The 144,179-nt window shown below is 39.0% G+C and overlaps 1 protein-coding gene across 3 annotated transcripts; it reads left to right on the top strand.

The window, feature by feature from the left end:
* Window positions 1-11,797: 11,797 nt before the first annotated feature.
* fcho1.L (FCH and mu domain containing endocytic adaptor 1 L homeolog) lies at window positions 11,798-83,210 on the top strand. Of its 3 annotated transcripts, none has more exons than XM_018256708.2 (29): window positions 11,798-12,079; window positions 17,895-17,960; window positions 18,705-18,794; window positions 40,868-40,959; window positions 45,951-46,025; window positions 46,914-47,055; window positions 47,552-47,704; window positions 48,015-48,119; window positions 49,601-49,699; window positions 50,802-50,898; window positions 52,052-52,096; window positions 52,242-52,314; window positions 59,900-59,924; window positions 61,144-61,201; window positions 62,098-62,279; window positions 62,374-62,398; window positions 64,339-64,386; window positions 64,485-64,533; window positions 64,768-64,850; window positions 68,736-69,074; window positions 69,617-69,693; window positions 70,556-70,646; window positions 73,289-73,400; window positions 77,623-77,778; window positions 79,851-79,980; window positions 80,069-80,250; window positions 81,046-81,104; window positions 81,634-81,798; window positions 82,391-83,210. In XM_018256708.2, exons 3-29 carry the CDS (start codon window positions 18,768-18,770, stop codon window positions 82,408-82,410), a joined length of 2,709 nt encoding a protein of 902 aa, XP_018112197.1. In that variant the 5' UTR covers window positions 11,798-12,079; window positions 17,895-17,960; window positions 18,705-18,767; the 3' UTR covers window positions 82,411-83,210. The 3 variants fall into 3 exon arrangements, with proteins under 3 accessions (XP_018112197.1, XP_018112192.1, XP_018112199.1); XM_018256703.2 differs by having other exon boundaries at window positions 11,798-11,992; XM_018256710.2 differs by lacking the exon at window positions 11,798-12,079 and adding an exon at window positions 12,582-12,809.
* Window positions 83,211-144,179: the final 60,969 nt, after the last annotated feature.

Here is a 144,179-nt window from a genome sequence, read left to right on the forward strand (position 1 = left end):
ATTGACTAACATGTTAAAATAGGATTTGGAAATTTTTTTGGGGGTGACGGGTCCCCTTTAAGACACAACATGCTGCTTTCCTAGATGAGCATTGATCAATCGACTATAGGGTTGTGTTTGAACCTGACAAAAACATATTTAGCTGCATTATAAAAATAAATGTGTGTGTATATATATATATATATATATATATATATATATATATATATATATATATATATATATATATATACAAAGGCTTTAGCACACACCTTCCTGAGCTTATACCCGGGTGCAAGATCAGAAAATCTTCCATATAGTAACAAAAATGCTGATGCACACCAGGATTTTTCATATAAAGAATTTCTTACTTTATTAGATCGACGTTTCGGTCCTCATCTGGGACCTTTATCAAGATATAAAACAATACAAATGAAAACCTTATATAGGGACTCACCCACCAGTGACCCATCACCAGACCACACCCACTTTCCACTTTCATGTATTAACCCTTGTGTGCCCTTGTGTTCAGTTAACACAGCATGTTTCTTGTGCAAGCGTGACCTGTGGATTAAACATATATTGATTTCAATATTCATGATTAAAAGTATTTAATAACATGTCTAATAACTCCCTTCTAGTTTGTGAATAATTAAGCATATAAATATACAGAAAAAATGTTTAAAATCAATAGTTAAGAACAATGCATATGTACAAAAGGTTGTATACAGATGACATAATAAAATTCTACAAAAAATTGTTAAAGTGTATCCATTTCTATGTCTCAAGATATGGTGTAAAAGAACAATATTCATTTAAACCTCGAGGGGCTAAGGTGTCTAGTGTTCGAATCCAGTAGACCTCTTTCTGTAACAATAAACGGTCCCAATCTCCCCCTCTTCGAGGTTCGGGGACTAAATCTATGCCCATGAATTTGAAAGTAGGAAGCCTATGCCCTTCTTTTAGGAAATGTTGTGGAAGGGGTTGGTCAGATTCTCCAGATTCAAAAGCTTTTTTGATAGAAGACCTATGATTAGCCATTCGTGTGCGTAACGTGTTTTGGGTTTTCCCCACATATGTTAGACCACAGGGGCATGTTATGGTATATATCACATGGGTGGAAGTACATGTTATGCGATGTCTTATGTTTATCCTTTTCCCTGAGTGGGGGTGTTTGAATGTATCCCCAGTTGTCATCGATCTACATGTAATGCATCCAGCACATCTGTAACAACCCTTCTTGAGTTGTACTAGGATACCCCCTTTAGGTTCATAGCAGTGTACTGGATCTGTTTTCATTATCAGATCCTTTAAATTTGGTCCTCGTCTGTACCCCCACATAGGCTTTCGTATCAGCGCTTGAGATAATTTTTTGTCACTCTGTAGTATTGACCAATGGTTATCCACAATGTTTTTAACTCTGTGTGATCCTGTAGTGTACTGTGAGGTTACAATAAAACGCTGTTGGTTGTTAGGATCTAATAATGTGTGGGGGTCATTTTGTTGTGTCTTATGTGTACGAGCCTTTTGTAGGGATTTATCAAGTACACTCTGATTATAACCTCTTTGTATGAACCGGTTATATGTCTCCTGTATCTGAATTTCACACATTTCACTATTTGAATTATTGCGTATTGTCCGCAAAAATTGTGAAAACGGTACTGCCTTTTTTGAACTGTGTGGATGAAAACTTGTTGAGTAAAGCAGGGTGTTACGATCTGTAGGCTTTCTGTACAATTTATACCCCAATTTGTTGTCCTGTCTATAGATTTCAACATCCAAAAATTGGATCTTTGTTTCATCGCATGTCAATGTGAATTTAACTGTGGAATTAAGGTTGTTAAGACTTTCCACCATGTCAAGCAGCCCCACTTTTTCCCCTCGCCAAACAATCAGCACATCATCGATGTACCGTAGGTATAGAAAAAGGGAGTCCTTAAAGGGAGGAATTATGTTGACTTGCTCATAGTGGGCCATAAAGCAATTTGCATAAGCCGGTGCCATTGGGGCCCCCATTGATGTACCTTCTCTCTGTACATAGAATTGCTTCTCAAACCGAAAATAATTGGATTTCAATGTTATTTCCAACAACTGACGAATAAATTCTATCGGAGGACCATCATAAACAGCCGAATTTTGTAAAGCCCAACACACTGAATTTATTCCTTCCTGATGGGGAATAATGGTGTAAAGGCTACAAACGTCAATGCTTGCCAACACAATTGGTCCCTCCGGTAGAACTAAATCAGTTAATATTTTCAACAGATGTTGTGTATCCTTTAAATAACATGGTAACGTGGTCGGGGTCGCCCTCCCAAGTACCCAAGATGAATCCCATTTACAATCTCTCTCATCACACGCTTACGCCAGCAGAAACCTCGCTTCTGAGTAAAGGTACTACTTTTGTTCCCACTTTACCATCTAACAGATTTAATTGGGAGGTGGAAAGTTACAAAATGGGCAGGAAATTAAGACTAATGGAAAAAGAAGGGGACAACAACTATGAACAGTCTATTAATACGTCCAGATGGAAAAATAAAAGTACCTATGACCCAGTCTCCAAAAATACTAACATTAAAGTCTTTTTACAAACTGTGAACCATGAAATTAGTACCCTACCTGATTCAGCTTTTAAAGTACACCCCAATTTAACAAAGGAAGAAAGAGACGCCATACGGTCATTAAACAAGGACAATACCATCATAATTAGACCCGCCGATAAAGGGGGAGGTATTGTTGTGATGAATTATGTTGATTATCGTGGTGAGATTCTCAAACAGTTAAATATTGATACAGTATACACAAAACTAAAGGGGGTCCCAATGATGAAATATAAATTGGAAATTGAAAATGTTCTTAAAGGAGCATTTGAAAAAGGCTGGATTACAAAAAGTGAAAAACAATATCTCACACAAGAGTTCCCCATTTGCCCTGTGTTATACTGTTTGCCAAAAATCCATAAAGATGTGAGCAACCCCCCAGGTAGACCCATTGTCTCCTCTAGGGGTGGTTTGCTCCATCCAATTGGAGTGTATCTGGATCACTATTTGCAAGCTACAGTACAATCGTTACCATGTTATTTAAAGGATACACAACATCTGTTGAAAATATTAACTGATTTAGTTCTACCGGAGGGACCAATTGTGTTGGCAAGCATTGACGTTTGTAGCCTTTACACCATTATTCCCCATCAGGAAGGAATAAATTCAGTGTGTTGGGCTTTACAAAATTCGGCTGTTTATGATGGTCCTCCGATAGAATTTATTCGTCAGTTGTTGGAAATAACATTGAAATCCAATTATTTTCGGTTTGAGAAGCAATTCTATGTACAGAGAGAAGGTACATCAATGGGGGCCCCAATGGCACCGGCTTATGCAAATTGCTTTATGGCCCACTATGAGCAAGTCAACATAATTCCTCCCTTTAAGGACTCCCTTTTTCTATACCTACGGTACATCGATGATGTGCTGATTGTTTGGCGAGGGGAAAAAGTGGGGCTGCTTGACATGGTGGAAAGTCTTAACAACCTTAATTCCACAGTTAAATTCACATTGACATGCGATGAAACAAAGATCCAATTTTTGGATGTTGAAATCTATAGACAGGACAACAAATTGGGGTATAAATTGTACAGAAAGCCTACAGATCGTAACACCCTGCTTTACTCAACAAGTTTTCATCCACACAGTTCAAAAAAGGCAGTACCGTTTTCACAATTTTTGCGGACAATACGCAATAATTCAAATAGTGAAATGTGTGAAATTCAGATACAGGAGACATATAACCGGTTCATACAAAGAGGTTATAATCAGAGTGTACTTGATAAATCCCTACAAAAGGCTCGTACACATAAGACACAACAAAATGACCCCCACACATTATTAGATCCTAACAACCAACAGCGTTTTATTGTAACCTCACAGTACACTACAGGATCACACAGAGTTAAAAACATTGTGGATAACCATTGGTCAATACTACAGAGTGACAAAAAATTATCTCAAGCGCTGATACGAAAGCCTATGTGGGGGTACAGACGAGGACCAAATTTAAAGGATCTGATAATGAAAACAGATCCAGTACACTGCTATGAACCTAAAGGGGGTATCCTAGTACAACTCAAGAAGGGTTGTTACAGATGTGCTGGATGCATTACATGTAGATCGATGACAACTGGGGATACATTCAAACACCCCCACTCAGGGAAAAGGATAAACATAAGACATCGCATAACATGTACTTCCACCCATGTGATATATACCATAACATGCCCCTGTGGTCTAACATATGTGGGGAAAACCCAAAACACGTTACGCACACGAATGGCTAATCATAGGTCTTCTATCAAAAAAGCTTTTGAATCTGGAGAATCTGACCAACCCCTTCCACAACATTTCCTAAAAGAAGGGCATAGGCTTCCTACTTTCAAATTCATGGGCATAGATTTAGTCCCCGAACCTCGAAGAGGGGGAGATTGGGACCGTTTATTGTTACAGAAAGAGGTCTACTGGATTCGAACACTAGACACCTTAGCCCCTCGAGGTTTAAATGAATATTGTTCTTTTACACCATATCTTGAGACATAGAAATGGATACACTTTAACAATTTTTTGTAGAATTTTATTATGTCATCTGTATACAACCTTTTGTACATATGCATTGTTCTTAACTATTGATTTTAAACATTTTTTCTGTATATTTATATGCTTAATTATTCACAAACTAGAAGGGAGTTATTAGACATGTTATTAAATACTTTTAATCATGAATATTGAAATCAATATATGTTTAATCCACAGGTCACGCTTGCACAAGAAACATGCTGTGTTAACTGAACACAAGGGCACACAAGGGTTAATACATGAAAGTGGAAAGTGGGTGTGGTCTGGTGATGGGTCACTGGTGGGTGAGTCCCTATATAAGGTTTTCATTTGTATTGTTTTATATCTTGATAAAGGTCCCAGATGAGGACCGAAACGTCGATCTAATAAAGTAAGAAATTCTTTATATGAAAAATCCTGGTGTGCATCAGCATTTTTGTTACTATATATATATATATATATACTGTAGATGAGTTTTTTCTGACTCAGCACATGAGTTTGTAAATTTATAAAAAATAATTCCCTTGTGTAAGAGGCAAGGGCCACACTGGAGGGGCGAAATCGGCTAGCTGAAAATACGCTTGCTGATTTCAGCTCCGGTGTGTTAGGGAGCCGGGAGCTCCCTCTAGGGAGGTAGTCTGGATCAAGGAGGAAGCCCTCTAGTGGGAGCAAGGTCGCGGTATCCGAAGGGTTAAGCAGAATCAGTAGTAGTGGTCACAGGCAGGAGTTAACGAGGGCAGGCAGATCAGATGCAAAAGTCCAAAGTCCAGGCAAAGTTCAATAACACAGGCAGGTAACAGGAATCACGGACAGAGAGCAGGAATCAAGGCTGGAAGCAGGAATCAGGGCTGGGAGCAGGAATCAAAGCTGGAGCAGGAATCAAGGCTGGAAACCAGGCAGTACAGGAACCCAGGATCAGTAGTGATTTGAATCCTATTCTTGGGCACAGTCACAGTGTTTTGGGTGCCCTTTTATGACAAGATCCCGGCACCAGTGATGGCATCATCATGCAGCGACGCTGCAGCCATGTGTTCAGCATGGGCGCCCCCATCTTGGATCTTCACTGACCACCGAGAATGTAAACAGCGCTGTTGGGTACTTCTGGCAGTCCTGACACGGTGTGGCCCTAGCCTTTGTGTGTATTGCTCTGATTGCTGCATGCCCGATTAAAGGAGATACAAACCCTTAATAAAAAAAAACCCTACCCCCCTACCCTACATAGACCCCCCTCCTTCCAGCCTAGTTGCCCCCCACTGGCAGATGCCCCTAACTCTTTACTTACCTATCTTCAGCCTCTTTAGTATTCTTCGGATTGAGACTGGCGCTTCGGAAATTTTTGTGAGTTTTAGCACATGCGCAATTGTCGCAAAACAGAAAATTGCTCCAACTACGCATGCATCACTTTGCAGGTCTGATTCCGAAGATTACCGAAGAGAAGAAGATGACACCCGTGAACTTTGCTGGACAGAATTTGCACAGAGGGGTAAGTAAAAAGTTAGGGTCATTTTCACAGGTGGACAGCTAGGCTGGGTTGGAGGAGGGTCTATGTAGGGTAGGGGGTAGGTTTTTATTTTTATTATTAAGGGTTTGTTTCTCCTTTAGGGGCGGTGACACCTGAAACATGTTAGGTGGTAGTGATGTGTGGGCCAGCTCGAAGGCCGCAGGAACCCTGGGTCCAGCAGGTTCGGCTCAAAAATCGCCACCTCGCCCCCTCAGTGACAGAGACTGGGGCTGGTTGGGCGCAGGTATATAAAGAAATTTGGAAGTGTGGGTCGGTTCGGATGCTGGTCCGAATCAGTTGGGTTAGGGTCGGGTACAGAATTTCTCGACCTGCACATCACTATTAGGCATAAGCAGGTGCTGCTCATGCTTATACTTTTTAATGTATCCCAGTAAATAAAACTTACTGGGATCAGATCTAAAAGTTGCTTTGTTGGCTTGCATCAGGCGGATACCTGACAGCATTAGTGTGATTTGTTTGAGGAGCATATTCCAATTATCCTAGGCATCTAGTAATCTAATAAGAGGCGCTCTGCCTTTTACTACAATTCATTTGAATCATTTTTTTGTCCATCCCAAAATTATTTTTTCTTTGAATAAATTTAATTATAAGCCTCTCTCCAATATATGTTAAGTAAAATAAAACGTTAAAAGTTATTTACAGTAGAAATCGTCATTGCAATTAAAAGCAGTTTCCTACTATCTTTTGTCTTATCATTTTGCCAAACTAGAGAAACTTTGGGCCAAAATAAACAAAAATAGTTTTTGGGTAGAAGTGGAACTCTGCTGCCCAGTGGTGTATGGGCAAGCTATTGGGCCCCAATGAAAAATTGTTTCAAGGCTTCTCTAAATGTTTTAAACCTATTCTAATTGTTTTATCATTTGTCCCAATTGGCCTCCTATACATTCTGAGGTCTGCAGGGTCTGTTACCTTTATAATTTCACCCTCTTTGCTGCCCCACTGTGTGTAACCATTTATATCAATAGCTTACAATGGTATCTAAATGGTTTTAGTTGTTATATACCAGTGCCATCTTCCTTTACTGCAAATGGTATACAAACTGATGAGTGGTTGTCATTCCATTGGCCATTTGTCTTTGTTTTAGTTCATCTCAGCTTAACAATGAGAGGGAATTCTGTTTTTGCCTCAAAGAGATATGCTTTGGATTGCAATTCCTTGGATCACTTCAGCAATGTTTAGATTTAAAGAGGTTGTTCACCTTTGAATTAACTTTAAGTATGATGTAGAGAGTGATATTATGAGACAATTTGCAATTGGTTTTCATTTTTTATTATTTGTGTTTTTTGAGTTATTTAGCTTTTTATTCAGCAGTTCTTCAGTTTGCAATGCTTAGCAATGTGGTTGCTAGGGTCCAAATTACCCTAGCGACCAAGCATTGATTGATTTTTAGATGGGGTCATTCACCCCCATTTGAAAGCTGGAAAGAGTCAGAAGAAGAAGCCAAATAATTAAAAAACTATAGAAAATAAGTAAAGAAGACCAATTGAAAAGTTGCTTAGAATTAGCCATTCTCTAAAATACTAAAAGTTATCTTAAAGGTGAACCACCTCTTTAACCCTTTAAAGGCTTTGTTGTGAGTTGAAGCTATTTATAATCTCGGAAGTTATGAAAATGTTCTTACTGTGGAGAACTGGAGGCAGAATAAAAACTCAAAATCATGAAAAATAATACATTTATGTGAAAAGTAAGTGTGAAAAAATAAAAAAAAACAACTGTAAAATGACCAATTCTAAGCAACTTTTCAATTGGTTCTTATTATTTATTTTTTTATAGTTTTTTAATTATTTGCCTTTTTCTTCTTCTCTTTCCAGCTTTCAAATCTGGGGTCACTGATTCTATCTAAAAACAAATGATCTGTAAAACTAAAAATGTATTGTTATTGCTACTTTTTATTACTCCTCTTTCTATTCGGGTCCTCTCTTATTCATATTCTAATCACTTATTCAAATCAATGAATGGTCGGTAGGGTAATTCATATGACACAATTTCAAAATTCATAGAACTGTACAAGGCAGGGGGGTAGGTGGTAGGTCTACTTAAAGGAGGGCTCAACTTCCCTCACAAAATAAAGTCACTTCAACTAGCATCCATCGGTAGCATAGTCGAGTTCACAGGCACCATCTTTTATCTCTGTTGATCCTCTTGCATTAGGCCAGGGAAATATTGAAGTTTCTAGGAGGGGGTCATCCACTCCATTCTAGCTTGATTTACTAAAACATCTGATCTGAAAAAAGTTTTTGAAATGTAAACAAACCCTTAAAAGCACAAGAAGGAGCCCAATGTGCCACTACCCTTAGTAGTCCAAATCCTGAATCCAGATAGCTGCTAGCTACAAAGGAAAAGAAAATTGTTCCTGTCCTTGGGCAGATTGTATATAATATATATGTTTAATCTGCTCAAGGACAACACAAAAGGTAGCAGTTGCCCAAAAGATACGCATGATTGTTTTATAAAAAAGAGACTTCTGAAATGATTTAATCATGCTGGCAATATCATTGCATGAGCAGCACCAGAGATGGTTTTAATATGCTGTTTTTAACCAGTAGGGTTGTTGCCATAAAGCAACTTTCTCCTCTTAAGACCTAATTTAACTGCAGCAATGTAAGCCCTTGCACTTCCCCTGATCCTGTACCCCACCTGGCTCCACTGTGCCCCTTGGGGATTTTGGGCCCTGAGTGACTGGCCAGATAGGATTTATGGGGATTTGTCACTGCAGTCAGTGGAGCTAAGAGTAATGTAAGTATTTATTTTCATTACAAATCATTATAAATAAGGATAATTATCTTTGTCTAACTATGTCTAGTTATCTCTGTCTAGCTATGTACTGTCTATTTATCTAAACAAGTTCAGTAGCAGCTTGTCTTGCTTTTTTTAATGACATGTCTACATATCCTAGTAATATTTGTATAATTTTTGTTATTACATCACTCACTTCAGGGTTTTGTTAACCAAGTCTAGTAATGAGCGAAATTTTTCGCTGCAAAAATGACGCCCATAGACTCTAATAGGTAGAAAAAATTGTTTTGTCGTCAATAATTTGTTGCGCACTTCGTCACGTCTCAAAAATAATTTTGTTGCCCATAGACTTCAATGTATTTCGACAAATTTTCTTCTGACTCTTTATATCAACTGGGGGCCACTGGTCCAATCTAAAAACAAATGCTCTGTATAGCTACATATTTATTATGATGAACATATCGACTTCAGCTTTTTCTTCCGCATCTTATTATTCTTAGCGCCCCCTATTTTCTAAAGGCTTCTCCTCCTAAAGTTTTAGGGGTACAACACCTAAACTCTCCACACTTCGTCTTATAGTGGAGCAGGTTGCTTGTGTTTTTCTAAGTGATCCTGCCCTCCATCCTTGCAAATGTATATGGACAATCTAGACAGTAAATGTCTGTTAGAAGGCGATAATGACAGAAATAAATCCATGAAAAACACCAGAGCCGGCTGACTTATTTGCAATCATCTCTGTCACTGTGTCACATGTAGTATGCTTTCATCTGTTATTGCATCCATGTCCTGCAGTTTTGCACAGATTATGTTTATATACATTTCTATAAATGTATTATTAGTAAGTTCACTTATAATAATTCATGTAATTATATGCAAATATGTGGCTATTAAAGGCAAAGTAAGCACTTTCCAGAAAATATACACATTGTAATAGAATCCTTAAGATTAAGCAACTTTTAAATGTATATTATTTTATACCATTTAGCATAGGAATAAATGAGCTCACATGGCGTATAGTGGTGAGGGAGGGTACTCTTATTTGCCATGTACAGTAATTTTTAATCAGCTCACGGTGCAGTGGGCAGGTAGACTGCTGGAAGATTATAGTATTTTGAAAAGTTCATTCTTTTGTTATTCTGTTAGAATCCTTAAATTTACCTTCTAGGAAAATCTTTAGGTAGGGTGTGGGCATTACTGCAACAAATGTGTTGGGAAGCGGGGAGTAAACAGTTTGCTGCTGGCATCAAAGAATGGGATCTTTACCTTGGGTCCACCAGTGCCCTAATGCTCCCATTGCCTCAACTCAAAGTTGCCACAGATAAAGGCAGCTGAGATTGCAAGATCGTATTTAACCTCCTGTCTGATCTGTTCAACCACTGCTCTGTCACTGCACCTATTCTTGTAAACTGAAGTAAAGAAACAGCTATTATGGAAGATGACAAAAAAGGGGTGCTTGATGACATCACCTTGGAACAGTTGCATCATCATTTTGTCGTTTCTGGACATCTGCACTGAATAGCGAAGAGGGCAGCCACAGCCACAATCATTCCTCATAATAATATTCAACAGAACTTCATTGTTTTTTTTTTTTTGCTACCACCATGCATTCAAGAGTTAGCTACACTGTACTTGGTGCATCGTTCGGCTGGGGTGTGTGGGCATACTGGGACTGCTAATTTAGGGGAACACCGCCCCCCCAGCCCAGCTGCAGATTCCGCTCTGTCCCCCAATTCCCCCCACACAGCACGTACCTTCTTCGCGCGCGATATTTCTTAATGCGGCTGCGATCGGGTGGGGTCAGGAAGGAGTTGCTCTGCCAGCTGTGGGGAGCTGGTCTGGGCCAGCAGGGCCCACGAGGGCTAGGAGCCCACCAGGTTTTTCCCCCGTGTCCGGCCAGCCCAGTCTGACCCTGATCGTGTGGTTCACCTTTAAGTTAACTTTAAGATGGTAATAGAACGGCTAATTCTAAGCACCTTTTCATTTGGCCTTCATTATTTCTTTATAGTTTGCCTTCTTCTTCTGACTCTTTCCAGCTTTCCAATGGAGGTCACTGACCCCATCTGAAAAAAGCAAATGCTCTGTAAGGCTATTGCTACTTTTTATTACTCATCTTTCTATTCAGACCCTCCCCTATTCATAGTCCAGTCTCATATTCAAATCAACGGATGGTTGGTAGGGTAAATTGGACCCTAGCAACCATATTGCTGACATTGCAAACTGGAGAGCCGCTGAATTAAAACCACAAATAATACAAAATGAAAACCAATTGCAAATTGTCTCAGGATATCACTCTCTATGTCTACGTCATACTAAAAGTTAATTTAATGGTGAACAACCCCTATAAAAAAAGGTTTTCTGGTTCCAGACATGGAAGTAGCTGTACCTGGACATGATGGGATTGCCTTTTTGTGTTATTTGATTTTACATTATCACTTGTAGCTGTCAATAATTAGGACGTTTCCTCTAGCAGTTCTATTACTCCATAGCAACCAATTATTAGGTAGCATTTAGTGGGACACTTTTTAAAATCAGACAGCTGCTAACTTGCTATAGTTTTTTAGTGCTAGAAAAAAAACTTTGCAGCAGCACAAAGTTTAAAACCTGCTGTACACTCAGAAAACGAGCAAATACCGTATAACAAATGGGTGCCTCCCTCAACCACTGAAGAACTCAGCTCATTTATTTTAAGTCGTGAATCACAGGGTAAAAAAGTATCACTTTTATCTAGTTTATCTCCTTTTTAAGAGGAACAGAAATACTTGAGAAATACTGTACGTATATCTTTCTGCGTAGTCTATAAGTCACACCAATCACCAAGCAGTATACTTTTACTGTCTTGCCCAATCAGCAGATCGCTAGCGCCTCCTCTCGAGTATCCCTGGCGATGGACAAGTTTGTGCACCAATTAACTCGGGTAAGGGGCGGGGCTTTGTCTGCCAGCGCTGTGTGTGAAGATGCCAGGAGTTGCTATCGATTGGCCTTGACTTAGCACGTGGGTGGGAGAAGTATCAACACCCTCCAACTGAGAGCAAGGGAGGGGCGTGGCTATGGGTAGCGGTTGAAGTGGTCACCCAGGGAGAGAGGGGGGAATGCGGTACCTGAGGGGGAGCAGCAGAAGCAGCGTTGCGAGGCCTGTGTGTGCGCGCGCTGACAGGTGAGGGTGTACGTGGAACGCATTTGGCGTGGGCGCACTATTGGAATAGGTGCACTTACAAGGGGAAGCATCGGCAGGAGGGCAAAGGTGCGTGTTAAAATAGAGTGCAAGGATAGCGGTGGGAGACCATGGTACTCTAGAATGGTGGGATTAAAGTCAACGTAGCTATTTAAGGGGAAGTGGAGAAGGGCTGGGGGTAGTAGAAGAGCCGCTATTTGTGTGCACCTGAGTTGTACCCAAGTATACCTCCCATTCCCATAACAAAGGTTCTTTCATCCTGAGGTCGCATTAGGGGACAGCCCAGCATAACTCACCTGTGCCCTCCCCCACCTGGCCCTTACTCCATGTATAATGCGTGTGCACCTGTGCTTGTGATCAGGGGTGCTTCGCCAATGAGGCGAGTTGAGGCTGTTGCCTCAGGCAGCAACATCCCACTAGGTACCAGGGGCAGCAAAAATGCTGCTCCTGGTACTTTAAGAGCGAATTTCCGGGGGAGGGGGGGCAGCAGTAACTGCTGCTGCCTCAGGCGGCGGAGGGGCCAGGATCACCCCTGCTTGTGATGCCCACTCCCTCCCTGCACCTCCTCGGCTTCTGCCTTTGCTTTTTAGATAGGAGGGTTTCCTGGCATTTAACGTAATGACTTGCACGTAGCCATGTGACAAAAAGCGCTGAGAGTGTATGCAGCCTCCCCCATACAAGCCAGGGAAGTTCTCTGCACCACATCCTATTTACTGTGAGCTGCCTTATAATTCAACTCAAACATTCATCCCTCACTGCCCTCAGCATTGCCCACCCACTTTGTATCCATCCCAGAGAGGTGAGTGAATATGATCAAGCTATGCATTTCATCTTCAGTACCAATGTGGCTATTGCCTTTGGACTGCCTCTACCTGAGCTGTTCAGTGAGCTGACTATTCTGTGGATTGTGCAGTCTTTAAAAGATTGGGTTATTTTTTGCGCTACACCAAGAACAAGTCTTTCTGCAATGCTTCCATTAATGTTGATCTCTATGTAGAGGAACGGAGCACCGCAGAGCCAGAATACCAGGTTAAAAAATTCAAAATGTATTGTAGATCCATTAAAAATCACAGCAGCATGTCAAAATACAGAGTAGAGTAGATCCCAAATTCCTCTTACCTCTCTTAATCTCCCATCTTTTGTGGTCTGCCTGCCATTTCTCAGTGAAGCAACATGTTTAAATACTGTTTTTGAATATAGTTTGTGAAGCAACATGGCTAAAAACTGCTACTTCCATCTATGGCAGGTGTATGCTTGTGAACCGGATTGGTTTGTCTGCTTGCTTATGATAAGATCACATTAGAGTTTGGCCAAATCATTTGGCTAGTTGTCCCAAACATGGACCAGGCATAATACAGTTTCACTAGGAATTCAATGTTAGTTGACTTTTGTGATATGTGTTTTCGCACATAGGACTTTAGTTATTTCAAGCACAATGCTTTAAATTTAAATGGAAAATAAAACTTATTACATAGGGATGATTTTTACTTCTTCATCAGACATAGTTGCCTTGGCTGTCTACAGTAGAACCCCCATTTTACATCCCCTGATTTTAAGTTTCCCCTGATTTTACATTGTTGTTTTGTGGTACCACCTATATATTATGCATAATACATTTGCCTGATTTTACATTTTCTTGGATTTCATACCATTTTTTCTGGTCCCCTGAAAAACGTAAAATGGGGTTTCTACTGTATGTAGAATGCCACAGGAAAAGAATATTGTATCTGCAATTCATTGTTAAGAAATGAATGCCCTTATAATATTATGTCTATTTACAGGCAGCAAAGTGGAATATAGTTGATCCTATAAATGTCCCTACAACACTTCCAGCAAAGATCTTTTCCAATCATATTACGAAAACTGTCCCCATTCCATTTTCTGTGAGTCAAAACCTAATTCACTTGTCAGGGCGGGTGCTGAAAAACTTAAAGGGATCCTGTCATCGGAAAACAGTTAATAGTGCTACTCCAGCAGAATTATGCACTGAAATCCATTTCTCAAAAGAGCAAACAGATTTTTTTATATTCAATTTTGAAATCTGACATGGGGCTAGACATTTTGTCAATGTCCCAGCTGCCCCTGGTCATGTGACTTGTGCCTGCACTTTAGGAGGGAAATGCTTTCTGGCAGGCTGCTGTTTTTCCTTCTAAATGTAACTGAATGTGTATCAGTGAGACATGGGTTTTTACTATTGAGTGTTGTTCTTAGATCTACCAGACAGCTGTTATCTTGTGTTAAGGAGCTGTTATCTGGTTACCTTCCCATTGTTCTTTTGGTTGGCTGCTGGGGGGGGGGGGAAGGGAGGGGGGTGATATCACTCCAACTTGCAGTACAGCAGTAAAGAGTGATTGAAGTTTATCAGAGCACAAGTCACATGACTTGGGGCAGCTGGGAAATTGACAATATGTCTAGCCCCATGTCAGATTTCAAAATTGAATATAAAAAAATCTGTTTGCTCTTTTGAGAAATGGATTTCAGTGCATAATTCTGCTGGAGTAGCACTATTAACTGTTTTCCGATGACAGGATCCCTTTAAGTTTTTCAGCACCCGCCCTGACAAGTGAATTAGGTTTTGACTCACAGAAATGGATTTCAGTGCAGAATTCTGCTAGAGTAGCACTGTTATATATATATTTTGGAATTTTTTTTTTCCCATGACAGTATCCCTTTAAATCGTTGTTTGTACTGGTCGTTTATTAGCTTTATAATTGGCTGCTTTTTTATCTTCTGCCCATTTCACATTCTACTTCCATGATGCTGTCGGTGGATAATTATGAGCAGCACTAGATACTAAAGGTTCGATTTTGTGGGACCACCCAACAAATGTGCCTCTTTTCTAATAGCAGTGCATGCCACCAAGGTGTCTAAGGTACCAGAAACATTAGTACTGTGCAGATTTGCCTGGGGATTCTATAGAAAATATTTGTTAGGTGTCACAAATTAATTTTAAAGGCACCTCCTCTGTTGCATTGTAATAGAAAATGTGATTCTAAGTACCTCTTCATCTAAATTGATGCAAAATTTCCACTGGATTTGAAGTTATTTGTAAATGGTATTGCAATGGAAAGCCTTATTTGTTTATCCCTTTCTGTCTTCTGTTTTGACTCCAGGTCTTGTAATGAACTGCTTCTGTTACATTGTTTCCAGAGTTAGTTCCAGGAATGTGGTGAATGGATTTTAATGTTAATTAATGCTGATTGTATTCAGTGCTAAGCCACCACCAATGAACATGATACATCTTTATAATATCTCTCTGATCTCTTATCCATTAGGTCAAGATCACACATGGGGCTCATTTGCCGACACTGGAAAAAAAATTGCATCTGGGCAGCAACCTCTGTTGTAGCTTTTATTATTTTATCTGCAGCTGCACTTGGCTGCTTTTGGTTACTGACCAGGTGCAAATTTCCCCATTTTTGGCGAACAAGCTTAATGGTTTCTAATTGGCAAAGTATGGCCCTGTAGTCTCTCCCGCAAAGCATACATTTATATCAATTTAGCTACCATTAAAATAATTCAGATGTTTTATCTTACAAATCCCTTTAAAAACCATGCTAACATTTTGCTATGAGAGCATCACCATCAGCAGACAGTCTTTTGGGGCAATAAGGTTTACTTCCTAATAACTTAGTCGTTAGACATTGTTGTTTTAATTACTACTCAGAGCACCACTAATGATTATAACATCCTGTGATCATAGACTTCTGCTTTGCTACTCTCTTTCTTTGGGTTTACATACCCTCAAAGTCATATTTTTCCCCAGGGTATATTCTCTTTTCCTCTGTTAACATACGGTAAGCATTTATGTCTATCCATTATTTCTTTGTTTCACTGTTCCCTTAAGGGCCTTAGCTCCAGTGAACGGTGGCTTCTGTTGCACTAGTTTTTGTGTATATATATATTTTATGTGTGTATGTATGTGTGTGTATATATATATATATATATATATATATAGATATATAGATATATAGATATATATATATATATATAGATATATAGATATATATATATATATATAGATATATATATATATATATATAGATATATATATATATATATAGATATATAGATATATAGATAGATATATATATAGATATATATATATATATATATATATATATATATATATATATATATATATATATGGTGTCTTATAGCACATTAATAGTACAGATGGACTGTGTTCGTGAGTAAAGTGTTATGTAAAATGCCTTTTTAGTTTTAATCATTTATTGTAGCTGGGATAGTGAAGCTGTTGTCCTCCTTTCTATTCCCCATTGCCGCTTTCTCTATTACTGTCAATTCTTTTTTTTTTAGGCTGTCAGAATGCTTTTTTTCATTCCCTCCCACACATCTTTCAGGGAAAATCCAGGCATCTTTCAGGGACTTGGCTAGTTTCAGCAAGCTGCACTGACATCTCTAACCATTTTGTACTTTCCACCCATTTTCTCTCTCTCTTTTTTTTAATTTACAAGAAAATGTAATATGGTACAAAGACAAACCTTCATTTATTTTATTATGATGCTGGTTTGTGCATTTTCTCCTGTAACTTGCTCTAGGTTTTGAATGTGGATTGCATTCTATATGAATAGGCTTGCACACGTACCATGCTTAAAGGAAAACTATACCCCCAAAATGAATACTTAAGCAACAGATAGTTTATATCAAATTGAATGACATATTAAAGAATCTTACCAAACTGGAATATATATTTACATGAATATTGCCCTTTTACATCTCTTGCCTTGAACCACCATTTCGTGACTCTATCTGTGCTGCCTCAGAGATCACCTGACCAGAAATACTACAACACTAACTGTAACAGGAAGAAGTGAGGAAGCAAAAGGCAGAACTCTGTCTGTTAATTGGCTCATGTGACCTTACATGTGGTTTGTATGTGTGCACAGTGAATCTTACGATCTCAGGGGGCGGCCCTTATTTTTTAAAATGGCAATTTTCTAATTATGATTGCCCAATGGCACATACTACTATAAAAGTATATTATTATGATAATGGTTCATTTACATGAAGCAGGGTTTTACACATGAGCTGTTTTACTCAGTATTTTTGAATAGAGACCTACATTGTTTGGGGGGTATAGTTTTCCTTTAAGGATATATTTATTAACGTAGGTTAACACAACTGGTTTAAGATGATTTAGTAGATTATGTTTTGCTGCATAGAGTAACCCTTGCAACCAATCAGCCTTTTTTTAACCAGTCTAATAAATAAATAAATATTGACCTAGTTGAATCTGTTTTAAGATCAGGACAGGTCCTGTATGGTCCACACAGTTGTTTACCCTTGTGTTCGATGCAGTGGATTTTTGATACACTACCCTGCACAGGAACATTTGTGTTAACCAAGTCATTCTTTTCTATTATGCCTGTACCCATGGCAATGCAAGAGTAAAAATAAGGAGGCCTTTAATGTAGCTTTTCAGAGCATGTTATAGGGATAGGCCAAATAAATAAAATATGCTGAGTTAATGTGGTTTTCTGTGACAGATTGGTCTGTACTGGGAATGGTATAATGGTGATAGTTGATTACAAGTCTGGATTGATGTGGGCACAGATATGAGTAGGTTAAACAAGATTAGGCTAAACCGATAGCATGCTCTCTTTGTAAATAACTGTTATAAAAAAAACTCTGTTAACCCATGAGAAGTAGAGCATAAAAAATACAAAATACTGTTAGTATTAGTGAGTAGTGAGAGTGTTTTATAATAATTTTTAATGTTCGAAAATGCCAAATACAATTTATAATTTACACTGTGAAAGCAGACGTAACATGAGGGAAGCCAGAGCAGTCGCACCTGTATGCACATATGAAGAAAAGCTCCTGTGTCGATGACATTTAATCCTGCAGTGTCTTCTTGCAGTGATACCTCCTTCTCCATTGCAATTGGAGGATGCTGATAAAAGAGCCGCACAGACATCCGTACAAAGTGAGTACCTGTAATTCTCTTCTGAATGACCTGTGTCGTGCATGGTTAGATGACTTGACGGTCAGTGCCACTCCCTAACTACAGTCATCATTCAGCAATAGGTGTTTCTATTTCAGCTTCACTGCTTTTTGTCTTTCACTCTATACTCAAATCCTTCCTTCTGGCTACCTTACCTTCCACTCTTTGTTTATTCCTGCATCGCTGTGTCATTGTATTTGCCTCTCTTGCTCTTTATATAAAAAACTGAGCAGCATAAAGGTCCACTTTACAGTGTTTCTGAAGTAGTTGCCCTCTTCATAATCTGATCCCAAACCACACCCTTTGTAAATACAAGTGTATCTTACTCTATTATGACCATCTTACACCTCTCATCTGTTGTATTCGGTCTCTGTTAATGAAGTGTTTGTTGTGTGTTGCTGTATGAATGACACTTTGCAAGTTTTACACGGTTTGTTGTGCATATACATGCTTATAACTCTTCTATCATGAACCACACAGGGAAAGCTAAAATTCCTGTACTTTTTCCCCCTCCCCCCTTGCTTACGGTCATCTGTGTCATTCCAAATGTTCTTGTCTACATGCTCTTCAGTATCTGTTGCCTATTTCAAGTATCTCCTCTGTTCTTCCTTTGGCTCATTCCCTCCTCTCCCCCTCCCTTTCTTTTCCTGTTTCACCCTCCTCTTTCATATATGAATACCCATACAGTTCTCCTGGTATCATTCACTTATTCTCATGTCCCCCTAGCTCTGTGACTGCTGACTGACCTGCTCTGGCTGCAGTGGTGGCTGCGCACCTCACAGATACAATATGTCTTACTTTGGAGAACACTTCTGGGTAAGAACAAACTGTGCTGTTCATTACATTTGCTATTTATACTTTCCTCTTTTACCGCTACTGTTTTTTCTTTATTCTTATAATATTTTAGCTTCTTCTTCAACCAGTGTTTTATATTGATCTTCCACAAGTTCATGATTAACAGGATTTCTTTTTTTTTTCCTTCCAAAAACGTTTGTATATATCTCCCCTGCATTTGTATTTATGTATGCATGCTTATTTTTACTTATAGCTACTTATGCATCTAGTGCCTTACAGCAGAACAATACATTGACAGAACAAACAGGTTCCATACAATAAACAAATAATTCTCAGTACTTCTACATTAATGATTAAGTGGTAGAGACAAGTGAAAGGAGGTCCGCTTTCCCTTACAGTTTACAATCTAAGAGCATTTATCATTGTTTTAACATTATCATTTGCCATGGGACTCGCTGTACTTATTGCTTATAATGCATAAGTATTATATTTAAATACGATCATATTTGTATGTATAAGCTCCCACACACTCTTACTCAGAGCAATAGTCTGTTATTTATATACCTCCTGCATACGCCTCTGTAATCTCTTGTCAAGTGTAACAGCTTTGGGGGGGTGAGTTGTGGGTGGAGTGAGAGCAGCAATCTGTCTCTGTAAAATATTCTGCATTTAGTTTGATGAGGTCCTTTGTTATTTTAGAATACAGCAGTATTAAAATAATTTTAATATATATGTGTGAACACCCCCCCCCCCCCATGTCTGGAGTATTTGCGGTTGGATTCTGACCTTACTTCTGACTGCTCTAGTGCCTGTCCGACTTCTTTTGTTAGAAAACTTCTCAATCTGTGAAATCCTATATCCACAGTGACGTAGTATAAAGTACAGTTAATATCATAGACATAGACCATAATACATAAGGATCTGCATATTTGCGTTGTAAGACCTACATCTTGTTTAAGCTATTACAATACATTATTGGTGACTCCACTTCTTAACTACCCTATTTCCCCCTGCTCTTTTAAACAGGAGCTTTCTCACTCCCACCCGGTACTGTAATGTAGTGAACCTTATAGATAATTTGATTTTCTACATCCTGCAACTCCAGATGCCTCCGGGACTAAATGTCATCAATGTGCACAACTTAATTTCTGAAGACTAATTTATCCCAAGTCTATGAGCGGAATTCATTATTTTAGCTTGTATTTAATTTAACCCCTTTGGTAAATGCTGGTTAAAATACACTCTTTTATATTCTGTTCTTATAGCGATTATATTCTTGTGCTATTAACTTGTTTTTTTTTTCACAACTGCATCAGTGATGAATGAAACTTCTGATGGGAAATTAAAGTTTGTGTGCCTCTTAAAAGCAAGTGGACACATTGTTAGCTTTTACTTTGTGTTATCTACTGTATACATCGTTTCTGTTAATCTGAAAAGTCATACATTTAGAGGTTCACGTTTTGTTACTTTGTTGTGAGACATAATTTTTTTACACACATAAATTCCACCAAATAATCATGGTATACATTAGAATATAAACATGTTTTCATATCATTAGTGAGGGGAAACATGGCTCTTTTTGACATTTTGTTTACCTTTATGCCTTCTCTGGCTCAATCAGTATAGACATGGCAACTGGTATCCGGAAACCTATTATCCAAAAAGCTACAATATAAAAGCACCTATTTAAGCAAAATATTATTTTTTTATGTATTCGTGCATGTCTATGTTTACAGTAGAACCCAGATTTTATGTACCTGGAAATTGTTTTTCCAGAAATTACATTGCTTATAAGTGGTGTTTATTTTTCATGCATTAACTTTAATAAGTAGACAGTATCTTTTACATGACTGTAACTAAGTTGTATAAAGCCATGTTGGTGGCAAAACAAAAGTCATGCTAAAAGTCATGGTGATCCACATTACAGAAATTTGTATTTAGAAAACCCAGTGTCCCAAGCATTTCATATAAAGATCCTATGCTTACTTTGAGAATCTATAGAGATTACTGGGGTTGCACATTAATCTGTTTTGATTTTGATCTGTTTTATTTTTTATATAGGTCTTATGCTTTATTATTTTGAGAAACGCTGTATGTTATTTTGGGGATAATGTGGGTGTGTGCGGAACTCGGCCTTGTTGACATTCAGAAAGAGATTTCAGTAACCAGGGCAACCAGTCTCTCCTGGCAACAGGGCTGGTGAGACCCAGACTGGCACACAGGGCCATTCTGTGCCATAGGGCAATAGACAAGCTGTCATTGTTACTAGCCAGTGGCAGCAGTGCCATCTGACATCCTAATACAGAGTCTTTCTGCAGGTGTCCTACATGCAGCAGCTGTGTGAATCTTCTGTTTTATGCCTATCTTGGGATCCTAGCTGCTGCCTTTTATTCAGTCTTAATTTTTGCTTTCTCTATTCAGCAGAAAATCATATAGGCTACAAACCCTCTTTTTAAATATCACTTACCATTACTCTAGTGATAGTATTGCTTCTGTATGCTCAGTGACATTTATTGGAAAATAGCACATCATAATCAGAAAGAAGCATGGTACTAAAAATGGTTTAATATAATCTGGTAAAAGTGGTGCTAAACAGCATACTTTTTTTTGTTCCAAAAGGTTGTTTTTTTGTATTTTGACTGCACGTGTGTAGTCCAATGGCCTGTGTGCAACAAAGAAGCTTGCCCTGTTGCCCTCTAACTGTAATCTTGCTGAAGATAAAGTTGTTTTTAAATGTGGCAAAATGGCAAGGCTACTCTGCACCTATTGTCTGTATTTCCTGAACATGCAGTGCTTCTCTGTGAGGCAGATTCTTTATGCATATTGCCATTTTGAATCTGTTACATCTCATATCCTTGGTGTGACTGTTGGAGCTTGGATTATGTAGATAGATCTGTAATGTAGCAACATCTCAAAAGCTTCACCATCCATGAGATTGCTTCAGATTATGGGGAAACTGCAAAAACTTTTTTGGCAGGATAATGATGTGGCATTCTTTTGTAGTATAGCACCAGCTTGGGTTGTAGTTGTAGTTGTACACAAATGCTTTAGGTATGTGCCAACTAGGCTTAAAGGGGAGATTCACCTGTAAGCTAACTTTTAGTATGGAATGGCCAATCTTAAACAGATTTTTAATTGGTAAACTGTAACACAAAAAGCTGAAAGTGTATCAAAGTAATTAAAATATGATATAAAAATGGTAAAACTGGCATGTTTGCTTCAGAAACTAATATAGTTTTATATAAATCAGGTTCTGTGTCGCCATGGGGGCAGCCAGTCAAGCTGGAAATAAGGAGAAAAGACACAGGTTACATAGCACATAACAGATTAAACATCATTGTATTGGACAGAGCTGATCTGTTATGTACTATGTTACTTGTGCCTTTTCTCTTTTTCCCCCCTTCTTAAATGGCTGCCCCCCGTGGCTACACAGCAGCTTATTTATATAAACTATAGTGGTATTTCTGAAGCAAATACATAACTTTTACCAGTGCATACTAATACAATGTTATATGTTAATTACTTTAAAACTGTCATGTACGGTACCCTAACTCCATAACCAATGCTAGGCTCCCTGGTCTCGGCTCTTGCTTCTGCCTTTAACAGCCGCCTTTCACCTCGGGAGAAGCCCTCAGCTAATTGGATGCCACCAGGTTTTACCAAGAGAGGAGCAAAGCTAAAGGTTCTGGATGAGCAACGGGGCACAAACGTTTCACTGAGGATACTGGATGGAAGAAACACAGCTTGGAAGACAGACCAGGCAATGCAGCGTGGACGGCAAACTGGGCCAGCACAAGCTGAGTTAAGAGTAGTCAAACAGGCTAGAATCAGGATTGGAGAGCGTAGAATAGTCAGACAGGCTGGAATCAGGATTGGAGAACATAGAATAATCAGACAGGCAAGAATAAAGCCCCTTTAAATACTTAAAATTTCGCACCATTGCGCGATTACGTCATCACGCGGGCACATAAACCCGGAAGTGCACAGCCTCACACGCCATAGGAGAACCGGCACTGGATGGCACAGGAGGAATGCGCCGGGCGTCCCCACTGAAGGCATGGTGGGCGCCCCCGCCTACCTTAGGCTAAGCCACTAGACCAGCAGGGTAATTATTCGTCACAAAAATGTTCATTTTTGGGGATTACTGTTCTTTTAATATACTAATGTATTTTCCACGTTGATTGAAAGAAGTTAAGTACACAGCATACAAGGCACTTTATCCAAAAAAAAAAAAGGCATTTTGGTCGTTTGGTATCTCTAAACCAAAATCACAGACTCCACAGCTCTGAGAAACAAAAACAGACACTGACCATGTGCAGGGCTATCTTTTGGTAGAAGTTAGAAATAGCATTTTAAAAAATACCTTCACAGTGTTTCTTTTTTTTTCCCTCAATAATCTTTATTGAAGTTTCAACAAGTACAAGTTGACTTGCAAGTATATGTGTGTGTGTGTATATATATATATATATATATATATATATATATATATATATATATATATATATATATATATATATATATATATATATATATATATATATATATATATAATACTTTAGGACATACATGTCAACATATTGTATCCACATTACAGAAAAAAAAGGAAAAAGAACTTTCAAAATATCTGTAACATTCTAACTGCAGTGAAGAGAAAGACATAAATAAAATAAAAATATAGGTATTCCTATCATAAGCCCGTTATTTTTATCTCCTTGTTCCATGCATAGCACGTTCACAAATACACAATCAGACAAGATGTTGGTGTTCTGGGTCTATATATACCACTATAGCCTTCCTTGGTTCTGTCTGCAACATGACCTGTCCCTGATATCTCTGTAACTTAGCCAGGGTGACCAAATACCTTCACAGTGTTTCTAATGATAAATAATATGTCATTTAAATTTGGGCTAAATATTATCTTTACATCTTTTAGACCATCTCTGATCCCTGTCTGTGCTTAAAATGAGTGATGGGTATGACCACAAGCAAAATGAGATTTTGGTAGCCGGATACAAAGCTCAGCCTTTGCACTGAGAAATATTATAAAGCAGTTCTTTGTCCAGTCCCAAGAGCTGCTAGTTGCCTACCCACAAGATGAGAATTGACTGGCATCCTACACTGCAAAGTGCCGCCAGCTCTTCTAAACAGCCTGGGAAAGCTGCCAGTGGAAGTGGAATGGGTGGATAATAGTGATGTGCGGGCCGGCCCGAAACCTACGGGTCAGGCAGGTTCAGGCCAGCTGCTGGAAAAAAAAAATCCTCTGGTCGGGCTCCCTTTCTCCCCTACCATGACCTGCCTTCCGGCCCTTCAATCTATATATTCACCCCTGCCCTGGCTTAAGTTGCAAGCCGAAACGTCGTTTTCACTATGGAAGTCCTGTGAGTGCGGTCTTTTTGTGTTGGGGGATATATATATATATATATATATATATATATATATATATATATATATATATATATATATATATATATATATATATATATATATATATATATTTGTATGTGTGTGTGTGTGTGTCAATTACTCACAAAAGCACTCAAGACATAGACAATGATCAATTTATTCAATTCCCAAAGACATCAGCTCGTTTCGATCCACCTGGACCAATGTCAGGATGTGAAACAGGAAGTAAAAACACAACGTATTGTTTCACTCCACCAATTGATTGGTTAATCAAAGTGCAGCGTGCTCAATATAAATTACCAATATTAATCCATAAATACATGTAACAATGTAATAAATCCCAATGTTAAAGAAGTCAATTCATAGATACTAAGACTAAGATTCAAATAGATACATGTGAAACTGTGCAGCTTGCTACAATTCATCAGCTAAATGCATTTGGAAACAAAGTATAAATTCAATTGTAATTATCAATTGTAACCCACTGGAACAAGTGCCCGTGCTTTAAATCAGTTTAAAACTCATCATTCTCTTGATTCACGATTTGGCTAAAACATAAAGGTTACTATGGTACATTCTCAATATATATTATTCATAGCAGCTAGTTCGATATCTCCAAAGTTGGCAAACCTATGTCAAGAATATATAGTATCAGGACTTCATCTGCTACAGAGTCACCTGGTAAATGTATTATCATATATCTCTGGAGCAATAATCCCATGAGTCAATTTTTGTATTATAATTCATATAAATCCAAGCCCTTTAAAGTAACATCAAATCTATAAATCTCTAAATTGTTTATAAACCTTATAATCTTGGACACCGCCAATATTGCACCAATACACCTAAATTACGGTGTTATTTATTACCACCCTGGAGAGTCACTGTATTATTCTCTCTGTTTTAAATAAAAAATGCAAGTGAGTACATTTCATTAAGTCCACGAGGGGCCATTGGATCCAAAGTTTGGATTCATTTTGCTTCCCATTGTAAAAAATCTGTCCCTTTCCCAACCTCTCCTTAGTGGTGGGACTGTATCAATCCGCATACATCTCAATGTTGGTAAACCATAACTTTTGGCCAGACAATTCTTTGCTAGTGGTGTATCTGCTTCCCCCTTTGTCAGTGCTGTTCTTATACTTGATCTATTATTGTTCATCCTTAGCCTGAAAGAAGTTGTACATTTTCCAACATAGTCCACGGGGACACAGGATGAAATACATTATCATGCCTGTCAGATTACCTTGTCTATGTTTTATCCTATATCTCTTCCCAGTTTGGGGAGGTTGAAATGTATTACCTGTCAAAAGGAAACCGCATGTGCAACATCCACTGCAACGATAACATCCAGGCTTTAGTTCTGGCAACTAATTTCCAAATTTTTTTTTCACCACCTGTAAATCCGTAGTGACCAGAAGGTCCCTCAAGGTTCTACTCTTCAGGTATGCACAGTTTGGGAGAGGAGTATCTGTAAATAGTACATTAGGATCAATCTGTATAATTTGCCAATCTTTCACTTTATTACTCATAGGTGTAAACTCTGAGGTAAATACCAGTCCATCATACTTTTTAACAGTTATCCCTAGATTTTTATTTTGATTTACTTCAAAACTACCTTTTCCAATTGTGTATGCCAATATCCTATCTCTAAAACATTATTGAGCATATGTTTTGCTTGTTCATGAGCCACTTCTGTATTAGAGTTGTTGTGGAAAACATGCATTAATTTGCGAGTAAGGTATTGACTTTAATAAAGCGGGAGTATTAGAGCTGTGTGCATGGAGAACCGTGTTACGGTCTTCCTCTTTCCGATAGAGAGATAATAAATACACACACACACACACACACTTTTTCAACCACGAGAAAATTCCTGGTGTTGTTCTTTTGCATATGTGTAATTCCTTTACCGTGCACCCAGCTGATGACTTAAAACGGAGTGCTGTCCATTACTACAAGATATATAGAGGTGTGTGTGTGTATATATATATATATATATATATATATATATATATAATATGTGTATGTGTATGTGTATATATATATATATATATATATATATATATATATATATATATATATATATATATATATATATATATATATATATAAATAAATAGAGAGATCATCGGCACTCACCATTCACATGATCACTTGCTGGGTGCTAACCAAAAGTAATTGCAGCAGTCCACGAAAGCACTCACAGCAGTCGCCATCAAGCGTGTATCAAAAAGTCATTTATTGGTGCATGGTATATATCGATGACTAAATGGTTATTCTCTGGATCTGCACCCAGCAAATTCACATTGGACAAGAAGCACTACTACCCTGGTGCTCCTGGCCTCTGTGAGTTCTCTCAGACTCGCTTGCAACATTGTATGATTATTGCCACGTTGAAGGAGGTTTTCGGAAACAAAGTATCTACCCTGCAGAAGTATACAGTGACAAGCCTATCTACAGCTGGACTGTCGTCTCAGTTGCTGCATTATTTCTTCATTTGATCCCTTTGAGTAACCAGGGATGGCGGAGGATTCCTCCCAATTCACTCTGGACATTGATACAAATTTGGATTTTGCATTTACACAGCAGGATGCAGATAGGATACTTTTTACTGAGACTCCATTGGACATAGCTGTGAACAAACCTAACAATGACATTTATCATGATTTGCTCAATCTAAGGAAGAGGGAATTAGATCTACAGCTACATGGGATATACCTCTCTAACTATTACCGACAAAGATTGATTCCCAGGGGCTTTAGGATCTCAAACATACCAACCATAGGCCGCAGTAACCCAGAATTCTGTGGGAAATGGTGCGGCATCCTCAACAAATGCTCCTTTGACCTTATACTACTAGTGGTAGAACAAGTGGGCAAAGAATTAACAAATATCAAGGGCGATATTGGGCGATTGGAGGAACAGTATCTAGAATCTCTTAGGACCGACAACACTATCGATTGGATCAATAAACTGCAAGGTGCGATTGACAAACACAAACAGGACCTAACCGTGTTTAAACAGAATAAACTGAAAAAGGTCTCTGAGGACTACAAAACGAAAAGAGTGTACGGCTGGCTGCTCGGACTAAGACCAGATAACCCCAGGGCACGGTTCCTGAAAAGAAGACGACTCCCAAAAACCCTTCAAACACTTGACAGCTCCGACCAATCGACTGATTCTGACACAGGAGCTGACAACAACACATCTAAGCCTTTTTTAGGGGTAAGAACACGGTCCAAAAAGGATACAGGAACGGAAGGAGGAGGAGAGGGACCACCAGACGGGGGGGCCATAAACCCCAAAGGCAAACCACCAAGGGGCCGGAAAACGTAGTATTTAACCTGAGCAAGCATTTACTCACACCCGGAGAAATCGCCTTGCTTTCAAAGGGTCTTTCGTTTGTACCCAGCAACACCCCAGATACTTTTGATCTATTGATAGACGTCCACAAATTTCAACGCAAATTGAAACTAAAAACATTTTAGAGACTCTCCAGAGACTGGGAGTAGTCAGTTTAAGAGTAAGAGCACATTTGAACCAACTAATACCCCTGCTCCAATCAAAACCTTTGGGAATATTCTCATTAATGACATTAAAACTAGACCTACTCAGGCCTCCAAACAGAACAATCTGACTCCAGCCGAAAGACTAGCTATTAAAACCCTACAAGCAGACGAGACATTGATTATAAGACCGGCAGACAAGGGGGGCTCAATTGTCCTCTTGGATCGGGCATATTACAAAGAAGAACTACTGGGACAACTCTCTGACCACAATACATATAGGTCACTACAAGGGTATCCGACTCACAAGTTTAAATGGGAGATTGATGAAATCTTGTCTCTGGCCCTTAATGCTGGTTGGATCGATCAGAGCACACTCAAATACTTAACTACTACATTTCCACGGATACCAATTATTTATACTTTACCGAAGGTACATAAGTCGCTATCCACCCGGTAGGCCAATAATTTCAGCTGTGGGTTCCTTGTACCAACCCGTGGCCACATTTGTGGACCATTTCCTTCAACCACTAGTACGTGCCATGCCCTCCTACACACAGGATTCGAGCCACGTCATCAGGAAACTTAAGGATCTTGACATCATACCTGATGACTGCCTGCTAGCAACGATGGATATTAAAAGCCTTTACACCATAATCCCCCATGACCAGGGGATCCAAGCCTGCAAAAGAGCTCTCATTGCCTCCCCACCGGCCACAGTACCCATAGAGTTCTTACTACATCTATTGGAACTGACTCTGACCAGGAACTTTTTTAGATTCGACAAATCATTTTACCTACAGATCTCAGGGACAGCAATGGGCAGTGCCCTAGCTCCCTCCTATGCAAACTTGTTCATGTTAGACTTTGAGGCTCATCACATCTACCCACAAGTAGGTAAGTCGATACTAATGTACTTTCGCTATATTGACGATCTGTTTTTTATTTGGTCTAATACGGAGGCAGCCCTTATGGATTATCACCAGTATCTGAACAGTCTCGATACACCCATCAAATTTGCACTTGAGTTCGATAAGAACTCCATCAATTTCTTGGATCTCAACATTTTTCTACTTGACAAGAAAATTGGAACCAGACTGTTCAGAAAACCCACGGATAGGAATACTATACTACATGCCGCCAGCAACCACCCCCCATCTACAACTAGGGGCATTCCATATTCCCAGTTCCTGAGGGTAATAAGAAATAACAGCGTAAAAGAGACAGCTGACGAACAATTAAAAGACATGTTTAATAGGTTCGTGGAAAGAGGATACCCAGTAGAGGTGTTACACACACAAATGAAAAGGGCTCTACAGCACTCCCAAGAAAAATTGCTGTCCACAAAACCTGACTCGAAGGATACTAAAAGCCCATTGATCTTTACAACAACTTACTCTTCAGCATCACGTCATATAAAAGAAAGTGTTAATAAACATTGGTCCATGCTGAACATGGACGACTCACTCTCTCTCCACAAAGCACCAAAACCCATTTTTGGATACAGAAGGGATAAAAGTCTTAGAGACCTGCTAGTACGGACAGATCTCAGTAAGGCAGCCACGAAAGACACTAACTGGCTAACAAAACAAACAAAACTGGGGTGTTACAAATGCCCTGATTGCACCACCTGTAGATGTCTGCTAACTGGACCAGACTTTCCCCATCCACATAAGGGCAAAAGATTCAGTATCAAACATCGCTTGACTTGCACCTCCACGTACGTGGTGTATATCATTACATGTCCCTGTGGTCTCTACTACGTGGGGAAAACATGTACTACCCTGAGAGAGAATTGCTAACCACAGATCGTCGATCAGCAAAGCCCTGAAGGAACACAAAGCGGGACAACCAGTGGCGAAACACTTTCTAAGCAAAGGACATTCATTGCCAACGCTTAGATGTATGGCCATTGATCACCAACCCCCACTTCCAAGAGGGGGGGACAGGGACCAAGCCCTCCTTCGAAGAGAATCCCGGTGGATTTATCGCCTTGAAACATTGGCCCCACGAGGACTTAATGAAACACTCCCCTTGGGGTGTTTCCTATGATTACTGGAATATACTGCTTTTGTCCCCATTTTTGTCATGCTAGTTAAGTCCCCTATATAATCACTAGAATGTAGATCTAATGTTCCAATGTACTAATGTTTGTCTCAAACCATTTTACCTTTATTGGTTGTGTCACACGTCAATATGTCCCTATAACATCTTAGGGCTAGATACCTTAACAGTACACTTTCTAACCCCTGCCATGTACCCCTTATGTTGGCCAAACAAATGAGTAGGCTAACCCTACCCTATGACCAGATGGTGCAAGTATTAGCGATTAATCCCCGCAGGCATAACAGAACCTGTCAGAACCCAATGCTGTATGTGGACAAAGCCTATGAGAGGAAAGGTGTTGTAGCGTTTACTATGCCGGCACCTGAGCAATAGAGCGCTGTGCCCACTTGCTAGTTTAACTTTTTGGCAGCCAGAGGGAGTGGGGGTAAGGTCCGACTAAATCAAAGCCGATGCGGTATTGGTTAGTTGGGTCCGCCCCACCTGTCCCTGCTGATGGCCTTTGTCAAACCTGCACCCTACCTGGCAAGCAAGGAGTCCGTGTGTCGGACTGGTTGCGTTGCTAGGGTCCAAAGCATACTGTTACGGTTGCGCGCTCTGGGTTGCCTAGCAACGGCGTGAAGCGTCTACTCTCGGCAGCCCGACGGAACACAGTGTTTCCGGTCCACCGCTCCAGCATGAAGGACGGGTACCTCCAAGGAGAGCGACGGCATTCGGCCGCACCCATGGTCTCTTGTACATAATGGCCCCATACATAAGGTATACATACAAATGGCAGCGGGTTTGTTGTTTTTAACCTCTTAATGATGATTGACAGGCGTTACATGCCTGCTGTTTTGGCGCCATTTTGGCTTCATTTAAACTCTGTTTTGTGCACTGTGTGTTTGTTCCCTGACGAAGGCTACTGTGTGGAGCCGAAACGTTGGATTTCAATAAAACCTCCACTATTTGATTATTCAAGCATCGTGTATTTTCCTTGGAGTGCTGTCAACTATTGCATTTTTGTATTTTTTGACCTACGGACTAGCACCCAGGTTTTTCTTACTATTATAGGAGTGCGTTCCATTCTGCTTGCTATATATATATATATATATATATATATATACTCGAGTATTAGCCGTCCCGAGTATAAGCCGAGGTACCTAATTTTACCTCCAAAAACTGGGAAATCTTATTGACTCGAGTATAAGCCGAGGGTGAGAAATGCAGCAGCTTCTGGTTTCAATCAAAAAATTGAGGGTTTCTGCTCCCATTGGAGGGGCCGGCGTCTCGTTTTTGGATGCCGGCGACCATTCTTGGACGCCGGCGAATATTCTTGGAGACTATTCTTGGACGCTGGTGACTATTCTTAGACGCCGACGACCGTTTTTGCGCTTGACCAGAGTATAAGCCGAGGTAGAGATTTTCAGCATATTTTGGGGGCTGAAAAACTCGTCTTATACTCGAGTATATACGGTATATAAAATCTCTCTATCGGAAAGAGGAAGACTGTAATTAATGCATGCAACAAAAGCATATGGAATGCACACCATTACTCCAAAAACAAAGCCTGGGTGCCAGCCTGAAGGAAGGTAGACATCTGGAAAAATAGACGGCACACCAAGTACGCCTTAACAACAATATCAGCTTGAAACATTGTGGAGGTTTATTAGACCAACGTTTCGACGGCACACCAAGGACGCCTTAACAACAATATCTGCTTGAAAACATTGTGGAGGTTTATTAGACCAACGTTTTGACGGTACACCAAGGATTCCTTAACAACAATATCTGCTTGAAAACATTGTGGAGGTTTATTAGACCAACGTTTCAGTTCCTCACAGGAACTTTTGTCAGGGAAGGAGGAAAAAAAGCGGCATGTACTATGTGGGGAAGACATGCGCGACACTCCGAGAAAGAGAAAAAGCATTACTTAGAAGAGAGTCTAGGTGGATACATAGACTTGATACAGTTTACCCGCGGGGCCTCAATGAGGCATTACTCCTTGGGTGCTTCATTTGAGCCTTTTTGTCTGGTCATATTGGACTACTTAAATGTCTTTTTCTGATCATAATGTACTACTTGAATGCCATTGTGTTGCAATATTCAGTGACTTTCTATGATGTGCTTACAATGCTTGCAGCATACAGTGACTTTTCGCCTTTTGGCACTTTCCAATGATGCTCTCTATGGACTGCTACACTGTATCCATCAGTTTCTACATTGTTGCTGCTTTATTTCTTATTGTGTACATTGGTTCACAGTTTTATGCTGACACTTTGTTTCCCTTCTCATTGTAGCCTTTGACCGGTGACTCATCAGCCAACCAAACTTGTATAGCAGAACCTGTGTACAGCTTGACTCTAGAAACTGCAAATAAACACCTCCCTGTCTGTCGATACAGCACCTAATTGAGCTATCTGTTGCGTAAATCAGGCTGTACCCTGGTCCTGGCACGTGCGGCACAAGTGAAGGTGGGGCATTGAATGGCCAATTGACTGCCCCGGTATAATTAAAACAAGTTACAGCCGTGCAAGATCAAATATAGCGTGGCATGCCGGTCTGCGTCTTTGCGCGGACTGTGCCCCTAGGCTATGGAGATCGAGCCGACCCATGGGACCCTTTGCACCGGTACAATCCGCCGTTGCTATGGGTCCACCATGGTCAACAGTCTCTCAAATGTAGCGTTGCGTGAGGTATTAAGCTCCGCCCCACTGAAACTACTGGCACCTTGTACGCAAGGCACACGCCACTACAGGACCCTGGACAGGTCTTGGGCCCCCTAATACTTCGATTTTGTATGCGCTTCCGTTTATAAATAAAAATACACCAACTTTTGTGTCCCCCAAATGTCTCAAAAAGTTGGTGTATTTTTATTTATAAACGGAAGCGCATACAAAATCAAATTTTTTGTATTATTATTTTAGGGGTGGAATCCCTCTGTACCTTGCGCATCCAGTGTTTTATTTTTGCGCAAGACATATACTGCTATATACCCCCCTAATACTTCATCTTCACTCCAGACTAGGTGCTGTTCAACTGTGACATAGGTGTATAATTTGGTGGTGAGGAGGGATTAGTGGCTTGCCACTTAACTGATTGCCAAGAGGGGGGAACAAGTCGGCTTTTGTATTATACACTGAAACTCTCTGTATCTGCTTTCTGGTTGCCTAGCAATCGACTTTGGCGCCATTATTTGAATTTAAACACCACACTGTGCACTTTTTTCCTCCTTCCCTGACGAAAGTACTTGTGAGGAACTGAAACGTTGGTCTAATAAACCTCCACAATGTTTTCAAGCTGATATTGTTGTTAAAGTCAGCAAACAGAGGTATGGATGGAGCACATAAGATGCAGTCTCTGCCGCAAATAATTATTTATTGCATCACAACATGTTTCGGATCACAAGGATCCTTTATCAAGTGAAATACAAAAATACAAACACACCTTATAAAACCAACCCCACCTTACAGCTCCACCCCTGTAAATTAGTATAATTAATTCGTAAGTGCTGCCAAGTGATTCTTTCTTCCACTCGTAAGGTACTCCAAAGTTAAACGTCCAAACAGTAGAGGTAACCCTTCATAATGTCCAAAAACTATTAATATTCATGGCTGCCCAAATAGAAATATATCCACTTTTTAGTAACATAAAATGTTGCACATTAAAATACAATCCCTGTTTTGTTTAAAGGGTAAGGCATTTTTCAGTAGCAGTATGCACAAAATGTCTCTGTCTTAAATATATTGATAATGGGTTGAGTGCAGAGGAATCTTGTATTTGTCTATATGTATTTTGTGGTCACACCCTCATTGCACCCCCGCCTAATGATTTTAAAAACTAGTGGTGAGCACAACTTTCCCTTGTTTGTTAGTTCTACAAGAGCAGTGACCAGTTCCATGTTGTAGCTCCCACCCTCTCCAACTATAGTCAGGTGATCCCACTGGTGTCTAATAAAAGGGCAGCCAAGTTTGGGAGTTTTACTTTGAAAGCAGCTAGTAAGTTGCAGGTAAAACCTATTCGTCCCTTTTATAAAATGTATAATTAAACCATAGAATTCTTAATGAATCAGATGAAAATTAAGCGTAGGACTGGCCAGATATGGGATGACTTTGACGTAGTTGGCCAGCTTAAATATATTGCAATATATGGACAAACAATCCCTGTTTTGTTTAAAGGGTAAGGCATTTTTCAGTAGCAGTATGCACAAAATGTCTCTGTCTTAAATATATTGATAATGGGTTGAGTGCAGAGGAATCTTGTATTTGTCTATGCACATTAAAATAGCCAATTTTTGACATATAGCAACAATTGTTGCAATACTAAAACAAACTGCATAAAACAGCTGCAAGGATAAACTTCGGTACTACTCATATTAAAGTCTACCTACCATTGTAATCCAAAAACATGTAATTTAAAATTAGGAATTATAACCAAATTCAGTGTAAAAACACTGTAAACCACAAATTCTTTTTGAAAAATTCAACATATTATATATACTGTAGTTTAGGGTCAGTACAAAAAACACACCTTACCATGCCCCAACTTTTAGGTCAATTGACTTTGTAAGATAAGTGGGCCGGTATCAAAGGTGACGACGATCAACATACCGAGTACATTGTTGTTAATGTGTCTTTGGTGTGCCATGTATTTTTCCAGATATCTATCTATCTATCTATCTATCTATCTATCTATCTATCTATTATTTAAGTTGTGGAGGCATTCTTAACTTTGTGTCAGGGCTCTGTGGAAACTAAATACCTTCCCATGTTAGTAAATAAACTGTTGTTGGTCAAACTGGTTATCGGGTCCAAGCAAGTTAAAATCTGGGACAGTTTTATCTGGTCTTCACCAGTGTTTTAGTCTACCCTTGCGCTCCAGATCTGTATATTAGAAGAGTAACCGGATTCTAGCCTACGGTTTTGTGCTCCATCAGACACGTGTTCTAATGAAAACCTTTTTTACTTCTTCATTAACTGCTACTTCCTCAATAAATTGTGAGGTTGTTTACACCATTTGGTGTTAGAGCAGGGTTCCAGCCTCATGAGGTGATAAGAATAAAAATGACCAAATGAATGAGGGGAGGTCTTTAGACAATGACTGGAGCAATAGCCACTGCTGGGTATCATCCAGGTATTGTGCAAAATTGCTTGCTGTACACTGTTTATCTTGTGATTTAATTCTAATTTCTCAGATCTTTAGGGAGAAACCAGTGAAGTGTTTAATCAAGACATTGTAGTGTTTCTTCTGACAACTGTTCTATCTGTTTAACTGCTTAGAAATAATTTCTGCAGGGCTCTATACGGACTTTGGGCTAAACACCACATGTGCTGTTGTCCTTTGCAACAAAATAGGAATTGTTTATTTAATCTTCTACCATATTAAAAGATCTGGTTAGTTGCTATGGTGCAATTTACCACCTACCACAGTAAATCCTTCCCTGCATTTTCCGTCGCCTCAGCTCACACTTTGATGCAAACTACTGCTTATTGTAGATGACAAGAAATTACTGTAGGGGAGGAATAGAAATGAATTCTTTGATCAGTGCCTTTCAGGAGCAAAATTAAGTTTTATTAAAACAGCGATACTTTGCCTATGGGTAGGGACTCAAAATGATATCCCTGTTTTGTTTAGAAAGGGTTTCCATGATCCCCTTTAATAATGTGAACACTGTAAACTACCATTTTTCCTGCAAAACAGATACCCAACTTGATTTTTTGTCTGCTGACAGAAAAGGTTGCAGTGCATTAAAACATGAGGTCTATGCAAAATATTCTGTTGGCTTCTGCCCAGTTCTCATGTCGCAACCAGTCACTCCTATCCTGGAGAAGCAATTCCAATTCTGTTGGCCACACTTGGTTCATCAAATTTCTCTTGTTGGGTCAGCCAACTAATGTTCTAATAACTTGCTCAAGGGATGATTGGCCAAATATTATGACTTGCCAACATGATTAAATGGCCAGTTTGCCCTGATAGGACTGATCATCGGCAGTCCAGTTAGTTGAATCACTCTGTAAAAGGCAGACAAACACAGCAGAACCCCACATGCTCAGATTTTAAGTTTTCTCAGATTATTCACCAATGATTTGCAGTCCTGTATCCGTACGTTCCGTTAATTTCTTCCCTGATTTGGTTTTGTTTTTTTTGCTGTCCCTTGAGAAATGTAAGCAACTGTACAGTAAAAAGCCAGGCAGTAATCTGTTCTACTAACCATATCAAGCTTTTGGATGGATTTTGTTTTCACTCACACAAAGACTAGCTATAATTGTTACACAGCCCTCTGTATTTTATATCAAGGGATGATGGTTTGCAAATCTGATTTAGAATGCCTGGACTTGAAGGCCATTTTTCCACTTTAGAACAATCCAGTCAATGTTCCCTCTAATTCCTGTTGTGTGTGTGTGTGCAAAACATATTGAGCTCAATTTATACTTGTGTGCTCATTTTTGAAAACTGAAAACTGTATGCTCATTTTTGAAAACAGTGTGCTTAGGTCATGATATATACAAAATGTTGTGCTTTCACACAGAATTCTTTGTGCATGCCACCGTTTATTGTGCACACTGGCCGCCACATATGTGTGAGGACACACAGCTTAGAAGGGTTCTTTGAATCCACTGTGTTTGTATTCAGCCATTCCTGGGTGCTTTTCGAGTGTGATCCAGGTCTTTGTCCTGCTGGAAAACCCATGATTTGTGACAGAGACTGAATGTAAATGGTGTATAATATAAAGCAGTGTTTTGGGGCTGGAATAATTTGCTAGATCCTCCAAATACAGGTTTAAAAAGAGAGGTTAGGAAGTATTTTTGATAGCTAGGTTTCTTATGGCTCATAGATACTGTGAATGTTCTGTGATATTATATAACTGTTTAAGTGGAGTTAATATCATCACAAAAATTAAAATGGAAGTGTTGAAGGTTTGGCTGATTAACATCACAGGTTGTGAACAGCAAGAGGTTCGAGTACAAGGGATGCCTTTTGGGGATTCTAGATTTTGGAGACCCAGCCCTCTTTTTCCCTCTTTATCCATGTCACTGCTTCCATGTGGCTTTGTTTTCCCTGCATGTCAACACTGGTGTATAGACTAGAGGTCAGTGCATGGTGGCAGAACAAGACTGTATGCCACATCAGAGAAGGCCTGTAAAAGTTGCATGGTTGGAGATAAGTAACTTCATTTTGTCCTAAAAGAAGCACCTGGGAAATAAACTTTGCAGATGAGTTCAGCTGGAGGTGCCTAACATGCTATTGAATATGGCTTGCCTTGTCATTTTAGCTTCTTTTCAGCATTTAGATCCAAATTTGTTGAGCGCTCTCATGGTCAAGTTGTTAGGCCTTTGAAACATTCTAAGAATTTAATTATTTTGTTGTATGCTGTAGATAATGATTTTCAGAGAATTTGCAATTTATTTTTCCTGGTTTTTCAGTTATTTTAGATTTTTGTTCAACTGCTGTCCAGTTTGGTATTTCAACAGCTACATTATTGTTTCTTATTTACCCTAGCATCCGTGCAATGAGCTGAAGAGACAGGAATATGATTGAATAGGAAAGGCCTGCATAAAAGTTTATAGAAGTAATATGGGTAATGAAAAAAATAAATAAAATTGTAGTCTCACAGAGCAATAGTTATTTGCTGCCGGGATCACTGGCCCCATTTGAAAGCTCTAAAGCGGAATGCAAATAATTCAGAAGTAATACAAAGTAAATAATGAGAATCAATTGCTTGGAATAAGACATACTAAAAGTTAACTTAATAAGCCAGCTCATTCGGATATTTCCCCTACCATGTTTCTGCTTGTTGTAACTTATTGCACAAAATGTCTCTTAATATATTGATATGAGTTGAGTCCATAGGAACTTTTGTTTTTGTCTATATGAATTTTTTGGTCAGTCTCATTTCACCCCTATGTAATTGTTTAAAACTTTAATGTCGAGCACAACTTTCCCTTTTTTGCAATAATTTATACAGGAGCAGTGACCAGTTCCATGTTGTAGCTCCCGCCCTTTCCAGCTATAGTCAGGTGATCCCACTGGTGGCCAATAAAAGGGCAACCATGTTTGGGATTTTTAACCTTGAAAGCAAACAATTTGCAGGTACAAATTAGACCCTGCGAAAGAGTGTATAATAAATTATATAATTCTTAATCAACAGATGAAAGTAAGTGTTGGGCTGGCCAGACCAGGCATGACTTGGACATAGTTGGCCAGCTTAAAGGCGAAGTCATCTTTAAATGAACTTTTAGTATGTTACAAAATTACAATTTCTATGGCACTTTTCAGTTTTTTTAGTTATTTGCCTTTTTCTTCTGACTCTTTCCAGCTTTCAGATGGGGGTAACTGACCCCAATCAAAAAAACAAATGCTCTGTAAAGCTACAGATGTATTTTAATTGCTACTTTGTATTACTCGTCTTTCTATTTAGGCCTCTCCTATTCATATTCCAGTCTCTTATTCAAATTAATGAATCGATGTAGGGTAATTCGGACCCTAGCAACACAGATTTCTGAAACTGCAAACTGGAAAACTTCTGAATAAAATTCTAAATAACTCAAAAACCACAAATAATAAATGAAATCCAGTTGCAAATTGTCTACAGTCTACATCATACTAAAAGTTAATTTAAAGGTAAACAACCCTTTTAATTATATTGCAATATATGGACAGATAATCATTGATTTGTTTAAAGGTGAGGGCATTTTTTAGTAGCTTAAAATGTTTCAATGTCCTTAATATATTGATAATGGGTTGAATGCAGAGGGCCTTTTGTTTTTCTAAATACTAATTAGTCAATTTTGCCTGTAAAGACTTTAACTACTAATACTACAAAACCAAGTTGGCAATTAATTTGCCTGTGTGCGGCTTCACAGGGTGTCATTTATCAAAACTGGGCAAATTTGCCCATGGGCAGTAACCCATGGCAACCAAATTGCCGCAATTCATTGTTTTACTTGCAGCTGGCTTTAAAAAGCTAATCACTGATTGGTTGCTATAGGTAACTGCCCATGGACAAATTTGCCCAGTGTTGTTAAATGAGCCCTACAGACTGCTGGATAAGGACCGCATTGGCTTGTTGATGTAGTCCTCTCCTGATGTGTCTGCAGTATGATCGTTGGCCCATACATATATTCTCACTTATATATTAAGACTTGCGTCCTGATGCCCCAGGGTTTCCATTCTTCACACATTGTATTAAGCTGTATAATAATAGGTAATACGATTTTGCATTGTCATATTAAATCCCTCTGGAAAATAAAATGCAGTTCAGAAGGAGTGTTAATTTATTGTCTAACCATGAAAGTCTTTAGTTCCAGCAGTATACACAAAATCAAACTTCACACGATAAGACTGGCAATTTTTTTTACAGTTACAGCACAAGGTTATTTATACAGTTAAAAAAAATAAAAGCTGCATCAGTAATTTAGTATACCTTAGAACGTCACTAAAACACAGACTGATTCATTTAGGCATGAACTGATTCACAAAGGATATAAGTGCCTCAATGAATTTGGTACAGTTATGCAAATTCATGCCGTTTTCATTTTTATTATGTGCCGTGATCCACCCTAAATTTGTACTGTACGTCATGTCTACATCCACTACCAGATCTATATTATAGTTACTGTAGGGACAAGTCTTTCTCGCACAAGTGTTTTTTTTTTTTTTCAGGGATAACCTTAACATGGTAAAGTACACATTTATGGTGTTCAAAGGGCTTTATAGAGATCCTCTCCATGCATTATAAAAAAAAAAAATGTAACTAATTCTCTGGGGGCAGATGGGGATTTCCGACACCAGAGGTAGTCTGTAGCACCCAATAGCATGTTCAGTACTTCCTTTTACTCATCACCATGCAGTGAAGTATTGAAGTATCTGAAACGTAGTTTGACATTATTTCTTACCACATTTCAGCAAATAGCAGTCTTTTCACAGCAGAAGATCAAATGAATAATGAATAATAATGAATAATGAATTCATTATTAATACTGGTATATCTCAATACACAATTTTATGGTAAATCTGGTACCTTTTGGATTTTACGTCTCTAAATTTTGTTTGGATCTACAAACACATGGTAAGAGATGCATATAATGTATGAATGGCTAAATTTTGACTGTGTGCCATGTACTTTTGTACTTGGCACACGTGTGTGTATATTTTTTTAGTGTATATAAAATAGTCACTTTTATTTTGAACTGTCAGTTATGGGACCTGTTATCCAGAATACTTTGGTTCAGGGGTTTTCTAGTTAAGGGATCTTTCCGTAATTTGGAAACACCTAAGTCTACTAAAAAATCAATTAAACAATAATTAAACACAAAATTATTGTTTTGCCTCCAATAAGGATTAATTATATCTTGGGATCAAGTAAAAGGTACTGTTTTATTACTGAGAAAAAGGGAATAACCTATAAAAATGTGAATTATTTGCTTAAAATGGAGTCTGTAGGAGTCTGCAATTCAGAGATTTTTGGGTAACGGGTTTCCAAATAATGGATTATCAGCTTTTTATTTTAACTTTGCACTAAAAATAATTGGAGGCCTCCATCCAAAAACAATTGTTTGCATAGTGAAAGAAAATGTAATTTTAAATAACATTACGGTAAACATTAAATATGTTTGGTGGTTTGTGAGTTCCTAGCTCTGACCCCTGAAACAGTGTTGCAAGACAGTTGATTAAGAAAACAACTGGAGGAATGTATATTGGAAATGTGAATTACATTTTATTTCACTATGCAAAAATGAGATCTTGGGTGATGGAGCTCTTAGAAACTTCACTGTCAACACCAGTTACATGCAGTGAGTCCAGTGCTTTGAACATTTATGGAAAGATCTACTGAAAGGAATATACACTTATAGAAACCCCTTTGGCCCTGCTAATGATGACAAAGTTAACATGTCACTTTCTGAATGGAGTTATTCCTTTTTTTCCTCAACAGAACGTATTATATTCCCTCTCATTTAAAGCTATATGCATTATGATTCCAAGATTTTGGCTACTACAGCCGATGCAAAACATAAGTAGTCGTTAAGCAGCTAAGGCAGTCCCTGTTTTATGCAATTATATCAACTTTAAAATAAACAAATGCAGTTTGTCAGGTTGGTTAATAAATGGCCACTTAATGTTTTTTTATTTTATTTTTTTTTACAGGGGGATAAAAATTCTGGCTTTGCTGTTTTGTACCATAATATGAAACATGGACAGCTGTCCGTCAAAGAACTTGCAGACTTTGTGCGAGAAAGGTAAACTGTAATGACACCAACCTCATGATATGCTATTTTTCCTATACCAAAACGTGTCGGTGGATATAAAGTGCTAGGTGAAAGCTAAAGCTGGCCATAGACACAAAAATACCATTGTACGAAACAACGGTTTGCGTGATTTTAGGACCTTGTGTGGAGTGTCCCGACATTTTTCTTACCATGTTGTTTAGTCAATCGGACAGGTTAGAAGATTTATACTGGCTAACAATAAGATCTCTGCATTTATTGCCTATCTGATGATATCAGTGGAACACTGTCTACCATTTGTTGGACATTATTTTTCGTATGATTGCTGTCTGTCAATGGTCAAAGCATAGTGGGAATTTCTTTTCTTTAACTTTATATTAATCTGAATGGTTAGTTGCAGGTCGGAAAATTGACACGGACAATCGTTCATCGTACCTGACACACTTGAAGTGGCTGACTGTATTTGAAGCCTGCCTTGACAGTTTCCTGTTAGAAGCAGTGTAATTCTTTGCTGGGCAAATAGTGCAAGTTTTACACAGAGCAGGTCTATGCAGTGTCGCTTTTATCTTTTCACAAGTGGGTAGTATTTTTCACAAACTGCCACTGACAGAGATATATATAAATCTTTTAGTCATTGTGTATTTTAGCCATAATTCTACTTCACACTTTATTCATAGTCCAAACGATATGTGTAACTTTTTCATTACCTTCCCCTAATTCCCACGAATTACTGTATATTTATTACTAATTTTGCAAGCAAAGTTAGCCATAGACAGGGTCCACATTCTTGCTCCTAGAGAAAAAACATCTTTTTTTTGTAAGCAGTGGAGTACATAAGCATAGAGAGTATGCAATAGGGAAGTTATTGTAACACTGGTAATTTTTAGAAACTTTGCACAGAGACATTTATGTTGTCATACAATGTTTCACATCAGACAAACGGAAAGACAGCAAAACTAAGCCGTGAGTCTAGTTAATAACAAGAAAAAGGAAGCCTGTGGTTTCAAAGAGAACAGTAAATGCACCCTCTTACATGAGATAAATAGGAAGTGTATCATCTCAAACGTTTCATCTGGTTAAAAACTGTTAAACGGCAAAGGTTGTAGTTTTTGAATAGGCAACATTTACAGGTGAATTCCCAACCATGTGTATATCCTATGAGTGAAATATCTCTAGGATCAAAAGTTTAGAATGTGGTCCTTCACTCACTTAGTTAAAGGACAAGGAAAGCCTAAAGACAATATGGAGTGCAGGGAAAGGTGTATCTCGTTACAGGCTAATAGTGCAGCCATTTCACTGAAGTGTGCAGTCGTTTAGAAGATCAATAGCCAATGATTACACAATAGCGCTAAGTATAGAAAGCACGCAACCTAAAATGCAATGCTCTGTCCTCAAAACCAAGATTGCATGCACAATAAGTAGTCTTCGGATTTGGCGCATGCACAGATGGCATCTTTCCTATTTCTCTGCATTTTCTGATACTTGTGCACTGTTTAATGTAAAACATCACACAGAAAACTGATACATGCAAGTGAATGGCAGGGAAATTTCACACATGTGCAGATTTTTGTGCATGGTGACGCAATCAGGTTTAAGATGACAGACGTGAGATGCTGCAGAAGGGAAAAACAGGGCAAAATGGTTCTATTGAAAACTGGTATTTTCACAAAGTTAGCGATCTGGGAGAACAAGAGGCAACTATTTAAATGATGCAGGAAGTAAAAAACTGCTTTCCTTGTTCTTTAAATAAAGGGCAGCAACACCAACAGCTAAAAAAGCTTAGTTTACATTTAACTATAATACAAAGAAACAGTATACAATGAATTCTACATCCTCTTATTTTATAATTGTAAAAATAGTGTGTCAGGAGTGCTGACTTTGTATATACAAATATGCTGCTATGGAGGCTACCATTCAAGGTGTCATTGTGAGCTAAGTAGAGGTCAGTTGTCCCCCTAAAGAACTGTTGGGGGGGATACTATACAACTTTTCAGTATAGTGTTTAAATGACACTTAACAAATTGAACACTAAAGAGATTTCTTTAATGCCAGTGTAGCAAAGCCTCATGTTTCACTATAGTCTTTTTCGTAGGCTATTCTACTTTAGCCATGACAGTATACAACCTATTGACATTGGAAACCTACCCTTGCTATCACTAGTTCACAGAGGTTGCTCCAGAAGAAAGTGATTGTGAGGCCATACACTGGCCGATAAAAGCTGATAACCAACCTGACTTGCAAAAATCTTGCAAAAAACTGCCCATATGTCAGTCTGGTTTGAGTTTCCTGTAGAGGCAAGGGCCACATTACTCAGCTCAAGGTGGGCATATCAGGAAAAGCTGATCTTTAGGCTTAAGTTCAAATTAGTCTAGCGCTAGTGCCTTTTTGTTGACCTGTAATTGTTTCTTCTACAAAAATGTTCAAGCATGGACTGTAGAAGTAGGTGACACACATATTTGCAAAGGAGTATAAGGAAGAGCACTTATTGCTTATGCACAGAACATTTGCATTCTAGGCAATGGCTTTGCTCTGCAGATCCTAACCTGCATGTATACTGTCCTGCCAAACACATGCAGCACTGTATTCAGAGCAAAGTGCAGATCTTTAATTTCATTGCAGGAGTGGATGCAAGCTACGGGGCGTTTTGTGCAAGTGGGAAGTAGTTGGGCGGAGGAGGGTAATTGATGGCGAACAGATGATCTAGGCATATTGGAGAGCGCATCAGATTCATTTCTTGTATTTAGAAGATGTGGGTCTGCTTAAGTACAAATGAGACTGAGCTTCATTATTAAGGTGTATTTTTTTTTAAATTATTATTGCACTCCTCTGGAAATGGATATTACTGATTTGTGTTGGTAAATAGATGATGCACCCCTTTGCTAATATGCCCTGTACTTTGAGCAGCTGTTCTGTATTTAACCTCTCACAATCAGATTTGCGTTATATTACAAGTACTCCTTACTTTAGGAGGTTGTCTAAACGACATTGCATTAACATTTAATTATTTTAATGGCTGCTGTACTCAAGTACAAAGTTAGCATTTTGAAATAGCAAACCGAACCTACATAGGGTTATGATCTCTACTGGTTTCTAAACACCTTTGGAACAAACATTTACATCATTGTAAAAGGCATTTTTGTCTTATTCTTTGTGCACGTTCCTAAACAAACACAGCCCAGGGAGACCAAACAGAATAAAGTTACTGTTGACTTTGGCATGCTAGCTGCAATAATGCTTTTAGTTTGCTTGACGCAGATATAATTAAATGAGCTTTAAGCATTCCAAGAGTCCTATTTAGGTGTCCATTTAGGGGATCAGGAAATCGTGGTAGCTTTATATATGCTATTATTAAGTATTATTGTCCTTCTGTAGTATCACCTACCTTCTCCATTGGCCTCTATATTCATCATGTGTTCTAGTTAAAGGTAATGCCAACCAAAATATTTTTCGCCTTATAAAAGAAAACAATGCTAAGCAACTTTGCAATATACATTCATTACAAACTTTCTATGGTTTTTAAGTTATTTGTATATATACTATTATTGAAAGCAGTGTTTGCCTGTCCCTTTCTTTTCTCTGTCCTGATGGCTCAGACTGTTGATACAATGTAAAGTTGGCCATACACTATAATATCTGCTTGTTTTGCGAGGTCACCCACCAAAGGCAGGGCAATATTGGCCTAATCCTATTGTTCAGCCCTAGGGCCAAACGATCGTATTGCAACAATGGGAATAGTCCCTGACATGATAAGGGCATCAACTAGCTGATGCATCCTGCTCGAAGGCTGGCAGATATCTGTGGGGGAGACTCGTCGGAAGGCCCCATACACGAGCAGATAAGCTGCCAGTTGGTCTAAAGGCCCCGTACACCAACAGATATTAGCTGCTGACAGATTGTCAGCCAGATGTTGATAGGGCAATTTAAAAAACTTGTCGGATCGAGGACTGCATCAGTGCGTCCGACCGTCCATATTTTCCTCATTGCGATCCGATCTTTGGGCACTAGGGCCCATTATTGGGTCAGCCCAATATCGCCACCTCAAGGTGGGCATATTAGGGAGAGATCCGCGAGGTCACCAAACGAGCGGATCTCTATATGTTTGGCCAGCTTTAAAGGAGAAACAGACTCCTTATTAAAAAAAAAAAAAACCCTACCCCACATAGACCCCCCCTCCATCCTTCCCCCCAGCCTAGCTGCTACCCTGGGCAAATGCCTTTAACTTTTTACTTACCCCTCAGTGCAGATTCAGGGGTCGGAGTTCTCGGCAGCCATCTTCCGGGTCTTTGGTAATCTGAGAATGACACCTGCGTGGAGGCGCATGTGAAGTTGGAACAATTTCCTAGTTAGCGACAATTGCACATGCGCCGATGTTGTCGAAAATTGCAGAAGTGCCAGTAGAAGACTTGAAGACCCGAAAGATGGCTGCCGTGAACTCTGATCCTTGAATCTGCACCGAGGGGTTAATAAAAACCTGGGTAGAAGCTAGGCTTGGGACAGGAGGGACTGTTAAATATATTAACAACTTTTATTAATTTAATTGTGTTTTCTTGTTGTTATTCCTCTCCTTTTGAAAGAATGGGAACACATTTTCTGTAAGGATATTTGTATCTCTGCTGCTCTTCCTGAAAATCTGGGGCCATTCAGAATACCTGTGTGGCATATGTCTTAACACCAATGTACCAGATAAGGTTGTCATACATTTACTTGTAACAAAAGTTCAGTTTTGTACTCCAAAGCCTCATAAAAACAAAGGGACATTTATCAAGTGAATTAGGACTCAGATTTCTATTTTTGTGTATTTTTTGGTAGGAATCAATTGATAATTCATTCACCAAAGTGTTTCAGGCATGAGGTTACAGAGTTTATACTCCCTTACTTTTTTATTCTTACAAATATATTTTAACAACCAAATACATTCAAAGATAATAAACTTTTGACTTGCATTATATGTAGGGGCTTACTTTGCATATTGATTTTTTTCTTTTCCCCAATGCATCTTCCAGAGCAGCCATTGAGGAATCCTACTCAAAATCCATGCAGAAACTGTCCAAGATGGTCACCAGTGGGAGCCATTTAGGGTATGTGTTGCAGATATAATTAAATAGGTACAGATAATTTTGTGCAAGTGCCCATTTCATTCAAGTGAGGCCAATATCTGCCTTTGTATGGGCACTAGTGATGAGTGAAAATTGGCAAAATTAATTTGTCAATGGGTTTTTTCCACAGTGACTTTTTAGGTGCAGAATACACTGGGCCTACTATGGGCATTTTGTGGCCACTTTTTTTTTTTTTGCTGCAAAATTTCATGTGTGGTTTCACAACCTATGGAGAAATGTGTAATTTCGTCACAAATCCATACTTGCCTAAAAAATGTGCTCATTACTTATGGACACTATAAGACATTAGGCAGATATATAATACAGGAGAATGATTGAGGTCCCAAAGTGCTAACTTACCAAGATTATGAAGAGGCCCAGGTGCACTGCCCTGAGCCTTCAGCTAAGGAAGCGGATCAAAACTGTATTGTAGTAGAGCAGGCACTCAAAGAGCTGTCTTCCCATAAGACGTGTAAAAGTTCAAGATGATTATTTGGTACACATGGAAGTAGGGATGCACCAATCCACTATTTTGGATTCGGACGAACCCCCAAATCTTTCGTGAAAGATTCGGCCGAATACAAATGCATATGCAAATTAGGGTTTGGAAGGGGAAAACATTTTAATCTTCCTTGTTTTGTGACACCCAATTTCCCTCCTCACCCCTAATTTGCATATGCAATCAGTTCGGCCGGGCAAAAGGGTTCGGCAAAATCGAATCTTGCTGAAAAAGGCAGAATCCTGGTCGAATCCCGGACTGAATCCTGGATTCGGTGCATCCCTACATGGAAGTAGCCTTACACTATTGTGTTTCACAAACACTAAATCATAGATGTAAGTATTCACCCTTTGGCTGTCTTCTTCCTGCAGGACATTTGCCCCAATGTGGGAGATGTTCAGAGTGTCTTCAGACAAGCTAGCTCTCTGCCACCTGGAACTGAGCAAGAAACTGCATGATCTTATCAAAGAGATCAGTCGGTATGGTGACGAACAAATCAAAATGCACAAAAAGGTAAAAGCATACCAATAATGTTACAGTGTTAATTAAATCTATGTATATAACCATTTACGCGTAAATGTTTAAACCTGTTGATTATTAGTCTTTATATAGCATAACATAACATATTCTACAGCTCTTTTAGACATTATTCACATTAGTGCGTGCCCCAGGGGAGCTTGGGATCGAAATCCTTGTCATATGTCAAACCTAGGATCACAGCACTGCAAGTCAGCACCCTGTTACCCCTGATTAGTTATTACATCAAAGTAGAACCATGTTTTCTACAGAGTTGGCCATGATACCTTAGAGGAAATTGTTAAAAATTCCTTGACGTATTTATTTGTTACTGAGTAAGCTGTTTAATGCAAGTAATAAAGAAATGAACCAGTAAAAAATCTGCTTTGCATACAGATGAAAAAGGAAAAAATATGCTAATTTTGTTTATTTATTTTTTTAAATGGTTAATATTTGTAATATTTGAAACTCTTAATATGCTGTTTATGCGCAGTCCAAAGATGAGATGTCCGGTACCCTGGAGGCCATACAGCTGCTTCAGTGCAGTTCCCAGATGCTGCAGAAATCACGGGACAATTACTGCACCAAATTCTCTGAGCAGGAGCGCCTTAGGAGAGAGGGTTCACTGCAAAAAGAGTTAGAAAAGGTGAGGTAAAATCCACTGGAATATTATTGGGGTGCAGCACAAAAACATCATGGAGTACCAAATTTGCATGCAGAGCCACAAGAAAACAGCCCTGCTATAGCAAATAATTGTTTTACTTATATCTTCCATGTGCCTGTTTATTTTCCTTTCATACTTAAGACTTTAAACCTATAGCATTATTTTATACACCATTCATTTTTTGGCTGTTACATATTCCAGTCTTTTTCTGTTTCATAACTATGCACTAATATGTACATGGGGAAAAGTTAACTTTTTCCCACAAAATTATACTTTGTGTTACCTGTCCCAGGCAGAACTAAAGACTAGAAAAGCAGCAGAGTCCCTGCGCTCTTCAGTTGAAAAGTACAATGCAGTACGCAAAGAATTTGAACAAAAGATGTTGCAGTCCGCACAGGTAGGTGAGATGTATACAGTACACTATTTGGGTGCTGATTTTCCATTGGTCTTTTGGTATCCTAGAACTGTTACATTAATGAAAATGTAATGTGTTATCTTGATAAAGGTCTGTGTGGGTACTAAAATAAATTAATATATATAGCCAAATATACTGTCGTCAGGAACACCAAAAACTGAAAGACTAACAAAGTAATTAAAATAAAATATATTGTTGCTCTGCACTGGTAAAACTGGCCTGTTTGCTTCAAGCTGGAAAAAAGGCACAGGTTACATAGCAGATAATGGAAAAACACCATTGTATTGGACAGGGCTTATCTGTTATGTGCTATGTAACCTGTGCCTTTTTTCCCTAGCAGCTTCAATGGCTGCCCCCATGGCTACACAGCAGCTTGTTTATATAAACTACAGTAGTCTTTCTGAAGCAAATGCACAGCTTTTACAATTACATGCTAACAGTATATTATATGTTACTTTCAAACACATACATTGTTGGTGTCCCTGATCCTTTAATTTACTAATGTATTTTCCATGTTGATTGAAAGAAGTTAAATACACAACATACAAAGCTGCCAAAACTCAAAAATGTAAACCACATCCTTTGGTAATTCTAAACCAAAACCAAAGTCAAACTTCATAAACCAAACAATTGTAAAACCTTACACAACTTATATATTAACTGAACCTGGCATATAGCGGTAGAATAGCTGTTAGAAACAATCCAACATTAACTTAAGTATTGTTCTTAGAAACAGAATTGCTTCTGCCAGATCCTCCTTCATAGAAGTTCTTAAATCTGATTTGATTATTTTCAGTGCTTGTAATTAAAGTTATTAGGAGTCAATTTTTGGTGACTCCGGCTCATATACACAAAGTTGCTCCTGACACAAAGTTGCTCCTGATGTGGGGATGTGGGTGGTATGAAAAGGCAGTGGTTCTAAAAAGGTAAATAGGAGACTTCCACAAAACTATGTTTAAAAAATGAAATGTCTTTGGAAGTTATATTATTAGATAAATCATTATTCTGAAGAATTTAGCAGCATATTTTAATATATACAGAGAAAGAGAGAAGCAGGATTCTGGCAGCCAGTTATGTTATTACATCATTATTCAGATGAATTTAGCAGCATATTTAAATATATACAGAGAAAGAGAGAAGTGGGATTCTGGCAGCCAGGTTACAGAAGGTTGCATTAGTCTAGACAGGACAGGATGTGTGTTTTATCAGATGCAGAAAGAAAAAACAGGACTTGTTTTATTTATCTATTAACACAAAACCACCCAGCATTAAGGAATGTTACAACTGCTCTGCAACAATCAATAATTTGCCCCATATTGCTAATGCAACAATTTTTTTTACTCCACTAGAAAAATAAATGCAACTTGCTATTTGTTACTTGTTACTAAACAGAGGCATTTGCCTATTTACTTGGTGGTCACTGTAGATAATCCTGCATAAGTCTATTCTTTCTTAACAACTAGACATTCCAAGATACGGAGTCCACTCATCTTAGACACATGAAGCGACTTGTCACTGCATACTCTCACTCAGTGGAGGACACTCATGTTCAGATTGGACAGGTAAGGCTAATTTTAGTCTCCACTTTTTTTACCCAGGACATTTGTTAGTCCATCTTTACTAGTAAAACATTCTATTATCCAAAAATTGTGACCTGAGGTTTTTTTGTAGTTTGGCTCAATGGGACTGTCACCCATACGTAAAATAAAAGTTCTTTACAAATTAAATATGAGACCTTTAAAACTTCCATACCAATTATAAATCTGAGCTGGCAATCGTATATTACCTGCTTTGATTCTATGTCTCTGGCATAGGAGCAGAGCAGCAATTGCTTTCACTTTCCATTTAGCATCTCCTAGATATCACAGTACTGCTCACATTTCCTCTCCCTTCACACACACACTCTGTAATTGTGTAGCCTGTGCATGGGCATGGACATTGGTCCCATTTCTGGTGATACAAGATTTGCATTCTTAACATTGTCCACAAAATGGTGCCTGCCATCAAGCTGTGATTGTGAATTCCAAGACTGAAGGAACAATATTTAAATAATGTATACAGTTTAAGTAAAGTTTTCTCACCTAACATGATAGAAAAGGAAGAGAGAAATATTTCGTAGACTGAGAGGTCCCCTTAATTCTACTAAAAGAAATGATTGTTTTGCCACCAACCTGGATTTATTTTAGTTCAGCTAATACAAGGTACTGTTTTATTAGTACTGAGAAAATGGAAACAAGAAATCATTAAAAAATAAACAATATTTGCTTAAATTTGACTATGGGGGAAAAAACCTGCAGAGATCATAAACTAGATAGTGGAATTCTCTGCATGATATCTGTTTTACTTACATTTTAATGGTGGTTTTCCCCGAGGCAAATATAACTCTTATTTGAATGCTCTTCAGTGATTTGTAGTCTTCTTACCTTACCTTACCTTCACCTTCACAATTTCTAACCTTCATATTTTCACCAGGCCCTGTAATACCATGCTTTAAGTTGTGCAAACTCCCCCATTCTCTAGATTCATACATGTCCATTTGATTCTGTCTGTTGAGATTCAAAAGATATACAGTTTCATCTTTACTTCTATTTCCTTTAAACTTTATATTTCCCATTTTCAGTGTCAGTGTCCTTTTAATGACTCTTGTTAACGTTCTGCCTACAGGTACATGAGGAGTTTAAACACAACATGGAAAATGTGGCTGTAGAGAAACTGATTAGAAGATTTGCAGAAAGCAATGGAACAGGAACAGATAGGCCAGGTAAGAGGTGACCTAGGAGTTCCTTGATTTGGTACATTCATTAGTGTTTTTTTTTACTCCCCCTTTTGCAAATTCAATTAAAGCTTCTCGTGAGAATCTTGGAACCTTGCAATAGATGGGTTCAGGTGCCTCCTCAGTCCTTTGGGCCCATTATTCCCCTGTTTTTTTAACAACAAGCCCGAGGGTGTCATGGCCAGAGGAGAGGACCCTTTTCCACCTTTCCACCTACTTACTGATTGCATACTGTAATGGGCCTTCCTTTGTGCCTACACCCCTGCTTCTTCCATGGCAGTTTCCCAAAGAAAATCCTCCAAAAGTGACCAAAATTACTCTCAAGAGCAACAGAGAACTGTTCCAGGTGGAATTAATCCATCTGTCCTCTCAGAGTGACTCAACCAAGGTGGTAGATTCCCTCATCAGATTGGTTTTGAACACCTTTTCATCACATGGATGTTCTGTGGGATTTGCTTTTTCTCTAGATATTTGTCACATAGTATAAATAAAGGTGTATATTTATATAAAAAAAAATTTTTAACAGGGAAAACTGTGGGGGAAAGGTACAAGAAAGCTTCCTATTGAAGCATTCTGTTATTGCAGATCACAGGAGATATAATATAATTATAAAATATCTACATCATTTTCTTTAGAATTTGTGGCTGCCACCTTGGATCAAGTACTGTAACCTCAATGAGTTCTGAGTTCACATTCACCACTCTATGCAGTGATACTGAGTGGTTATTCCAAAGCCAGCGATATCATGCTGGATACTTGGCCTGTGCATCATATATGATGAGAAACCTTGAATCCGATGAGCAAAGTTCTAGATTGCAGATCTGCGGATGATGAGTCTGCGGAGAGGTTTAGCTGAAATTCTGCTAGAAAGAGACTTCCGAGTATATTGCAGAAAGGGGAAACATTCTCAGTGACATGGGGAAAGCTGAGTTGAACTGGTGGAAGGATTAGGAGGCATAGGCTTGTTTTACAAAGTCCTTTCCAATGGCCTGTATAAGTATTCTAAATTTTCTGTCAAGGGAGCCAGCAATTATACATAATGTAAAATGTTAAACCATATTAAAACTGACATATTGTAAAAAATAGGTAGAATGGGAAATTGGCTTTAAACTTTATATAAAATTGTGTGTTCCTTTATCAGAGCCAGTTGAATATGAAGGTTTCCGATTTCCTGCTTCTTTAGAAGGTGAGTGTATAGCAAAATCAATTTCATGTTTTATATCTTGTTCAAAAGCTATACAGCAACTTTCCATTTTTCACCAAATTAACCTTCCTGTGCTCTTCAGTCTTTTTTCCTCTAATTGGTTCTCTATTATGGCTCTTTCGAACAGGTGTAAAACGTACGTGGTCCAAACCTTTTCGTATTCGTGGTCTGAGCAGAAAAGAGAAAGAAGCACATCCTGTGTAAGTCAGTCTTCATACATTGTTTTTTTCCCCAGTCACCATGGCCAGCATTCACCAAATGGGTTAATCCCCCCTGCTGGCCAGCGGACAGGACCTCCCCCTGATAGTTCAAAAGTTCTGCTTCCTCCTCTCCCCTTTGTCTTTTTTGTCCTGTCCGGGCCAGGGAGAGGAGAAGAAGAAAAAATAAAGAATTTATTCCTACCTAAGAATGAAGGAAAAGCACAGTAAGGGCCTGAAAGAAGCTCCCCGGTTAGGGGTTAGCGTTGGGTCACTTACATTTGGGGAACTCTCCTCCCGCTTGCGGGTCGGGGGTTTCTTTTGGCTGGAAAGAGCGGCAGGTCGTGCGCCGCTTATGGAGCTCCTGGGCATGGCTAAATCCTCCCGGGTGCGGGTCAGGTAGGCCGAGAGCTCGGGGAGAGGCACCAGAAGATGTGCAGCGGTTCCTTCTCCAGTCTATAGCAAGGTGTGGTAACGGAGGCGACCGGAAGTGACGTCATCGGCGGAAGTTGCCGGTCGGACATTTTGGATTTGGGCAAAGTTAGCGCAAATGGGAAACAGCGCTGTACGATTGCCAGAAGCAGGGGATTGGCGCCAAACAGAGCGTTCTTGCCTGCAACATGGATAATAGAGGATTTATGCAGCTAGGTAAGCAGAGTATGTTTTCTATACAGAGGGCTGCTGCCTCTATTTAAAGAATTGTTCACTTCCTGTGGGTGCCATTCCAATACAGGAACACTGAACGCTGAATAGTAGAATCTCCAGCTACAGGTATGTGTGTGGGGCATGTTCAGCTAAAATCTAGTTTTTTACTATTGAAAGCTGATTAAAATCTTGTCTACTCTCTTAATTAGTTACCTATGGAACCTGGTACGGGAAAAGCTTCACACCCTAAGAGAAAAAGGTGAAGTATGAGAGAGTGACTGTGGCATGGGGTTGTGACTCAACTTCTAACAAATTGTTGTTATTTTGTATGCAGCCTGCCTGCCACAGATGCTAGGAAGGACAAGTCTCCAGAGAAGTCTACAGTTTCTGGGGAAAAACAGCAGGAACCTGGAACATCTATATCACAGGAGAATCAATTGTTTGCAGAGTCCTTAGCGTCTGTGATCAAACAAGCAGTCATACAAGGATTCCAGGAGGTGTCAAGCTCTAAAAAGAGGCCCAGACATCATGCAAGACAGGGGGAGTCCATGTCAGATATATCGGAAGGAGATTTGTCAGCTGACTCAGATATCCTGTCTCAAGCTGGATCGGAGGAAGGAGAAATTGATTCAGACGAAGAATCCACATTCGATCTATCCATAATTGATCCTCTAATAAAAGCTGTTAGACAAACTTTAACTTTCCCCACAGAATCTGCGAAGATGTCATCAGCAGACAAGCTGTTTCCTTCTTCAAAGAAGAAAGCTGTGTTTTTTCCGGTACATTCATCAATAAAAGAAATTATTGTATCGGAATGGAAAAAGACAGAAAAAAGAGCACAGACGGCAGGGAAATTTAACAAAAAATATCCTTTTGATGAGCAAGATTCAAAACCCTGGGATATCCCTCCGAAGGTGGATGCAGCTGTAGTAAGGTTGGCTAAAAAGACTACTCTTCCAGTGGATGATGCAGCGGTTTTTAGAGAACCAATGGAAAAGAAAATGGAATTCAACTTGAAAAGCTTTTGGAGCAGCAGGAGCAGCCTGTAGGCCGGCGGTGGCCTTGACGTCAGTGTCTAGAGCATTAAAAGTATGGCTATGTAATGTAAAGAGACCAAAGTTATTGGAGATGCTGTCAGATTGCAAGATGGCAACAGAGTTTGTTTCGGAAGCATCAGTTGATCTAGTTCATTTTTCTGCTCGATCTATGGCTTTGTCTGTGGCAGTCAGGAGGGCGCTATGGCTGAAATCTTGGGCAGCAGATACAGCTTCAAAAGCTAACTTATGCCAGTTACCATTCGAAGGAGAGATGTTGTTTGGTGAGAAGCTGGATGCGATCATAAAGAAAGTATCAGGGGGCAAGAGTATGTTTTTGCCTCAGGAAAATCAGCCTAAGAAGGCTCGCTATGATCCGGGCTACAGCAAGGGTAAAGAAAGATCATTTAGAGCTTCAAGACAGTACAAGCCGGGAAGAGAGTTCTCCAGGCAGTCTTCTTGGAGGTCAGGCCGTCCAGGTTCTAGAGGGGCAACAAAGAGACCTGGAGTTTTTTCTTCCGCCCCATCGACCTCCAGTCAACAATGAAGGTGGCAAGGCCCAGAACATGGTAGGAGGCAGATTAAACGATTTCGCTCATGTCTGGGCCAGAACTATTCAAGACACATGGGTACAGAAGATTGTAGAGTCAGGATTTGCTCTAGAATTCAAGTCGGTACCCAGGGAAGATTTTTTTCGTAGAATCCATTTTCAAAGGAGAAGAGTCAAAAGTGAAGATTGTCCGAGAATATCTAGATCAATTGTTCAAGTCAAGAGCAATAGAAATTGTAGATCCTCAAGAAGAATACAAAGGTTTTTATTCAAGGCTTTTTCTAGTGAAGAAAGCATCAGGCACATGGAGACCGGTGTTAGACATGAGGAATCTGAACAAATTTCTGCAAACGAGAAAATTCAAAATGGAATCTCTAACATCCATCATGCAGGCAATCTCCGTGGGAGATTGGTTAACCAGCATAGATTTAAAAGATGCTTATTTCCACATTCCAATCTCTCAAAGAGACAGAAAATACCTAAGGGTTTCGGTGGAAGATCATCATGTACAGTTCAGATGCCTTCCATTTGGTCTTTCTCAGTCCCCAAGAGTGTTCACAAAGGTGTTGATAACACTCATAGCGGAGTTAAGGAAAGAGGGGCTAGCAGTATTCCACTATCTGGACGATATCTTGGTGGTAGCAAATTCAAAGTCAGAAGCCGAAGTTCATACTGCTCGAGTAAAAGATTTTTTACTAGCCCATGGGTGGGTAATAAACCAAGAAAAGAGCAATCTGGTTCCTACCCAAGCCCTGCAGTATTTGGGGGCCTTCTTTCAAACAGATCAGAATCTGGTCAGTCTGCCGGTGGAGAGGCAAGAAAAGATAATCAGGATGATCAAAGATTTCAGGAGACTGAGAACAGTATCCGTACGACAATGCCTAAGGGTGTTGGGATCCATGTCAGCGACTATTCAAATAGTGAGGTGGGCAAGATGGCATCTAAGGCCCTTACAAAGTTTCCTTTTAAGAAAGGTCAAGCAGCCTCACTTACATTTACAGAAAGATGTAAAAATACCACAAGAGGTAAAAAGAACTCTAGAGTGGTGGTGCAGTCGAGATCATCTGGCAAGAGGGGTGCCTCTGGAAGAACCAGAATGGGTTGTAATAACCACCGATGCATCGAGTGTGGGTTGGGGAGCCCACATAGGCGAAGTATTTGTACAAGGCACTTGGAGAGGAGAAAATGTGTCTTCAAATATTTTGGAATTGAGAGCCATAAAACAGTCCCTTTTTTCTCTTTCTCACCTGTTAAAAGACAAACAGGTGAAAGTCATGACCGACAATACGACAGCAGTTGCCTATTTGGTAAAGCAAGGAGGCACCAGAAGTGTATCTCTGATGGAAGAAGTAAAGCCTCTGTTTCAGTGGGCAGAAAATTGGTTGGAGGGCTTAACTGCTATCCATCTTCCAGGGAAAGAAAATGGAAAAGCAGACTTCCTCAGCCGGGAGATGGTAGACCCGGGAGAATGGAGTCTACACAAAGACATTTTCGAAGAGATTGTAGAAAGATGGGGTCTACCAGAGATAGATGCTATGGCATCTCCCCAGAACAGAAAATGTCTCCAGTTTTTCTCGAGGTTCCCCTGCAAGGAGGCATTGGCAATAGATGGTTTGAGACAGAATTGGTCAGAGAACTTCATTTATGTTTTTCCTCCATTTCCCTTAATATGGAGAGTATTAAAGAAAACAAAGAAAGACAGAGCAGAAGCCATAGTGATTATTCCCTTCTGGCCCAGAAGGCCTTGGTTTCCTCTTCTCCGAAAATTAGCCATAGAGGAACCAATACGGATCCAGAGTTTTCCAGGCTGGTTATCACAGGGGTCAATTCAGATACAAGAGAGCAATCATCTGTCCTTGATGGCCTGGCGGTTGAAAGGGAGAGATTGAGACGCCTCTCTCTGAAAGAGGAAGTTGTGGATTTTTTGATGAAATCAAGGAAAGCTAGTACTTCTGCTCAGTATTACAAGGTATGGGAAAAGTTTGTGGAGTTTGTCAAGGATAAAAAAGGTGTTCCTTTATCTCCATCACCCACAATGGAATTTTTGTTCTCAGGATATGAGAAAAATTTTCATTCCAGCACACTGAGAGGACAGGTGTCGGCAATTTCAGCCCTAACCGGAAAAACATGGGCAGAAGAACCTTTAGTTAAAAGATTCTTTAATGCAATGATAAGGGTTAAATCAATAAAGAGAGAGATTGTTTGCCACCGTGGGATCTTCCTTTTGTGCTTAAAACCTTAACTGAGGCTCCATCTGGAATCTGACATTGAAAGTAGTTCTCTTGGTGGCCATAACTTCAGCCTGTAGAGTGGGAGAAATATCAGCCTTGGCAGCATCTGAACCACATACAGTGATATTTGAAGACAGAGTGGTATTGAAACCTGCATTTGGATTCCTACCGAAGGTCATCTCAAAATTCCATATGGAGTTAGAAGTTATTCTGCCCTCTTTTTTCCCGAATCCCAGGTCTGCACAAGAGAAAATATGGCATACTCTGGATTTGGTGAGAGCTATCAAGATCTACTTGGAAAGAACAGAAGCGTGGAGAAAGTCAGACCGTATGTTCATAGTGCCTAATGGATACAGAAAAGGTCAGGCTCCAACAAAGAGGACGATTAGTTCTTGGATTGTGGCGGCTATTGCGAAGGCTTACAATGTGGCAGGTAGAAAGATTCCCAAAGGGTTAAAGGCCCATTCTACCAGGGCGTTGGCAAGTTCCTGGGCAGCACAAGCCAGGGAGTCGCCAGAGAGCATTTGCAAATCGGCAAGATGGTCGTCATTAAATACATTTGTAAAGCATTACAAATTAGATGTTTTGTCTTCCCAAGAGGCTAAGTTTGGGAGAAAAGTTTTGCAATCGGTTGTGTATTCCACTGATTAAAAAAGTTCTGTTAAAAAGCATATGGTGTCCCGCCCTTTGTTTGAGCTTTGGAAATTCCCATTTGGTGAATGCTGGCCATGGTGACTGGGGAAAACAGGAAATTGTTTATACGTACCGTAATTTCTGTTTCCTGGTCACTTTCATGGCAGCATTCACCAGGGAGTTTCCCACCCTATTGTGGACAGCTTTTAGACGAAGACAAAGGGGAGAGGAGGAAGCAGAACTTTTGAACTATCAGGGGGAGGTCCTGTCCGCTGGCCAGCAGGGGGGATTAACCCATTTGGTGAATGCTGCCATGAAAGTGACCAGGAAACAGAAATTACGGTACGTATAAACAATTTCCTGTTTTTTTGTTTTGTTTTTTTTCCAGTTCTTTTGATTGCATCATCATTTTACATAGTTACATAGTTACATAGTTAAATTGGGTTGAAAAAAGACAAAGTCCATCAAGTTCAACCCCTCCAAATGAAAACCCAGCATCCATACACACACCCCTCCCTACTTTTAATTAAAATTCTATATACCCATACCTATATTAACTATAGAGTTTAGTATCACAATAGCCTTTAATATTATGTCTGTCCAAAAAATCATCCAAGCCATTCTTAAAGGCATTAACTGAATCAGCCATCACAACATCACCCGGCAGTGCATTCCACAACCTCACTGTCCTGACTGTGAAGAACCCTCTACGTTGCTTCAAATGAAAGTTCTTTTCTTCTAGTCTAAAGGGGTGGCCTCTGGTACGGTGATCCACTTTATGGGTAAAAAGGTCCCCTGCCATTTGTCTATAATGTCCTCTAATGTACTTGTAAAGTGTAATCATGTCCCCTCGCAAGCGCCTTTTTTCCAGAGAAAACAACCCCAACCTTGACAGTCTACCCTCATAATTTAAGTCTTCCGTCCCTCTAACCAATTTAGTTGCACGTCTCTGCACTCTCTCCAGCTCATTTATATCCCTCTTAAGGACTGGAGTCCAAAACTGAACTGCATACTCCAGATGAGGCCTTACCAGGGACCTATAAAGAGGCATAATTATGTTTTCATCCCTTGAGTTAATGCCCTTTTTTATGCAAGACAGAACTTTATTTGCTTTAGTAGCCACAGAATGACACTGCCCAGAATTAGACAACGTGTTATCTACAAAGACCCCTAGATCCTTTTCATTTAAGGAAACTCCCAACACATTGCCATTTAGTGTATAACTTGCATTTATATTATTTTTGCCAAAGTGCATAACCTTGCATTTATCAACATTGAACCTCATTTTCCAGTTTGCTGCCCAGTTTTCCAGTTTAGACAGATCACTTTGCAAAGTGGCAGCATCCTGCATGGAACCTATAGTTCTGCACAATTTAGTATCATCTGCAAAAATAGAAACAGTACTTTCAATGCCCACCTCCAGGTCATTAATAAACAAGTTGAAAAGCAAGGGACCTAGTACAGAGCCCTGCGGTACTCCACTAACAACACTGGTCCAATTAGAAAATGTTCCATTTACCACCACTCTTTGTAGTCTATCTTTTAGCCAGTTCGCTATCCAGGTACAAATACTATGTTCCAGGCCAACATTCCTTAATTTAACCAGTAACCTTTTGTGTGGCACTGTATCAAATGCTTTAGCAAAGTCTAAGTAAATCACATCCACTGCCATCCCAGAATCGAGGTCTCTACTTACATTCTCGTAAAAAGAAATTAAGTTAGTCTGGCAAGATCTATTACGCATAAAACCATGCTGGCACAAACTCATAGTATTATGATTTGCTATGAAGTCCAGTATCTTATCCTTTATTAACCCTTCGAAAAGCTTTCCTAATACTGACGTCAGACTAACTGGCCTATAGTTTTGAGGCTGAGAACGGGATCCTTTTTTGAATAGAGGCACCACATTAGCAATTCGCCAGTCTCTTGGCACAATACCAGATCTCAATGAATCCTGAAAAATTAAGTAAAGAGGTTTGGCAATCACAGAGCTAAGCTCGCTAATTACCCTGGGATGAATACCATCTGGCCCTGGACCTTTGTTAATCTTAACCTGTTCAAGTCTCTTTTGAATTTCTTCTTGTGTGAACCATGCATCATTAGTTGTATTACTAGAATTGGGAGTGTTAAGAAGGAAACCTTCACTTACTGGTTCTTCATTTGTGTAAACAGATGAAAAATACGAGTTCAGAATCTGCGCTTTTATTTTGTTTTCATCAACCAGCTGATCCCCCTCTGATAGTAAGGGTCCCACCCCTTCCTGCTTCATTTTTTTACTATTGACATATTTAAAAAATAATTTGGGATTTTTTTTACTGCTTGCTGCAATATCCTTTTCTATAGCAATTTTAGCTTGCCTTATAGCTTCTTTGCATGATTTATTGGCCTCCTTGTACCTTATAAATGTTTCGGCTGTACCAGCTAACTTGAAAGCCTTAAAAGCACGTCTTTTCTTACCCACCTCAACACCAACAGTATCTTGTTTTTTTTGGCAGGGAATCATCAGAGTCAGACTGTGTGGTAAGCAATACAATGGTATTAAATTCCTTTACATGCTGTTTACTTTTATTTTATTGTGATTGTCACTTAAATGTGCAGATTATAGCATATAGCAATAATACTTTTTCTTCACGCATGTGAAAGAGATGCTTTTTGTATCTCTTGATTTTCTTAATTTAACCCTTTTTCTGTCAGATTTAGTTGTGCTACAGGTCAGGTTTAGTTGTCCATTGTTAGGCAATGCTGTAGTGTAACCTTAAACCTGAAAATATAGGTACTATATCATTCGAGGATGTTTCTTCTGAGGGTGGCGGTTAAATGTTTATTTTCTTATATTGCTATAATTTTAACTTTTAAATAATACATTGGTGAGACATTATGTAACCATCAAAATTTTAAAAGGGCAAAGTTAGCTATTTTTTTTTTCTTATAACTCTTTATGATAATGATAAGCATATATCAACAAATGAATAAAATCATAAAGGTACCTTAAAAGGCAAATGAAAATTACAGAAAAAATATAAACAAGATAGAATAAAATCAAATTAAGTCAGTGAGTAGTTTGATCACAGTTACATTATGGATGCTATCATTCCTATGGCAGTTTAGTGAGAAACTTTTCCCATAGTGACCATATAGATGTAAGATAGGGAGGGAGCCAGCCGATGTAGGGCTATGACCCAACGTGTGACTGCTAGTATTTTGGATACAAGTTTGCGTGGATGTGGTGCTAGTTTAGGGTAAGGCAGGAACAGCAATTCTGACTCCATGGTTGGTTTAATAGTTACCTCTATTATGTGAGAATCCATTTTGTACACTTTGGTCCATAACACTGAGACAATGGGGCAATGCCACCAGGCATGAAGATAATCTCACCCAATCATGCAACCTCTAAAGCAAGTGGAAGGGAAGTTTGGGTTAATTGTATGCTTGCGGTTTGGTGTAAAGTTTTAAAGGACAAGGAAACCCTGATTCATTAGTAAATGTCAGTATGTTAGGCACCACCAGTAAATTGAATCACATTTTTTAATCGTTTTTCCCAGGCTGTTTGCAACTTTTAGGAAACAAATGCACAGGTTGTGGCGTAAGCATACACAATCTAGTTCCCTCAAATAACCTTTTTAAGGAAAACCCTTGTCACACTGACCATTTTTTTCCCAAAGATTCTCTTTTCTTGATACAATATTTTTTCCAAAGACAGAGCTACATTCAGATGTTGACCATGTTGTTTAATCTTTAGAATCATCCAGATGTAGATGAAGAAGGTTTTACTATTCGACCAGATGATAATTTGAACGGTATCCTTTTGAAATATGTGGACAGACATACCAGTGTGCACATCCAATAAACTGTACTACTGTATATCACTAGCAAGTAGGTGATCTTGTACATATACAGTGTATGTTTGTACACAGCAATGCAGCTACTCAATTTAACTTAATAGACTAGCTTCTTCTAGCTTTCTCAGCTTTTACTGTATATAATGGAATAAAAACGTTAACTAACAACTGACTGGGAGTCCTGCAAGCCACTAAGCTCTTACTTGCTGCGTGCTGACCCACTGTACTAAGTGACACTGCAGTGTGGATTGCAAAAAAGGAAGTTGTTCATGCAGCATCTCTCAATATAGCAGTTCAGCAAAGAAAAATCTGGAGGGGTTAAAAAAATAAATATATTGGTTAAAGAAAAGTGAGGTGGAGGGGAAGGCAAAAAAATAAACTAGTGATAGGAGAGCATAGGATAAGATAAAGAACTAGATTAGGTTTTCTCAACGAGCTGCAGGTAGAACAATGAAATGAAACAATGACAGCATTCTTCTGATTGGTTGCCATGGGTTACTGCCCAGGAGCCCAGTGTTTGTAAATGAGCCTCAAGGACACTTTGAGCACTGCTAGGAACAGCCCATTTTGGCCCAGTGTGTGGGTAGACCAATTTGACCCAGATACATTCGGTTGGCAACCTCACCATATTGAATAACAATGATAAATAGTGTCTGCCTACCATATGTAACATACACTGCAAATTCTGGAAATTTCCCGAAGACAATGAAAAGAACACTGCGTCTTTCTGAGACTATAGAAGGTATAAACATTCCCATATGTGAGGCTGTTGTGGACGTGGTGCTTTCCATGGTATACATGGTTATTGCTGTACATTGGTCTGAAAAATATTTACTCCTTGATGGATACCCCAGGAAACTCTGTTCAGTGCTGTTCCTCAAGTGATTCTGATTTTGATGATGATGGAGAAGAGCCACGACGTATCAGGTTTCAAATCAAACCCCCTCAGAGCAGGGAGAATGTTGAAGACCAGGAGACAGAAATGAAGCGCCTTAAGGAGTCTGTAGAATGTATTTTACAACCCCCCTCAGCAGTGGTATGTGCAACATGTAGTATAAATATGTAACCAAATCAACAAATGCCCCTTTAGCGCTATTGGTATTTGATGGGCCATTTTTCTGACCTTACAGGTATCCATTAGGCGTCACAACATACGTGAGTGCAACATTTTGTAATCATTTTTACCTATCTAACTTTTTTTGCATTTAGCCTGTAAGAATAACTACTTCTATCCTCTCATCATGGTTTCCCTCATTTCTGTTACATATCTCTTTGGATCAAATCTTTTCTTCTTGTTTTTTTTTCCTTAAAGGGATACTGTCATGGGAAAAATGAATCAGTTAATAGTGCTGCTCCAGCAGAATTTTGCACTGAAATCCAATTCTCAAAAGAGCAAACAGATTTTTTTATATTTAATTTTGAAATCTGACATGGGGCTAGATATATTGTCAATTTCCCAGCTGCCCCAAGTCATGTGACTTGTGCTCTGATAAACTTCAATCACTCTTTACTGCTGTACTGCAAGTTGGACTGATATCACCCCCCCCCCAGCAGCCAAACAAAATAACAATGGGAAGGTAACCAGATAGCAGCTCCCTAACACAAGATAACAGCTGCCTGGCAGATCTAAGAACAACACTCAATAGTAAAAACCCATGTCTCACTGAGACACATTCAGTTACATTGAGAAGAAAAAACAGCAGCCTGCCAGAAAGCATTTCTCTCCTAAAGTGCAGGCACAAGTCACATGACCAGGGGCAGCTGGGAAATTGACAAATGTCTAGCCCCATGTCAGATTTCAAAATTGAATATAAAAAAATCTATTTGCTCTTTTGAGAAATGGATTTCAGTGCAAAAGTCTGCTAGAGCAGCACTATTAACTGGTGCATTTTGAAAAAAAACATGTTTTCCGATGACAGTATCCCTTTAACTGCACTACACAACATATCTTTATATTGACCAATCCATCGATTAGAGGAATTATAATAGCCAGTTTTTTTTTTAATTCATATAAACAGTACATTTATACCATATATAAGTTGGCAGTTTCATGAAGGCATAATAACAAGAGTGTCATAGGAACATAGTTTGAAAAGCATTTTTGTCCAAATAAAAACAACTGCAGAGTATGGTGATCGTAAAATCTTAATGTTTTTAATCAGGCTGTTGTTATAACATTACAGTTCCCAACAGTGAGGCTGGCACAACAAAATCTCCATGTTAACATTTAGGGAATCCTTCTGCCAGGCCGAACCGAATACTAATTAGTGGTGGGTGGGAAATCGTGTGACATTTTGTCACAAAACAATTTAAAACATTTTTCCCCATCCCACCCCTAATTTGCAAATGCAAATTAGGATTTTGTTCGGTATTCTGCCGAATCTTTCGCTAAGGATTCGGGGGTTCGGCTGAATCCAAATTACAGTATGTTAAGACTTTTTGCAGGAGTTATTCACAGCACCAGGCAATCACTGCATACATTTCTAGAAGTTTCCCTTGATTTAAAGAGAATATCTTAGGCCATTTCCTAGTTATTAACCATCATATTTAAGATAATTTTGATCAGTGCCAAGCTACAGTGTAAAACCAGCAAAGCCTCATTTCTTGTTTTTTTTATACTAGTACCTTAGCCACGTTGAACTTAACATGTAGCATCTCAAATACCATATTTATAAAATATTTAAATCCAATATTCTGCCAATCACTTTCTTTGAATATGTCCTCTCATATTCTACTTCTCGGGGAGTTGCACTGCTTGTTTTATTGCCCACACAATTTCCTGCTGTATGGGAGCAAAGAACTGATGACAATGACAGTCTTTGTAGGGGCAGTTGTAAAACTTACTACCTTACCCTTAAGCTGCAGATTGAGTGGGTGGCAAGTAGCTTCCAATTGCTTGGCATGCTATTGCCCTTATTGGTTTCCCTAATGCAAGCTGCCTGCATTGCACACTGCCATTCATTTACGTTAGCTGCATTTATATTTATATTTACACACACACTGCACACTGCCATTCATTTACGTTAGCTGCATTTATATTTATATATCTTCAAGTCATCTTCCCATTTGTTACCTTATTTTGTTCTCTTCTACAGGAACTGCAGCTGCTGTGGATGTTTCTTCAGGAGACTCACAAACATTAGGTCAAACATGTTTATTTTTTTCTTGTTCAACTGGTTCATTCCATTAGAGCATTTACCCATGAATATGTGTGACATACTAATTGCTTGTTTCTTTATAGAGAAAGCAGCTGAGAGTCTTTCCGATACCCCTCCTTCTCTTACAAGCAGGTAATACCTGTGCCTGTTTTTGTGCCATGCAGACTAAAACCTTTCCCTCTCATGCACCTTTTTCTGCCACCTGAAAAACACAGTTGGCCACTTTTTTTCCGTATATGTTTACCTCTCTCTGAGATTATATCTGGTTTGTATTTTCTGTTGTTTGATCGTACTTAGATGTAATTAGAGTGAATCAAAAATCTGCAGGAATAAAAAATGATCCTCTCTGTTTTCTCTAACTTGTAGTTGTGATACAAATTCAGTGAATCACCCCCAGTCATTATTCGGTCCTCTTCTTGAATCTCTCTTTGAGTCTGATGATTTCACAGGTAACATTTTCAACTTTGTGTATTGCACTTGGTGGTGGTGGGTTTACAGTATAAGTGAAAATGCACTTCACTTCCTAAACAGCTGCAATGTAACAACCAGTTATAATTTTCTTTTTATTATTCTTGTTGCAGTGGCAGGTAAAACCCAACTACTTAGACTCATATTGAAATTGTCAGCAAAAAAAATAAACAATAGGATGTTGGTTTGTAGCAAAAGTTTTTTTTTTTTACATAGGTTGGCAACAGTTTTATTTGCTGTAATACCAGATTTTACATTACCACATTTGTCAGTGTTGTCATTTTTATGATATTTCTAAACGACAAGGGCCATGATGCAGAAAAATAGCTTTTTTTATATTTAATTTTGAAATTCTACATGGAGCTAGACATATTGTCCGTTTCCCAGCTGCCCCCAGTCATGTGTCTAATGCTCTCATAAACTTCAGTCTCTCTTTACTGCTGTACTGCTAGTTGGAGTAGTATCACCGTCCTTCCTGTATATTTATATTTTTTCCCTATTAATAACACCAAGATCAACCATAATTTTTACCGGCCAGGTGGCAACCTTACCTCGAGGAATACTCGCCTGCACCTGCAGAAGAGAGCAGTGGAGCTCGTGAGCACCATCTTCCGCTGCTTTGGTAATTTTCGGGGCATCTTCCTTACCATCGGCGATTTCCGTCTCTTTAGGTGAATGTACAGTTGTAACGAACCAGACGATTGCTCCAACTGTGCATGCGCCGACACGCTGCTCACTTCACGAAGATTACCGAAGCGACGAAGTTGGCTCCAGTGAGCTCCGCTGTGCTCTTCTGCAGGTGCGGGTCAGTATTCCTAGAGGGGTCACATAATCTGCTGTAGCACTGTGCATGGAGGGGGCTAGTTGGGACTTTTGCCTAAAGGGGGGTTTAGTTTTCCTTTAAGGTGATTGCCTAGCAGCTATATATAAATTTGATATCGGTGCATCAGGTGCCTGAATTAAAGCAGGGCGGTGATAGGCAAAGATTTTGCATTTAAAAGGAGTGCTTTTGGATATTAAATAAACCACAGGGATTGAATACCTCTTTGCCATTTAGGTGTTTTTTGGATGAACATTAATTGGTATGTATTAATAAAGGGTTCATTATTGTGGAGTGCTGTGTAATACCATTACAAGAGAATATAGTTTGAAAACGTAGGATATGGTCAGACATGAAAGCCAAAACTGACAGTCAAGCATGTAAGAGCATCTCGTCTTTATCTCGTCTATATCAGTACCACCTAAAAGACAAGCTTTAATAGCATACAAGAACAACGTGTGTCAAGTATAAATTCACACACAACTGTGCTTCAGTCATGTTTCGGGTCACACATGACTCTTCCAAGTGTGTAAATTTGTAACTCCAGGCCTCCAGGCAAAATAAGTCACAGACCCCTCCCACCAAAATCAAAGTCTCATGGGATATTGTCTAAAACACTCCGTTTTGTTATAATCTATTCTGGTCTTGGTAGCAAAAAAACTGACTGATCGTAAAATCAGATGATCCCTAATAAATAATTCACTGGCTTAAAAACCTGTAGTATGGATGCAGATTTTCCAAAGGTTATATTTATATTAAAATGATCCCCTTCTGCTGAATCCAAATTAGTTTTTGCCTTTTTCCTTGTAATAGAGGTGTACTTCACACTCTCCTTCTTGCTCCCTACACACAAAAAGGTTTACTTGCCGATAGAGCTTTCTATTAAATTTAACGTGAGAATGTATTGGTAGTCAGTGCAGTCAAGTGACTTGATAGATGAGGTATTTTGCAGTGGTATTTTGGATGGATTAAAAATTTGGTTTAAATTTTGCGCAAATATAACCAGCGGATGCGCAAACACAATGGGGATTCTGCCCCCCATAAAATCAAACAATACAATCGGTATGCGCTTCCTACCGAATGCTTTCCTCACAGTAGTTTAACTTGTAACTTAGTGTCCCGTAGATATCTCTAAATGCGTGAAGATGAGAGGCAGGTAGGCAGTAGTTCGCTCTCCTTTCAGACACACCAAATCCCCTCAGTACTCCACCTCAAATAAAAATATAAAGGGAGAGAGACCAATGTGCGCTTCTGTATACAACAAACAGCGGGTCCCTGCTAGATCTTTACTTACAGGATTGCTGGTGTATAGTCGCGTGTTGTTATAGCTGGCTCTAATGTTAATAGCGGTCCCGTCTCTCTGCACTTCTATTACTTGTAACAAAGTCTTGCTTTAGTAGTCTCATTGGCGTCCTCATGTTCCACTGCTTTGGCACCTTCACTTTGCTCCTCACAGGCTCCTGATAATGTGGACGCTGGCACTGCAGGCTGGGAAATCAGTCGGACAGCAGAGCTAAAGCTCAAATGATAGGAATTTTATTTAATACAGATCAGTAATATACACTTACATTAAAATTCTCAGTCAGCGGTCAAACGCGTTTCGTGATCAAAATTACTTCATCAGAGGCAATAAATGTCATATCCGGTTTAGTTCCATTTGTATTTGGCTTAATTGGTTCAATTGGTAGAGGGTATTCAGTTGGAGGTATTCCATCTCCAACACTTCGGTCAAAATGAACATGTACCAATTATTTTGTATTGTTACCCTTTACTAAAAATGAACATATATATTGGTTAACTCCCACTGAATTTCAAAACTTTCCTAAATTAATTTAGTTAAATTGATAAAACGAATTTAGTATAAATTTCTAAGAAATATATATTAGAAATTATTAAAAATTAATTTGTTAAAAAATAATTAATCATACTCTTCAATATAGGGAATCTGCACATAACAGTACATCAGAATGAATAAATATATAGATAAACATATGTACAATAATTTCTGTGTATTACAATGTATACTTTCAATAAATAATTAAATTAAATCACTAAATAAAACAATATCTAGATCTATATTTAGGCCACAAGGCTGTAATGTTTTCAATGTAATTATCCGAGTCTCTTCTTGAGAAATTATCTGAACATTATCTCCACCTCTCCAGTTTTTTACTTTATTGGAAAATCCGATTTGCTTTCAATCCGCTGGGATCACTATTATGACACTGGAGAAAGTGTTCTGACACTGTTCTCAAACCCTTTTTAATATTCCTAATATGTTCTCCTAATCTTAACTTTAATTTTCGAGTTGTTCTCCCTATATACTGTTTGTTACACAGGCATTCTAACAGGTATACCACATTTGCTGTTTGGCAAGTTACATACCTGTTAGAATGCCAGTGTAACGCATTTAGAGATATCTACAGGACACTTTAAGATACAAGTTAAACTACTGTGAGGAAAGCATTAGTTTAGTGGGATATTATCTAATATAGGAAGCGCATACCGATTGTATTGTTTGATTTTGGATGGATTGTTGAGAGGCCAAGGGGGGTTGCAGTAGTCTAGGTGGGAGATGATTAATTAGTGGACTTGTATTTTTATTGTAGTTTGTTTCCTGAATGATAGAGGGGGAGTATTTATGCAATATTTTTAGGACAGCAATATTTTTCTAGGACAGCAATCCTGTGTTGTGGACTAATTGCTAGTCTTGTTAACAGTAACAGACTATGTCAGGGTAGGGCATTTAAGCTTTTTTTGGAGAATAAAGTTAGTTCTATTTTGTTTTAGAAAACAAGAAGACATGCAAGAGGATATAGTACAGAGGCAGTTGGATACTTGTCGATCATAAGTTCCATTTTTTCATCATGGAAAGATGGTATTGGCAGCCAAAATGCTTATTATGACTGAGAGATGCAGTGTATAGTGAAAAGGGTACTGGTACCCTGACCAATCCTTTTTATCTTTAATTGGTTTAAGTGTTTCTGTATTGAAATGTAGATACAAACTGTGGCAACTGTGTAACTTCTGCTTTTTTTCATTTTAGGGTGTCGGAACTGCACTCTCACTTCTAGTCCTTCTCCCTTCTCCTCCTCCTCTCCAGAGAATGTGGAGGATTCTGGATTGGATTCTCCTTTCCATCCATTCTCTGGGCCTTCCCCTGATTCTCGCCCCTGGACTCCACGTGATGATTCCTCCACTGGTGACTCAGTTCTTGCTGCACAGTCTTGTTCAGAATCTCCTTCAGATTCTGAAATTGCTCCAGTACCAGAACCAAAAGCATTAGAAAACAGAAATGCCTCTGAACAAAGACTTACAGCTCCCAGTATTTCAGCATCTGACTATACCACATTGAGCACTACAGAGCCATCTTCTTGTGAAGCTGGTAGGTACAAATTTTCTAAAATTTTGTCTATTAATTTTTTACCTTGTAATTCAGATATCAATTTTACCCTCTGCTTCTCTGGCACTGTTACCTCCACAAGAGAAGCACAGAGCTAACAGTTAGGAGAATGCAAAAGAAGTGGCACTTGCTAGGCAAAGAAACTTGATTGAATGGTAAAAGTAGTGCTGGATACAGGAGACAATGGCCTTCAACAATGTTGGCAATCAAAACAACCAAATCTATACTATCTGAAGCTTTATTTCCTTTGTTTAATGATGCAATGGTAAACTTCTGTAATCTGGGATAGGAGAGGTGTATTTTAGGTTTCCGTCTTTTAGAAGCACTTCTGGCTTCAATATTGTTTTAAGATTTTTTTGTTTGCATTCTTTATACAAATGGAAAGAGACTTTTTTACAATTGTGGTTACTATATAAATCAAAGTGCTCTGCATGTCTTATATGTGAGAGGGCATGTTCTATAAATGTGTGTATAATTACAAATTTCTGATCTATCAAAAATACATTTCTTGCTTTATGTTTCAGATTCTTGGGACTCGTCGGGCTACAATCTGTCTCTACCTCCACCCACAGCACCACGTCTTCAACGAAGCAGTAATATGGTATGTATCTGTAATTGCTTCTCCTGTAGCAATTACTGTTCCTTATTATTTTTTTATATCGTAGTCAAAAAAACTTACTGCCACCGTAACAAAATGCATAGAGAGAAAAAGAATTGACACAGCAATTCATTTAATGCCAAAGTTGACATGACTTAAATGCAGATTCCTGACCCAAATCGTACAACATTTCAAAGTGTTCAGACTTCTTTCTCAAGCACATGGATCCAATAATAACAATGAGATACAAATTGGTACAGCCCTTTTTAAGGTACAAGACAGTAAATCATTAAAGGGATAGAACATCACCATCCGGTTCAACCCATTAATTAACCTCATTAGGAACACCTATTTACCTCACCTCCATTACTATGTCATGACATAGGAAACAAAGCAAAGAGAGAAAAACAGTGGACTATTTACAGAAAAAATACAACTCGTAATCTTTGTTTAACCCATTGGGCGCCAGTGAATTTAACTGATGGATCTCTTCCTTGATGCCAACTCACGACCCCCTCTAATCTCCAATCTCCTCTAATACCATCAAATCTGTATGTCCCTTCTCTATGTAATGCTTAGAAACTGGCAGTTTGGTATTGCCCCTTCTAATAGTGGATCTATCCATCTATGTTGTGATATACATGTCTTTATCTGCAGCGTGGTCTCACCAAACGTGAGTTTTGGGTCAGGAATCTGCTTTTAATACATCTCAACTTGCATCCTATGAAGTGTGTTGTGTCAATTCTCTCTCTGTGTCTCTCTCTCTCTCTCTATATATATATATAAAAAAAAAAAAAATATATATATATATATATATATATATATATAATTTGTTCACCTTTCGCTGTAACTTGTTTCCGAACAGGCTGCTTCACTTAATCCTTCCTTGCTGACCCCAGGCATTCACACTGACCGTGGCCTGTCCCCGTTTTCTTTAGGTGCTGGAACATCCCTAGGTGAGCCAATATCTTCTTTCTTATGTAAAAAAAACAAAAAAAAAAAACTCTCCCTTTATTGTAGAAAGGTTTAGTTCTGGAAGAGTGTGTTGACCCTTGTTTGCTTTAGCTTTAAGGAAAGTGATTACACATGTATACGTAGGTTTTGAATTCAATCTAATCCATTTCTAGGCAGAGCAATCAGCCATGGACCACATCCATGGTTTACTGTAGTCCTTGGCAAATGCTATTTTCAACAGTGACAATCAACATCTGAACAAGCCCTGATCAAATGTCAACTGACAGTGTGTGAAATGTTCCTATTACATTTCAAAATATTTGAGTCGTTTCATTCTGCAATCCCTTTATATAGGTAAAAAAGAATAAAAATAGAGGTTAAGGTAATTTAAAGTAAAATGTTTGCTAGCTCCATGGAGACAATCTCCTAACAGCCCAAGACGAGAAAAATCACTCTTTGTCAAGTCCTGTGATTGACTGATCTGATATGTACAATATAAAGATTACTATCCAACTACGCAGTTCACTAAATTATGCTATAACCAGCCCGGGAGGGATAATGGACACACAAGACCTACAAACAGTTCAATTCCGGGTTTAAGAAGGCACACGCCTCACCACTGACTGTTTTCAAGGTCTACCGTTATGGGTATTAGACCCACCCAAGTTTGGGGGTGGGTAGGTTGGGAATCAGGGAAATGTTAAAATGTTGTTTACTTTTTGCTTTAACTACTGTTTTCTACTGACAACCGATGTCTCTGGTTAAACTTTTACAGTAACCAATGGTGCCCATACTATTCTCTCAGGTACACCCATGTCTACTTATAACATAATTACGTGGAATATCAGAGGCCTTAACGCTAAAGCAGCCTGAAGCATAACTTCCTCAAAAAGAATACACCCTCTATCCTCCTACAAGAAACACACCTTACAGTTCAGAAAATTCTTTCTCTTAAAAGACCCTGGGTGGGATGGTCCTATTACGCTACATTCTCCACACACGCACGGGGAGCATCAATTCTAATCAGGAAAAATATTAACTTCTCTATAAACTAAGTCATTAAGGACCAATACGGTCACTAAATACACTACACCAAATTTACCACTATTGAGGTATTTTCAAATTCGTTGCATATTTCAGTCCCAATTTGGTAATCTTTCCCGCACTCTTACAACTTTGGCAGTGAAAGACACCTTGTTAGGGGAATTACCCAATAAATTGGTATCCAAGCTATATAGCAATATGCTCATCTCCGTTACCCCTCCATTCAATCTAGCACAAATGAAATGGCATGAAAATGTTCCTGAACTTACCCAAGATGACTGGGAGGAGGCCACTGAGAACATGTACATTAGCTTAATAACAATACGGGACAGACTAGTACAAGGTCTTCCACCAGCTCTACATTACCTCCACCAAATGCTAATGATCTGGGAATGCCCAGCAATAGCTATTTTTTTGTTGCAAAAAAATGGCTATACTAGCAAACACACTAGACTACCTACAAGTACTTTCCCCCTTGCTGTGTCTGTTGGGAGTTGTGGACCAGCTGGTACCTACGACCTATGCAAGATTTTGGTTCCGAACCTTGCTCTTTTATGCTAAAAAGTGTGTAATAATGCATTGGATGGGACCTAACACACCCACAAGAGACTCCTGGTTTAACTTAATCAACCAGACAATACCCAAAATTAAACTTGCCTATGAAGCCAGAGGCAGTACAACTAAATTTGGAAAATTATAGAGTCCCTGGTGGGAGTCAGGGCCTGGAACAGAGCCAAGGGATACCTAGGACAGGATATGATCTGTTGCATAGGTAAATCTATATAACCTACCAAAGCTTGTACAATTGTATTCCCCGTGGTTTCCATTGAGTGAACAAGACCAGAGACCAATATAATTTTACATATAACTGTTTATTGACTGTATTGTTATAAATAATTTAAAAGTAATAGTTTACCTATAAAAAAAATGATTGCTAGCTCCATACATGTAAAATAAATACTAAGTCATACATTTCAGCGTTGCTGTTGTTATAAACATGGACCAGACAATTCTTAACCCACATTACACCATCCTTTCTGTGTAAATGATGTAGGCTTAATTTTAAGTGGCTACTGTCATACTTATTCTACAAATTACTTGTTTGATGCAAAAGGAGGAAGCTAAACCAATGCAGGTGCGTTACAGCATAATAATGCAGCTCATTTCAGTGCCTCTACACAGCAGCATACGGAGTGCTGTGATTTTATCGTAGTCATTACTGTGCAGCTGGTCTGTTCTGTTAAATTACCACAGTTATCAGCAGCTTTAGTTTGGCTGAAGCTTGAAAACTGTGTGCTGCAGCCATATGCAAACCACTAAGGCTAATGCCACATGACATTTTTGGGGAAAACCTTTATACAGCCTGCAACTGCACAGGCAATGCAGATTTTGGACAGAAAATGGTCAAGCATACATTTTATGGTTGAAATCCAGGTCTTTGTTGAGAAGAAGAACAGTGTGACATTAGCCTTAGTGACCAGTCAACACAAGACAATATTACTGCATTTCTGCATTTATCCCTAATTCCTAATAACCTAATCTCTCTTTCTGCCTACAGTACTGCAATATCGTCTTTGTTTCTAACACTTTTCCTCCATAGGATTGTCCCGTGGACCCAGTCCTGTTGTTTTGGGGTCTCAGGAATCACTCCCTGTGGCTGCTGCTTTTACAGAATATGTCCATGCTGTGTTTGAAGGAGGGGCTCTTGAGGGGTGAGTTTGCTTAATTTTTAGATTATAGCTGCCAAATTTAGGTGTCTCTTGTTTTTTCTTTTTCAACCTTTAGCATAATGCCACACAGGGAAGTTTTGTGTGCTTTTCCATGAGCACGTGTCAAGTGTTTTAATACAAGCCTCTTGGGGGCTATTCCAGTTGAAACCACCTAATGTATCATTACTCTTAAAGGGGAAGGAAACCTAGTCGGCGCAAACCCCCCACCCCCCCACCTGTTTGTTGCCCATCCTCCCTCGTCCCCCCTGGCCTACCCGTCCCGCTGGGCAAATGCCCCTAACTTGTTACTTACCCTTCTGCGCAGGTCCAGTCCAGGGAGTTCACAGACAACATCTTCTTCCACGCGATCTTCTTCCTGCTTTGAACGGCGCATGCGCAGTAGGATCATTTCACCGGTACGATCTACTGCACATGCGCGTGACTTTTGGCGCATGTGCAGTAGATCCGTACCGGCGAAATGATCCTACTGCGCATGTGCCAAAACGCTGTTCACAGCAGGAAGAAGATCGCGTGGAAGAAGATGTCGTCTATGAACTCCCTGGATTGCGCCGACTAGGTTTCCTTCCCTTTTAAAGGGGTTGTTCATCTTCCAAACACTTTTTTCAATTCAGTTATTTTTAGATTGTTCACCTGAAATAAAGACTTTTTTCAATTACTTTCCATTGTTTACTTTTGTACTGTTTTTCCAAAACTAAAATTTGAATGTTCGTGTCTCTGGTGTTTCAGTCTGGCAGCTCAGTAATTCAGATACAGACTATAAAGTTTTAAACTGTTACAATTTTGCAAAATTTAGTTGATACATTTCTCAGCAGCATCTCTGGAGTATTAGTAACTATTGTATCAGTTCTAACAGCTGCCTGTAATGAAACCCAGAGCTTTTGCTCAGCAGGGACAAAGATAAGAAATGTATAAACTAAATATATCTATTTAGAACAGTTTACAGGGTCGGTGACCCCCTTGCCAGAGCTCCTTCAGAAGGTGAAAATGACACTTTACACTTCAATATTAGAAAAACGGTGATACGTAGAAAATAGGAAGTCATTGGAAAAAGTCATTTTTTCTGGTGATCTATCTGAAAACTACTAGTTGTTTAAAGGTGAACCACACCTTTAAGTTAAAGTATTCCAGAAGAAAATGTTTTCTGTATTAATCCTCAGGTACAGTACTGTGTAAAGCCTTAGGCACATTTTGGGGGGAATTCACAAAAGTGATGATCTTGAGACAACATAAAAGTGGAGATAAGAATGTCTGATTTCCAACCAAATTTGCAAACCTGTATGTCCACTTTTGTGAATTTTTTTATTTAAATAGCACAAAACAAAAACTGTGGTACCGTGTTAGCCAGTAGCAAAAATAACAAATAAAAAAACAAATACAAAGTATTGTAGAAGTGATACCTATATTGGCTAACAATAAAAAAAATACATTGCAAGATTTCGGAGCACCAAGGCCCCTTCGTCAGGCAAAATACAAATGAAAGCTAGAAAGGCACAGCACTGTTAGATCAGTGAAAGGTATTCATGGGCAATACATTAGGAAGTTACAGATAGATGGAGATCAAATGTAGAGATAATACAATAAATTAGGGTGGGTTGTAAATAGTCCAGGGTCTTGATTCAGTTAGGTCACATAGTGTGACATGAAACCTGACCCTAAACCTGTGACATGAAACCTGAGCCAAAACGAGACTGCAACATAATCTATCCTACACTATGTTATTCCCAGCCAGACTATGGGTTCAAGAAAATTGCCAGACACCCAAGGCCAAAACAGGTAATTTCATGGCTGGAGACAATGCAACGTCCATTTGGAACATTCATGGCTTACAACTGATCTGCTCTGCTGAGCACACGTACCTTATTTGTGAGCACGGGACACGTTTCCATTCAACGGCCAAACTTCACATTCCTGCCAGGACAGTAGACCATAACCTTTCGTATTTCTCTCTATAGTAATCAGGACAAATACACTCAGTTGGGGACAACAGTGGATGGAGTAGGGAGAAGGTGTGGTTTTTAAAAGTTTTTGTTTTCCTCTTTCTTTCTCCCCAACCACCTCACCTTTGGTGATGGTCTTGGTCAGGACTTGCTCTTTTATAATCCTACATCTAATATCAGACCTGGAGGGCATATACTTAATAGTTCAGGCCCTCGTTATTACTCTGATGTATATTTTCTCAAATTCAATACTATACTCCGTAATGAATAAGGTGGCCAACCTGCCTGAGACTGCACTTCTTTTTATGAGGGACTTTAATAGATAGATCGATGCTTTTCGGTTGAAAGATCCATGGCGGTGTAAAAACCTGGGAGTTGCCTAATTCATGTACTACAATAAAGCATACCTTACCCTTTCCTGCACTGACATGGCTATAGGCTCCCCTGACATCAACCAAGCAGTACTAGAAATCTAGCACCTAGTGAGGTATATCACACCACTCACCAATTCTGCTGAGTATACAAATAAGCAAGGAGCCAAGCAACTATATTTGGAGACTGTCAATGCTGGGTAAACCATACTGACCTATTTACCCCATAGTGAATAGTATTAAGGAATTTCTCCAATTAAAAAAAAGTAATCAGCTGATTACCCAATAGTGTGGGATGCTCTAGACCAGAGGTTTATATCATGGGAGAATATATCTCGCACATTAAACACCTTAATGTACAACACAGGCAGGAGATATCTAATCAATCTCGCGATATTATTTTTCACAGTATTAGATCAGGAGAAAGCTTATTTTGCAAATCCTAATGAAACAATAAAACTACTTGGCAAACTTCCCAAATCAAGTTGCTGACTGTACAAACTGAAGAGTTTAAGAAATCACAGATCTACCTCAGAGTTAATAAAACTTATGATATTTACATAATCAGATACTAAGTACCTTTCCATTTTACAATACTTGTGAATGGTTATAAAGTTATTTGTAAATGGAAATCAGTGTTTCTGTTCTTTGGAGCTGACTCTTCAGTGTTGGAGGAGTTCAATCTCATCCAGTTCTTTTAATCAGCTGGCTTGCAGTATTGTTTCAAGTGTCAGAGCCAAGAGTGCTGGACACTAACATTGTAATAGGCCACTTTGAGTCAAAATGCGTGAGTCCTTTTAAAGGTTAGCAAGAAGAAAACCGGCACTCAGAGCTCTGAGTGCCGGTTTTCTTCTTGCTAACGTGTTTCACTAAGGGTTGCCGATCCCTTTCGACTGTGCACCGGGCCAGCTTATACCGGAGAGGAGGGAGTGCTGGTGGGTTTTGGAACTTAGTCCTTTTAAAGGAACAGTATCATAAAAAAAATTAGTGTTTTCAAGTAATACAAATATAATGCCCTGCACTGGTAAAACTGCGTTGTTTGCTTCAGAAACACTACTATTGTTTATATAAATAAGCTGCTGTGTAGCCATGAGGGCAGCCATTCAAAGGAGAAAAGGCTCAGGTTACACAGCAGACAAGCTCTGTAGAACATTTGTTATCCACTATTTAACCTATACCATATTTTTTTCAATTTCTGCCATTGCTACACAGCAGCTTGTTTATATGAACTATAGTAGTGTTTCTGAAGAAAGGTTTTACCAGTGCAGGGCAACTGTAAATGATATTTCCATTACAGCATCATCTCTGGAGTATTAGCAACTATTGTATGAATTCTAATGGCTGCCTTTAATGAAACTTCTGGATTCTGCTCAGCAGGGACAAAGATTAGAAAATTATCAATTAATGTATCAATTTAGAACTGTTCATAGTTGGTCTTCCTGCCCACTCAGAAACTGCTTCAGAAAGACATACGATGAAAAATGTAATTTAAAACTTCAAGATTGGAGAAAAGGTCATACATAAAAAGTAACTAAAAAAGTAATTTCGGATGAATTAACTGGAAACAACCGAAAAAAGCGTTGGTACATGAACAACCCCTTTTAAGTTTTAATGTCTGTGGATTTTGTTATTTCTTGGGCAAACTTGGAAATGGAAGCTGCACAATATTTAGTTTTTGGAAGGCAGATAATTAGGAACCTGGATTCTTCACCTATTATATATGGTGCATATAAGTGGGGAACTGATCTTCATTGCTAGAGAGTTCCATTACCCACTGAATCTTAAGGCTGATTCAGACTTTTTCTTATGAGGTCTTATGCAAACATTCATATGTCATTCCAAACTGACTGACAGTATTTCACTAAAAATAAACTGTCCTCTTTCCCACGTTTTTAGCTCCAGTGTGCGGATTTCAGGAGAACTCACCATGTCCTTTCCAGCAGGCATTCTCCGGGTGTTTGCAAGTACCACAACACCCCCTGTACTCAGCTTCCGATTGATCCACACTTCACACGTGGAACACTTTGCTCCCAACTCTGAGCTTTTGTATAGGTGAGAACTGGGGAATTAGAAATAGAGCCTGAGTGCATGTGAGGTACCCATTGTAGCAAAAGTTTCCTTGTGAAAGTTCACAAAGCATGTGCATGTATGAATCACCAGCAATCCAAATATAATTTAGTGCTGTTTATTTCATAGTAACATAGACAATAAAAGACAAAGTCCATCAAGCTCAACCTTTTGATATTGCTGTGTTGTAAATTTTACAGTGCATTAACAAAGAGTAAATTGCCATAACCTGTAAATTCTGTTTGTTCAGTGAATTTCCAGAGTTAATGTGAAAACATTCCGAGCTGTTACATAGTTACATAGTTACATAGTTAGTTACATAGTTAAATTGGGTTGAAAAAAGACAAAGTCCATCAAGTTCAACCCCTCCAAATGAAAACCCAGCATCCATACACACACCCCTCCCTACTTTTAATTAAAATTCTATATACCCATACCTATATTAACTATAGAGTTTAGTATCACAATAGCCTTTAATATTATGTCTGTCCAAAAAATCATCCAAGCCATTCTTAAAGGCATTAACTGAATCAGCCATCACAACATCACCCGGCAGTGCATTCCACAACCTCACTGTCCTGACTGTGAAGAACCCTCTACGTTGCTTCAAATGAAAGTTCTTTTCTTCTAGTCTAAAGGGGTGGCCTCTGGTACGGTGATCCACTTTATGGGTAAAAAGGTCCCCTGCCATTTGTCTATAATGTCCTCTAATGTACTTGTAAAGTGTAATCATGTCCCCTCGCAAGCGCCTTTTTTCCAGAGAAAACAACCCCAACCTTGACAGTCTCCCCTCATAATTTAAGTCTTCCGTCCCTCTAACCAATTTAGTTGCACTTAGTCTGTGCACTCTCTCCAGCTCATTTATATCCCTCTTAAGGACTGGAGTCCAAAACTGAACTGCATACTCCAGATGAGGCCTTACCAGGGACCTATAAAGAGGCATAATTATGTTTTCATCCCTTGAGTTAATGCCCTTTTTTATGCAAGACAGAACTTTATTTGCTTTAGTAGCCACAGAATGACACTGCCCAGAATTAGACAACGTGTTATCTACAAAGACCCCTAGATCCTTTTCATTTAAGGAAACTCCCAACACATTGCCATTTAGTGTATAACTTGCATTTATATTATTTTTGCCAAAGTGCATAACCTTGCATTTATCAACATTGAACCTCATTTTCCAGTTTGCTGCCCAGTTTTCCAGTTTAGACAGATCACTTTGCAAAGTGGCAGCATCCTGCATGGAACCTATAGTTCTGCACAATTTAGTATCATCTGCAAAAATAGAAACAGTACTTTCAATGCCCGCCTCCAGGTCATTAATAAACAAGTTGAAAAGCAAGGGACCTAGTACAGAGCCCTGCGGTACTCCACTAACAACACTGGTCCAATTAGAAAATGTTCCATTTACCACCACTCTTTGTAGTCTATCTTTTAGCCAGTTCGCTATCCAGGTACAAATACTATGTTCCAGGCCAACATTCCTTAATTTAACCAGTAACCTTTTGTGTGGCACTGTATCAAATGCTTTAGCAAAGTCTAAGTAAATCACATCCACTGCCATCCCAGAATCGAGGTCTCTACTTACATTCTCGTAAAAAGAAATTAAGTTTTAAAAAACTTATTTCCTCAGCTTTCTTGGTTTTTGTGTGTCCTTTCAAATCTTTCAATGCTTAAGCTTGAACAAGTATTGACCTCAGACTCATTTGCCCTGATCAGTGGATCATAAGGGATTTTTTTAGATCACATTTTTATTTATGAGGAAGACACTGTGTCTATAAATGACACATGTTTTGATGTGGTTGATGTGGTTTGACATGTGTTTGGCAGTTTGTTGACATTTCATGTTTACATGGCAAAGTCATTCCAAATGAATGTGACTTTTTTTTTTGTTATTCACTGCATTTTAATCATTTAGGTAAGAAACTTAAATAATTGTTAATAAGACATACGTATAGTATAAACACATGGTGTATATACAGATATGTCAGTGTAAGTTACACATGTTCACAAAACAAATTCAAAGCCTTTCTATTAACACATGATTCTTCTGGCAGTGACCTGTCCCAGAGTGACCCAAGCAGCAGGGACTTCTGGCTAAACATGCCTGGACTGACCTCTTACCTGAATAACATGGCAGAACAGCACGCGGCTCCTTACTACAATGTTACACTGCTCAAGTACCAGGTGCAGAGAAAAAATTTTTCATTCACTTCTGCTGTTCTTTTATCTTACCTGGCATCATCACAGCACTCCTTCCTTTTATTGCTTTCAGGTATTGAAACCAGGCCTCTCTGCTGCTCCATTATACCTTAAATCATCTTGGAAGTGTGGTCCATCCTCGACAGACCTTTGCTTGGAGTATAGACAGAACATTGCTTTTTTGTGTGATGTGCAAATTGTGTTGCCTCTGGACGAACCATTTTCTAAATTGCAGTCTGACCCTCCTGCCCGCTGGTGAGGAGAAAACTGCAATAAATGTCTTTACATATGTATGTATTCTCACTGTCGCAGCGGAGCTCACAGGCGCCATCTTCTTCTCTTCTGTAATCTTCGTGTCTTCTTCCTCCCCTTTGGCAATTTCTGTCTCTTTCAGCGCATGCGCAGTTGTCGCGAACCAAAAGATTGCTCCAACTGCGCATGTGCCAATACGCTGCTCACTTCACGAAGATTACCGAAGAGCCTGTGAGCTCCGCTGCGCTCACTCTGCATGTTCGGTCACTATTTCTGAAGGGGTCAGAATTCAGGGGTAAGACTGTGCAGGGAGGGGGGCCAGTGGGGACTTATCACAATGGGGGGTTTAGTTCTCCTTTAAGTTAAAGTATTTACCTTCAGCAAAGACCAGGGGTGCCTGCACTTAGATTACTTTGGTGGTCTATTTTTAGTGTTATCACATCAGGTTTTACTATCTCAACCATTCAATTACAATATAAAATGTAAGTTCGTTCCATTATACCAACAGTAAAAGAGTTATAAACCACCCATTTTTTAATCGTTTGTGATCTAATAGAATATGCAGACAGTGCTGGATGTTTGGGATGTATTGCACAAGATGTCAAGATCTACTGATAAATCCCAATCTCCCATTTGGGAACCCCCTGTTCTGCCAGAGTGTTATATCCTGTGCTGCCAGTGTTACACTGATACATTTTTTCAAATAGAATTGTATGGATACATTGAAATATTGTCATATATAATATGGAACAAACCTATACAAAACCGCTTATTAACAAACTTCTGTTCTTCCATCAGTGCTGAAAGGAGATTACACTGGCAGATCCCACATGAGTATGCAGGGAGTGAACATGATGGTAATCTCTCATTATGCACTTATACATACAAAGAAAACATACTGTGCAATGTAAAGTCATAAACTTCTAATTTAACCAGGGTTAAAGTAGCTAGAGACCAGGTGCAAGGCAGGAACAGTCAACTTACAGTACATTTCACTCAGGCACCTCTGTATCTCCTCCTGCATGAAAGTTTTGCATTGTATTTTCTATGTTGCCAATGGGAACCTTGATGTTATCCCAACCATTGCATCGAAGTCCCTGCATCTAAGGTGAACTTTGATCAGTTTAGTGGTTTACCTGAAATGGTTAAAATCGAATAATAAGGAAAGATTAAGACAGTAAATTATCTGTCCTCTGAAGCACCTTATTGCTTAAACACGTCATATTAAAGTATGTATATGTGTATAATATCAAATACATTTAATGTAAGTAAACATACAGTAACAAACAACTACCATTTTTATTTACCAATTATGCCCTCTAATTGTCTTTTTCAGCAAACTTTTACATTCTCCAATGTAAATATACACTGTGTTCTCTGTCACAGGTTGGGGGCGAATCTGTGCCCGTTGGCAGCCCCTCCATACACCGAACAGACCCACTCCTGCTGTGGCACAGTTTACTTCTGAGGGCAGCACTCTGTCTGGTGTAGACCTGGAACTGGTGGGCTCTGGATACAGGATGTCTCTGATTAAGAAAAGATTTGCAGCAGGTAAGGACAACATGGCTATCATTCTCTACAGTAAAATGTCCAAGTAATCATGTATTATTATTCTGACTTTGCAAGGCAGGATTACATAACCTCACTTACTGGTAAGCTAACATTTACTGTATATCTTGGTACTTGACAGGCAACTATCAGTACCTTTTGTGGCCACTCCTCTACAAGAGTTTTCTGTCCACAATTTTAAAGGCCCAGAATGCTATTTGCATTTATCTAAGCCATGTTAGTAGCTATATGAAAATGCAGCTGAAGAAAAATGCACTGCCATGTAATGTTTATAGCAGAAGAGCAGATGCTTAAAAATGTAAACTTTTGTTTTTTGGGGGTTTTTTTTTTTTGGAACTGTTCACATGTGTATGTAACTGCCAACTTGCAATTAGGAGTGTAAATCATGCACTAGAACAGTCCCCTTGCTGGCATTCTGAATTCCCTGCAGGGACCCAAAGCAGTGGACCATATTGACAGCTTAGTGGTAGCAGAATAGCGACTTTTTGCATAGGGTTATCTTTAAATAACCTAGCATGTTTGTTGCATGGGGTTACTGCATTTTAAAGAAGAAATGTTGCTTTTTTTCTCCCAGGTAAATATCTTGTGTGCTGATTTGTCATGTTTGCCTTGCACTAATCGTCACCACTTGAACCTCCCCTGAATTCCTGCCTCGTACAGGAAGCGGCATAGAGCCACTTTGTGCTGGATGACAAGACCATCACTTGAGTATTTCAGCCTTCCTAAAGGGATTACAAAGGAAAAACGCTCACTTATGGTTAAAGAAGATGTTTCTTTGTAACTTTCCTATTATGAAATAAGCACTTTAAGGTTTAAGATATTTAGACTCTGGATGGTGAAGAAGCAGCAGTTATTAAAATCACAAAAGGCAAAAAAAACAAAACAATTGATTGCAAACACTGGATTCCGCCTGCAGTATGTTAGAATGTTACATTGGTCGTTGGCCAAGCAGGGAGATTTCAAGCACTCGGTGCATTGCTTAGAAATTGATTTTATGATACGGTATGCACAGGGTCCCCATCCAACTGACCGCTTTCAATATATTTTTTTGATATTCTGCTTTGTTGATTCTTGTTCTAATAAGATATATAAATGATGTTTGATGCAGTATGGTGAATGTAGGGAGCTCACGTGGGCATAATTAAGTATTAAGAAATGTGTGAGTGTGTAGGACAGCACAGACACATTTCTAGTATGTACAGTTGTTTTTTTGTTTTTTTTTTTAAAAACATGTACTGCCTTTACCCCTTTCATATTATACCCTTTTTTGGCTTAGCTGAGGGCTTTTGAGTGTTGGACAAAGGTAATATATATTATAAATAAATAAATGTATGTATATATTTATAGATGTATATTGTGTGTACAGAAAATAAAGTTTGGTGCTGTGAGATGTCTATTTGCGTTTGTTTTTAAGACCTTAAATTAGCAGGTACAGTTGTTTCAAAGAAAACATTAAGTAATGCACTCAATTGACATGGTCTCTATGCACAAGACTCCACTGCTGAATAAAAAGCATGTTGAAGCTCGTTCAAAGTTTGCTGCACGACATTTGGACAAGCCAATGATATTCTGGGAGAATATAGTCTTAGACCAAAATTGAACTCTTTGGATGTCATTGCACACACCATGTTTGGAGGAGAAATGGCACTGCACATCACCCCAAAACACCATCCCAACATTGAAGTTTGGAGGTGGGAACATCATGGTGTGGGACTGTTTTTTCAGCATATAGTAATGGCAGACTTCATATAATTGAAGAAATGTACTGGGACATTCTCGATAACAATCTGCTGCCATCTACCAAGATGCTGAAGATGAAACAATGGTTATTTCAGCAAGATAATGATCCCAAACACACAGCCAAGGAAACTCATAATTGGTTTCAGAGAGAAAATAAAGCTGCCAGAATGGCCCAGTCAATCACCGACTGAAAAATGAATGGAAAGAACTGAAGATCAGAGTTCATAGAAGAGACCCTGGAACCTTCAAGATTTGAAGACAACCTGAGCAATGCATGTGACTAGTTTCTCCATACAGGAGGCGTCTTGAAGCTGTCATTAACAACAAAGGCTTTTCTACTAAGTATTAAATACATTTCAGCAAGCATGTTCAATACTTATTCCCTGTGTCATTCCACTTTTATTACACACAATTTAATTTGTAGATTTACTTGTTTTGATTTCATTGTATATCAATAGCCCCATTAGAAATAAGTTTACTGTGTGTGTGTCAGTTAAATGTTTATAAATACAGGTATACCATGGCTGGGGCTGTATTTTCGGCCACTGAATTTCTCATAATTGCAAAGTAATAGTCCCAGGTTTTTATTCAGTGGCGGAACTACTGGGGGAGCAGGGGGTGTGAGCGGGCCAGGGCCCGCACCCCCTCAGGGCCCCCCGGCAGTTCGCGCGCCGCTTATTCCCGGCCAGTTCCAGACGCACGGAGGGGGGCTCGGCTGCGCGTCCTGCGCCAGGGCCCGCCCCCCTCTATTTACGTTTCTGTTTTTATTGTTAGACTGCAATGCATGGCCCTATTTTACCTGCATCTGTCTTACCTCTATACACTTGCCAACAATACAACACACCAATAGCAGATTTCCAAATGTAGATCATAATTGATTTTGCCCTGTAAAGATTATGTATAAAGATTATGGTCACTTTCTTCCAGGTCCAATCTTTTATTTTTATACAAAGTTACAGTTTCTTAGAGAGTGCAAGAGAAAGGGCATGAAATGGAAATAGGCCCCAGAAAACTGACCTGCCAAAAAACACTGTCATTGCTAATTGTGTCGTGCCACAACGCCATGAAGTGTATTAGCTTAAAGGGACAGTATACACTGTTGCTAAAAATGAGCACAATAAATAAGGCTTGTGCTTAAAATGCATTCTGCCTATTATTTTAATTATAATAATTATAATAAAATTATATTTTCCCAAGATATTTGTCGTTATAAAGCACTAATTGAAGATGGGGGTGTTCTTTTTCATCGAACTAATAAAGTATTTTGAACACAAGCCTAGGCCCGAAACGCAGACTGCGTGGTCCTAGCGCCCTCCTGCCTACATTCACGCGCGTGACCCTTCCCACTTCACTATGCTCATGTTGAAAAAAAGGGGATATACTGTCCCTTTTAATTATTAGAAATTAAATTCACCTGGCAATGCAGATGGATAACTGCCTTTAGCCAAAGGTGGTTTTCTAGTAACAGATTTTGATTTTGTAATCCACTGAAAACAAGGAAAGGTATATCTGTTATCAACAAGCAAACAGCACCATGAGATGCAATGAGCTTTTTAGCTATACTTCCGCATTATACAGCACAAATGACTGATTTTCTTATTGCTTCATTATTAAAAATGATTATTGCTAACTATCTAAATACATATATATATATATATATATATATGTGCCCACTTTATTTTTATTTCAGTATCAGTAAACACTTTAAGGACAGTGCCTAGGCATACATTGCAGAAAAAAGTGGTGGGAAGAATCATAGACACATATACGGTAGAACCCCATATTTTACATTTTCAGGGGACAAGGAAAAAATAATGTAAAATCTGTGAAAATGCAAAATTAATCAGAGAAATTTGTTAAAGCAACTCATTCTTTTAAATACTCAAAGGATATAAGCACAGTTTCAGTTTGACTTGAAAATACACTACAGGTATTTAGTGTGTTACTGACATGGTTTAAAGGTTGGTTCACCTTTAAGTTAACATTTTATATGTTCTAGAATGGCTAATTCTAAGCAACTTTTCAATTGGTCTTCCTTTTTTCTTTTTTATACTTTTTGAGTGATTTGCCTTTTTCTACTGACTCTTTCCAGCTTTCAAATGGGGGTCACTGACCCCATCTAAAAACAAAAGCTCTGTAAGGCTACAAATGTATTGTTATTGCTACTATTTATCACTCATATTTCTATTCGGGCCACTCCTACTCATATTCCAGTCTCTTATTCAAATCAATGCATGGTTGCTATGGTAATTTGGACCCTAGCAACCAAATGGCTGAAATTGCAAACTGGAGAGCTGCTGAATAAAAAGCTAAATAACTTACAAACCACAAATAATAAAAAATAAAACACGATTGCAAATTGTCTCAGAATATCACTGTCTACATCATACGAACAGGTAACAGGTGAACAATCTCTTTAAGCCGTGCAGCATTAATGATACACTATCGGGCATGTAAAAGACATCTCAATCAAAAGCAATACGTGATTTGTGCTTGGCTGTATGAGGTGCAGTCTAATTTTACTATTTACAGACAGAACCAGGGAAAAATATGCATCGGATTATAAACCTTATTTCACTAATAACATTTAGAAGACAAACACCAAGACAAAATGTCGGTGTCAAATCCAGAAGAATGTTATGTAAATCAGGAAAAGCACTCATTGATATGCATTATAAATTGATGGAACCACAAAAAAAACCAGTGTAAAATTTGGGGAAACTTTACTATGACTATACAAGACTATATGACTATACTATACAAGTGTGAACATTGCGTAAAGGGGTAGTTCGCCTTTAAGGTAAATTTTATTATGTTACAGAATGGCTAATTCTAAGCAACTTTTCAACTGGTTTTCATTATTTTTTTTTTCATTCCAGTCTCTTATTCAAATCAATGCATGGTTGCTAGGGGAATTTGGACCCTAGTTACCAGATTGCTTACTATGCAAATTGAAGAGCTGCTGAATAAAAATCGAAATAACTCATTAATAAAAATGAAAACCAATTGCAAATTGTCTCAGAATATCACTCTACCCCATACTAAAAGTTATCTCAAAGGTGAACAACCCCTTTAATAGTTAAGATGCCCCTACCCCAAATCATTTTAGTTCTTACTTTACCTTACAATTTAATAAACTTTATTGCTTTTTTAAAACTGTATTGCTATTTTAAAACTAACATACAAACAATATATACAGGTACCTGGAAACCTGCTATCCAGGAAAGCTCTGAATTACAGGAAGGCCATCTCCCATCGATTCCATTGTAAACAAATAATTCTAATTTTAAAAAATCTATTTCCTTTTTCTCTGTAGTTATAAAACAGTAGCTTGTCCTTGATCTTACTAAGCTATGTTGGTTGCAAAACAATTTTGTTTATTTAATGTTTAAATGATTTTTTAGTAAAATAAAGTATGAAGATCCAAATTACGGAAAGATCCCTTATCCAAATAACAACGGGTTCTGAGCATTCTGGATAACCCGTCCCATACCTGTAATATATTTTGTAAAAATACTCATCCTGCAACAACAGTAGTTGTGTTCAAATGCAGCCACTAGAGGGGCATATTTATCACAGGATAAAAAATTGAGCTCCAGGTGGCATTTGTTAGAATGCAGGGAGACATGGTTTAACATTTGCAACAATGACATTTAGAATACAGTTCTACCTGCTGTTTATTTTTCTGCATGTCCCACTTAGTAATGAACTGCAGAATCTCTATATTTTTTGTTCTGCTGTTCTCCGGTTTGCAATTTCTGCTATTTGGTTGTTAGAGTTACTGGTCACTGTAATACTGAATGTTAACATTTCCTAATAAGTTATAGGATCTATTATACAGAATGCTTATGACCTGGGCTTTTCTGGATTTTTGTAATTTGGATCACCAACATGATACAAAAAAATGTTGGATGAGCAACTCGCAGATCATTAAACATAAAAACAAATGTAAGCCTCCGGTCTGGTTACTAGCCCAACTTAATCAGTGATTTTCCCAGTGGACCCGCTCCCCTCTCAGGGCTGCCACATTGTTTCACTTTTCCTGTAGTCCCTCAATTCATGTATCTCGGGGTGGTAATTAAATTGCCTGTGACTGGCTTCTATATGACCAATGTACTTCCCCTGTGCGATGTAACTCAGGCTTAAGTCAGGGCATGGGAATCCCTGCTGCTGGGCCCCATGGGTCGCATTCAACTGTTGAAGATGATTCTCCTTCCCAAATTGCTATACATACTCCTCCAGGCTCCCCTGATGATTCCTCAGAACTTTTTCAATAGGATGGACTCCCTTATTAGACAGCTGATCTGGGCCTCCTCCAGACCGAAAGTTAGCCTTTCTAACCTAACAAGGAGTAAAGACAGGGGCGGTGTTGCTCTTCCAAATGTATATCTGTACTATCTAGCGGCTCAATTGAGCCATTTGGCCACCTGGGTGGAGGCTGCACAACACCGAACTCTGTTTACATTGCAGCAGCATCTACTGGGTACTTCCCTTCCCAGTAGATCGTACCGGCGAAATGCTTCTACTTTGCATGCGCCGTTCAAAGCAGGAAGAAGATCGCGTGGAAGAAGATGGTGCCTGTGAACTCCGTGGACTGGACCTGCGCAGAAGGGTAAGTAACAAGTTAGGGGCATTTGCCCAGCGGGACGGGTAGACCAGGGGGGAGGAAGGAGGGTGGGCAACACACTGGAGGGGGGAGGGTTTTTGCGCCGACTAGGTTTCCTTCTCCTTTAAGGCAACCGGGATTTTTCAATTTACTGGCTACCCTCCTCAGACCCCTCTCTGGAACAATCACTGGTTTCCGGGCATAGTACAATTGGGAAGGAATCTGGTTTGGGAACATTGTAATATTCTTACGATTGGGGACATTTGGCGACAAGGTGAAGTGGCTAGCTTTCCCTGTCTTAAAAGTGAATTCTCTATGCCCAATAGTCAATGGCTCCATCACATGCAAATACGTAGACCCCTGTCTATACAGCACAACAAAGCTATTTGCCTGTCACAGCATCCAATGTTAGATTACATTATGCTTGGCTCCTCCAAGGGCGTAATTACCAAGTTATATTCTGCACTACATGACAAGATTTTTAATAAACCTCTGGACAAGCTGAGGGACAAATGGGATGAGGAGCTTGGGACCTTAGAGGATGATGACTGGGATGAACTTCTGGAATCTCCCTCTTATGCTTCCCTCAATTATAGGGATAGGATGTTACAATTATTTTTTGTACACAGGGCCTATTATACACCTGCTAAGCTGCACAGAATTTTCCCGGGGTCCTCATTGAATGCTTCCCTACTGCACATGGTATGGGAGTGCCCTGCTTTAGCATTATATTGGTCTAAAATTCTTGACAAATTAGATTCTGTCCTGGAGGGAGATATTCCCCGTACGCCTCGAGCTTGTCTGTTATTTGTTGATCTAAAAGAGAAATATACCCATTGTCAACGTATTATTGTATGTGAATGCTTATTTGTTGGGAGGAAATTGATAACCAGGAAATGGAAGTATCAGTTACCCCCCATTAAAGGGGAATGGCTTTCTGAGGTGAACCATTTATACACTTTAGAGAAACTAATATATGTCTAGAGGCTCTTCCAAAAAATTTCAGAAAATTTAGGACCAATGGCTGGAATGACTGGTTGCCCCCAAGCTTTGCTATGCTGTGTCACTAAGGGGATTGTGGGACTAGTATGACCTTATCTGACTGCTATATGATTTCTTAATGTGGTGATTATGCTTGGAGATGTCCTTCTACACTGTATGTCTACCTTGTCTGTACCTTGGTAAATCGTGGTTTGAACACTGTTTGTAATGTGCTTACCATTTGCTGTGACTTTTATGTGCTGATTTTTTTGCCTGAGTTAAAAAAAACAAAACAAATGTAAGCAAAATATTTAATGATACAGATTTACAAAGTATCCACTTAGTGATGATTCCCCTTTAACATGACTTCAGTCCAAAACCATTAGGACCATATGTACAATAAACAGGAATCAAGTACTGAAATGTTTTCATATTCATTGACCTCCATGGATGCACTTGTTGAGTCTACAGAGAGATGCTGGCAGTAGGGCCAAAGCATATTTATGTACTTTAGCTGCTACACAGTGTCAGTTAAGCCTCTCTTCACACATTCCGAACCCACCTACACTAAACAAACTCACTGTCGGCCAACATTTTTTACAGTCCAGGTACTCTCTACAATCTTTAAGCCTATACACTCACAGCACACCCACAGCTCAGTACATTACGAAATGCTTGTCACACATGGGATCTCCAGCTGAGCAATCCTGTAGACAATCATTAGTGCAGATAGAAGCACAAGTATATGGCCATACTATACTAATCGATGGATTGAGACGATTAAAGATAAAGAGAGAGGGATCGAATGTGAGGTACATGTAAAATGTCAATTGTTGGTCAAAGTGATGTAAAGGCAATGCCTCCCTAGTCAACAGACATCTGAATGCCACCTCTCCCTTACTGAACAGTACATGTGCATAACAGGGTGAAAGTCTGATAAAAGGGGGTATCCTCCTCTCATAGGACTATGCCAATGGATTTAGATGTAAGTGTCGATTAAGAGACGGAGGGTTTTTTTCTTAAAGGGATTCTGTCATGATTTTTTTGGTGTAGTTTTTATTTCTAAATTATACTGTTTACACTGCAAAAAATTCACTCTACAATATAAAATGTCATTCCTGAACCAGAAAGTGTACTTTTTTTTTTTACTCTTTTAATATTGGTGTGTAGGCAGCCATCTCAGGTCATTTTACCTGGTTATGTGCTTTCAGAAAGAGCCAGTACTTTAGGATGGAACGGCTTTCTGGCAGGCTGTTGTCTCTTCTACTCAATGTAACTGAATTTGTCCAAAAGGTAGATTTGGATCAGGAAACTGATTTCAGTGCAGAATTCTGCTGGAGCAGCACTGATGCATTTTGAAAAAAAAAAAAAAATTCCCATTACAGTATCCCTTTAAGCATTTTTAAAAAATGTAGACACCCATTGCCGACCTAGGCATAGGCCCTCGGGTGCCTATTTGGTATTGAGCAGAGGAAATATGCCCTCTAGAGTGATATTGTTTTAGATCAGATTAAAACAAATCTAGTACCCGAAGCAAGGAGAATGCTATCTGTCTGAATGCATAACACTGGTGGTAAAGTTTGCTGCAAAACTAAAAACAGGCTGAAGATCCATATCCATAGTTAGGGCTACGGCCCCTAGTTCTAGCTATAGAGTACAATAACCATGACAATTCCATGCTTTCTTCTTTGTATGTATGTATGTATGTATGTATGTATGTATGCAATCATTTGGGAAAGGCTTTTCCCCATTTAAGCACAATAATGCCCTAGCACAACACAAGGTTTGTATAGAATCAGGCACGATTCAGACATCGATGCCACTTTAGGGTGTGTTCATCAATTCCGCAACCCCCCAGCTCGTCGCACTTACCTTAAGATCGCCAACGGGGGTCCAGTGGGGGCCGTATCGCTAGAGCAGAGACCGAAATTGCTTTTATTGTAATATTATCTAGACAGCTCTAAAGTAAATAATGGTCTGTGTGAAATCATGCATTAGCCAACAATTTATAACATACAGAGGGTTCTTGATTTACTCTCTGCTTGAAATACAGGCCCAAACTGGCTTGTTGATCCTAAATGCTGGGTGGTGGCCCTATGGGTTTGGAAGGTTAATTATGATCATGCATTTTCATACTTCCATATTATTGTATTCAGATGTTCTACCCATTAGAAAATACAATGTTCTACTTTACTCCTGCATTTAAAACCATTTGTTTTGTATATGCAAGTCAAGTTTATCATAAGCTCTGTGTATTGTGCTAGAATGACTAGTTAAAGCACATGTAACAGCCCTTCCCTTCTGTCCTCCCATTAGATTAATGTAGGTCACATTACAATATGCTTGGTTCCAGTGGCATCTACCCATGACTACATAAAGAGGTATGTTCAGTAGCACTTTTGTCACCTGTTGGGGACCCCTTGGTAGAGACCATTGGAGGTCCAAACTGACACAATTTAGACATTTGTGTACATTTGGTTGGTTGCGATATCTTCTTGAAATCAGATATCTTGAATTAAGGCTTAGTTAGAGAGTGTTCCTGACTGCATTCATAATGGAATAATATCCATTAAAAACACTGCCATTAACAACAAAATGGCAGTGCCTTAATGTATTAAACACTGTAAATCTGAAAGCATTGTTGGAGTGTCAATGTCACTTTAAATGGTCACCATAGAAAATGATTTTCTTAAAATAATTTTAAAGTTTATTAAATTGTTTTTCTGAGCCATTTAGTAACAGCACCTCTTTAAGGCTCATGGGAAACAGTGGCATTTATCACCCACTAGCTACAGGGAACATTCACCTGAAAATACCGACATACTGTTCTGCTAAAACACATCAACCGAGTTACTGTGCCATGTTGCCTTGGAAGAAAGCCATGCCTGAATTTTACTGTTCCCAGTGCAAAGGTATTTATAGGTGAATTTCACCCACAGCTAGCCTTTTTGTGCCATGAACCCTAGGAAATTGAGGAAGAAGGCATTTTCTTGTGATTAAGCCAGATCACTACATGCAAAGTGTTTTACAGCAGTCCCTTCTGTAGACACAGACAGAAGGATTTTGGCCTAAATGGACAGGTATGTAGAGCATTTTAAGGCTAGACATGGGGCCGACATATTGTGCACAGCACATACTGATTGCGCTGCTTTTATACAACATGTTTACACTTTTTTAGTAAGATGTTAGTTTTTTTAAATTCGATAAATAGTGGAAAGAAGCCCATAATATTATTGCGTTGTTAGTTCTGTTTTGTTCCATTACAAAAACCTTGGGCCACCCTGCTTGAATTACATAGCAACATAGAAAATAAGGAATAGGGGCTGTCCTTGTCAGTTCAGCCATGGAAATAAATGACTTTATCAGGGATTCCTTGATCAAGGATTTTATATGAAAGGTTTTTATTCTAGTTATCTGAATTGAATGCAGCACTGGGAGACAGAGAGGACACTGGGAGACAGAGAGGACATGCTTCTGTTCACCAGAGACCCTTTCAACACTTAAATGCATTTTTTTTTGTCATTTACATGACCTCAGGATTTTTAGGGTCACATTCACTTTTCCTGCCCTACATTAAGCTGACATAATAATATGGACTGTGTCGTGGGCTTACTTCACACTGCAGTTGTACATTTTATAGGAATATTCTGTTGCACCACTATCTGATAACATAAAACATCAATGAATCGCCAAAAGAATAAAGGGAGCTCTTCATATTTTGCTACTGAATTTGGAAAGATATACTTTCAGATATTTATGCCAGCTATATTGCCATTACGGTCTTATAGGTTTGGCATTTAAACAACTCTGTGGGGGAAATTCACAAAAGTGGAGAGAGCCCATTTTTGGAGTAAAAGTAGTGAAAGAAAGGCAGCTTACAGACACTTTTATGAAGTAAAAGTGGTGGTAAACTGGTGTAAAATGCTTTTCTCCTTTTTCACAAACAGAAATCAGGCTAAATTCCGACTCAACTGCCACATTTCATTTTTTAGTGAAAGAATGGCAGCTTACAGACACTTTTATGAATTTGTCTTCAAACGACATAAAAATGTTGCAAAAACAAAAACAACATTTTCTCATGACATTTTAAATAATGACGTAAAGCTCAATATAACTCTTCCCCATGTGTCAGATCAATTTAAAGATACCTTGCTCTGCTTTGGTTCACTCGCTCTTCAATGACATTTTAAATAATGACGTAAAGCTCAATATAACTCTTCCCCATGTGTCAGATCAATTTAAAGATACCTTGCTCTGCTTTGGTTCACTCGCTCTTCATTTCACATCTCTTGTAGGTGCCCCATTGGGGAATTATCATATTAATAGGGATTAGCATTTTATAATCAGGGCACACGTTTCTGCCTAACCCTATAGGTGTAAACGCCTCATTAACAAAATAATTAAAACACTGATAAAACAAAAAAGTCTATTTTATACAATTTGATATGTAAATTAAGTTTTTAACTCAAACTTGCATTATTTTACTCATTTTATCTTAATGAGGCAATGTTAGCAATTTGAGTGAATGTATTATCTAAAGGAAAAGTAAAGCCTCACAGCAGCAATTTGACACTTAACCTGAGATAATAAAACATATTTCTGATACAAATCCCTATATTATGCAAAATAGCATTTCTTGAATTGAGACCCTTGTATCTTGTTTCAGAAATGGAATTACACAAACATGTAGAAAGATTTAGAAAGCCCAGGTTATCCTGATAAAAAGAGGTATAATTTTTCTAGTTAAAATAACCCCCCTCCCCCAGAAATTCCAATTTGATGGCTGACTGACAGGCGTGGTAAGACCTAAAGGCAAATTCAGAAAAAATGTCTTAAAAATGTTGTACAAAAGATAAAATCTGAAAACTGTGTTTAAAAGACAAATTCACAAAAGTGGAGATAGAGGTTTGTGAATTTGGTGGGAAATCCAACATTTTTATCTTGTCTCAATATCACCACTTTTGTGAATTCCCCCTATAAATTTACAATATTGAACTTTTAGGATGGGATTATATTACATATTATTTGTATTAATATATTACAGCATGTTCTAATGCCAAACTAACTCCACTTCTCTCTACATTCCTAACCAACCCACAAACTCCAATAAGGCCAGGGGATAAGGCAAGGATACAGCCCTGAAAGACCTCACCTGTCCCTACACATGGAGAACTCTTTAGTTTGCTAGCATAGCTGACCCTAGACAGACATACATATCAACATTATAGGCATGACACAGTTGAAAAAGGCAATGATGGCAAAGCAAAAACCCATCAATAATATAGCACTTTCTGAATACTGAATGCCATTCCCACAGCTAATTATATTAACATAACCCATCTTTCATCAAAAACAATATTAATGTTAATTGATTTTAAAGAACTAACCCCAATTTGTGACCAAGGGACCATTCATTTTCGCTCTCTGGCACTTTTCATTGCCAAGTAGCATGTCCAACTGAAATGTCTAACCAGAGCATCCACTGGACATGCTACTTCTCGAATAACAGCTTCATGGAGTAGATGTGGCTGAACATGGCAGCTGCCAACCCAGCTGCACATCTCTGCCATTGGTCGGCAGGTATAGAGGATCAGGGCTGTTCTCTGGAGCATGGTGACATTGGCTCAGTTGGGGGGGGGGCTTGGTCAGTCATTTTCTGGTTTAGGTCTCCTTTAAAAGTACCCCATGCATTCCTTAATGGATATTTTCAACATGATAATGGAAAGCAATAGCATCATGAAGTGTGCTGGGGAACTCCACTAAATTTAACAGGGCCATACTGTAACTATTTCTTATTTTCCTCTTTGTTTCAGATGAGAACTTCAGCAGTTTTAGACCAGGGCAGGGGTGTAAGATATATTGGGCCCAGGCCTGGACTTAGATTCAAATTAGGCATTTCAAGTAAAGGAGGCTGACACATCCCCCCCACCAGCCCATTAAATAGTGACTGTCTATGACATCTCACAGCAGCACCAGATCACCAGTCTGGGCCTGATTATTATTCATGCATTCATTGCTGAAAATCAGGCAAATCAGCTAAATGAGGTATGCATACCCAAGTCACATCACTGGAACATATTAAAGTCAGGGTACAGTGCTGGGAACCAACTAGAAATTCTCTCTTACCAGAACGAACAATCAGTGTATAAAACAAGTACATGAGTTTAGATATTTGGCTCTCCACGCCTTATGACTATAAGTTTGTCAATATTTGCTCAGCTATAGTGTGTTGACCTACAGTGTCTCGGTTAGTATAAGTTGTAACAAATGACACAACCTCTGCTCAAATGCAAAGTAAATAGATTTCATGTTGAACCATGGTTGATGTTTTGCTTACATGGGCAGCAGATCTTCCTATATGGCAAAAAGAGGAGCATGGGTCTCTTTTGGTGGGTAGGTGTACGTTTATAATAGAGCAACTTTATAATATAGAGCAACTTTTTAAGAATTACAGCAGCATTATTTTCACGTAAAGCAAAATCAGAAGAATTAGTCTAACCTTAAAATCTTTGGTCAGCATATATTAAAAGCTCACAAGGCGTGTCATACAGAGTAACAACTGAAATACATCAGCTGAACTTGATTTTGATAAGTGCACGAATAAGCTACACAACGAAAATGTCATATTTCGTATTCTAGGCTGTAACCAAAGAATAAAATCAAAGTCTGAACTTAGTGTTGAATAAGCAGGCACAAAAAGTCAGTCTAATGTGTAAAGGAGTTAGCTTAACAAGATGTAATGGGTGACTCAACAAGTCAAGGATGATATTAGGAGATTTTTCTATCACTGCTCTGAGACAGAAAGAAAATGCCTGCTCTACTATCCTAGTACAGTGTATTGAAATATAGAAAAATGCTAAGGTAGGACCTACCTTAAAGGATTAGGCATGCATGGCTATTTAGCTTATATTCTTAGGCTTAGGTATGTGGTCAATGCTTGGGGATCCATGGGGGCTTCTTAGTGATTTGGTATCCACTGACTAATAACCCATCTTGCCGAGAAAGGTGCACTTGCAGTTGGAGGACAGATTCAGTGTGTTTGGGTCAAAGAATGCATGAAACATGTAATTGCCAACTTATTCCTCCACATTAATTGGTAGAACTGAACTTTCTCCTTAGATACCTTATGCCCCATGTTAGTGATTGAGAAAATAGATGTTATTTTGTGATCATTTATGGATTAATATTGGTTGTACACGCTAAGCTAATTAGTGATTAGATGTTTTATTTAAATAAGGATTGCTGTAAATGAGAACAGGTTTTTGAATGATTGTGTGTGTCTCTAAACAAAAATAAATATAAGGTCTCTTGGCTCAGACATATTCAAAGACAATATAACATATTGGAACATGGTGTTTTTTCCGAGGGTATAAATACATTTGTTGAAATATAGTTGGGATGACTTGCCTGTGCCTAAACTAAGTGCTCTTCACATGTATCAAATAAACCCAAACTATTCAGATGATCAAGACTGTTCTTTTTCTTTGTAATTAACTAGATATAGCAAAATAAGTATCAGTTATATATGTATTCTTATCTATGGATGCAACCAAGGCAATGAATCATAGCGTCCTATACCCCCACTAGGCCCTGATCTGCAAAATCCTTCTCTGTTCTTCCAAGACCCAGCCCAATAGTGGGATGTCCTTTCTATATCTCAGCAGTCTGTATTTGGACTGGACTCTTAACAAGAATTGTTAGAATATAAGGAGCTGCATAAGATATCTATAAATACATGTTAAATTAGAGATTGTCCAGTTCTCTGCTCTTTTAGGAGTAGACTTTAACACTGGATACTTAAAAGAAAAAAGTCGGCAAAGTATACTCCGGAAAGAAAGAGAAAATGCAGAAAAGTCTGAGTGCCATTAACCTGTCAAATAACTCATACATAACATTCTTAAATTCTCATCCATTTGATTGATGTGACTATTGTTGCCAGTATAGCCAGAGGCTCTATCTGAAACCGCTTGTAATTCAATATACACATGCTTTGTGGGATTTACAGTGGTGTGAAAAACTATTTGCCCCCTTCCTGATTTCTTATTCTTTTGCTTGTTTGTCACACAAAATGTTTCTGATCATCAAACACATTTAACTATTAGTCAAAGATAACACAAGTAAACACAAAATGCAGTTTTTAAATGAGGGTTTTTATTATTTAGGGAGAAAAGAATTCCAAACCTGTGTGAAAAAGTAATTGCCCCCTGAACCTAATAACTGGTTGGGCCACCCTTAGCAGCAATAACTGCAATCAAGCGTTTGCGATAACTTGCAAAGAGTCTTTTACAGCGCTCTGGAGGAACGCGTGACCTGATCTTCTCCATGTATAGGATCATCAGTCCATATGGAAATGTATAGCCTGTACATGGACAGCAAGTACTGAAAAAAACTGCATCCTTCCACCATCCTTTGCAGGGGAGTGTTTCTGTTTTCCTCTTAATGAATGACTGAGATTTCAAGACTTTAAACTTATATTGCTGCTCACAGACTCCCTCCCGATGCGAGTGTCTTAGCACTGGCAGGGGCAATCTTTTTAAAAAAGCTTTTGTTTCCCCCCAACCGGGGTGTGGGTTCTATTAGCCTGCACCTTTGCTTGGGGATAATATTTTTTGACAACAGGTGCCATTTAAGTATATTGAGCTGTATGATGAAGAGGCACTAACCCCTGTAAAGAAGTGGCCCAGAAAGTGCAAAATAAACTTTATATTGAAATGCGAGAAATTCCCAGAGTGCCCTGGTTACTCTAAGCAGTCTTTACTTAAAGGAGAAGGAAAGAGTTAACTTGGGGGTTCCAAAAGTTAGGCACCCCCAAGTGATTGCATTTACTTTGCATAAATTCCTACTTTGGAATTCTTTGGTTTGTCAGTCCATATATAAATACAGTACAGGTACGGGACCTATTATCCAGAATGCTTGGGACCTGTATAATGGATCTTTCCATAATTTGGATCATCATATCTTAAGTCTACTAGAAAATAATTTAAACATTAAAGAAACCCAATAGGCTGTTTTTTTCCCAATAAGAAATAATTATATCTTTATCTTTTAGATCAAGTAGAAGAGAAAAAGGAAATGATTATTTAAAATTTGGATTATTTGGATAAAATGGAGTCTATGGGATATGGCCATCTCGTAATTCAGCTTTCTGGGTAACAGGTTTCCGGATAACAGATCCTATACTGTATATGTATATGTTAATGGTGTCCCCTTCCTTAGCTGATGTTTCAGGCATCCAGACCCAATGTTTCTAGTGGTTGTTTTTGATTGTTTTCCTTATATCATATTACCTAGTTTTGTGAAAGCCCACAAAACCCCAAAACCTAATTTTATTTGTTTTATAATATTATGCCCATCAATAATGGATAACTGATTTCCAGCATGAAAAATGTTGGACAGCACCATTGTGCCATATTGTTTTTGTGGAAAAAAAAACCTCAAAATCAGAAAAGAAAACTTCTATAGCTGTGATTGAGAAACCAAAGACTTATGAAGACTTTAGTTACATTTGGTACATTTTTCTAAGGGGTTTATTATCAAAGGTCGAGTTGATTTTCACCCGAAAAATTTGAGTTTTAGAGGCTATTTTTCTCAAATTTTCGGGCAAAAAAAAAAAACTTGAATTTTTGAGATTTATTATACCACAAAGATGGAAATAGCTCAAATCCAAAAATATTCCAGCTAAAACCTGCCAAAGTCATGCAGAAGTCAATGGCAGAGGTGTTAAAGATGTTTGGAGCCCTTATGATTTTCAAGTTTTTTTCGGTGGGTTTTGTTCACAAACTCAATTAATTCGAGCGATTTGAGTTTTTTTCACCGAAAACTCAATCAATTTGAGTATTCGAGTTTTTCACCCCAACCGACTACACTGATTTGAGGTTAATCGCAAACACAATTTTGTCAGATGGCCCAAACACCTCGTTGAGTAAGGAAAGCAGCATTCTGTACTTTACCTGGGAAATCTTTTCCCTTATAATCGTTTATGTTTTTACTGATAATTTAAGATGTTTTCTCTTAGGCTATTGTCATGCACCGGAAGAGAAACCACCATTTTAGCCACCTACTGCATTGTGTGTCTATAGCAATAAATCATAATAGGTAATAAACTGGATTTGCTATGTTTTTTCTCTGCAAGACATTTTGCTAGTCATCCGACTACTGGTTACTGGTAGAGTAAGTGCTGTTTATAAAATTAGCCTTATTTTTTTATTACATTAAAAGTGTAGGGACCCTGAGATTTGGGTTCCCCTTTAGTATTTGGACAACCTTTAGTTAACTCAGGCAGTTATGTCCCTTGCTGGGTCCACATTAGTTCACAGAGTTTGTCCACTAGGTGGCACTATGTGATAATATAAAGGGGTTTAGCACCATGTGGTCTTGGTCTATCCTGGTACTTTGCCTCACTGAGAGGTACTACAGGTCCAGGTCTGTCAGTAAAGCTAGTTAAGTGTGAGATAGTGATACAGCAATGGTCACTCTAGGAGTGAAAGTCAGCACAGGGTAGCTAGAGAGCAGATGTGGCTCCACCGAGGAGAAATAGTGGGGTTAAGACCCCGTGGTATTTGAACCACTAGAGCAGGGACTACAGTGGGTGAGTTGAGGACCAGATAGAGTACCAAGCCCCAAGACCCCAGGCTGAATACAGTGGGTGAGGTGAGGACCAAGTCCGGTGCCAAGATACAAGACCCCAGGCTGAGAACCCCAGGTTTTAGTGCTCAACCAGAGGGATAGTGCCCAGTGAGAGGGGTAACTATTTCCCAAGTCTATTGGAACATTTACTACATTTTGTGTGGGATAAAGCAACAATAAAGTAATGTCACTCCCGAAAGCATATATTTTTGGAAAGTAGACATTCTTCTGAATCCAAAATGGGTAAATATGCATTTCTACTTCAAACTATCAAACCACAAAACTCTCCTAAGCATAGTAGTTTTGACAAAGTTTCTGAAAATCACTTCAAATTTACCACTTTGCAGCATCTTGTCTCGTGCATACCATTAGGGATCAAGATTTACCCCTATGTGTTCATGTGTGCTTTTATACAGGTGAACAGAAAATGCTACCTGCTGGTTGGTGCCATGGGTTACTGCTCCTGGGCAAACTTAGTGACATTTATTACATAACCCCCAAAAGATCCTAAATATTAATGCTGTGGATCTACTAAACAGTTTGCTGCCCATTGTGCATATGTTTATCTTAGTACATGACATGTAGAAACCCTGAGACATACCCTGTACATACTAATTTCATGGCTTACTGTATTTACAGCATTTTATCTCCCACAAATCCTTGTGTATCACGCTCAAACAATCTAAATATGGATGCCAGGGGTCTACCAATGTACATACGTTTATGCAAGTATATGGCATATAGAGACCCAAAATAAGCACCCTGAATGCATTACAAGCTATACAAGCCACCAAAAGTATGTGAACCCATGAAAACCATATATTTTTGGAAATATAACACTATATAACACTATTGTAAACCAGTCCCTGAGTTCTGTGCAGGTATTCAAGTCCTGCAAATGCCACCTTTTCTGAGAGTGGGAGGTGTATCTGTGAGCTCTGCAGAGGTGTACTTACAATGTGTCCTTCACATTAGAAATTGTAGCTTGAAAAGTGAAGGTTATAGTAGGGAAAGATGGTAACTACAGCAATATGGTCAAGTTAATACAGTTATACTAAATTGTGGCTCTTTAGATTCTCTTTGGCCTAGTTCATGGTTATTCCCTATTTACATATGTATTATATGAAATAAACTAAATAGATGTAAAACTAGGAAGAGGTTGAGTGAAGAGAGAAGGAAAAATAATTCAGAGAGTGGGCCTATGGTCTAAGGTTTTCTGGTGGGCCCCTGGCATTCAAGTCCTACTCTTATAGATAATGATATGGAAGAAAAGCTGCCCCATGACACCCAGCATACTAACATGCCTAAAAAGTGAGGCATAGCACATACCTGCCCATGTTTAGCTCTGGGAGTACAGAAATCAGTGCTAACTTCTTAGTACCAGTATTGATTTCTTGTAGATAAAAACAGACTTTCCATCATTGCTAACTTTTATTAAGTTTAGTAAACATTGCCTTAAAGAACTTGAAATGTTTTCAATTTATACAAAAGGCATAAAGTTAATCTCTAAACAAAACTGGAAAATAATGAGAGTTTCTGAAAGAGCGATAGACACAGAGGTCAGAAGCCCTAAAAATAACTGCTGTTTGTAGCTTAAAGTAGAAGGAAAGTTACAATCCAAGGAGGTGCCAAATGTTAGCCCCCCCCCCCCCCAAGGACTGTTATCACTTACCTGATATCCCGGCCGGTGCTTCTGTTAGCAGGAAACTACACCGGCCCAGGGCACTTGCTAGTGAGTGATTCTCTTTTTTGTTATAGTCCAGCTTTTAACTCTACTGCACTTACACGCCAATGTGATGGATTGCTTACTTGCTATGTGCCCCAGGCTGGTGCAGATTTCTGCTAATAGGAGCACTGGCCTAGGGTACAAGGTAGCCATTACAATTCTTGGGTGCCCTAAAATTGGGCACCCACCTTGGATTGGAACTTTTCTCCTTTAAGGTGGCCATACACAGAAACTTGCCTCAGGTGACAGAAGCCCGGAGGTTATGAGGAGCTGCATTTCCAATTTTCATCTCTTCTTTTACAGAAAGCATTATTTGCACTCTGCACTAGGGATGTGCCTCCCCTTGACTTATTACAATGCAAAAAACCTGGGCGAGGGGGCAGCATTGGTTGGGCCACCTCAGGGGGACACTCATTGGCAAATCGGCCCTGTGTCCCACATATGCTAAACTGCAAGGACACAAATAAATCACATTTGAGGGGGGGGGGCTGGTTGCAAAATGTTTCAACGGAATCCGGTTCTGTTTCGACTCCACTGATTAGAGTAATGGGTCAACCAATTGAGAAAAGCATGCATGTTTCAGACACACACATGCAGACACATGCAGCTAAACTGGTAAAAGAAAAAGAACAGTTAAGAACCAACTAAAGTATTAAAGAACTACTAGACATTATAGCAAGGGACTCTTTTTTTTTTTACCACAGAAAAGAACAGGAAAGGAATAGTGGGCAACATTTTACCCAGGAAGAGAGATATTTTTAACTTAAGCAAAGCAAATAGTTCTTTACTATAGTTATAGAGGCTGTCAAATGCTCTGCTTCATATGTGTTACATGTGGCTGCTGGCTGACCTGTATTCAAAGGTCACTGACGTGCAAAACATCTGTCCTTCTCAAGGCCTGACAGTCGATTATACAGTGTTGGACCAAGGAAGAAGCAGTATCACAGACAGAAAAAAATAGTCCAATATGCGGTACCCAAGTTATTAAAGAAATGCAATATCCAATATCAAATAGCAAATATAGCACACCCAGGAACTCACATAAGTAAGACCTATATTAAGGCATTGAACCAGTGTCTTTGGCATCCTTTTATTTTGAATTTGACGTCCGTATGCCACAAAACACATCACACGTTAGGCATGGGGGCCACTGTTTTGAATATCACGCCCAGGAGGAGTGCTTTCGGGAGAGCCTCACAAACCCACAGCAGCACCAAAAGTGCCTAACTCTGATTTTTTAGGTTGAAATGTTGGGCAGATTGACCGCCAGCAGAGAAAACACCATTTGTGACATTGGTCTTAATACCTTGAAGAGGGACTTCATGAATATAGTAACAGGTATAGCATGTTTTGTGAATATCAGACTTGAAACATAATAAATACCTGGGTGGTGAGTTGCACTTCAGCATAAGCACAATAAGGAAATACTAAGACAGGATTTTAAAAATGCCAAAAAGATAGAGATCAAAGTTTCATTATACACAAAGATGTTTATCAAGATACCAAACACCACCCTGACTCGCAAATAAATACCTCAGTGTGTATTAAGATACAATTATAGATCAGCGCTCACAGGCTATGGAAAAAAACGAATAACTGAACCTAATACAATATTGTTACAAGGGAACTCCACACAAACATAACTTTGCAACATACATCAATTAAAAAATAATTGTATCTTGATTTGATGATCAAGTGGAGGAACTGCAAAAAAGATTGTCAAAGGAAAAAATTCTGAGAATTTACTTTTCCTTTAATCTAGCAAATTTTGTTTGTTTTTTCAATTTTAACTCTTTTACACCTCAGTGTGTATAGTGTATATTGGTGCCAAAACCAAATCACTGTGACATCATCATATGGTTAAATACAAAGGAAATATTGTGCAAAAAGTTATAAAAAATAACAGAAATAAAGTCAACGCATCTATCTGAAGGGCTATAAATCATATCCCCCTCCCCCCCACAGGAGGCATGGTGACAGACACAAATTAGTTCTATAATATGAATCTGGCTGGATTCACCACTTAGGACCTGGTCACTACACTTGTGTTTTTTAGGCAGGTGGAGAGAAGCAAATTAATAGTGATGGGGGCGAATTTGGGGCTTTTCGCCGAAAAATTCGCAAAACGGCACCGGCGTCTCGTTTTCACTGGCTAATTTTCGCAGCGGTTTAGTAAATTCGCCCATCACTACAAATTAATTCTCTTCTGTAGCTCCATATTGCTGTACTGACAAGCTCAGCTTTCCACTGAGCGCAAATACATGAAGTGGAGCAGAGATTGGCCCAAGAATACCAGCTTTAGTGCATATCTGGTCGATCTCTGTGTACCTGCACTCAGTTGAAAGCTGAGCCTGTCAGTGCAGTTATAAAATGATGATGCAGCAGTTAAAAGCAAATGAATGTATGGCCAACTGTAATTTTTATTTAAGTGATTCTGTTATAAAACACATAAAATACTGCTAGACATGTTATCAGTTTCTTAGGTGCCCTCAAGTCATGCGACTTGTGCTCCGATAAACTTCAGTTACTCTTTGCTGCTGCACTGCAAGTTGAAGTGATATCACCCCCTCCCTTTCCCCAGCCTAACAACAGAACAGTGGAAATGTAACAAGATAACAGTTCCCTGATAGATATAAGAATAGCACTCAATAGTAAAAATCCAAAATAGTAAAAGTCCCAATGTGACTCCTTCAGTTACACTGAGTAGGAGAAACAATAGCTTATCTGAAAGCATTTCCATCATGAAGTGCTAGCTCTTTCTGAAAGTACATGGACAGGCAAAATTACCTTAGATTACTTGTAAATTACAAGCATGTACAGTATTTATTAGTGCAGTTCAACCATTATACAATTCACATTAGTGAAGCCTTACAAGGCATTTTAACACACCACACCACAATGCAGTGTTTCCCCCCAGTTTGCCTACCTCATGTTAAGCCACTCCCTCCTGACGCATTTTGCTCTATTGGGCACTTCATCAGAGGAGGTGTGGCTAGTGCTGGTCACATCCCTTAAATACCCATACGTTTTGTTTTATACATCCTGCGGGGTTAGTCATTTTGTCATTAATAATGAGACCCTGTCATATCATCACTCAGACCTTTTTTTTAAGCCCTTCAGTTTGGAAACCTGGATAAATCAAGTAATGACTATAATCCTCTATAGGAGTATTCTAATAAATACATGTCCTGGGAATAAAGGATATGACCAAAATGACCTGAGATGGCTGTCTTCACACCAATATTACACCTGCCAGTTCATGTAGAAGTTAATGGCAGAGGTCCAGTAGTGACCCATTTGAAGATGTTATAGCCTTCCTGACATTCGGTTGTGCAAATAGCCGCCTGCCTCTGCACTCCACAAAGATCTGTAGACTGTGCTAGACCATGCTAGATTCCAAAGGGGCAAACTGGGGAGGCAAATAGGTGTCCTCCCATCCCCTACCTGTCCCTACCTTGCGTAAGGTTGGAGATCCAGGGTACGCAGCCCACATCGGGGCCTATATTTACTGCCTACCCAAAGGTAGGATAGCTGTCGTCCTGGCCCTATGCTTGTCAATTTTCATCCAGTGCTTAAAGCAGAGCACAAGTGCCTTTCCTAAATGAGGAGCGTATATCTTGTTTCTCTTCCACTTGTGCCTCTTCATGAGTTTACAGCTAAGTGAGCAGTCAGCAAAATGAAACTGATTTGTATAGACTGGCTTAGAGGATTTCTACTGTAACGTGAAATAGTGAAAATGAAAATTGAAATACTAACTTTGAGGCTTTCAGGGAACTGAGAATTGTGAATGTTCTGTGCTTCACTCAATGTTTTGTGTCTGTAAAAAAGGAACAAAATTGTAAAGTCATCAAATTTGTCAACTTTCTATTCTGCTATTCTGTCACCTGTTTTACAAAATTTGCCTACATTATCTCAAGATAGTGACCAAGTTGAGCATGTGTGTAAAACACAATTCCAATTCTAAATACAGGGGTGGAGCAAGATTCTTGAAAGTTCCAGTGCCAGACTACGAGTCCCCTCTATATTATAAAAGTGATATGCTAATCAAACGCAAAGATCTCAATATCTAAACGTTTTGAGCAGTATAAGAATAATCGGTTAAAATAAAATAATGATTAAATACACTGTATATATAGGAGAAACTTTGTCCATTTGTTTGGCTTCATGCTTCAGAAATGACATCAGCAAGTACTTATGTTTTACAAACTGTGGGGCCCCCACATGCAGCGGCCCTCCATATGTTGAGGCCCTATATCATGTTTTATTTTAGTGCACCAAAAATCATTCCAATCATTTATATTCATCCAGGGTATGTATCAAAACATAATTGGAAGCTAACCAGAGAATACGTAAAAACATGTCGGAAAGTTATTTAGGGTATAACACTATGAAAGAGGAAAAGGTCAGCCTCATATCAAGGAATGGCCAGATTTTTGGAGACAGAGCACAAGAGAAATTATTACTATAAAAATGAGCTAAGGGTAAAACTCTCATTTAATTAATGGCAAAGTACTGAGTGAGAATACCCATTCACATTCACGTTTCAGCAAAGTCTGAACTACATCCCCATACTGAATATTAAAGGGAACAGAAGATAATCCCTTTATAAGTAGCCCTTTGAGACTCACTTTAAGTATCTCCCGAAAATGTCTAACAATGGAGGTCAACTACTTTTTTTCTTGTATATGGGAACTGGTTGTTTTTTCATTCTGAATATGTTCCAGGATACGTTCTTTCAACTTCTGTTAAGTTTTTCTTACATAAAATGTCCCTCTCTGTATTGCAGTCAATGCTTTGTCTGATAGTCCATTTAACTTCAAATCTGTCAACAATCTCATTCATTTTCCAGACATAAGGAAAGAGTTTGCATGTGCCACAAGCATTAGTGCCAGAACTAATTTTTTTTTCTTTATCTGTAATGGCTATGTACAAAAATATCCCTCAGATATCCCTTAGATCCCTGTAAAAGAGATCTGGGGTACTCTCCTATATATTGTGCCAAGGTCGGGTTTGTTGGGAGAACCGGCCAATGTTTCTTTAAGATGTGTCTGATTTCCATCTCCTGATTCAAATAGGAACAGATAAACCTGTCTTATCCTGCTCCTCCTTATGTGACTAACTCTTATGCTTATTACTTAGTGATGAAGATCTTTCTGTGTGTAGGTCATGTTTATATGCTTTTTTTCAATATCAAATTACTGTATTCTCTTACTTTTAGTAAGTTAAGTGCTCCAAAAAAAGTTTGCAAAGATTCAACTGTACCAGTCCACAAAAAGGTTATTTTGTTTATATAACAATACAAAATGAGAACATGTTGTGTGTAAACTGCCATATCATTTGTAAAAACAGGGTGAAGGCAGCACCCATAGCCACTCCCTGTGTCTGAATATAGAATTTCCTGTTAAAGACAAAGGAATTGTGAGTCAAACAGAAGTCCAGAAGATATATAACAAAATCCTTGTATTCCTCATGCCAATCACTCTCTGGGGCATATTTACTAAAGGGCAAAGTGACTAACGCTGGCGACAATTCGCCGGCGTCAGGGTTTTCAGATAGACGCTAACGGTCATTCGCACTCTATCGCCAGGCGAATTTTTACTCTGGTGAATGCCTCAGGCGGCAGCTCCCCAGAAGTTAAAAGGGGCAGCAAAAAGATCCTCCTGGTAACTTAAAAACTTAAATAACTTCAAAAGCCGCAACATATGGAACATTAACTATACACTGGGCTCATGTGTAGGGCATTATAACAACTCAATTGTCTTTATTAAAGTTCCCTGGACTTGTGTAATGTAATGTATTTGCTGCAACATATACGTCCAATCAACTTTATGATTTCCTGCCGTATGCAAATTAGCCTGAGCAAAGACCACTAACGAAGTTGTGCTAGGCATAATTGAACGCTAGCACATCTTCGCTTTGATTGCCGAATTAACACTAGCGAAAGTTGCCCTGGACGCAACTTTGCATTTTAGTAAATTAGCGTTATCTGAGCAAGTTTTTGCCTGGCGAAGTGGTGCGATGGCTGCGAATCCGTCGCTGGCGAATTCTCGCTACTTAGTAAATTTACCCCTCTGTCTTTAAAAGGAATCTAGTGGCAAGTGACCCAACCTTATGTAAAAATGATGTATAAAGGGCCTCAACCTCACGTTACTCTTAGGGGCACATTTACTAAGGGTCGAATATCGAGGGTTAATTAACCCTCGATATTCGACCCTCTAAGTAAAATTCTTTGACTTCGAATATCGAAGTCGTAGGATTTACCGCAAATACTTCTATCAACTGATCGAAGTAAAAATCAAAGGATTTTAATCGATCAAATGATTTTTCTTCAGAAATAGCTTACAAAACTTATGGGGAAGGTCCCCATTGTAGCTTTAGTTAGTAGTAGGTTTAAAGTGGCGAAGTATGTAGTTGAAGTTTTTTTAAAGAGACAGTACTTCGACTATCGAATGGTCGAATAGTCGAACGATTTTTAGTTTGAATCGTTCGAGTCGAAGTCGTAGTCAAAGTCGTAGTCGAAGGTCGAAGTAGCCTATTCGATGGTCGAAGTGCCCAAAAAAATTTGGCATTTTTTTCATTCGAATCCTTCACTCGAGCTTAGTAAATGTGCCCCTTAGTGTTCCACTGGGGACCATAATATCTTGTAATTCATATAGTAAATCACTGGTGTCCCTATTATAGAAAGGTAAGTTTACAACAAATATACAATAATATATTATCCAAATAAACACTGGCTTCTTCAATTAAACACCCTATTCCCAATACAATTGGCCTATCAGGAGGTCGATTTCAATTTGCATTCACCTTCAGTACTGTATTATGTAAAATGTAGGTGTCGAAATCGTATGTATGAGTCTGAGTGCATTGCGATCAGTTTTGCTAAAATGGCCAGTATCTAGAGCATCATCAGCAACCTGATTGTATAATGTCTGAATCTCAATTTAAGGTAACACTTGAGCTGCTTGCCCTGCCCCCACTGGTCTAAAGTTTCCTCTGCATACACATACATCCCAGTTTCCCAAACACACATACAAGAAAGTGGAGATATGAAGATCACATTGTACACATCTGATGTCTCTTCCAACTCTGATTCATATACCTTTATTTTAACCGAAAGGTTTCCGTTGTCTTATAGAAAGTCGAAAGGTTTCAGCTGTCTTATAGAAAGTCAGCTATGCAAACAATGCAGAAAACTTTAGGTACAACTAGAACACCTTGAACAAAATGATGTAATGATTGTGGCACAATATGTAGAAAATGTTGAAAAGATACGGATCAGAAAAACTCAGAAATGACAAAATGACAAAAAAATGACAAAAACAGTATGTAGAGCCCTTTTTTTGCCTAAAGGCTCAAATAGGGCAGTGGCCGACAGAGAGATTTGTCGACTGCGATTATTTATGCAAGAGTGGTTGACAAATCTCCCGAAAATGCGTCTCCATTGGAGACTCCATTTCAGTTATTTTCAATGGAGACGCATTTTCCCCGTTGACCACTGCCTTTAAGAGTTTAAGCACCAGGGCAGATTCGGGGAGATTTAGTCGCCTGGTGACTAATCGCCTCTTCTTCGGGGCCACAATCTCCCTGAACTGCCTTCCCCTTGCCTTCCGCCTTAAATGAAAAAACGCCTGCGGCAATGCACTCGCGACGCTTCGATTTCGATGTCGCCAGAAGTTTTCGTGTGAGGCAACTTTGGGCGAACCCTTAAGAATGCAAATACAAAAGAACAAAGCCAAACACTAATTTGTGTGCACTTAAATGTTAAAAAACAGTCCTTACAATTAAGACCAATGTGCCATTTTAGCTTGCTCTGATAAACTGCACAAGTTATAAATTACAGTGGTAGGGACGCATGGGAGTCCTGTAATTAACACCTGTCTTGGGGAGTTGCTACTTCCAGGATTCCTTTAGCATGTTGTGCCTACATGTGTAAATTGAATTTAGCAAATCGAGTACTAATGCTTATTGACAGTAGTGTAACAACAGGGTGCCACTCCCCTGCAAAAAAATCTTCGAAGGGGACTTGTGCTCACAGAAGGCTAACTACCCCCAAGCCCTACCTGCTCCAAAGAGATTGCAGAGGCCACAAAAAATTCCAGAAATAGCAATAGTAACGCAATAAGCAGTGGCGTAACTATAGAGGAAGTAGGCCCTGTTGTCTGAGTTCCCGAATCCCATGGGCACCCCTGTGACGGCAGGGTCTGCTTCCGCTATAATTACGCCACTGCTTATTGTGTTACTGATGCCGCACACATAAGCTCTCCAGTAGCACTAAAAAGATAAGTACTCTGCAACTAGTGTGTGATTTACAAAGGAAGCAGCTAAGCTGACCTCACTTTGGTATATTGAATGGACATGCTATTTATCAGGAACACTCAATCATGCCGCAATTCTGTGAAAAATACATTGTGGGTCAAAACATGCTGTTCTGGTGATACTGGTGATTCATTTTGTAACTCTGGCTTCAGAAATAAGCCTCATAGAGTGTTACTGACACAATTTACAAGCAGATAGGATACTATTAGATACCAGTAGTTTATAAAGTACAAACATCATATGCCTCTATGATAATTTTTTAATTGCCATTCAACCTTAGACCACCAGTGTGCCCGGCAAGCAAATAAAAACTGTTGGTTTCAAGTAAAAAGCTCAGTGCTAAGCCTATCTCTGAATAACTGGTCACAAAGGTCTTTAGCTGGTCAATAGTGCAAAGCCACTTGATGTAGGGCAAAAGTAATAGAGTTTAAGATGCTAATGCAAATCTACTTTCCCTTTCTTCCCCTGAATCACATGGGTGTATGTGTATAGCACTGTGGCATGTATTGAATGCTAGATTTTCTTTAAAAAATTCTGCAAATGTCGTTATGTACCTATAAATATACTGTAATTGTGTGTTTACTCGTTTGCATTTGTGTGTACTGCAGGTGTAGCAGAATATTTATTTTTCTATGTCATTCATGTTCACAAAAAGGACAAGTAACAACAAAAAATAAAAAGGTATTGCACGTATTTAACATGTAAATAAAGTTTATATAACTAAGCAGCTGCATAGCCATTGGGTTAGACATTCAGTTTTAAATCAGGCGATAGGACCCACATTTACATAGGGTGGCTGCAGTTGCTGGATGAACAGACACAAACAATACTGACATATTTACACAGCACTTTACACGTAATTCACATCAGTCCCTACTCCAGTGGAGCTTACAGTCCCTATCACCCACACAGTAGATTCAATTTCACTGGAGTATCTGGAGGAAATCCAAGCAGACATAGGGACAAATTTACTAAAGGGTGAAGCAAAAATTCGCCAGCGTGGTGTCATTTTGCTACTTGCCGATTTACTAATGGGCGCTGGCGTAAATTCGCTAGCGAAGTGGACCAACTCTAGCACTACTTAGAACCTTACGCCAGGCGAAGTTGCGCTATGGCGAAGGGACGTAACTACGCTAATTCACTAACTTTCGCATTTTACTGAACGTTACCTCTTGCGCCAGACTTGCCTTCGCCAGCTCAGATTAGGCGAAGTGCAATAGAGTAGATAGGGCTTGCTTCAAAAAAAGTCCCAAAAAACGCTGGCGTCTTTTACTTTTTTAAGGGTCATAGGCTGAAAAAGATCGTAAATTTTTTTGGGGGTACCCTCCTTCCCCCCTAAATTTCCTAACATATGGCACCTAAACTATACAGTGGGCACATGTAAAGGGCAAAATAACAACTCTATTTTATTTTATGAAGCTTTCCCAGGCTTGTGTAGTGTAATGTATTTGCTGCTACATATACGTCCATTGTACTTTAACTTGGCGCCGTATGCAAATTAGGCATTGTTAGCGTAACTTCGCTTTGCTTGACGAATTAACGGTAGTGCAACTTCGCTACCTTTCGCTTCCCTGAGCACAACTTCGGATTTTAGTGAATTAGCGGTGCCCTGGCGAGACTAGCGCATTTTCTGCGCTTAGTGAATTTGCCCCATAGGGAGAAGTCCTTGCAGCTAGTGCCCAGATCAAATTCAAATTTAGGACCCCAGGAGTGCAAAATGGAAAACTGAACTAGCTAACAGCAATACAGTTTATTTATATCCATGCAACTTTACTTGGTCATCAATGTGTATATTATTTATACTTTCTCCAAAAAGGTTTTGCACAACACAGGACCTGGTAATAAATATTTAAAACATATATTAAATGCTGAGTGCGTCATGAAAGCAAACAAAGTTTTCACTCTCCAGCTGGGCTAAAACCTCAAATTCTTGTTGAATTTTTTCATGACGCACTCAGCATTTGCTACATTTTTCAGTATTTATTACCAGGCCCTGTGTTGTGTCAAACCTTTTCGGATGATTACATTACTATTGTTGAGCATACAGGCATAACAGTTTATTGTCCTATAAGTGTACTACCTTAGAGTGTGTGTGAGTAGGGTAGTCGCGGACTGTTCGCCGGCGAACTTGTTTGCGCGAACATCGACTGTTCGCGCTCGCCGAATGTTCGCGAACGTCGCGCGACGTTCGCCATTTTGGGTTCGCCTTAGCTGGCGCTTTTTTTTGACCTCTCACCCCAGACCAGCAGATACATGGCAGCCAATCAGGAAGCTCTACCTCCTGGACCACCCCCTGGACCACTCCCCTTCCATATATAAACTGAAGCCCTGCAGCGTTTTTTCATTCTGCCTGTGTGTGCTTGGAAGAGCTAGTGTAGGGAGAGAGCTGTTAGTGATTTGAGGGACAGTTGATAGTAAGTTTGCTGGCTAGTAATCTACTTGATACTGCTCTGTATTGGAGGGACAGAACTCTGCAGGGATTTGAGGGACATTTTAGGTTAGGTAGCTTTGCTGGCTAGTAATCTACCTTCTACTGCAGTGCTCTGTATGTAGCTGCTGTGGGCACTGATCTCTTCTGATCTCATCTGCTGACTGCTGTAATAACCCAATAGTCCTTGTAAGGACTGCTTTTATTTTCTTTTTTGTTTTTTTACTTTGCTACTATAAGAGCCCAGTGCTATTAGTCTAGCTGTGTTGGGGAGTGGGACTGGTGTGCTACTGTGCTGCTCCTAGTAGTTCAGCAGCACCAACCCGAGTAATTTTTTTTTTAATATACATATATATATTTTTTTTATTTTACTTATCTTACTGTTCTTTAACGTGTCCAGTGCTGTTTGCTGTTCTTCATAGTAGTGCGCCAATAGTAGTGCACTTGCAGGCATTATTTGCCCAGTGTGTTCTTCAAACAACTGCCATATAGCTGTGTGAGCTTTTTCACATTCTGTCTAAATATCAATACTAATACCGTCTCCAGAACCACCACCCGAGTGACGTTTTTCAAGCAGCAATAATATATTCCGTATCCACTGCTGTAGTAGTGTATACGTTGACCTTGTAGGCATTGTTTGCCCAGTGTGTTCTTCAAACAACTGCCATCTAGCTGTGTGAGCTTTTTCACATTCTGTCTAAATATCAATAATAATACCGTCTCCAGAACCACCACCTGAGTGACGTTTTTCGAGCAGCAATAATATATTCCGTATCCACTGCTGTAGTAGTGTATACGTTGACCTTGTAGGCATTGTTTGCCCAGTGTGTTCTTCAAACAACTGCCATCTAGCTGTGTGAGCTTTTTCACATTCTGTCTAAATATCAATAATAATACCGTCTCCAGAACCACCACCTGAGTGACGTTTTTCAAGCAGCAATAATATATTCCGTATCCACTGCTGTAGTAGTGTATACGTTGACCTTGCAGGCATTGTTTCAATTTGTTTGCCCAGTGTGTTCTTCATTTTCAAACAACTGCCACCTAGCTGTGTGAGCTTGTTCACATTCTGTCTAAATATCAATAATAATACGGTCTCCAGAACCACCACCTGAGTGACGTTTTTCAAGCAGCAATAATATATTCCGTATCCACTGCTGTAGTAGTGTATACGTTGACCTTGCAGGCATTGTTTCAATTTGTTTGCCCAGTGTGTTCTTCATTTTCAAACAACTGCCATCTAGCTGTGTGAGCTTTTTCACAATCTGTCTAAATATCAATAATAATACCGTCTCCAGAAACACCACCTGAGTTGTTGTTGTTGTTTTAAAAATAATGCCAGGCAAAGGCAGGCCGCCACGCAGAGGCACTAGGGGCCGTGCTGCTATGCTATCCTGTGGCCCTAGGAAATTGCCCAGTTTTAAAAAGGCAATGACCCTGAACTCCCAAAATGCTGAAGAGGTAGTTGACTGGCTTACACAGCACACCCCATCCTCTACCGTTTCTAACTTTACCACAACATCCTCATCCTCCACTGCTATGGGCACCCCACGTAACACTTCCTCCACCACCGGCGCCCCTTCTTCACTGGAGTCAGAGGAGTTATTTACACATGAACTGAGTGATGCGCAACCATTATTGGCAGAAGAAGATGAAGGAGATGAGGACGTTACACCAGATTTAATTCTGGCAGAGAACACAACAGAGATGGACATAATGAGTGATGAGGAGGTCCCCGCTGCTGCTTCCTTCTGTGAGCTGTTAGAAGAAATTGATGCATCTGAGGAGAATGATGATGAGGAGATTGATGTTTTGTGGGTGCCCAGTAGAAGAGAGCAAGAGGAGGATAGTTCAGATGGAGAGACGGAGAGTCAGAGAGGCAGGAGGAGAATAAGACTTAGAAGAAGCAGGGAGGACAGCTCGCAGGGAACAGTAGGGCAACAACATGTATCGGCACCTGTGGTCAGCCGGCCAACGCACCCGCCATTGCCGCCAACGCCGCCAACTTCTACTGTTACCGCCAGATTGCCAGCTTCAAAAAGGTCAGCAGTGTGGGATTTTTTTAATGTGTGTGCCTCTGACAAAAGCGTTGTAATTTGCAATGAGTGCAGTCAGAAACTGAGTCTTGGGAAGCCCAACAGCCACATAGGTACAACTTCTATGCGAAGGCACATGAACGGCAAGCACAAAGCACTTTGGGAGCAACACCTCAAAGGCAACAGACAAACTAAAAGCCACCCTCCTTCTGGTCCAGCATCTTACTGCTCTACCTCTGCTGTCCTTGACCCATCTGAACCACCCTCCACTCCGCCTTCCACCTTGACCACCAGTTCCCATTCCCAGTCATCTGCCCCCAGCCAAGTTTCTGTGAGGGCCATGTTTGAGCGTAAGAAGCCAATGTCTGCGAGTCACCCCCTTGCCCGGCGTCTGACAGCTGGCTTGTCTGCACTCTTAGCCTGCCAGCTTTTACCATACCAGCTGGTGGACTCTGAGGCCTTCCGCAAATTTGTAGCAATTGGGACACCGCAGTGGAAGGTACCCAGCCGCAATTTTTTTTCAAAAAAGGGAATACCACACCTGTACCACCATGTGCAGAGCCAAGTCACCGAATCTCTGTCACTTAGTGTTGGGCCAAAGGTCCATATGACTACTGACGCATGGTCCTCCAAGCATGGTCAGGGCAGGTATGTCACCTACAGTGCCCACTGGGTGAACTTGGTAATGGCTGGGAAGCAGGGAATGTGTGGCTCAACAACAACAGTGGAGTTGGTGTCACCGCCACGGATTGCACGCGGTTCTGCCACCACCTCTACTCCTCCTTCGCTCTCTACCTCGTCTTCTTCCTCCTCTTCTTCCTCCTCTGCTGCTGGGTCCTCCTCCTCCACACCTGTGCACCCCCAGCTCCCCCTAGGCTATTCGACGTGCCAGGTACGCCGTTGTCATGCTGTCTTGGGGATGACGTGCCTGGAAAGCAGAAACCATACCGGATCTGTACTCCTGTCATCTCTGCAGTCACAGGCCGATCGGTGGCTGACCCCACACCAACTGAAGATCGGAAAAGTGGTGTGTGACAACGGAAGCAATCTGTTGGCAGCACTGAGACTGGGCAATTTTTACTTTGAAAGCAGCTAGTAAGTTGCAGGTAAAACGTATTCGTCCCTTTTATAAAATGTATAATTAAACCATAGAATTCTTAATGAATCAGATGAAAATTGAGCATAGGACTGGCCAGATATGGGATGACTTTGACGTAGTTGGCCAGCTTAAATATATTGCAATATATGGACAAACAATCCCTGTTTTGTTTAAAGGGTAAGGCATTTTTCAGTAGCAGTATGCACAAAATGTCTCTGTCTTAAATATATTGATAATGGGTTGAGTGCAGAGGAATCTTGTATTTGTCTATATGTATTTTGTGGTCACACCCTCATTGCACCCCCGCCTAATGATTTTAAAAACTAGTGGTGAGCACAACTTTCCCTTGTTTGTTGCAATTTAACACATGTGCCCTGCATGGCACATGTTCTGAATTTAATAGTCCAACGTTTTGTCTCGAAGTATCCAGGATTCCAGGACGTTCTCAGGCAGTCCAGGAAGGGGTCGGCCCATTTCAGACGTTCCTACACAGCCATGGCACGCCTTGCTGACATTCAGCAGCGGTACAACATGCCAGTCAGGCGTTTAATTTGCGACAGCCAGACTCGCTGGAATTCAACGCTCCTCATGTTGGAACGTCTGCTGCAACAACAAAGAGCCGTCAATGAATACCTGTTTGAACTGGGTGGTAGGACTGGATCTGCAGAGCTGGGGATTTTTTTCCCCCGTTACTGGGTGCTTATGCGCGATGCCTGCAGGCTCATGCGCCCTTTTGAAGAGGTTACAAACATGGTCAGTCGCACCGAAGGCACCATCAGCGACCTAATACCCTTTGCTTTCTTCCTGGAGAGTGCCGTGCGACGAGTGACAGATGAGGCTGTAGACCAGCGTGACGAGGAGCAGGAAGCGCACGATTTCTGGTCGGAATCACCAGAACGAGCCCAGGCACCTGCTGCAGCGCAGGGAGAGGTGTCAGAAGTGGAGTCAGAGGAGGAAGGTGGCTTTGTGGAGGAGGAGGACCAACAGGAGCAGGCTTCCCAGGGGGCTTGTGGTGACCTTTTGGGGACCCCTGGTCTTGTACGTGGCTGGGGGGAGGAGACCGTGGATGATATAGTCCTTGATAACGAGGAAGCGGAGATGGATACCTCTGCATCCAACCTTGTGAGAATGGTGTCTTTCATGCTGTCATGCCTGTTGAAGGACCCCCGTATCAAGAGGCTTAAGGAGAAGGACCTGTACTGGGTCGCAACGCTACTAGACCCTCGGTACAAGCATAAAGTGGCAGAAATGTTACCAACGTACCACAAGTCCGAAAGGATGCTGCATTTACAAACCAGCCTGCAAAACATGTTGTACAATGCTTTTAAGGGTGATGTCACTTCAGGAACTCATCAATATTCCAGGGGCAGAGGTGCCAGTAATCCTGCCACGAGCGCACCTGCAAGGACAAAGCACTTTGGCCACTCTGTAACGTCAGACATGCAAATGTTTTTCAGTCCAAGGCAGCGCCAGAACCCTTCTGGATCCACCCTCAAAGAACGCCTCGACCGGCAGGTAGCGGACTACCTGGCATTAACTGCAGATATCGACACTCTGAGGAGCGATGAACCCCTGGACTACTGGGTGCACAGGCTTGATCTGTGGCCAGAGCTGTCACAATTTGCCATGAACCTCTTGTCTTGCCCCGCCTCAAGTGTCCTCTCAGAAAGAACCTTCAGTGCAGCAGGAGGGATTGTAACTGAGAAGAGAACTCGCCTAGGTCACAAAAGTGTGGATTACCTGACCTTTATTAAAATGAACGAGGCGTGGATCTCGGAGGGTTACTGCACGCCGGAAGACTTGTTCTGACTCCCCATGCAGCTGTCCTTCTCTGCACGCCTCATGACTCCACACACAGCTGTCCTTTAGCGTCCTCCTCCCTCCGCCACCGTTACAAACTAGGGTGCAAACCCTACTGGTTTCATTTGAATCCAGGTAAATCCTGAGTTTTTCTGGCCTCTGTGCTTCAGTGGCTGCAACCAAAAAAATTAATATTTTCAGCATTTATATGGCATATTTTTTCTGGCCTCTGTGCTTCAGTGGCTGCGACAAATTTTTTTTATATTTTCAGCATTTATATGGCATATTTTTCTGGCCTCTGTGCTGCAGTGGCTGCGACAAAAAAAAAGAATATTTTCAGCATTTATATGGCATATTTTTTCTGGCCTCTGTGCTTCAGTGGCTGCGACAAATTTTTTTTATATTTTCAGCATTTATATGGCATATTTTTTCTGGCCTCTGTGCTGCAGTGGCTGCGACAAAAAAAAATGAATATTTTCAGCATTTATATGGCATATTTTTTCTGGCCTCTGTGCTTCAGTGGCTGCGACAAAAAAAATGACTATTTTTAGCATTTATATGGTATATTTTTTCTGGCCTCTGTGCTTCAGTGGCTGCGACAAAAAAAAAAGACTATTTTCAGCATTTATATGGCATATTTTTTCTGGCCTCTGTGCTTCAGTGGCTGCGACAAAAAAAACATAATTTTTCAGGAAAGTACACATGCCTAATTTTTCAGGGTTCTGCAACAGTGGCAAAATCGCATCTTTTATGGTCACCGCAGGTGATCAATAAAGTAGACCAAAACTGGGCCCACACTGCAGAATCAGTGTTTTTTGGTTCACTTCACTGTACATTGAATTACCTCTGCCTGACCGTGCACGTGCGCACAAGCACGGTGACTGCTAAACACACCACTACAGAAATATTGCCACCAACAGGACGAACATCCTGGAGGTGACAAGCTCAACTAGTAATTAACAACTATTATTTGCTCACTTGACGGTATCATTCATTAAAGCTCTTTGCGTTTTTTTGCGTTGCAGTAAGCGCCGCGTTTCGTCTTTGCGTGTGCACAGGCTGTAACCTTTACATGACTTGATTGGCATGTAGACGCCGGACATTTTAAAGCAGTTTATTACACAGGTTTAGAAATGTAGTGTGATTTCTGCCCTTTACAGCACAAAACGCAGCGCTGTGTCAACAATGTATTTTTCAGATACATTTTTGCCCTTGATCCCCCTCTGGCATGCCACTGTCCAGGTCGTTGCACCCTTTAAACAACTTTAAAATCATTTTTCTGGCCAGAAATGTCTTTTTTAGCTTTTAAAATTCGCCTTCCCATTGAAGTCTATGGGGTTCACGACGTTCGCATTTTTGACGCAAGTTCGCGAATATGTTCGCGAACTTTTTTTCCGACGTTCGCTACATCCCTATGTGTGAGGGTCAAAATGTAGAATTGGTAAATAAAGTAAAAAAGTAAAGTGATAAAGTAAATAAGTAAATAGAGTTTTTCGCAAGACCCTGTTTGTGCAACAGCTTTCTTGATTGTATCTATATATTCTGTTAGCACCAGGGCAAAAACCATACCCCCCACCCTACATAGACCCCCCCCCCACTTAGCCTAGATGCTACCCCAGGCAAATGTCCCTAACTCTTTACTCCGTGCAGATTCTGTCCAGCAGCCATCTTCTTCATTTGGTAATCGCTGGTCTAGTTCCGAGGATTACTGAAGCTGCTGAAGATGATGCCCGTGAACTCCGCTGGACAGAATTTGCACGGAGGGGTAAGTAAAAAGTTGGGGGGGGGGCGGAGGTAGTGGGGTCTATGTAGGGTAGTGGGTTCGGTTTTTTTTTTATTAAGGATTTGTTTAAAGGAGAACTAAACTCTAAAGATTAATATGGTTAAACATGCCATATTTTATATAATGACCTTATTGCGCCAGCCTAAAGTTCCAGCTTATGATCCAAGATTTCCAACCTGTCACAGGGGGTCACCATCTTGGAAAGTGTTACATGCTCAGTGGACTCTGAGCAGCTGTTGAGAAGCTAAACTTAGGGGTTGTCACAAATTATCAAGCAGAAAATTAGGTTGGCCTGTAATATAAGCTGATGCTACAGCGCTAATTATTAATTTCTGATGTTAGTTGCACTGGTTTCTGTGCTGCCATGTAGTACTTATCTGTATTAAGTATTAATCAGTCTTATATTGCAACATTTGTATATAACAGCATGTGTACTATATAAGCTCAGTAACTGACAGCAGTAAAGAGCATGTGCAGTGATTTAGCAGAGCTACTGGGGCATCTTTGGAGGCACAGATCTTCCCTGCTAATAGGCTGAGGTTGCCTTGGGCTGGTACAGAACCCAAAACATAATGTACAACATTTGTAGCCTACTTCTTTAGTTAGGCTTTGGTTCTCCTTTAATATAGCCCACGGCTGATCAATTTTATTTGGATATAAAAACTGGGTACAAGATCACATACTGTGGCTACCCATACCATACACCAGTGAGGGCCTTGCACCAGTCTGCAAAAGAACTGATGGGATATTGCTGCAATGCACGTGGGTAGGCATGGCCAGGATAGGGTTGTCTTATTTCCAAAGAAACCAACTGTAAATTGAGGGGAAGAGAAATGATTTAATAGGGGTGGCAGGTCTGGACTGGGAGTCAAAATAGGTCCTGGCATTCCACGAACATAGGGGCCCAAACAGATCCCCACAGCCAGGCCCATTAAACAGTGATTGTCTATGGCACAGAAGTTTAAATGTAGTTGTCCTATAAGTAATTATATCTCACAAGCAACTAAAGTTTAAATGTAGTTGTCCTATAAGTAATTATATCTCACAAGCAACTAAAGTTTAAATGTAGTTGTCCTATAAGTAATTATATCTCACAAGCAACTCTTTAAATGTTGAGCCTATCATAAAATAAAAAGATGTTTAAATGAAAAATCCATTCACTTTCACTTTTGATGTCTGTTTATCCAGAATGCCATCTGTAATACCCAAATCAACATATCATAATCCTTTGACTTTCAAACAATCCTTCAATGTGTTCCAGTTCTCTGTGTGGTAATGCCCTCTGTGTGTTCTGGATATACTTCATTCCACAAGGGCACTGAAGCAAACTGAAGCAAACAATATATCAACAGATCACTAGGACAGGGTGCAATCCACCTGTCACACTGCTGAAGTAAAGCTTTGGATTTACATAAATTTATGTAATTAAAGGCACTAAGTTTGCCCAGGGGCAGTAACCTATAGCAACCAATCAGCAGGTAGAATTTCCTGGTCACATGTTTAAAAGCAAACATCTTATTGGTTGCTACTGGTTACTGCTCCTGGGCAAACTTAGTGCCTTTTATTACATGTGGGGGTAAGGCCATTAAAGAAGTGCTTTATGGTGACAGACAGATTTTTTTTACAGTTAGAAGGTGGCATCAGGCTGCCCCATAGGGACACAGTTTGAGATTTTTGACACCTTCAGATATATGGAGTAGGCCAGTATTATAATAACCATAACTCTTTATGGGATCATGGTATACACATAACTTTATATTCATTTGTCATATGTCACCTTTTATACTGGATCCATACAGACCAAATATAATTGTGTAGAACCTGCCTCTGCCTAGATATTCATATCTGATACAATAATTGGGAAAGGTAGTCCTCATGTTTGGTAGCTGATATTGCTTTATACCTGTAACTAGTCTGTTATATTGTTCTAATACACAAGAGCCATGAATATCCTGTAAATGATATCCTTATAATCGCTGTTTATTGATGTCATCGCTTATAATCAGAACTTAGTGATGTCATTTCTGTCACATGACTCACTGAAACTCTTGTATTGTAATAAATAAAGTACCCCCTGTTGCAAAATGTGAGGATGAGGATACTGCAATAAATCTGCCTCTCTTCCTAATGGAGTGCCGTCTCATTTTTTATTTGGCGATATATGTACAGTGGGGACGCTGTGGACAGAGCACCCGGAGGAATTTTTAGGAGCATCCTTATGGGATATACAGCTTGAAGGTTGAGGTTGGATATTAGAAGTTACTGTACCTCGGAGTTCCATGCCCTGTATAAAATCACTCGACCTTCGGCATTGTACTTTTATATGGTCATGGAACTCCTCTGTAAATTATAATATCCTTATATTTTACAATAGGGGGTACTTTAATCAATATATATTGTACAACCAGGGGTGCTGCTGCCATGAGTTGAGTAGAGAAACTTGCCTCAGGTAGAAAGTTATCAAGTTACAACAGACACCAAAAAAACACTCCCAGTAACTTCTAAGTATTTCAGCTCTTCTAGAGAAGAGAGCTCAATAGTGATATGATCTGCCAGGGCTAAAGCAATCACCAAAGATGATTACCTTTGTAACTGTTGTAAACCTTTAAACTTTGCCAGGTAAACCTTCTAATGTTGGAGCGCTAATGTTCTGGTGTGACACTGCTTTGTAAACACTAAACTATGAGTTTTGGTTTTGTTAACAGTCTATTTTTACCTGAATATAAGCTCAGGAGTGTGGTTATATGAGGATTACCTAATAATAAATGAATAATTTGATGCAGTGCTCGTAGGGTTGCCCCCTCTATGGAACAATAACCTTTAATTAGTATAACAATTAAAGTGTTTATGGGTAATTTATCAGCACATTGAACCCTGACTAATAACTCTGGTTAATAAATGCTAGAGAACATGATATGAGCCCTTTAGTCAGAATCTCTTCTCCTTTTTTTTTTATTAAAGGAAAACTAAAGTTTAACTAAAGATGTAAGATAGATACAATGTACATTATGTTTTGGGCTTCTACTGTATACCAGTCCAAGGCACCCACAACTCTTTGGCAGTAAAGATCTGTGTCTCCAAAGATATCCCTGTAGCTCTCTATCTTTACAGCTAATTCACTGCTCATGCTCTGTGCTGCTGTCAGTTCCTGAGCTGAAGAACCGACACTCAGTATACTGAATATATATTTCTTATACCGGTAAATGTCACAATGTATTTGGAGGATTCATAAATATTTCAGATTATTGGTATACAGCAGCTCAGAAACCAGCACAATTAACATCAAAATTAATAATCAGCCCGGTAGCATCAGCTTATTTGACAAATTAACTTCATTTTCTGCTTGATGATTTTTTGATGACAAAGAGGTCTGCATGAAACGTTGGACTGCACTCCGTAATAAACACTTGAAGTGTTTCAGCAGAACTGTGTGCCATTGGGATTTTTCTAAAGATCAGGGTTAGAAATACTAATAGAGGGGGGGGGGGTCCAGGCACACTAGAAAATCCACAGACGACAAAAAATATGAAGTAAAAAGTTATTAATTTCAATTCAAACTAAAAGTGAACATCGCCTAATGGCCATACGTGTTTTGTGCCCATAAAGCATTTAGTTATGGGTGCCTATAACCTTATGGGCACGAAACGCATATGGCCATTAGATGATGTTCACTTTTAGTTTGAATTGAAATAAATAACTTTTTACATCGTATTTTATGTCCTGGATTAATTTTCCAGTGTGCCTGTTAGTATTGCTGTCAGTTTATCTGCCCCCGAGCTCAGGGTCTGGGGCTGGTGCACATGGACCACCATTTCAATTTGGTGAGTTTATTAGCAATGTATTGGCAATATATGTGCCACTTTTTTGAATTGTGATTGTAAAGAGCAGAGTTAAACTGCATTTTAAGCTATATAGCTCCTGACACGGTGTCAGACTGGCTTGTCAGAACCCCACCATAAATTATTTTTTCATCTCCTTTCTTCACTCAACTCCTTATTTTCATAGTTTCTCTCTTTACCTATTTTCATCTAGCCTTTTTTCCATTTCTCCACCTTGTTCTCATACAGAAAAAAGGAGACACAGATACAGATATACAAGGCTAAACAGTTGGATGAGCAGGAGGGCCCATTGACACCTGGAGTCTTCTTGTATTCTGGTGGGACAGTCCAGCACTCTCCTGACACCAATTTGCCAGCAAATGACAGATGTGCTACTAGACATTGATGTGGGGTGGTGAGGACTAGGTATTCTGGAGGTAGAACAAAGGGAAAATGAATCACCCAGACAGACAAGATTGCAAGCACTGAATAATAACTACATGAAACTTTGGACATGTATGATTTCCCACAAATGGTTAAAATGGTATAATCACCCCGAAATCGAACTGTATGCCATTACCCACAAATGCAAAATTCATAGTCAAAAACATATTTTTACACCCCAAAAGATTAGATATCAAAATGCATTATTAGGAGCAATAAACAAAACAAATAAGTAAAATATATATAGAAGTTTATACTTACAATCATTTAGCAAAAAAAGAGAAAGAGGGATGTAACTGGCAGGATATAGTTGCAATGAAGGAAAAAAAAACCCATAAACATTTGCATTAAAAATATTCCAAGTAAAAGCTACAGTTTTTCTATAGAAGTCAAAGGGAAATGATTTTTAAGCAACTTTTCCCTCCAATTTATTAAAATAAATGTATTTTAGCCTTATTGATGACAAATGGAAAATTATGATTTTTTGAGATTTTTTTCCCCAACAAAACATTATCATGACTTTTCACAGTTTTTGCTAGAGGATAAAAACGCCCAGGTTTTGTAGCATTTTCTCCTGCAACCTGTTTTTTTTCAGTGCCCCTTCCCTAATATTATGAGTCATATTACAATATGTATATTTTTGAGAATGACTTTTTACAACACATTAATTATGTAAGAGCATTGTTAAGGAATAAATTATATGTACAGATATGGGATCCATTTTCCGTTATCCAGAAAGCTCTGTATTACAGAAATACCATCTCCCATAGACTCCATTATAACCAAATAATTCAAATTTTTAGATTTTTTTCTCTAATAAAACAGTACCTTGTACTTGATCCAAAAAAAATATATAATTAATCCTTACTGGAGGCAAAACCAGCCTATTGGGTTTATTAAATATTTACATGATTTTCTAGTAGAGTTAAGATATGAAGATCCAAATTAAGATACATTATTAAGAAAACCCCAGGTCTCGAGCATTCTGATAACAGGTCCCATATCTGCAGTATAGTGCAATAGGCAATGATATTCTAAGAGAATTTGCAGTAGGTCTTGATTTTCTATTGCTGTACCTGGTTTCCTAATACTTTTTGGAATTTTGGCAGCTGTTTGCTAGTGTCCTATTTAAAACAATACAAATGTAGCCTCAGAATTATTATTATATTATTGTATTATTTTCTTTTTTTATGCCAGAATCAGTAACCCCAACATCCAGACAGCATTTTAAATACCAGGCTGGAAACGAGGCAGAATAAGAATGCAAATAAACCCCATACAAAAATAAGGTCCAACGGAAAAGAATAAGCATAAAGTTAAAGATCGTTTTCTTATTAATGTTTTTTTTCTGAAGTTTACCCCAGAGTTATCCTCATTTGTGCGTTTGATACAAAATATAACTTATTCTAATGTGATACATTACTTTAGCATATTCCCAAAACATATTGTAAATGTATGCCCTTATATCCTTTTACTTAAATATTAATACAGACCAACTGACGTAACTGTAGGAAAAGCCAACCAATCCAATAAAAGATTATGTAGTGCAACATACTTGTGTTTTATACTTGGAACTATAATTACCACCAGTAATGTAATCAATGTGACTGGGCTATCACACGGGTTATGTTTATTCAGAAGTGTACATTAATCAAATTGCCATGCAATTATCAGTGTCAAAAGAAATAAATGGAGGTTTCTGATAATAGGAAATGTATGCAGCGGTGTTGTTACACCTGGTTAAGCCACTTCTGCAATCCGTTTTTTTGAACGTGAGTATATAGAGTAACTTTGCTTTCTGCTACAGCGATGTGGTGACAAGTCACAGAGTGAGTCAACCTATACATCTATCATTTGGGCCAGAAATGACAAAAATCAAAACAATAACAGTTACTTTTTTTGGTACAGGAGGGCACAGGACAGTGCAGCATAGTATCTAATCAGAATTATACTAGAATAGTATGGGGATAAGCCAGATTCAAAGCTATAGAATAACCTTCCAGTTGAAGTGTGTGGCTATTAAATAATTCTAAATATGATTTTATGGATCAGGTACCCTACAGCTGCCTCATACAACCCATTTTCTGCCCTGTTCCTATTACTGTGAGTGTCAGAAAATCAAATCACCAGTGTGATTTCAGCCTAAGTAGTACTGAACAAATTTATGTAAAGGGCCACAAAAAATTGCATAATTAATATTCCGAAACATTGGCTCTGTATGTAGGGATAAACTGTATACTGCATTCTGTTTGGTATTTAGCCAGATCCTACGCTTCTTTTGTAGGATTTGGATTCTGTGGAGTCGAATTTGAACCCTTACCCTCAAAATCATGTGACTTTCGACCACTGGGCAAAATAGCATTTTTGTTGTCTAATTAGCTAATTAGAATAGGCAAAAAATATTATGGATTGGGCAAAACCCTACAAATATATATCTCAGATAAAACTTTCCACCCTGAAAATTAAGAAATGCAATCACACGGAAATGAAATGTCAAGAGAAAGGTCACTGTAGGTAGGGCATCTGCTTTCCTAACTGTAGTTCAGAGGCCTGTGGCATGGTAAACAAAAGGAGGCATGAAGGCACCAAACAACCGTCCCCAACTTAAGGAGCATTGGCACGCAACAGTCAATGTTATGATTTGTCATAGTTGTTGAAACACAGTCACCACCTTTATCTGTTTGCTGCATAACAGATGAATAGATACAGCATTGCCTGACGAGTGTCAGTTCCAGTGCTCAGGTAATAATTTCCCTAAAAAAGCAATCTTGTGCTCTTTAGACTTTACCTGTGTGCTCCGATTTATTGTAGATCACTCTGGCTAGTTAGCAGCATTAGCACTGTGCCTTACTGCTCAGGGCAGGCTGGAGTGATGAACCCCATGGTATTAGTGCTGATATAGATTATGTTTGGCTGCTCCTTCAAGTACTGGTGCAGCATTGGTGAATGTTGCAGGAACCCATCCTAAAGCAAACCATATACAGTTTGGTAAATTTTTCCTGATTCAGAAGTTTTCAGCAAAACCATGATGTGTTTGGTTGCTTGGCTCATAGTCAATGAGTGGATCATACAGAGAAGCCTGCTCAAACACTTTGGGAGAGGAACACATGCTCAGCTTAAAGCAGTTTATCCCCTCCATGATTGTCCATCCTTCCCAATGAATATCTGACTTGTCTCCAATCCGATCCTGGGAAACCAATGCAAGGTTCATTTCTGTGCTACAGCTTATGAACAGCAAGCTTATAGCTAATGGTATATGGAGCAGTTTCCTAGACTGCTTTCATTTAAAGGGGTTGTTCACCTTCCAAACACTTTTTCAGTTTAGTTGTTATTAAAGACTTTTAAATATTGCTTTATTTTTTTTTACCAGTTTTCCAAAACTGAAGTTTAGGGTGTTATTTATTAAACCTCATTTTTTTCTGGTTGAGTTTTTTTGGGCAAAAAAAATTCTAATTTTTCAAAATTTATTATACCTTGAAACTGCAAAAAGTCAGAATCCAAAAATCTGACATCTTAAACCTGTTGAGATCGTGTATGAGTTAATGGGAGATTTACAATTTGTAGATATCTTGATCTGCTCTGGGTTTCGTCCGATAATCCAAATAATTTGGGATTTTCAGGTGATTAACCAAAAAAGTGGATTCAGGCGTCAAATCCGTCAAAAAAGAAACTTTAAGCTTCAATATTAGAAAAAAGGTCACAAATAGAAATTAATTGAAAGTAATTGAAAAAAGTATTTATTTCTGGTGAACTATCTGAAACCAACTGAACTAAAAAAAAGTGTTAAAAGGTGAACAACACTTTAAAAGTAATGGAAACAACCCGACACTGCTGTTACAGTCAGTTATGCCTGAAATTGTTTTCATGTGATAACTAACAGCACCAGCAGCTTCACAATGTTCAGAATGTTCAAAGTCATGGGGAGTTAGCATGGGAGACACCTTGTTTTTCTTCTCTTAAATGAAACTGATTTTGTAATGTAAGAATCGCCTCCTGTTATTATTCTCTTCCATTACAATACTGCAGTATAATGATTTGTTTGCACAAGAAATGGGGAGAAACTCGAACACAAACAAAAGTGTATCGCATAAATAAAACTTTGTTTTTGTTTCCTTATCTTCCAAATCTTTTAGCCTCACTGGCAGCTGCAAACATGCTTTTGCTTAGCACAGGCAATACCTGAAGAACACACAAGGAAACATGTAGATGCCCAGGCCTGGATTTGTGGCAAGTTTTTTATCTAGTATAGGTAAATCTATAAACAACAGTTTTTTAGTGAAACTACCCTCAAAAAAACTAGAATTCTTCAAGAAAACATAACTTATATCACCTACTTTGCCTATATCTGATGATATCAATGGTTGACTGTCTCTTCTACTTGTCATAACTTTCATACGATTGCTGTCTGTCAGTTAATGGCCAGAACATTGTTTGATTTTATTTACTACTTTATTTAATCTGAATGGTTAGTTGTAGGTCAGGAGATTGCAATTGCAATGAAAGAGCGTTTGTCTGACATAAGGCTATATCTGTATGTCTATGTTTAGCTTAAAGCTACATCTTGCAACATTCTTTGTTGATAATTTTTATTAATTAGTGTCATTTAATTATGCAGCCCTGATGGATGATTAGAAGCATCATTTGGAAATGATAAGCAGGTGCAAGGTACATATGATTATAGGGTGTAACATCGGACATCAGAAGCTGCAGCTATTCCAAAAATTATGAATGAATTTCAAAAGGGAAGGATCTGAAATCTAGGAATTAAAGATAACACGGAGAAAAAAAAACCTAAGGCGAGTGGCACACTATGTGGATCTCAGTCTACAGAGAAACACAGGCCAAGAATCTTCTCTTCCACTGCTGCTCTGCCTGCACCCACAAACATTGCCTCCGCTCGAGTGCATATTTGCACTAAAATGTGATTGAGTTCCCTATTCAAACTTAAAGGGGTGGTTCACCTTTAATTCAAATTTTAGTATGCTATAGAATGGTTAATTCCAAGCAACTTTTCAGTTGGTCTTCATCATTATTTATTTTGTATGTTTTTTTTTAAAAAAAAATTTTTAAGGTAAGTTTTATTTCTCATTTTTAAACACATACAACAATCGTACATACAACAAATAAGAACACTCGCAGACTAAACTGTACAATTTAGGCAGGAAGAAAATATGGCAATATCACCAAGCATAACACAATACAGTTATTGATTTTGTATGGTTTTTAAACTGACCCCATCTAAAAACAAATGCTCTGTAAAGCTACAAATGTATTGTTATTGCTACTTTTTATTACTCATCTTTCTACTCAGGCCCTCTCCTATTTATATTCCAGTCTCTAATTAAAAAGTGTAGTGGATATAACCCTTTGTTTTTGTTTTCTTATCTTCCAAATCTTTTACCCTCACTGCCAGCTGCAAACATGCTTTGATTAGCACAGGCAATACCTGAAGAACACACAAGGAGACATGTAGATGCCCAGGCCCGGATTGTGGCAAGGCCAGTTTTTTTAGTGAAACTACCCTCAAAAAACTAGAATTAATCGAGAAAACACAACTCGACCTTTAATAAATAACCCCCAAAATTTTTGCTGCCAGCAGGAAAGGGGTTAAAGCAATTGTTCATACATATAAATACAAATTAGTGACAAATAAAATGGTTTTTTCACATGATCACTTCTCAGATCTGAGAGGTGTTAAGGGATGATCATTAAGGGTGTGATCATTAATCTAAAGAGAGCTATTGTTCTTGTCTCTACAGTTTAAACTGTAAAAAAAAAAATTGTACTTTAAACCTTTGAACAGCAAACAGCATAGATACTAAACTAATACAGTTGCGCAATATACATAGCTACTTGCATATATCTGTACAAGACAGTCAGCACCCAGGAAACACAAACGTGCAACAAATACATTGATAATGTTCTGTGCTACAGCTTATGAACAGCAAGTTTATAGCTAATGGTATATGGAGCAGTTTCTCTGCCACTGTATTTTAACCAGCAGGGGAACTCCTGAAACAACCTGGACTGCTTTTAGGGGATGCTCACCTTCTAAACACTTTGTCAGTTTAGTTGTTATTAAAGACTTTTAAATATTGCTTTATTTTTCTACCAGTTTTCCAAAACTGAAGTTTATGGTGTTATTTATTAAATTTTTCTTGGTGAGGTTTTTTGGGCAATAGCTTGAATTTTTAAAGGAAATACATTCTAATGTATTATACTTTATTATACTTTGAAACTGCAAAAAGTAAGAATCCGAAAATCTGACATCTTAAACCTGTTGAGATCATGTATGAGTTAATGGGAGATGTTCCTTTTATAATTTGTAGATCTCTTGATCTGCTCTGGGTTTTGTCCGATAATCCAAAAAATTTGGGGTTTTCGGGTGATAACCCAAAAAAAATGCATTCGGGCGTCAAATCCGTCAAAAAAGAAACTTTAAACTTTAATATTAGAAAAAAGGTCACAAACAGAAATTAATTGAAAGTAATTGAAAAAAGTCTTTATTTCTTTTGAACTATCTGAAACCAACTTAACTAAAAAAAGTGTTAAAAGGTGAACAACCCCCTTTAAAAGTAATGGAAACAACCCGACTCTGCTGTTACAGTCAGTTATGCCTGAAATTGTTTTCATGTGATAACTAACAGCCCCAGCAGCTTCAGAATGTTCATGGGGAGTTAGCATGGGAGACACCTGAAACTGATGTTGTAATGTAAGAATCGCCTCCTACAAATACAAATTAGTGACAAATAAAATGGTTTTTTCACATGATCACTTCTCAGATCTGAGAGGTGTTAAGGGGCCGATCATTAAGGGTGTGATCATTAGTCTAAAGAGAGCTATTGTTCTTGTCTCTACAGCTTAAACTGTAAAAAACAAAAAAATGTACTTTAAACCTTTGAACAGCAAACAGCATAGATACTAAACTAATACAGTTGTGCAATATACATAGCTACTTGCATATATCTATACAAGACAGTCAGCACCCAGGAAACAAAAACGTGCAACAAATACGTTGATCATGTTCTGTGCTGTCAATGGCAAAGGTGGAAGGTCATACAATTGAGAGTATTGATGCAGATATAGTGCAAAATAAATCATTTTAACCATGTGCTTGGAACTGTGGTGCTGGAAGTCCTTCAAATAGTGGCAAAGCAAGGTAAATTTGCACCCAAAGAAAATAAGCCAAACAGTGACTATTCTCTAACCTCTTCTTAACTGCTCTTCCTCTTTCTCTTACCACTTCTCTGCTGTCCCATTTTCTCTTACTTCATTACTTTCTGTTTGTCACTTTTCAACCATCTCTTCTGTTTCCCCCCTTTCTCCTGTGATTTCCTAGAAACTGTCAGGATCCACCCAGACCATGAGTCTTGACGAGCCCAGATAGCCCTAATTGCCTTAAAGGAAAACTATACCCCCAAAATGAATACTTAAGCAACAGATAGTTTATATCAAATTGAATGACATATTAAAGAATCTTACCAAACTGGAATATATATATTTTTTTTAATAGTAACTTTTTATTAAGTTTTCATGAACAACAAGAAAGAAGGAAATAAGAAGGAAGGAAAAAGAAGGGTAGACATGGAGAGAATATGACGAAATATCACAGTATACTTATTTGGTCGTCGTTGCGGGTGAATCCAGCCAAGGAGACCAGATATGTTCGAATTTCTGTGGACAGCCTCTGACAATATATGTTAATTTATAAAGTTCCAGCTGGGAATTAATGAGATTTATCCATTTTTTAAGCGTGGGAGGTGTTGGCCCCATCCAGTGTAGGGCTACTGTTTTCTTGGCATAAAACAGAAGTGCTCTCATCAATAATCTGGAGTGGATTCTAGGTACCAGAGCATCCGTCACTCCCAGTAGGCAGGTAACTGGGTTCAAAACTTGTGGTAGAGCAAATTCGTCAGCTAAGAACTTCATTACTTTTTTCCAAAATGTCTGTATCTCTGGACAATACCATATAAGGTGCATAAAATCGGCATCTGGTGAGTTGCAGCGAGGACATCTGGAATGCTCTAGGCGGCCCATAAGTTGTAGTTTTCTGGGTGTTAAATAGGTTTGATGTACAATTTTGAATTGAATGAGCCTATCTCTTGTACTGATTAGAGGGAGATAGAGGTTGTCCTCTATCTCCTCCCAGTCATCGGGTTCTAAGTGAACTCCACTACTTTCCCACTTAAGTTTGACCCTGGGTCTGGGGTCATATTTCTGAGATGCTATGTACATGTATGTTTTGGATACTAGTTTCTGTTTCCCTGGTGAGCTTATTATAGTCTCAGCATTAGTTTGTTGTATTGTGGGTGGGGCGGAATGAAATTGAGCATGGTATAAATGTTGCAGTTGCAAGTAGCTATACACCGACAGATCCGACAGGACCGGAGTTTGCTGGAATTGTTCTAAAGTTTTGAAAATGCCCGCTTGTGTTATGTGCTGAAGTTGCTTGACTCCCTCTCTTGCCCAGAAGCCCCCCTTTATAAATTTATCAAAATTGCATAGTGAAGCATTATGCCACAGGGGCATATCTGGTGAGAGGGAATTGTCTTTATTGGTAGATTTGTACAATATGTCCCATGATTTCTTAGTGGCATCTAACAAAGGAATCAAAGGTGGTAAAGAGTTTTTAGGCCTGTAAAGAGCATGATGTAGTGATTCAATGGAACCAAAGTATAGAGCTTCCAACAGCGAGGCAGGGTTTTCAGTGTCAAACGTTTTCCAATTAGAGGCATGTATTGCTCGTGTAGCTAGGTAGTATGATTCATAGTTAGGCATTGCCAAGCCTAGTTGTGCTGCAGGGGCATGAAGTGTAGTTCTAGCTACTGTGGGAGTTTTTTGGGCCCACACAAAATCCGCTTGTGTGCGGTCTATTGTTTGGAGAGTTGATTTCGGTATGTAACAAGGTGAATTAGTGAAGGTATATAAAAATTTGGGAAGAAACACCATCTTACATATATTTATCCTGCCGATTTGAGTTAATGGTAAAGTAGACCATTTTACCAAACTGGAATATATATTTACATAAATATTGCCCTTTTACATCTCTTGCCTTGAACCACCATTTCGTGAGTCTACCTGTGCTGCCTCAGAGATCACCTGACCAGAAATACTACAATTCTAACTGTAACAGGAAGAAGTGAGGAAGCAAAAGGCAGAACTCTGTCTGTTAATTGGCTCATGTGACCTTACATGTGGTTTGTATGTGTACACAGTGAATCTTACGATCTCAGGGGGCGGCCCTTATTTTTTAAAATGGCAATTTTCTATTTATGATTACCCAATGGCACATACTAGTAAAAAAGTATATTATTATGATAATGGTTCATTTACATGAAGCAGGGTTTTACACATGAGCTGTTTTACTCAGTATCTTTTAATAGAGACCTACATTGTTTGGGGGTTATAGTTTTCCTTTAAAGGAAAACTATACCCCCAAAATGAACACTTAAGCAACAGATAGTTCATATCATATTAAGTGGCATATTAAAGAATCTTACCAAACTGGAATATATATTTAAGTAAATATTGCCCTTTTACATCTCTTGCCTTGAGCCACCATTTCGTGATGGTCTCTGTGCTGCCTCAGAGATCACCTGACCAGAAATACTACAACACTAACTGTAACAGGAAGAAGTGTGGAAGCAAAAGACACAACTCTGTCTGTTAATTGGCTCATGTGACCTAACATGTATGGTTTGTTGGTATGTTTGTGAGTACAGTGAATCCTACGATCCCTGGGGGGGCCATTATTTTTTAAAATGGCAATTTTCTATTTATGATTACCAATGGCACATACTACTAGAAAAGTATTTTATTATGAAAATGGTTTATTTACATGAAGCAGGATTTTACATATGAGCTGTTTTATGCAATATCTTTTTATAGAGACCTACATTGTTTGGGGGGTATAGTTTTCCTTTAATGTCTTGCCCCTGAGGCGGCTTGCTAGAAAGTGATCAGTCGGTAAGAGGTGAAAGTACATAGAAGAGAGTGTTTTGGGCTTATGTAATAAAAGACTCAAAGTTTACCCAGAAGCAGTAACCAACATCAACCAATCAGTACATAGCATTTAATTGCCTCCTGTTTGAAAGCAAACATCGTATTGGTTTCTATGGGTTACTGCACCTGGGCACATTTAGTGCCTTTTATTCTGTAAGGAGCTAAAAGTGTAGTTGCAGGGGAAGGACTACCTCAAACACAACATATTTACTTTTTATTGGTCACTATTAGTAGGTACAATGGTGTTACATTTTCTATTTGTATTCAGGTCTGGTTGGCAAAAGAGGCACATGCCTAGGACACAGTTGAAGGGTAAACTTGCATACCTCTTCTGCTTGCCTACCCCTTTGCCGGTTGAGGGTGTGCCAGGATTTATGCTCAATGTTTATTTACCAACCATCTAATTCAAAGCCAAGGGCAAACAGACTATATAGTCCAGGCAGGTGGAAATGGCAGGAAGGAAGTTGAGTGGTTAACTCCCCTGTGTCCCCCATGTTAGGCCAACGTCACATATGGTTTCTTAATATCCAAGTAGTGGTGATCAAAAAGTCATTGTTCATCATGTTATAAGAAGGACTGTGATTAACTTCCAGCTAACAGTTATGTTTTTGTAATAACTATTTAGGGTGACTTATGTTGCTTCCCACCAAGCAAGATATAAAATGAATGCATGTTGCTTACAGTTTTCACAAATCTGCCAGCTGATGCTGGTGGGCTGCAGAAACTGGAGATCTTTTTCTTGAATCTTTGTGCAACTTTTACATGCCATAAGAGAGCCTTTTTTTTCTGTCCAAAGCCTTCAAGCCTATAAATTAACTTTTATTTTTATTTGTATTTTTTTGCATTATTTAGCATTTTATTCAGAACTCACCAGTTTGCAATTCCAGCAATCTGGTTGCTAGGGTACAAATTACCCTAGCAACCATGCATTAATTTGAATAAGAGACTGGGATATGAATAGGAGAAGCCTGAATAGAAAGAGCAGTAATACAAAGTGTCAATGACAATCAATCTGTAACCTTATAGAGCCTTTACTTCTAAATGGGGTCAGTCACTGACCCCCATTTGAAAGCTGGAATGGGTCAGAAGTAGGAGGCAAATAACTAAAAAACGATAAAAAACAAAACAAAAAAACAAAGACCAATTGAAAAGGTGCTTTAGACTTGGCCATTCTATGACATACTAAAAGTTAACAAAGGTGAGCCACCCGTTTAAGCTGGCTATAGGCACAAAGATAAAGTCGTATGTTTCAGTTTGTAAAACAGATAAAGATACCTGCATGTATTGCCTGTATCTGACTGGTTAGTTGTAGGTCAGGAGATTGCAACAAACGCGCGTTTGTCTTACATAAGGCTATATCTGTACGTCTATGTTTAGCTTAAAGCTACATCTTGCAACATTTTTTGCTGATAATTGTTATTAATTAGTGTCATTTAATGATGCAGCCCTGATGGATGATCAGAAGCATCGTTTGGAAATGATAAGCAGATGCAAGGTACATATGATTATAGGGTGTACCATTACATTGGAAGTCAGATGCTACAGCTATTCCAGAAATTATGAATGAATTTCAAAAGGGAAGGATCTGAAATCTAGGAATTTAAGAAAACACGGAGAAAAAAAAACCTAAGGCGAGTGGCACACTATGTGCATCTCAGTCTACAGAGAAACACAGGCCAAGAATCTTCTCTTCCACTGCTGCTCTCAGGCCCGGATTTGCGGCAAGGCCGCATAGGCCCGGGCCTAGGGCGGCAAAAAAATAGGGGCGGCATGCCGCCCAGCCGCACTATGGGGACGCGTGCGTCCCCATTCAATTACAGCAGCTGCGCCGGCGAAAAAACGCCGGCGCGCTGGGAAGGGGAGGTGAAGTGGGCGCTAGGACCGCGCGGCCGCCTGGTCGGACCGCGCGGCCTAGGGGCGCCGCACATTGAAATCCGGCGCTGGCTGCTCTGCCTGCACCCACAAACATTGCCTCCGCTCGAGTGCATATTTGCACTAAAATGTGATTGAGTTCCCTATTCAAACTTAATATAACCCTTAATCTCCTGCTGTGAATTACTGTCATACTTTGTGAATGCTTATTTGCTGTAGTTAAATATGTTAGGCTAAAGAATCACACATATAAACCAGTTTATAGCTAAAAAAGAAAGCCAATGAAAAAATCCAATAGTATGCTATAGAATGGTCAATTCCAAGCAACTTTTCAGTTGGTCTTCATCATTATTTATTTTGTATGGTTTTTAAAGTGACTCCATCTAAAAACAAATGCTCTGTAAAGCTACAAATGTATTGTTATTGCTACTTTTTATTACTCATCTTTCTACTCAGACCCTCTCCTATTTATATTCCAGTCTCTAGTTAAAAGCAATGCATAGATGCTAAGTTTATTTGGACCCTAGCAACCAGATTGCTAAAATTGCACACTGAAGTATTGCTGAAGAAAAAAGCCAATTAACTCAAAAAACACAAATAATAAAAATGAAAAAAAATTGCTAATTGTCTCAGAATATCACTCTCTACATCATACTAAAAGTTAAATACTGTATGTTCTCCTGTTGGTCTGGTTAATCTTGTTTTACCCAAGAAATGAAAACATTATTCATAATTGTCTGGGCTTCCTTATATGAAACCATTTTGTGAAATGAAAAGGCACTCGTTCTTCATTAACTCCATAATCAGCCAGTTATGTGCCCAAGGCTTATATTAGAGTCAAATCTATAATAATATATCATACTATAATTCAATAGGAGATCCACCCAAAATGTATGTTTGCATGCACAGGTACAGGATCCCTTGTCCAGAAAGTCTCCCATTGACTCCATTTTATCCAAATAATCCAAATTTTTAAAAATGATTTCCTTTTTCTCTGTAATAAGACAATAGCTTTTACTTGATCCCAACTAAGATATAATTAATCCTTATTGGAAGAAAAAACAGCCTATTTATTGAACAAAGACAGATTATGGATAATGATATTACAATTGAGGAAACGAAATTAGCAATTCAATCGCTTCCTAAATCCAAATCCCCTGGTCCGGACGGTTACTCGATGGTTTATTATAAAACTTTTGTTACGCAATTATCTCCTTATCTCACTGCTAAGTTTAATAAAATCATGCATGGAGGTAAGATGCATTCTGATTCAATTCTGGCACAAGTGGCATTGATACCCAAGCCTAATAAAGATTCTTTAGAGTTTGGAAACTACCGTCCCATTTCTGTTTTGAATAATGATGTCAAAACCCTAGGGAAAATTTTAGCTACTCGACTCAATTCTTTTCTGGCTACATTAATCCATCCGGACCAAGTGGGATTTATTCCAAATAGAGAAGGTGGGGAAAACATTAGGAGGCTATTACAATTGATTTATCTTCTCAATTCTACCAACAATCCAGCCTTGATACTGTCTTTAGACATTCATAAAGCCTTTGATACAGTTACTTGGGACTATTTGTATTATATATTGCGGAAGTGTAATTTTGGTGATAAATTTATATCTGTTATTCAAGCATTGTACAACGTTCCCCAAGCTTTCTTTAAGTGGGGTCCCTTTGCTTCCAATAATGTTACATTACATAGGGGGACTAGACAGGGCTGCCCCCTCTCGCCCTTGCTGTTTATATTAGCAATAGAACCCCTAGCGGCGTTAATACGACCTGACTCTAATATTTCGGGAATTTCCATAGGACCTCAGGAGCATAAACAGATGTTGTTCGCAGATGATATGCTGGCGATTGTTACTAAACCGTTGTCTTCCTTGCCCCACCTGTTTAATATACTTGACAAATTTGGTGACCTTTCCGGTTTAAAAGTGAACCCGACAAAAACCTAAGCCCTATTGTTAGGAATCTCCCCACAGCATAAAAAATTAATACAACTTAATTTTGACCTGCAATGGAATGATAAATATCTACATTTTCGTGTGTTACCAGTAGAGATTCCAACGCAACATTTAATAATGGTGCAGAAAAAAATTATGAAATTTATATGGGCAGGGCTGGACTTAGGCCTATTGGACCAATTGGGCCCAATAGGGCCCCGCACCTCTGGGGGCCCCGCACCACAGGGCAGCACAGATAATATTTCCCTCAACACATGATGCTGCCTGGCCTGCCCCCAACTTTGAGTCCAGCCCATACCCCAAATCCATAGGTCCAGCCCACCCCCAACTCTGATAAGCCAGCCTATCCTCCAACTACATAGGTCTAGCCTGCCCCCAACTCTCATAGGCCCAGCTTTCCTCCAACCTTGATAGGCCCTGCCTGCCCCCAATCCAACCAAGCCTGCTCCCAAGCTGAATCGGCCCAGCCTGCCCCAAACTAATTGACCCAGTCCACTCTCCTATTTCCTCCCTCTCTCTCTTACCCTGTGTGCCCCTATTATGTGCCCCTATTTCATCCCTCTCTCTCTCTTACCTTGTCTGCCCCTTTCGTTTCTATTTTGTGCCTGTATGCCCTTATTTTCCTAAATACTTGGTGTGTCAGTAGCCAGCAACACTTTGTCTAGGGGCCCCGCCAACATGTTCCCAATTGGGCCCCACATTTGATAGGATCAGCCCTGTATATGGGGCAATAAGAAGGCTAGGTTGGCCCATAAGATGGTTTCAAATGTGAAAGGGAAGGGAGGCCTTAGTGTTCCTAATATAACATTTTATTATCAAGCAGCCCAGATTATGCCTATAATTCATTTCTACCGCCCCATGCTTCCATTATGGGTACAAATCGAAGCAGACCGTATTAAACCATTGACTCCTGCCGTTTTACCGTGGCTTTCTAAGCAAGAAAGGCCTCTTTCTACTACCCCAATAGTGAAAATGGAATTAGCAGTGTGGGACCAGGTTCGGAAAAAAATAGCTTTGAGTTCCTCTTATTTTCCTGCAATGCCCATATGTGGCAACCCTGCTTTCCCCCCGGGCTTACAACGCTGTGACTTTGAATGGTGGCAGGATCATAACTTGAGCTTTATACACCAATTTATAGGACTCCAAGGTATTAGAAAATGGGACTCACTTAAAGAACAGTGTAACATCCCGGCAAATGAATATTTTCGGTATATGCAAATTTATCATTACCTTAAGGATGTGTTTAGAAACTCTACCAATATAGGAACTCTAACCCCTTGGGAACATGTATGTTTGAAGTTTCCATGTAGTAATGGAGTGATTTCATTATTGTATTAGGAGATAGTGAGACTGTCTAACTCTTCCCCTCCTTCTTATACCAAGCAATGGGAAAAAGACTTCAATACCATCATAAACGAGGAAGAATGGCAGCAAATCTGGATAAATACTGCTAAGAGTTCTATTAACATTTTGGCACAAGAAACTTTATATAAAGTAGTAAGTAGATGGTATTTGGTCCCTGCCAAATTGCATACACATTATCCAAACTGTAGCCCTCTCTGTTTCAGAAATTGTGGGAATAGAGGGACAATGTTACATACCTGGTGGGAATGCAGGGAAGCTGCAAGACTCTGGTCTAGAGTATTTACTTTAATTGATTCAATCACGGGGATTAGACTTCGGAAGGATCCCATCCAGGTACTTCTTAATAAACCACTCCCAGTGTCTGATAAATATCTCTGTAAATTGATTCAATTTATTTTCATTGCAGCAAAGCAAACTATAGCTTCTTCCTGGAAAACACGTTCACTTCCCATATCCATGTTCCGTGCCAAAATGAACTGGATTATGGTTAATGAACGATTATTAAGTATTATTTCAGACAAATACAATATTTATATGAAAATCTGGACCCCTTGGATTAGATATACCAGTCAGTGATGGATGTAGCTGTTAATTGTGACAGACGGGAGAGCCCTTACTTATAACAAGGATGGAACCCTGGGACGAAATACTGTATATAAGGAGACACTTATTATTACATGACATAATTTACACGGAGACGAATACAAAGTAATAAATGACACTGCACATTGTTAAGCAAGTTTATTTGTTTATTGATATGAATATTTCATTATGTTTATTTACATGTCAATGTGGCACTGTAGCTTTCTGTAATATGTTTTCATACAATTTAATAATTCTCCTCTGTGTGGGAGAACATATGCATTTTATAAAGAAAAATTGCAATGGCTTGTCAATATTGATTGATAATAAAAAAAAGTTTTGAAAGAAAAAACAGCCTATTTGCATTTATTTAATGTTTACATGATTTTCTAGTAGCCTTAAGTAGCATTTAATATTTAATTAATAACATAGTTATTTAATTTGAGAAACCTAACCCGTGAATTACTGTCATATTTTTCCTACTCTCACTGGTTAATTCTAGTATGAGTCAGGACTTTGTCAATGCTTATTTGCTGTAGTTAAATATGTTAGGCTAACGAATCACACATATAAACCAGTTTATAGCTAAAAAAGAAAACCAATGAAAAAACATCCGATACAGTTTGATATAAAAGAGGTACTGTCTTTAGTATAGCTACCTTTCTCCATTTGTATCCCTTATAAACTGCATTGGGAATATGCCCCTTGACATATCAGTATTTTTTCTTGTCTATGGCATATATAAAAAAGTCTGCTTATGGAGCCCCATTGCAGCTGCTGCTGTTACAGTCATGTATGCTTTTTAGTTATAGTGAAACAGCTGAAAATGATTGTAGAAAATAGCACAGAATACATTATATTTTATTATGTGTTTCATTATACACATATATTATGTGGGACCTCTTGTGCAAAATGCTCAGGATCTGGGGGTTTCCGGATAATGGATCTTTCTATAATTTGGGTCTTCATGCCTTAAGAAACATATTTCATACAATATCCTCTGCAATTTCCTGGATTGTTTATAACAGGGATGGATCCCCTTTAAAAATCTGGTGGCCATTTGGAGCACAGTTGTTTAGAGCTGTCATCAATGAGCATCTAATATACCAACAAAGAATTTAAATATCTTCAAGGTGTATCCTTAGTACAGTGACAGGCAAATACCATTCATACTTTAACTAATCTAAGTTTCTGAGAACATATTTATTTTTAACTTTGTAATTATTGAATTTTTGACACATACTTGACAACATGTATTTTTCTCTTCTTGCCAATACATTCAATAAAGAACATTTCTGTTATACATTCTTAGTATTTTTTCTTCTGTATTGTATAAGTTTTGTTTTTATCATGAACTAGTAATTATTTCTGAGAACATTTTTAATCATACATGTGGTTATGGTTTCCACCTTAGGCCATTATATTATATTATATTATATATTTTTATATTATTATATATTATATTTTTATCGTTCTTCCCTATTAATAAAATAGACGTCATTTTTACCGACCAGGCCACTAAAATATCAGCCAGGTGGCAACCCTATATGTGGTGCCCTATCTGAATACTCTGTTGCTCAAGAGTCCATATACCATATAAAACAAATAAAACATAATCAGTTGGCATCTTCATACAATGATTTGGGTGATCCTTACCCTTTCTGAAGTCTCTCACAATAGTAAAACAGAAACAGGTATACAGGCATGGGATTCATTATCTAGAAAGCTCTGTTTTACAGCAAGGCCATCTCTCATAGATTCATAGATTTAAACATGATTTAATTTTTCTCTGTAATAATAAATACCGTACCTACTTGATCCAAACTAAGATATAAGGCAAAACAATCCTATTGGGTTTATTTAATGTTTAAATGATTTTTAAAACTCCTCCCTCTTATTACACACAAGCAGGGCCAGAACTAGGGGTAGGCAGAATGAACATGTGCCTGGGGTGCAATGGTGGGGGGATGGCATATGCCTACCTCTTTTGCCTGACGACCCCAAGTTCCAACCTATAACTGTGGGTATAATCACAATGTAAAAAGCAGGGGCATAGTGTCGATTGGGGTCTGACAAGTAGCATGGTGGTGATCGGGGGCAGAGACGTGCCTAGGATGCCTTTACCTTGTGGCTCGGCACTGGACACAAGTGGAAATGCAAACGAAATTACATTGCACAATTTGCAGTAAAACATATAAGGAAAATACCCGTCTGTGACACCCAAAAGTGTGTATTATACACTAGTCCAATATGTTGGGAACAGTCCTCAGTAATCCTATTGTGGCTGCAAGAAATACGGTAACTTTATACACCATAGACTGCTAACATAGGATAGGAATAAAAAGTCATAAACAAAAGAAACAAAAAAGAAATAACAGAATAAGGTGGAATAGAACAAAATGTCATAACGCCACAATGTGGAACATAAGAGTTACAAAGTACATATTATCAGTCAAAACTTGTCTGAGACATACTGCAATGTCCAGTAGAAAAAAATAAAATAAAACTCTACTCCTTTCCCTCTCAAAATATGCATTAGGGATTGGCATTTGGAATATACAAAATTCTAGTACCACTTATGCAAACACATAATTCCCTTTGGAAGACACAATGTGTAAGCATTGTCAATAGGTGGGGAGGTGGGGAAGATCAGTCCCTATTTGGGTTCTTTTTTTTTTCAATATACATATATGAACCTCACAAGTAGGAGTGACAATATTTTGCAGACATTGTATTCATTTTTGCTGGACTTTTTAGTTCAATATTAACAGCAGTTTTTTACAGTATTGTGATAACATTATTACTTTGCAATAAAATCTTTTGAGTCACAGAAGGGAGGGGCCCCTCCTCTTACAGGAATCTTAGGGGTTTAATGTGTTTTAATATGTGTTGGCATGGTTGACTAATAAACATCAGAATTTTAATTATATACAATATTACCAATTAAGTATTTTGTTATCTGGTTTTTGGGGGTCGAAGTCCTATGTTGTTTTTTGTTTTATATTATGGTAATTTAAGTAGTGACACCCTCTAATATAGCCAATCATATTTGCTCATTAATTTTTGTTATTTTAGCTTTTTTGAGTTCTGTTACTAAAGTGGAGGTTTGGGGAAGTGATATCCTGTATCCAATTTGCGTATATATATTGTATTTAAACATTCCATTATTGTGTATAGCGGACATATATTCCATTCTCTGTATCTCTTCCACTTTATCATGGACTTCATTAATTGTGGTTATCCTCCTTTGTTTCCATGTTAGCAAAACCAGCATGGGGTCAGAGACCATGCTGGTTTCACTAAAGGTGGCCACACACATAGAGTTCTGCTCGTTTGGCAATTTCGCCAAACGAGCGGATCTCTCCCCGATATGCCCTCCTTGAGATGGGTGAGAGTAGGTAAAAGTCTGTAAAATGTTGATTGATGCCGATGTTATTTACAGGGAAAATCCATAAAAATATAGGAAGGCCGGTATTTTTTTTCAGAAAAGGTGGTAACCTTAGATATCGGGCTGATCCGATTTTGGGCCCGAGGGCCGAACGTTGGGATCATACAGTCGGTCAGATCACGGGACCGCATCAACAAACAGATGAACAGATCCGAACAGAGCCAATGGGATTTTTACCCCTGCCCGATCGACATCTGGCTGACATATCGATCGAGGAAGCCTATCGGAGGGCCCCATACACTGGCCAATAAGATGCTGACTCAGTCTTTCGGCAGCTTTTAGGCCAGTGTATGGCCATTTTAAGAAGATTATGCTAATTGGGGTAAGATTCCAGGGTATATAAACAGAAATATTTTTGTACAGGACATTCTGAATTGAGAAAGCCAGTTGGATGACCAACATAACGTTTTCAAGGAAAAATAAAAATAAAGCAAGTCCAGTTGATTTGACTTATTACTATAGATACAGTATACTATGACCTGGATGAATGAGAACTTCACAGAGATATTCTCCTTTTTGTAAATTGGCGATGTTGTGGGATTCTTCAATGTATTGTAAAATTACTCCAAATTTTACTTTTACCTTTTAGTAAATATGCCCTAAACTGTGTAGCGTGCATCATGTCTTTGTCGACCCGCATTATTTATTTTCGCAACAATAATCTATAATTTCCTCCTGTAGGGGGAACACTCACAGCTTGCTATTGGCACTGCAGTTTGAAATGCCGATTCACTGGTGTCTAAATGGGAATTCTCAATGGACCTTTTTTTTTTACAGCAAACAACCATTCACAGATTCCTGACTTCATCTGTCAGTTAGAGTAACAGAAATCTGATAAAAATGAATAAATATATCAATGAATGAAAAATAATAAAGACTATTTAAGAAACAGATGCTTCACAATTTACTGGATTAATGGAATGGTTTCCATTTTAATAATTTGGTGGCTATTCGGGATATGTGTGTAGATGGGCAATTAAAGAAATTAAAGATCCCAGACATGAGCAAATGTTGGACAGTAAATGTACTTGAGCATTTTCTGTCTTAATCCACCCCATGTCCATCCACAGACAGATTCCATTCATGTCTTTTACCACTCATATGGGGCAGGGCACTAAAGAACACTATGCTTTAAATACTTCACAAATCACTCATCTGGCAAACGTGTGCTATCTGATTTTACATTGACTCCATTAGGGCAGGGGCACATGGGCAGATTCCTGCACCAACGCACTCGCGGCGCTTGGATTTCCGATTTCGCCTAAAGTTTCCTCGTGAGACAACAGTATTATAAAGTAATATGGTCAGTAAATGTCTGCCTATCTACAAGTTGTGTGTTTTTATGGGTTTCCTCCCATACTCCAAAAACATACAGGAAGCTTCCTTGGCTGTTTTTGAAGTTGATCCTAATGTGTGTGTGAATATGACCTTGGATTGTATAATAGATACAACAGTAAAACGCTGAAGAATAACCCTATGCTATATAATAATAATAAAACACAGTCCGATAAGATATTAACTTGGCCTGAAAGGGACAAGTCAGCTTCTAAAATCAGATAATATACTGCCAGCTTTACACACCCTGCTAAAGAATAAAATGTTGATTGTGTGCCTAACAAAGGCACCCAGGCAATATAACTGATATAATTCTTTGTGACAGGCAAGGGAAAAACAGTCACTGGCCAAATCAAACTTTTAAAATTATAGTTCATAAAGATTTTC

This window comes from Xenopus laevis, chromosome 1L, assembly GCF_017654675.1.
Source record: "Xenopus laevis strain J_2021 chromosome 1L, Xenopus_laevis_v10.1, whole genome shotgun sequence".
NCBI classification, from domain to species: Eukaryota; Metazoa; Chordata; class Amphibia; order Anura; family Pipidae; genus Xenopus; species Xenopus laevis.

Excerpts from the sequence above, each read along its gene's own strand:
- fcho1.L (XM_018256708.2), top strand. The coding sequence starts at position 18,768 with ATGTCTTACTTTGGAGAACACTTCTGG. Across the intron at positions 49,700-50,801 it reads CTCATGTTCAGATTGGACAG|GTACATGAGGAGTTTAAACA; the intron begins GTAAGGCTAATT and ends TTCTGCCTACAG. Across the intron at positions 73,401-77,622 it reads GAAGGAGGGGCTCTTGAGGG|CTCCAGTGTGCGGATTTCAG; the intron begins GTGAGTTTGCTT and ends CCACGTTTTTAG.